This window comes from Anas acuta, chromosome 9 (genome assembly GCF_963932015.1).
Source record: "Anas acuta chromosome 9, bAnaAcu1.1, whole genome shotgun sequence".
In the NCBI taxonomy this organism is placed as follows: Eukaryota; Metazoa; Chordata; class Aves; order Anseriformes; family Anatidae; genus Anas; species Anas acuta.
Window position 1 is genome coordinate 25,722,648 of NC_088987.1, and position 144,179 is coordinate 25,866,826.

Here is a 144,179-nt window from a genome sequence, read left to right on the forward strand (position 1 = left end):
TGTGTGGAGTTGTGGTCTTTGCATATATGTGGGGGGAGGGGAGGGCGGGCGGGAGCGGCGGCGGGTGGGGCGGAGGTGGGGGGGGCCGAGGGAAAAGGTAGAAATTCAACTATTTGTACTGAATGGCAAGAATGTTCTAGTAAATGTGTACCAAAATGTGAATTACTTTGTATTATTACAGTCTAAACGTCGCTCTAACAGAATATTATTGATATTAATGTGCTTTTTTGTATAAAGTGCAACATTTCGTCCCAAAGTCCAGTCTAAGTAGTGCAGTAAAATGTTGTTACACGTCCTGTCAAGAAATTCGTATAGTGAAATCCTGGATCTGCGTGTCAAACTGTTACATTTGTTTATGTAAAGTGATATTAAAAAAAAAAAAAAAAGATATAAACTATATCTGTCCGTTGCTTTTGGCAAATACAAGAACATAATGTATATAAATCCTAATTTCCATATTTATCCGCATGTAAAGGTCCGGTTATACATGTTACAAGATATTCAATATTTATGGCTAGAAGAATTGGTATGTAAAATTTAGTTTACAGAACTGTTTGGTAACATTTCGTACCTTATTAAAGATTCTTAAATCCCATGATTTGTGGTAGGAATTCTTATTCGTTCAGTCAACCTGCTGCAACTCCAACTAGCTTTAGGATATTAGAATAAAACTGTCCCACTTTTTCACTGCTTTCCATTATGTCATCACTAAAGCAGCGAAGGTGATATAAATGTGATAAATGAAAGGATCCCTGCTGGCATTACTATAGTGTGTAATTAGTATTTATATCAAAATTTATGAAACAAATTTTCGGCCGCAGTATAATTTAAATGACCTTTGCAGACATAGAATAACAACCATAAAAATAACAGAAATAGATTGCATATGCTACATAAATATTAATGTGGGGAATTGTTACACGAGAAGTGCTTCACTCCACTCCATGCACTGCCCATGAATCTGCATAGATCGGGTCTCTAAATTAAATTAATTCGGGTAACATATATTAGGAGATTTAAAACAGAGGAGATTTTGGTTGCTATTTTAATTTAAAGCATTTATGACCATAACTAATTCTCAGGCAGTGGATTCATGACTTTCCCTGGGCCCTTTACTCCAAAAAGTACAGCACTGTTTCACGAAGGCCGTTGTTGGTTTTGGGTATATATTTTTTTCCTTTTATTTTTATTATTTTTTTCTTTCTTTTTGCTGATATTCCTTAAAACGTGATGTTAATTTAAATCAATTACTTCTTATGTTATGTTATTATTATTACTATAATCTTGCCAGTGTTAATAGCTTTCTAAAAAATAAATCTAGGGGATAAGAATTATTTTATGTAATTTGATTATCGTTCTATCTCTTTTATTTATTTCTCATTTACTTAAGAAATTCGTTCCATTGGCTGGCGTTGATACAGTAAATTTGTAAATGAGAAGACAATATAAAAAATCTAAATTACTTGTGCTTAATGACTGTAGCAGAACGCCTTTTCTCTAAATCAGATTGTCTTTCTTGCAGTTTAGTTTGATAGATTTGCAAGCTGTACTGCTTCCACTAACTTAGCTACGGTTGTTGGAACTGTTGGGCTTTGTTCCTGGTTGTAGCTTGCATGATCGCCCCATTAAGCAGACAACATATCAACAGACAACACAAATCATGAGGTTGGCTAAAGCTGCGAGTGCTTGTGATATGTCATAGAGTGAATTGCACGGACTGACCTTCCAGTAGACCAAGATGACACTTTAACAGCTTCTTTAAAGAAATATTATGTGTACAGCGAGTCAATAGGCATATTAACCGCTAGTGGGGGGGAGGGGGCGGCGGAGGAAGCGGGGCTGTGTTCATATTCATGCAGCCGCTTCCTAGCTCTGTCTGTAAACCAGACAGAGTGTAGCCCGGCTGTCTTACGGCAAAATCATGCAAGTATTTTGCTTCGTCTGGAACATTTTCGGCCGTCCCTTGGCGATTTTTCGCCGCCCCAAAGCCCCCACCTCCGCCGCCCCCCCGCCCCCCCCCCCCCAAAAAAAAAAAAAAAAAAAAGTTTGTGCTGCTGGGACGAGCCCTTCTGCTGTCCCCTCGGCATCGCCGTCTGCTCTTTGCAGCACCCGGGGGAAGGCTTCGGTTTAACTTTACTTTCTGCAAAATATTATTATAAGTCCAACATCAGTTTTCAATGAAAAGAGCGCCACCTTGCAGGGTTTGGCGAGACAGGAAAAGTTCGAGACCGGTGGGACCTAGGCAGAAAGTGCTGGTGCTTGAGGAAATGTAAGCCAGTGGGTTAAAAAAAGGCAGGAAAAATTGTCTAACGTGCCGAAAACGTTGCTCTTTGCAAAGCTCTCGGGTAAAAAGTCCCGCCTGCGAGACCAGGCAGGAGTTTTTGAAAAATAACCTGAGTTTTGCTAAAAAATAATAATAATTAAAAAAATCTTAGAGACAGTGAGAACCATCCCACTGTAAAATAAACCAGGAGAGACGTGGTGTGGGCGATGTATTTTAAAGATGCGTTTTGCAGGTTTCTTTGAACTTGTGTAGGGTCCCTAGTGGTCGCTTAGCACAGATTTGTACTTGTGTGTGTCTGAGCACTTGGGTAATGAGCATTCTTTTAAACTTTTGGTCTGAGGTTTGCTTGAGCGTCCTACAGCATGAAGGAGCCTTTTACTGTTTTTGCTGCTGCTGTTTTTTTTTTTTTTTTTTTTTTTTTTTTTTTAGGGGTGGGGGACGGTCGGAGGGGGCAATGCTGGTTGCTCGCCGTCCCATATATGTTCTGAATTAGCGAGGATCGCTGGGGCTGCAGTTGCTGATGCAGAATTCGAGTCCACGACAGGCTTGTGCTGCACGCTTGGCTCTGGAGAGGGGAGCAGTGCTTTGAAATCCCCGGCAGAGAGAGGGGTATTTTGTAGGCAGAGAGGTTGCGAGGCGCCTGGCGTCTGTTTCTGCGCTGCTTCGCTCGCCAGAGCCAACTTTCCTTCAGCAGTTCACTCACCCTGTGCGGATTTCCTCGCGAAGGTTTGCGGGGAGAAACATGACCCCCAGCTCTCCAGCCTCGAAGGGCTTCGTTATTTCATTTCTGCCTTTAAAGCCTGGCTCTTGAGATGATGTCGGGGTGCTCTCCTCCTCCGTGGCCCGGTGGCTTTAGAGGCAGGAGAGCTCTCCCCGCGGCAGGCCGTGCCGGCAGCCGGCCCCTCTCCGCGCAGCCTCTCTGCCGAGGCCCGACGTGCGGAGGCTCCCGCACCCGTGGAAGCTCCCGGCGCCGAGGGGAGCTCCCGGATCGAGGCAGAGCAGCGCAGCAGAAACTCCCGGAAGGGAGCAGGAGGCTTTGTTTGGGGTGCTTGGGGTGTGTTTGCCTTGTCCCCGCTCGGGTGAGGTGCCCGAGGAGCGCGCACGGCAGCCCCTGGTCGTGCTTGCGCCGTTCGCCCGCCGAAAGTTAAATGCAAAACAAGGATCGGGCGCTTCCATTTCCCCCCCCTCCTCCCGAAAGAGTCGCCTTTCAGGTCGCTTTAATGGCTTGTGAATGATCACTTGAATTTTTCAAAAGGCGAGCCCGGCATTCATAACACAAAGTTAGCTTCTTTAAAGGAGACCCTGTGTGAAATGGGGACGCACGCTTCGCGCTGGCCTCGACTGCTTATCTCCCTTTATTTTAATTTTTTTAGCTGTAAGGAAGTGGCAGCCCCTGGACTGCCGCACGAAACGCTGGGACTTTTATTTACTGCTTTCCTGGCCGTGCTGCTAAACGGCTTCGACTTTGTAAGTTTTCCCAGGGCTCTTGGTCCTTCGCGAGCAAGTTGGGAGAGGTGCAAACCGCGAGCACGGCCTCGGCCCAGGGCCTCCTGGAGCTCAGGGAGCCCGGAGCGCGCCCCGCTCGGCTGCAGCCCCGGCGCGGAGCCGGAGCCCCGGAGCGGAGCCCACTTCCAGCAGGCAGGAGGGGACTGAAAGACCCCCCTCCGGTTCATGCTGCTGGTATGAGGCAGAGTATTTCGAGTGACCTGCTGGCTGGAGGAGTCGGTGTGCGTTTTACCGCTAGAGCTCTGAAGGAAAAAAAGATTTCGAGAGCGCTCTTCCCACGGACGGGGGCACTCCGTTTTATTGGACGTGTTACATGGCACGGTTACAAAACGTCCATGTGCGTGTGCACACACGGGCACCCCGCTCACACCCGCACCGCGGCTCTGCACCCGCGCACACGTGCACGCTGCGCAGCTCCAAATCTGCCAGCGGTTCCCGCGGCGCGGCGCCCCGAGCGCGGCGTTTCCGTGGGAAACCCATGCGATTTTGTCCAAACGGGGCCATTCTCCCCCGAGAGGGGGGTTGCTGCCGGCGAGAGGCCGGGCGGCACCGAGAGGCCCGGGCCGAGCAGCGGGAGAGAGCGGGGGGTCCGCAGAGAGGCCCGGCAGCATCCAGCTCCGCGGCACGGCACAGCCCCCAGCCAGGCACACGGTGCGGGCACGACCCACGGGTGATGCCCAGTGTGCTGTGGGCACGACCCACGGGCGATGCAAAGTCTGCTTTTGGCACAACCCACAGGACACGCGGGCAGTGCTGCAGATGCACACCCGCTCCCCGGGACCACCGTTCGCGGTCCTGCTTGGATTACAAATACACCTCAAGAAATAGGCACCGCTGGTCACCTCTCTGCATTTGTACCGAGGGAAACGGCGGTGTTTCTAGAAAGACACGGGTTCGTGTGTTTACGCGGAGGTGTAGTTTTGAAGGCTTCAAGGGAAGGTTCTATTATTTCAGGCGAACGTCTATGTGTAATGGATCGTGTTCCTAACAAAATGGGCATATTCTCCAAACCCATCCGGGGAGATTAATAATCGAGATTCTTATTTTGAGCTAGGCGCAGGATAGATTTCTTCCACTTGCTGGGCGTATTAAGGTGGGTTCAGCACAACCAGGCTGTGATTTAGGGTTCATTATATCTTAAATATAGCCAATGTTTTTATTTCATACCAAAATATATATTTTTTTCGCTGCTAATCTCTATGGGTCAGGTTTGGTTCATCTTCGATAACAAGAAACACGATCCTGTGAAGCGAAAGGGCTATTTTTATCATGCAGCTGGAAGCTGTCATCAATTCGCAACATTTATTTCGGCTTTAGAACGATAGTATAAAATAGCATGAAGTTTCCAGATGACGCCCGTAATGCAGACAGGATTTTTCAAGTATAATAAATCAAATTAATTACCTTTTAGATATATACGATCATACTACCTCTCTATGAAACTGCTATTAAAAAAACGCTCCGTGTGTGCATGTGTGTTCGTGCATGTGTTTACATCTCGGGACTGAAACACAGCATTAGCTGTCTGGGGTAGCTGGAGCCAGGCAGAACACACAAGCAGCGATGCTCACTCAAGCCCACGTCCACTCTTGCCCGTTTGCCACCCATGAGCAGGGCTTTCCTCAAAGAAATCGGGAAGTTGGCTGTTGGCCTGGGTCAGGACTTCCAGATGTTTTCCTATCATTCTCCCTTCCCAAATCCCATGAAGAACATAGCAGAAGGCTGAAGAACAAAAAATAGTAGTAGTAGTAGTAGTAGTAATAATAATAATAAAGACATCAGCCAGACCCTCCCTCCCCAAAGTGCCCGGCCACGTGTTTGAGGCTGCCCCTTTCGGAGGAGTCCTGGGGGCAGAGGCCGGCTGCGGGATCGGGGCCGAGGCCGGGGCAGGTTCCTAGAAATCGCGGCCGTGTGCGGGGGCTGTGCATGTGCGCGCAATGGCGGGGTGTGCGCGCACCCCGGCGGTAAGCCCGGCGACGCATGCGCGGCCCCGCGGCCAGGCTCCACGTGCTGTTGAATATTTATGACCCTCCCCGCAGCAGCGCTGCCCGCGGAAGGTAATCGCGCCCGCGCAAGGGAGCGGAGCCGCACTGCTGCGCATCCCGGCCCGGCTGGAGCTGCTCCTGCCCTGCTCTCTCCTCCCCCTACCCGTACTGGGGTGCCCAGGAAGGCGCTCACCCCTTCTTTCCCCTCCCAGGCACGCAGGGTGAGGGCGACCCCGTAATTTGAGGGACACTTTAAGGAGACCACCGCCCTCCCCCCCCCGGCAGCTCTGCGCTCCGGTGGCCGCGGGCCGAGCTGCTGCCTTCCGTGGGAAACCCTAAGTGGCGCGTTCGCCAGAAAAGTAGGGGCTCGTGGGAAGGGAGAGAGGTTATTGTGATGGATTCCTTTTTGCCTCTCTCGTCTTGGTAATATCTCATTATCCCGTCCGGCCCATCATATTTTATTGCTGATATATCGACATCACATGATACATCCGAGTAACAAACACACGGGCTTGGCGTTTATTCCGTTTGCAGACTGCGGGTTTTTTTAAACAAATAGTAATAATTCCCAGCACTCATTGTTCGGCGGCACAAAGTGATTGTAAAACCCTTTGTACGGTGGCGAAATTACATCCCGTGTTATCAGAAATGTGATTCTCAGTCTTGCTAACGAGGTGGGTTTTGCTTTGTCCCCTCAGAGCCGGGCACAGGGGGCACCTGGGCACGGCCGCGGCCGCGCAGCCCGCCTGGAACCGCGCGCCCGACGGTGGGTGCCCGGCGAGCGTCTCGGAGCAACACCTGGAGCGCCTCTGCCCCCCTGCCTGCAGGCCGAGGCTCGCCGCTTGCCCCAGCCAACTACAAGAGGACAAGAAAGCCGAAGTCCGTCATGTCGCCTGCTCATTTCAAAGAGGGCGCTTCCTGACCTCAGTTCCCGCAAGTGGAAGCTCGCTTCGGGCTAGCACTGCGGGCACCGCTTACTCCAACCTTTACACAGATGCGTATGAACGCATAGGCACGATTTGTTCTTCTCTCTCTCTCTCTCTCTCTCTTTCTTCCTTCCTTCTTTCCTTCCTTCCTTTCTCTTTCTCTCTTTCTTTCTCTCTTTCTCTCTAAGCTTTTTTCTTTCTTCCATTTTCTTCCCTTTGGCCAAGAAGGAAGCTCCCCGGTATCTGCAGGGGCCGCAAAGGGCGTTCAAGGAGACAGTGGCACACACCTGAGCCACATGGCAACCCATCCATCCTTTAACTCCCCAGAAAACTGTTGATCTCCTCGAAGTGCCAGGCTGAACCTTTGCACTCAGTGCTCGTGGCTGCGACGCTCCCTCCACAACACCCCCGTCCCTCTTCCCTAATTCGTCCCGATTTTGTATTTCCAGAGCTCCCCAGGTTCCCTCGGGTCTCGGGCGGGTGCAGGGCTGCTGTCTGGACAGAACGGGAGCGTTTGGTGCCGAGGCAGGGGAGGAAGCAGCGCCGGCACTTTTTAGCCAACTGGACCAAGATGGGCTCTATTCCCATTGTTGTTGTTCTTCTTCTTATTATTAATTATTATTATTATTATTATTAATCCAAATTAAATTTATCCCGCTGTAACTTCCAAAGCACCAGTGAATTTACCTTAAACCTGCTTTCTGTCCTAGCCAATGGTGGCAGGAGCCGGCTAGCCTGTCCCTCTGGAGCATTAACCCTTGTCGCTAGCTGGAGTGAGTGAGAAGCTGAGGTTTGGCCCTGAGGAGCTGTATGCATAGATCTGGCACAGCTTTGCTCCCTTAACTCCTGGATCTTTGTTTTGGCGGCGACCAGGGAGAGCAGGGAGCGCTGTGCTCGCATTTCCCTCTGGCTTACACACACACACACACACACACACACACACACACACACACACACAAATCCCCTTTCCAACTTTCTGCCTTTTGCACTTCCCTTCCAGTTTTTCACTTCTCAGACCTACTGGCAGCATTTGCCGAGATCTAGATCCCCGCCGTGGTAAGTGATGCTTTTCTCCATTGCAAAACTCGCTCAGCTCTCGGCTCGCTGTCCCAGGGATGGGTGTAGAAGTTGTATTTGTTTGGAACAGAATTGCCCAACCCCAGTGGTTTCACGTCAAGCAGCACGGAGTAAAACTGTTGTCGTGTATTAACTCTGAATGGGAGCAAACAGACCAAATAATCATTGCTGGCTCAGACAGTAGCATGGCATAAAAGTCATTCTTTTTAAGTTCGCAAAGCAACCTTATTTTTTTTTTTTTTTTTTAATTGTTATTGGGAGAATGAGCCTGTGTTTTGGGTCTGATCTTTATATTTACATTACACACCAGACCATAACAAACTATACAGAGAATGCTGCTGCCATATGTGTTTTGTGAACATACAGTTACGATTGGGGGTTCATGCATTCAGCGTAAGTGTTGCAGACACACTGATACCACTCTGCGAGGTTTGTGCAATACCTGAAAATTCACTCCATCTTTGAGGGGAGGAGTTGGAGAGATGTTGTATTTTCAGAACCTCTATATTAAAAATAAAAAATAAATCAACTACAGTGAATGCCTCCTGGACATTTATTTTTTAATGTATAGTCTGCAACTCTGACTGGATCAAATTCACGATTATTCAGATGAGGTTGAATTTGAATAACTTGCTGGTTTCTCTCCCCCGCCCTCCCTCATCACCCTCCCCTTCTTTTTTTTTTTTTTTAATTAAGAAAATGAAGAGGACCGCAGAGTCCGGCTGACCTTTGGCTGACATAATTTAGCAGGAGACCTCTCGCAAACGAGGACCGGATCCATTAGCCCCTTTAGTTCTCCGGGCGAACCGAGACTCGGTGGCCGGCTCCCCCCGCAAGGAGCCAGCCGGGGGCTGCCCCGCAGCCGAGGCGGCGGCGAGAGGCCGCCGGAGGGGCTCGGGGCGGGAGGGCACCGCCAAGTTCAAGGCGCGCCCCCGGGAACGCGGCCCGACGACCGTACCCCGACGCCCCACACCCGGCATCCCCGCGCCGCTCAAGGGTCCGCGGGCGCGCAGGGGTGGCGGGGCCGGAGCTGCGCGGCCGCAGGGAGAGGAGAGGCGGGGGCGCTCCGCGGCTCCTCCGCCTGCGTGGGTCCGGGAGCAGGGCTCGGCTCCGCGGGCCCCCGGGATGCCGGGGAAGGGAGTTTGGCGGAGCTGGTGGTGTAAAGTTGGGCAGGATGTTACTCACATGACAAGGAGGCATGGTAAACTCTGGAGAGGGCTTGATTCCCCAGAAGTTGCTGTAAGAGGAAAAAAAAAAAAAAAAAAAAAGAAACCGAGTTTCGGGTTTTAACCGATCATTTGTTGAGCATCTGCGGACACTGCTGCTCTGCTCACGCAGGCTTGCCAGGGTATTGCTGTTTTAGAGACAACGGAGCGTTTTCCAAGTGCAGGCTAAAGTACTTTTTTTCACCGCTGGAAGAGGTGAGAGCCATTCCCTCCCTGCAGCGGAGGCGGAAAGGGGAAGGGGAGCGGCGGAGGGGCTGATCCCGAGCTGCTTAGGCAAAACTTCCCTCTGAAGCAGGAGTGAGTTCCAGCCGACAGCAATCTCCCCCTCTAATGAGTCGCCTCTGCTAATAAATGATGCCTCTGCTCAGGTTCCTCAGCGGTCTGCAGCTGAGTCCGAGAGAATCCGATCCTTTATTTGAAGATGTGTTTTAATAAAACTGCTGTTACGCTGGCATTTTATTAGGAGCTTATTGTTTCTAAATTAATACTTAATCTATGAAAAATGTGCTTCCTACCAAACTAGATTCACCTCCGTGCACCCCTTTCTTCATTTACATGCATTTTACAACTAAGAACCTAGCTCGACATTTCCCTGAATCATCAGACCATTAATTTGCTGGGAAGCTAGCTGTTTCACACACATGGATATAATTCTGAATAAACGCAGAAGAAATGCAAAAGCATATGCTTTTCTGTCATTTTTCCTGCCCCCCACCCTCTTTTTTTTTTTTTTCCTCCTCAGTCGGTCTGTGTCGAGCAATGCTTTCAGAATCTTCATTATCTAAAAGAGAGGCTAGAGGGCAGGGACTTTGGGAATACTTCCTTTTTATATTGAAACTTTCTAAACTTAGAGCAGAGCTGAACATATCCTTAAATCTGCACCTTCCAGGAGCAAATGAATGATGTGCCAGACACTTTGCTTCTATTCAAAAAATACAAAACCGAATGCTGTAAGCTTCCAATTTTATTTTATTTTATTTTTTTTTGTGAATATTTTACAGTGTAGAAGTCACCTCAGAAATTGATAAAAAGCCCACATAGGTCTCGCTTTATATTTCTTTCTCCATTTTATTTCTAGTAGATTTTGCTAAAAATTCACAGAAATTAAAAAAAAAAAAAAAAAAAAAGGAACAGCTACCCTGATAAGATACCTCAGCAGGTTGCAGGCCAAGAGAGATAAGAAACTCAAATGTTAGAAATAAACTTGGACTAGATGTAATATTTCTGAAACTTTTTTTTTTTTTTCTGCAAATACGTATTATTTTTCATTTAAAATTTCATCTTTCCTTGATGCTTGAATGGTGAGGATTTCACCGAAGTCAGCATGAAACATCGTAATGAAGGGTGGTTACAGTGAAATTTTAGGTTTTAAAGTACTGTACATCAGAAAAAATATCTGAACAGAGCAAGTGTAGCTTTTGCTTACTATCTAAAAGAACTATTATCTAGAAAATACTCAGAAAATATTCACCTGGTAGGTAATGCAAGTGCCAACTAGAAACGCATTTCCACCGACTCTGCAATATAAATCAGGAAACACAGCAAATACCATGTTATTGATAAATCAGTAATTTGTAAATGTCATGTCACAGCACTTAAGATATTTTTTCATATTTATAAATATGTCTGTTTAATTATTCCAGTTTGCCTTGTGACTTTTTGCCTTACTGAAAGCTGTTGAACCCTTCAACTTTTAATTACTAGCATGTTTGATTTAAGAAGTGGGTTTACAGTACAATTACACAGCTAATGCAAGCGTCTGTTTAAATCAAAATCATTATCTTTCATGCAGGTGAGTGAAGCAGGTTATTAGTGTTTGGCAATTTTAGTATCAGTCAGGTTTTTTGATCCAAGTAAATTCAGTTATTTATTTTTATTTACCATTACCACTTGCAGTAGGACTTTCACTGAAGTGAATATACCTAACATGATCACTTACAATTGCCTGATTAGTTTGTTTAAGATGCTTGGGATATTTTTAAAAACTAAAAGGAAAGTATTTTTCTATGCTGGATTAGTTTTCTGCTGCGGTGTTTGTAGGAGTTGCTCAGTCTGTATGTTTGATTAATATACAACATGGTTCGTGCATCCCCATTTTTATCATACAGCAAATTGTTAAATGTTCCTGTAAGAAGCAGGGGAGAGAGGCTACCAGGAGGTGTAACTACATTAAGCTGGTGGAACACAGGAGATCTGAAATAAGGGACTGAACCAAAACACATTGAAATCAATGGGAGACTCCTGTTGAGTTGGAACAGGCTTCAGGCTCAGTATAAATGTACAGGTACAGCACTTTTCATCTCTTTCCAGTTTTGCTTTGGTTTCCTGCACATTATTAGCAGGTAATATTCTTGATCTGACTTAAAATTTATTGATTCATCTCTGGGGTAAAAAGACCTGTGCTTGGATGTAAGTACCCGTAGTAAGGTCAGATTGGTATTGCAGAGTTGGTGGAAATTGCACACAAGTTTCACCTTGTCTTGATTCCTTTCAGAGTATTTCATAAACTCCTGTTCTTTTATATGAAGGTGTACTTTTGTATAAATGCAGCAACTTCCTAAGAGAACTGGTCTGGTCCTCTCCAGTAAATCCCTTATTTCAGACACATGGCTACAAGTTAAAATTTGACCAGATTACCAGCTCTGTCATCTTTTTTGCCAAGGAGTAACAGAAATGAAGGAGCAATCCTGCCCCCTTCTCCCCCCCCCCCCCCCCCCCCGCCCCCCACCCTTCTCCCCATTCTACAAATATAACGTAATAATTAATTCCCTGCTGATATTGGAACTTGATCGTGAAAATACTGTTTTCTGCTAGGAGAATTCAGTTGCAGTAAGCACTACTATAGCAAATGGAATGTTTCTATTGGGATATGCTATAAATGGTGTTTAGTCTGCTCCCACTGGAGCCATAAGTTTAGGATCAGACCTGCTTAATATCGTATTTCTCCTTCTCATGATATTTATTGACTGTAGCAAAAAGGCCAGCTATTCAAAAAAACCCACCCCTTTAAGAAATACATTAACTTGCTTATCTAGCAAGGCTCACTATCAGTGGAATTTTTAATTTTCTCCCCTCAGTCACAAAGTCCTTCCAGACTCCTTTACAAACTTTAGTTCATATTTAGATGCTTTCTGCTTTCAAGTTCTATTGTGTACTGAAGAACAACACATTTAATTAAAAAATCCTAAAACACGAAATTATGCAGTGCTGTCAGAAGTCACAGAGAAAAGGCCAAATTCTTCTTTTCTTAATCTGGCAAAATTCTCATTGACATCAGCACTATGTTCTTTATGAAGCTTGGACACGTATTTTAAGGCCACACTGATTACAAGGAAGTTGTTTTACTACTAGTGCAGTGTTTGCATGCAGGTCGACAGCAACAGTCTGAAAGCTGCCTTCTCATAGTTTTTAATGGTCATAAATTGGGAAATATTCATATGAAATCCAAAGCATTTCAAAAGGCTGTAAACAACTCACTTCTGATATGAAAGATATGCAAGAGCCATTTGACTGTCCTCCTCCAAGCAGGACTTAAACTGTAGGGAAAGTTCTGCTCTTTTAATTTTTCCCCAGCCATAGCTGTCATTAGTTGCAATTTTATTTTTACCTGTAGAAGGATGATGAAAGGGTTTTACAGTTCAGATCTGTTTATATTCTGTAGGTCTAGTAAAGAAACAAAATTTCCCCTCTGACATGCCCAAATAAACAATGAGCCTATTTCAAGTTCCGCTCAATAAGTGTGCTAAATGCATAAAGTATTTTGAGTAAATGCCATGCAGCTGTTTGGTAGCTTGCAATTATTGTGGTATTGTGTCTGCCTGCATTTTGTGTACTGCTATAAATCCTGCAAGTGGACACTACTATTTCTGACACATCACGTTGGCTTTCATGTAAGTCTATAGGTTTTGTTCCAAGTAGATGAAAATAATGAAACTTTATAAATATTAGATAGTCTTGCTCCAATGTGTGGTGCTGTAAATCTCTAGAGATTTGCAAAAAGACAGTGACAACATGAAGGCATTTACATTATACTATTGTATGAGATAATTCTATAAAGCATAATCTCAGTTCTGCAGTGACAATAATTTTTCACGGCAACTTTCTGAATGTCCCATGGAACATTTTAATACATTAATTGTTTGCTCATCCCCAAATAAAATTTGCACATATATAGAAATTAAACAAAGGGCCCAGTGCTGCTTCAGGAGGAGTTTTGCCTGAGAAGGAACTCAGAAACTCAGCATTAAAATGCTGAAATACAGCTATGGAGACAGGACAGGAGCCATGCTCTGGCTGTGCACTTCATACACCCATGCCCTGGAAAGCCTTTTCACTGCCCTCTAGGCTGCACAGGTTCTGGGCTGGTGAAGACAGAATATTTCTTTTTTGAACCTTAGTTCAACAGGTGACTTTGAAATGACCTATGAATTCTTCCACTTTTGTTGAGCTGAAATCAATAGCTAGTGTGGTTCTAGGAAAATATGTGCAGCTATTTTCTCATGACATGAAAAAAAAAAAAAAAAGACCTGGAAAAAAAATTTATTGTGTTAGAAGATTCAAAGACTTCTCAGAAAAAGAAAAAAAGAATCCAACTCTGGATTATAGCAGCTGTTGTAATCTATTATGCAAATCATCCAGGAATTAAAACAAAGTATTTTATAAGATAGTTTTTGTCAAATACTAAATATGTTATTATTTAGACAATGTTTTCCCAGAGGTGTTATTGTTACCTGATGAAAGTGAAACCTTAGAGTACTCCATATTTTGATTGAAGAGGATTTAACATTTATTTATAGCAGTGCCAATGATAACAAACATGCAGGAGAACATGTTTCTCAAAATTGGGCGTTGGAACTTATGCTGTTGATCCATACTGAGGTATATTTATCCTCTGGATGGCACCTAGATATTTTCAGCAGTTTTAATCGGAGGTAACAGAAGATAAAATATGTGAAAAAACAAACAAACAAACAACAACAACAACCTAGAAGTGTCTTTGGTCATTATTATTTTCTTTGATGGTCACTTGTATCACCATACTATACTAAAGGCCTCTCTGCGGCAGTGGTTACCCTTCATTGCCTGAGTGCAAACTGGCTTTTATAAAAAGAGAAATCAGGCCCTCTAATTTTTTCTTCTCTTCTAGGAGGGGCACTGACTGCTGGTGCAACATGTCAGTTCATCAGCCTGTTGACTAAAATACAGTATGACTTCGCTAATGACCGGGATGCATATTGCAGATTACCACATTTTGCAAATTAGTGAGTAATCAAACACCATAAAAATCAAGGATACTGCATAATGAAATATACTTTATTCATTTATTTTTATAACCATATATTAGATTTAATTATTTATGTTAGTAATTCATTGGCTGCTAGCACATGGAGCTATGGAATGTGGTTTTTAAAAAAAAATGTTTTATTAACCAAAGACCCCACTGTAGCACTCAGAGATGAAATCCTTTGTGAGAAGATGAGGGAGTGCTTCTTCCTTGAGTGAGTGACCTCATTTCAGAGATAATCCCTAAGAACATCCCAGAGTCCCCGGGGCCAGCCCAGTCCAGGCTGGTGGAGAGGCTGGGGCGGGGTTTGCAGCTCCTTGAGAAGGTTGTCGCAGCCAGGCGGCTGTAGTGTTTTATTCTTACTCAGCACCTTAGATGATGAAGAGACAGAAACTCATCCTGGCAGGTCAGAGGAGGACCTTGACTTGGTTGCTTTCAATCACTTGCCAAAGAAAACCTCTCTTTTCCTCTTTCTCTCCCCTTCTTCCTCCTTCCCCAGACCATGGAGCAAGCCCAGTCAGACCAGAGCACTAAATGCATTGACAAAAATAAAACCAAACAGTGTCTTTTACTCATTTTGTTTCTGGTGAAAAGCCTAGTAACAAGTCAGGGAGTAAGAGTTTCTTTACTAGGAAGGCAGTGGATCCCCCCAAAATGTCCATCACTGGCATCAGGCACTGCTTGCCACCCAGCAGTAATCATGCATTTCATGTCCACGGGATGGACTTTGTCTCTTCTGAGCTCAGCTTGGACTCTTGACTTGGAGGAGAACATCCCCTCAGGCTCTTCATTTCTTGGCATTCCTTAAAAAAGTGCATTTTTTTTTCTTTCTTTTTTTTTTAAATTTCTCACTGTATGTTTGGTTTTCTTTTCCACAAGTTCATCTGTTATTTTGTAGTTCCATAAACTTTCAATCTTTAAAACCATTTCTCTTTTTTCTTTATCTTTTAAGTTTGAGACATGAATGGTCTGTCAAGAGTTTTATATTATTGTGAGCTGAAGTCTGGATGTTAGCAGGGACAGGCTGCTAACCATAATTGTGTTGCTGTTACCACTGTAACAAATTTGTTTCATTTAGCTATTATTTTTTTTTAATCTTGGGAAGTGCATAAAGGTTAATACAATATTGATAAATATTTATTATACTGTTGTGGGACCTAGATTTAATCATGTTTACATCAGTTCTGCAAAACTGTCCTTCAAATTTAGCAGAGTGAATTATAACTGAATATGGGAGACAACAGTTAAAAAGCTTGCTGGAAAAAAATATGACTGAGAAAGATATTTATGTATAGCTTTTTATTAGTAACAGTATTAGAGAGGTTCTTCTTGTAAAGGTAGGAGTAGGAGGCAGACACTTCCTCTGACCCTACTTGAGTGCACTGGTGTTTTACAAGAAGCTAAACATGCAAATTTAACATTATCCAACCAATTTCAGGTTTATGTACCAAATATTTTGGTACCAAATATTTGGTTTCTTGGTGACCTTATTGTCAGAGAAAGGAAAGTTTTAGCCCCTTAGTCTCAGTGGGAACAAGCCTGTTCCTCAGGCTGAGGGCTACGTCTGTTACTGCTTATGAGGCTGGTGGGATGTTACTAAATATCTTGAAACATAATTTTAATGTGTATAAAATGTGTTAGGATTTTTAATTTGCTGGCGGGTCATTGAAATTTTTGTATTTGGTTTTCCAGATAGAATTAAATGTAAGTAATAAAAAATCAAGAGACATGAGCCATCATGTTTCCATCCTTCACATCGTGATTGGCTTTTTGAAACAGTAGTAATCTAGAAAACTTTTTCTTTTTCTTTGTTTAACTCACATTGATGTGCATCAGAAACTTGTGGAATTATATTTAAGATGGTCGTATTCTTCTTAGAGGTATAGTAGACAGATTTACCACGTATGGAGGACCAGTGTTAGAATGGGTCTTGATTCTTATTATTTTCAGGTTAGTGAGAATGGAAGTTACCCAACAGCCAGTGAGTCACTGCTAATGGCTGAATATGCAACAAAAAGGGAACCCTCATCATGTGCTAAGTCCTACCAACTGTCTGTCAGTGGAGATGGAGACAAATTGGCTTAGCTTAAACCAGACTTAAAGCTTTGGCATCCACGTACTTGTGTCATTTCAAGATTCAGTAAAGATGAATCATTTTGGAGGTTTAAGTGGGGACTGAATAGATGCCACATCATCTCACGACTGCTGCAAACATACTGACTTTCAGCCACTCAAACCTAGCTACTGGTTGTGCTCTTCTTGGCCACTGAGTACATGTAAAATACGACTATTTCTAAATAAGAAAACCTCAGACATTTACATGGGAGTATCCCTCAAGGTCATAAAGCATGTGTGCTGAATACAAAAGGACATTAATTTTACCATAATTTGTGTGAGGGTTTTCAACAAGGCAGTGGAATTGCATATTTTTTTGATTTTTTTTTTCCTAGTAATTTAATTTCTCAGGAAATGCTGCCATTAATATTTTATTTTGAGCACTGGGGTGCAAAAAACCCCATGTTTCTCTCTACTCCTGACAGTGCACTTGACACCAAACACTTGTTCCAATGGCACATTTGTCCCCTGGTAGAGATAGAGTCTTTCTTCCTTCCTTCCTTTCATTATTTTTAATTTTTATTATTATTTTTTTAAAATCTGTATCCCTCACTTAGAAAAAGTCCCAATGTTAGAAAGGCTGGAAAATAACAAGATGGGGGAGGGACCTATGAAAATCTGTGATTTTTCTGAGTGAAATTAGAAACAGGGTCTCTTTAACATGGAAATTTGATTTCTCTACAATTTGAGGACTTATTTCTGCAACTGTCACATATGTAAAATTTCCAGTGAAGTCAAAGAGGCCTTTGAATACAAAGAAACAGCACAATCAAGCTCTGAATATATATATATTCCATATGCTTTTCTCTCTCTCCCAGTGATGTACACGTTGTAGTAATTTCATATGGATAAAACTGTCATCATTTTAATTTTTACAGTACTTAAACTGTTTAAAAAATAAAATTAATAAAAACAATTTCTGAGAAGAACAACTTATCTTTGTCAAAGCATTTAATTAACATCTCCATCTTTTATTTTAAGCTGAAATGTGAAATATTACGTTGTCAGGACATTCTTAAATGATATCCTAGATGCATTGTTTGTTTGGAATGGCTTGAAATCACACAACTTTACTGAATTATAACCAGATAGATATATCTAAGCCTGAGGGCAGGAAGTCCTGGCAGCTGAGACGTGGGGAACATGCAGTTTGTCCGTACTAGATTTTTCTGTTCCCTTTTACTAATAAATATATTAGAGAGCTTTGTTTTCACTCCCTGCATGATAAATAAAGTCTCTGTCTATGGTGCCATATTAGTGCTTGGTACTGATGCTTCTAACCCCACCTATTTTAACGGAGAATGGAGACCTCTGTGAACCAAACCTCCTCAGATCAGGTTTTGTTTGGCTGGTGCCTGTTCTGAAGCTGGGAGAATATTTCATATCACAAGTATTACGGGGCTGATGAATCTACTTCATAAGGTCATCTGCTACAGTTATTTGAGCTGTCAGACCACCCACCTCAATTTTTGATTTTTTTTTTTAGAGAGCCTACTTTTATTTTCTATTTATGCATTTTAAAACCTCTCTCTCTCTTTTATTTTTACTTTATTTGACTTTACTTTACTTTACTTTACTTTACTTTACTTTTATTTTATTTTATTTTATTTTATTTTATTTTATTTTATTTTATTTTATTTTATTTTATTTTATTTTATTTTATTTTATTTTATTTTATTTTATTTATTTTTTTATTATTTATTTTATTTTATTTTATTCCTCCTACACCTCCCTTGTACAAGTTGGTTGAGAGGAGACTGTAAAAAGTAAGGGTAGCACCTTATGCATCTTCATATAACTCTGTTCTGTTGAACCCTTTGGTAAACAATTTTTCCTGCATGATAGAGCATGTGCTGTGGCAGACATTTTTATGAGGTAGCCTAGGACAGGGCTAATCACATCACCCTGTCTCAGGTTTTGACCTTATCACTGTTGTGCACTGAGCCTAAAAATTGGGCACTGGCTACCACATCACAGGAAAATAAATGGGAAATGACATTTTAGTTAAAAAGAATAAGTGGATTTTATTTTAATGAAACATAAGGTCATGTGATTTTTATTTATTGTTCTTGTATAACTGTAATTAAATAGTTGCCATGTTGCCATGTCAAATGATTTAAAAAAAAAAAAAAAAAGTGAATTCACTAGCCAGGACCCAATTCATGGTTCTGCAGCTGTTTTACATTCAGGGCTTTTAATGAAGCCAGTGAAAACTCTATCTAGAAAGCCATGAGAGAATAATATTATATGAAACATCATTTATAACATCTGTAATAAAACAGGCTAAATCATACCTCTGCCATTAAAAATCATAAATAGTATGTTAGCTTTTAAAGGTGACATTTGTCCTTTGAAATCTTTTGATATCAGGCTGCTTTAAGAAAAGCCTAAGTAGACTTCCACTATAGTGGTTTGATTAAGAAAAAAATCATTATAAAGTCTTCAATACATATGTAATTACATATAGTATATAGATGTGAGACTGGTCATTTATTGCTGGTTTCAGAAACTGAAGAATTTGTTGTTACAACCATCATTGTCTTCCAAAAGATGTAAACTGTTATAAACTGTTCTCATTTGATTACCTGCATATATATATGTATATGTGTGTATATATATGTACATACATGCATGCAGTTTGATATAATCTTTAATAACTTGTTTTTAAGAATATAATTTTTCACTGCTTTACTAAAGCTATTACTTCACAGATATATTGGCGCCTTTTACAGTGATAGCCTGACTGTATACAAAGCAAGAGACAAACCCCAGTAGTAGTAAAAAATAGATCCTTCTTAACACAAAGTAGAAATAATTTGTGAAAAATCAGAAACAATGACATATATTGCTGCAAACTGGATAATAACAAGTATCTGCAAAATGCAAGGGATGTGGTTTGGAAGGCAAGTTGACCACAGCTTCCATTGTAAAACCAGTTATGTTTATAACACCAGGAAGCCAAATCTGATCTGTATGTGTGCAACCTGCAGTGCCCTGGGAGCCCTGCACACTATGGCATGTGCTCGGATGGCTGTTCCCAGAGTGCTTGCTGTAAGATGGTGAGGTGTGATCTGGGAAGAAATAAACCCACATTAAGGAGAAATGGCTGTGCCATTCTCTTGGCTAAACTCTTACTCCAGTGAAATTTTCTCTGCCCTTTCATCCCCTGCACCTCTATGCACCTTGAGGTAAGGCTCACCTCCAGCGCAGACCTCCCCAAGCCACCATGCCCTTCCATGGGGTGCCCACTTCACATCTGGGGCAAGGTGGTCCCCTGGTGTCTTCTGCCTATCCCTGGTCCAGCAGCTGCCTGGAGACACACTGTGGAGTGGGGGATCCTGAGGGCGGATCTGGATGAAGGCTGAGGCTCTTTCTGGTCTGGAGAAATGAGCACACAGGGCTTCTCCCAGCATCCACCAATCAATCACATTGAACACACAGGCCAGCGGCCAGCCCTGCAAACCCTCAACAGTCATTTACACTAACACAGTTATCCTTCCCTGATGTTCTTTGAGAGAAACAGGTCCCAGATGTTACCTGCTTAATAATTATCCCATTTCCCAAGGACAAAACTCCCGCAGCTCCTGCACCAAGGGCGGATGACTGCTCCTTGGAGCTGTGCTTCACCACAGGCAGCTGACGGGGCTCAGTGAAATTGCTGCACCTAGTGTTCTCACCTCCAAGAAGGACAATTTTATTAAGGGCCATTTTTAATATTTATTTATTTATGTATTTATTTATTTATTGATGCAGTAAAATAGAATGGGAAAGCCACAGTGCTCTAGACCACATTTTAACTACAACTATAAACCATGTATTATTAGCTGCCCTTCCTTTTTGTTCTATTGATGCCACCAGTCATTAAGCACAGAGAATGATTTTATCTGAATTTGTATCCCACAATATATGAAGATTTAGATGTTTGGGACGGAGCCTGCTATGGCTGTTCCAGGCATATATGATGCATGGGGCAGTGGGTCATTCATCGGGATGATTTGTTGCTGCAATATCAGGATGCGAATAACAGTGTGGGGGCAATGCTAACGTTTCCTCTTAGCTTCCTTTTTATTGTGTCCAATGTGACAAAAGGTGACAACCTCTAGAGCCTAATTCTCATCTCACACAGTTGATCTGGATATTAAAGACACCGTGATTGACCTCTTCTGATTTGTAACAGAGTAGAATCATAGAATCATAGAATATCCTGAGTTGGAAGGGACCCTTAAGGATCATCAAGTCCAACTCTTGACACCGCACAGGTCTACTCAAAAGTTCAGACCATGTGACTAAGTGCACAGTCCAATCTCTTCTTAAATTCAGACAGGCTCGGTGCAGTGACCACTTCCCTGGGGAGCCTGTTCCAGTGTGCAACCACCCTCTCTGTGAAGAACCCTCTCCTTATGTCAAGCCTAAATTTCCCCTGTCTCAGCTTAACCCCGTTCCCGCGGGTCCTGTCGCTGGTGTTAATGGAGAAAAGGTCTCCTGCCTCTCGACACCCCCTTACGAGGAAGTTGTAGACTGTGATGAGGTCTCCCCTCAGCCTCCTCTTCTCCAGGCTGAACAGGCCCAGTGCCCTCAGCCGTTCCTCGTACGTCTTCCCCTCCAGGCCTTTCACCATCTTCGTAGCCCTCCTCTGGACACTCTCCAACAGTTTCATGTCCTTTTTATACTGTGGTGCCCAGAACTGCACACAGTACTCGAGGTGGGGCCGCACCAGCGCAGAGTAGAGCGGGACAAGTAAGTGGACTCTGATTCATTCTCAGTTGGACAAGCTTATCCACAACTTCCAGATTTTGACAATGCAATTGGTCCCTATGTGGAAAGAAAGAGAGGTGTTTCTTCAAGCCCATACCCAATTTCCATGTTTCAATCCCTCTTTGTTTTAACTTTGTCCACATGCTGATATATCATGGTGATAAGTGGACATTTTGTTTTTTTGAATTGTGTGTAGAATCTGCACTCAACTCATTGGCATACGGATGAAGAAGGTGATGGAAAAAGAGGGTGAATAGATCCATTACAAGTGTTGTAAATAATTGGTCTTAAATAAAAATATATGGAGAAAACAGGAAAACTGCTATTAAGTACACCTTTGCTGTCTGCAGTAGACCACAAGACAGCTTTACAATATTAATTTTTTCCACCAGCTTTAAGTCTGAAATATGAATATGTCAGGTATTTAAATACCAATTTACTTTAAAAAATCTCTACTTTATTAAAATATCATTATGCATATTGGAAAGTTAAAAGTCAAAGCTATATAGCTGCTGAGGTAAAATTCACATTTATTGTCCGCTGAATGTGATGGAAATTTAATTTGTCAGGAAGCTGATTGATATCTAGAAGTGTTTTGTTTTCAGTGACTGGCACTGCCGAGTTACAACCATCTATCATCTAACAGGTAATTAGTCAGATTTCTCATCATGAGCCTTCAGTCCTGCTGTTTTATTATTGAAATACCACAAACCAGTAGGCATCTGAATGCAGATAAAGTTCTCTGTCATGGTCTTAAGGACAAAGACAACATTTTGCAACTCAGCTGAAGGAAGTTTGAATAAAAGTCACTGAAATGTGAGGCACAATGTTAATATATATGGAAAAAAAGCGATCCTGGAAAACATCATCAATGTTGACTGATTTTCTGCAAAGCAACATTTAACATTAAAATCTTTCGTCTTGCAATCTACATGCAGACAAATACCTCCCAGGTGCCAAGGCGGAAGGAGAATATTAGACTTCAGCAGAGTGCAGTGGAAATCAGGGTGCACCTTTCAGAAGCGCTATGCCTCTGTGCCTCTTTGTCACTGGAGATGTCACCTCTGCTTGCCTTACAGGAGCCCTGGGCTCTTCTTGGCAGTTCCTGGTGACACCTGTTCTGCTCTGGCATACATATGAGGTAGCTCTCGCTTGCCTTCAAAGAAAACAAGGCACTGATCATGGTGCTTGGTCCCATTCAAAAGTGGCCAGGAGTGGGGTACAGGGCTTGGGCCACAGATGGTTAAACAAAAATAGCTTTTTGGGGAAGTTGTTGTAAACTCAACATAGGATTGAATGCATGTTTGAACCATTAGCACGTTTTAATATAGAGGCTGCACAACAGTGATGTAACTGCATTTTTAACACATCCTTTCTCTTCTTCCCTCATCTCTTTCAAGTGTTTGCTGTAGATGATGTAACAGCAGTTTAATAACCAGGGATGTAGAAAAGTAAAAATAAATTGTTATTAGAGCTTTCAGGAAAATAAGCAGGATGAACTGTTATACTTCTAAATGCATTACTCTCCGGATTCTGACTTTGTACTAAGTGGCTACAAGGAAATTGAAAATGTATTGCTGTTCACCCTTAAAATATTACTTTTGTAACAGAATACGACTGCATAAACTAATATTAGTAATGATTATTTAATGTTCTGTTTGGGGACTAATTGACCTAATCCAGCTGCATAGTTTATAGCACTGAAATGCCAGCAACCTTTGTGGTTTCAGGAAGTCAAATCTCTGTGCACTTTTTTTGTTGGTGGTGTTTTTACTTTTATTTTTATTTTTTAATGCTGTTGTTTACTTTCTTTCAATGTAAAAGAAAATGTCTTACTGGCGGAAGTTTGGGTTCATAGTATCCCAGCCCTCCATAACATCAAGACACAACAGCCATTGGTTCTTAATGAGTCATCGATGTTATCCTTCTCTAGAAAGCACCCACTGTTGAATATGTGTTTTTAGTCTTGAGATAAAAATGTTAATTCACCATAACTGATAAAGTGTTCTTAGTTTATGCAGCACACCAGAGAACAATTGCTAAGAAAGTTAGCTAACCACACTAAAAAGTGTTTTGATCCAAAATGTCAAAACATTTCTAGAATGAATATGCTGTCCATATAGTGTTGTGCATTTAATGATTCAAAGAATTTGACAGTAGTAGGATTTAAATCACGGTGTACATTATCAGATAACATGTATGTGAATGTTGTATTACAGCATTTAATTTGCAGTTGTTCCTTAAGATTATCTTGTGTTGCAGAGCCAAGTTCAAAGATTTTGAACTATGAGTTTGTTGCACATGCTTGAGCTGACATTGTCATATTTGAGCAAGAGGCTGAGAAATGATCAAGTGTGAAAAAGAGGAATGTATATTTAAAAGACAGCTGAAGCATAAAGGTAGCTCTTGTTCCACAGACTAAGTTTGGAATGGACAAGGATCAAAACTTGGGAGCTCTGAATAACCCCAAACTTTTTGGAAGGGTGAAATGGAATTTACAATTCGTGGCTGAGACCCATCTTTCAAGTAAATGCTCCCTGCAGAGAGGATCAAATAACCCCCCTGACGGAAAATGCAAATATAAAACCAACCACGAGCCACAGCTTTTGTTTACTCTTCTTCAGTGTAAGAGGTGTATTTTATGTGAAATTTGGATAGCTTGAATGCTTGGGCAAACTTACCCTGACAAATTGTTTGTAAACAAATTCCTTACTTCTTGTGCAGTCATTCTACAGTCCAGCCCTCACAATCCAACTGCAACAAGGACAAACTTCTGTTCTGAGAGGACTCGTTGAAGAGAAAGGTCAAATAAAGATCAGGAATTGTACATGAAATCAGGATAATTGAAAAAAACAAAACAAAAAAAAACCCACAACACAACACAAAACAACAACTGACTGAACATAAGGTGACTGTCAAAGCAGAGCATAAAATATTAGCAGTAATAAATAACCCAGAAATCTCACTTCATGGAAACAAACCAATATAAACACTAAAGACAGCCAATGCTAAACACTAATTAGTTATAATTGCATTTCAAAATGATGTAATGGGTCAGAGAACCATTCTCTAGCACTGCCCTCATGGACACCTGGGCAGAGGCAGCCAGCTCAACCCCCATGTCCCCAGGCTTTGCAGAACACCAGCATGGAACGAGGGGCCAGGTCAGGGCGAGAAGGAGAAAGAAAACTTCTCTAGCAGGGCAGACCTTGGAGGCTCACATCTGACAGCAAAGGTGTTTTCCTGTGATTTTACCACATATCCCCTTTCTTGCACAAATGCAAATTACTTTATGGTCCATTCAAGTGCTATATCTAGAGAGCCTGGCTGACCCAGGAACCTGGCTATGGCACTGTCAGAACATGGAGCAACAGCAAAAATTGGGATTCCTTTAGATTGTTACAGATTAACTTTTTTTAAAATTATTTTTATTTTATTATTTTTTTAATGATATAATTTTTGATAATTTATATTGTTTCTGGCTGTGCCAGTTTCTCGTATGAACAATTAGTGGTTTAAAGTTTAAGACATCCAATGCATTGGTATTGTTGAGTCTTGATTTACTTTTCTGTCTCCCACCAAGCAAGAACCAAGCTGAAGGCAGAAGACCAGGGCTGGCACCTAGTAAAATGTCAGGATACAGTATACTTAAGCAACCACATTTGAACAGTTGTTATATGACCACAACATGTCTGTTAACCATAATTTGCATCAAGAGCAGCTTCCATCATTATAGTCTTTTTGGCCTTTAAATGAAGCAGCCTTCTGCAGTCCAAATCCCCTCTTCTCTCACCTTGGCTGTCTCCAGGAACTAGCAACTTTCATTTTTCATGCAGTGTTACTTTCTGCCTAGTGCTTGACACTCACAACATGTGTTGGTCCCATATCTCAAAAGGATTTGGTCACTCTCTGCTGAGCATCTATGACGGGCAGTCCATTACCACTAGTAAAGCATGGGACATGGTGCAGTGAAAAAGCGCGGGTTATCCTGACTTTGTGCCCTCTCTTCATAGCCTGCTGCCAGGACTCATCACCACAGTGGCTTCACTGCAAACCCCATATAGCCAGAATCCAACAAAACTGGCCTGTAACAGGCAATACCCTTAAATACCCTTCTTAATTTTTTTTTTTTTTTTTTTTTTTTGTGGCTTAGCTGTCACTGTGTGGATGAACAACATACAGCCTTATTTAAACACAAGTGCAGAAGAAATAGAAATGATCAAATGGGAGGTGGTAAGTTACAGAAAATTGGTGGAACAAAAGTGACAGCAGTGGAGAGTCCAGGACAGGAATCTTCCCATCTCTGAATTTTGTTGGAGGAGAAAGCGATTTAGAAATGAACTTTCAAAGCATCAAGCATTTAGAATAAATGCTTGGAACAGATTATTTTCATTTTGACATTAGTAGGTTAATTAAGCCCCTGAAATCTTAATGATCAAGTCAAGTCTACCATCCATAACAAGTGTGAGTTTGTGAGTACATAACGTGTGCCATGCTCTCACCTTTTAATTACAATTTTGGTTTCCCATTTGGAGTGAAAAGGTACAGGTTGTTTGAAAAGATCACCCTGATAGCTGCAAGTGTTGGAGCAGGGCTTGTTTCACAGGGCCTTACTGGGTAAAAATCTTATGCATTCATCCTTTTTCCATCAGGATGTGTGTGTGGGGGGCCAGCAAGACTGTGTCACCTGCTGGCACTACATTGGTTCCCTGTGTATGTAGAAAAGAGCAGGAGTTGGCCCATCGTTCTTCTCAAGGGGATGATTTTCTCTCCTGTGGGTGCCAGGAACCCTGCTTCCACCTCTGTGCAACCTCCCACCTCCAGGCACCCAAACAAAATCCTGTAGAAGTGGGAAGGCTGCAAGGTGCTAATACCTGGGGCTTAACTAATACCTTCAGGGATAATGATAACTGACGCATTAGCAGAAGAAAATTATTGAAAGTTTAGTGGCTGTAAAATCGATAATATATTAATATTTCAGTGTGTTTATTGAACACCTAACAATGTAATTTTTAAAAAGAATTTATCTTAGAATTGCTATCTTTTTGCATGTGCTTAGTTATCTTTTTAAAAAACTACAAAACAGTGACGTGGTACTGAAGATTTCCTAAGCATCCCAAAGCAATATATGTGTGTGATATATGACATCCTTCCATAAATCCTAAATTTACACAGTATGCTAATGCTTGATTCCATAATTTCTTTTAAAAATGATTATACCCTGCTGCTAAGAGCAAAGGCATACTAAAATCAGTTTTCTATGCTTTTCCAACAATGAAATGCAAGCCAGCACACCACATAACCAATGCTTACCATATGTTAGAAGATAATCCAGTAGGCTTCAGACACTGACATGATTTGCTTAAATAAAAATCCCTTTTTTTAAAGCAGTAACAACAGCCTGCCATTTTTATTATTCCTTTAGTGACCTACTATAGAAATACTAACATTAAATATAAATATTTTTATTGTAAATCTGTCTAGTCTATTTTCACTGCCTTTAATGTGGGATAGCTCTGGCTTCACTGCTAGGCTGGAGGAAAAGGAGCTGCAATTAAATCACTGGGTTGTTCGAAGAATTATCAAAAACAGAAAATATTCACCAGATCAAAAGAAGTCTAAAAAGCAGCTTCAAGATTTCTGTCGTATATTACTGATGAGATGAAACAGTTCAATTTGGTATTAAAATAATTAAATGTAGTCTACAAAAACACCTATACAGTATTTTTGTAGAGCACTGATGCCTCTTAAGTATAGTTCATTGCTTTCCCATTCTGTACCAAATGAGACTTAATATTAAGCACATGCTTAAGTGTTTGTAAATTTGGAGTCTAAGGAAAGAAAATGTGAAATGCAATTTTTTTATAGTGAAAGGAAGGAATGCATCTGACAAGTTAAGATTAAGGCTCTATGCACTAATGTGGCATCTTTCATTGTTACAGAATGATAAGAAAATAGAAAAATTGCATGTAGAAAGTAGAAGGTAGCAAATACATGAATTCTCTTCTTTTCAGATTCACCAGGGAAAACATACTTGATCTCAAGTACTGCTTATAGGTGGAAAGTAAAATTTTTTAAAGCTCAGATACTTTCAGTTTTTCCCAAGTCATTAGGATTTCATCAGGATTGAACTCTTGGCCCTACAGAAGTCAGTGATAGATGAATGACTGGAAAATATGGGTCTAAGAGAAATTTATATCTATTATCGCTAGATCATTTCTCTCACATCATACTTTTAAATACTGTTATCATTTCAAGTCATGTCAATACATGATCTTTAGTGAAACATATTTGCACCTGTGAGGCAGTGCTTTATATTTTCTTCTAAAGCAAAAATTATGTAATAAATCTCAGCTGGCTGGATTTATTAACAGCCCAGTTTCTTCAGCTAGATGTGTCTGAATTTCTGGTACCCTTTTTCTCTGACCAGACTATTCCAGATGGACTGGTGATTATTGAGTAATGGACTAAGCAAAACCAGTAGTTATAGGGGATACAAAGAGTATGCCCAATGGGAGCATTTGGCAGTATGTAGAAATATTTGTAATAGGGGGATTCGGCATGCTTTCAGCATCTGCAAAAAATGTAGACTCCTCCTTTACTCTCAAAATATGCAAAGGGTTTACAGTCGAGAACAGAGAAATGTGGGAACTCCACAGCTTGACACATTGATCCACTCCCAAATAGCCCGCAACTGCCTACGTGCTTTGGAACACCCTCTGGAAACCCCAACATTTGGATTAAGTATTTGTTAGCCCTTTTTTAAATTAATAACAGAGTTTATTTTGCTCATTATATAGTTAGCTATTTGTTGGGTCAGATCCTCAGCTGGTGTTAATCAGCATAACTATTGATCTTGATGAAACTACCCAAATTGTATCAGCCATACTTTTATATATTTGACTTTATAGACTGAAAATTGCAAATGGAAATCTATATTTAAAGATTTATATCTCTACATCTAAACTAAGAATTTTTATCAGTAAAATAACTTGTGTACAGAAATTAATTTTGAACTAGATTTAGTAGGAAAAACATATGATTAATTCTCTCAGCTGCTGGGATCAATTTTTGCAAACATTTAAAACTACTGAGAAGATTGCAATATTTATATGTATATAACCATTGCACACTATATGTAATACATATACATATGTGCTATATTTACATACAATAACAATATACGTAATATGCATATATGTCACATACACAATTATAGATGTGTGTATACACACACACATATTTAAGTGTACATTCATATTCCCCAATTTTGTGTGCCTCAGATAAGTTTGTATGATTCAATAAAGACATAAAACTATCAGAGTGTCCAAAGGAGGGCTATGAAGATGGTGAAGGGTCTAGAGGGCAAGATGTATGAGGAGGAGCTGAGGTCTCTTGGTTTGTTCAGCCCCAAGCAGAGCAGGCTGAAGGGAGGTCTCATGGAAGCCTGCAGCTTCCTCATGAGGGGAGCAAAGGGGCAGGCGTTGAGCTCTGCTCTCTGCAGACAGGGATAGAACCAGAGGGAAGGCCATGGAGCTGTGACAGGGGAGGGTCAGGTCAGATATTAACAAAAGGTTCTTCACTGAGAACCCTTGTATATATATTATATATATATATATATATTTTTTGATATTTGGAACATATCACAGGTCATCTTAGCCTTCTGTTCATTCAAAGCTCACATGTACATTTTGTGGTAACATACTTTATTAAAGATACATCAACTATATACTTTTCACTAGTATTGAACATTAAATTGTATTAATTATTTATAACCTAAGGTTATGAAAGTACACCGTGGAAAAAAATGGTCAACAGAGGACACAAATAGGTATGAACATCCAACAGTAGGATTATTACATTTAGAAAAATATATTGCTACATTGTTCTCAGCAAAATTTATGACATGAAGACTTTGATGCCACTTGCAGAATATTCAAGCATGCAATCCTTGTTGTGGTCAGTCACAAATCCTGCTCCAGTGGAATTGCAGGCTGTGCACAAGCATGAATGAACCAACATATGGTGGTGTACTAGAATTCAGGGCAGATTTTTAAGAACACTTAGATTCATAACTCATTTACTAAATCAAAACACCTAAATACCTTTAAAAAATGACTATTTATACCTGATAGTGAAGAATACCTGTAACTGCAATATAAACCTCTGCTTAATTATGGAAAGGTGTATGTACCTGTCAAGGCCACCAAAAAGAGTCACAAAGTAAAAAACAACATGACAATTACCGGAAATGACTACTTAAACCCAGTATTTACTAACACCTTTGAAGTAGTTTTGAAGTATGTATTGGTTAAGACCATCTATAAACTGCAAAATGGGGCTGCAGTGTGTAACCTTGTGGACCTCTGAGGTAGCACTCATATGCCAAAATGATACTGTCAGTTTCCAAAAGGTGACTGATTTACAGCTTAATGAACTGTATAAATGTATAAATAAAATGGAAGTGTGTCCACCAGATTTACCTGTATCATGCTATCACAGATGAGACTGATGAGTCACAAAGACTGAAAGGTATATTACTAGCAAACGTATTGCTGCACTTTAGTCACACAAGGATTTACTCTCCCAGATGCTTTTAATGAGAGTTACATGGCAAAAGCCTAGTTTGCTGTTGAAGATCTTTGCATGGAGCCAATAATGCTATCAACTAGAGCATTGGCTCTGACAGTTGTAAGTTAGAGGTGATGGGTTAGATGTTGTGTCTTTCTCTACCCGTAAGTAAGCTGCAGTATACTAATACAGAAACTATAAAATTAGTTTTAAGTATGATATAAGCCAATGTTCAAGAATGTTTAATTATACCAATAAAATAAACTCATTATTTTTAAATTTTTAAATAAACTAATTTTAACTTTTAACTTTTAAATTTAAATTTTAAATTTAATTTTAAAATTTTAAATAAACATTATTTTTAAATTTTAGAAGCTTTGAATAATCTTTCAATACAGTATATATACAATGTTTCCTCTGACACTATTATTATTATTATTTTTTTGCTATACCATGAGATTTAAACTTGCTTTAGATATGGGTTATCACTGAATTAGCTAGTAAGAGTTATAAAACATTGTGAGAATACAGATTCCTCCTGATATTCTTAGGCTCTGATCCTGCAGTTCATTGCATGATCAACTGCTGTGAAAGTGGATTCTGGAGAATTTAATTGGGCCTCTACATGCAAAAAAGGCAACTTCTGAGGCTTATTATACACACAGGAACAGACTGTGGTTCATACAGGGACAATGTCAAGTGCAGTATATGGTACTTTACTATCAATATAGAAACACATTGCAGTCACCTATGTCATGATTTTTTTTTTATATTTCTTGATTCCTGACTATGCTGTAGAGACTTTGAAATCCACTCACCTGTTAGATCTTTTGTAATATGTCTGAATACCGTGTTCAGTTACACTCATTTTAATCCCTGGGATGAAATTTATATCCACTGTGTCTCCTAAAGAGGAACAGAAGTGTCTACTAGGAAAAGAAACTCATTTCTGCAAAAGGCAGAAATTTCATGAGAATCAGCTTGAGGCATTGTCTACCTGTATAATGTTAGAGTAGCTTTATTAGCAGACCTATCCTAAGATTCACTGTAGACCTGCAGGAATGTCCTTCTGCTGCATAGTTTGTACTAGTTCCCCAAGTAGAAAACTATGCTGATAAAAGGATGTTTTTGACAGTAGGAATGTTTGCTCTTACTATACCATCAAAATCACAACTTCTGTCTCAGATATAGCAACTAAAGTGACACCTCTCCTGTATGCTTCTACTGGAAGCAGGGAGCATATGAAAACTTACCTCCCCATCCAAGAGCAAATGCATCTTTAATGTAGTCTTTGTTGCCATAAACACTTAAGACCACGTTTGCCCATTTAAAACCAGAGAAAAGCAAAAGCCCTCAACTCCAAGTCCTGCCCTTCTGACATCTCTCTCCCCATGGAGGAAGAGGGATGCAGAGCAGAGGAGGCAGCTAATGCAAATCATGCTCCAGTCAGAACCACTCAAAGCTCCTTCAATGTTATGGTAAGAAGGGCTGTGGCAAAATTTATACAGAGCAGGAGGACCCAAAATAATGCCACTGATGTCTGAAACTTTAACTTTTCCCTTTGCAGTATCTGTGGTCAACTCGATGCAGGTTCTTCTTTTAAACAGAAAGACATTTAATTTCTTCAACTTACATTTTGTTAACTCGTCATTGAAGAAATATCCAACCTTTCCAGGCTTGGATTGATACACAATAAGTCTAGTTTGAGGAGCAGTCTAGTTTAACCAGTCCTCATTCAATAGCAAACATTCTTAAAGTAACAGACAGCATTTTTTTTTTCTAGCACAAAACATTTTCTTCTGACATTGCTTAGCCTATGTGTTGTTATGTTAAAGATTCATCTTCTTTCTCAGTTCTGACACAATTTCCTCTTTAAGCACTATAAGACATTAGAACCCTGGAAAGGTTATTTTCTCTATTTCATACTACTGTCACATAAGAAACTGAACTGCTAAGTATGGTAGCCACACTTCAGTTGGCATGCTTTGAACATGTGATTGCCATCATTTCACATAAAGCCAGGCAATCAGCAGGAAATCTAATCATTACTAGATAGTTTATTTTCACACTATTTTTCATATAGTACTTTATTTTGGAATTCATATTGCTGAATGCATTAGTAAAGATTAAAATTAGACAACTTAATGATAATCAAGACATTGTGCTGACTGTAGAAGTAATATGATTCTTTGAGAATTTGGCGAGGGGGAGGGAACCAGAACTAAATGTTTAAAATAATTCTGAGACAGGGGGAGGAGGAAGCAGTGGAATTAAACAGTAAAAGCAGACAACTGTAAAGGACATAACTAGCTGAAAATGAATAAATTGAAAGAATGAAAGGGAGCTTTGAAAAATAAAATCAAAAATGGCTCATTTATTTTTAAATTAAAAAGCTAAAGTAAAATAGAATAGTTTTAGCTATATGAAACCAGAAGCAACCTAGTCTGATCAAGAGTATAGATAGAGGGTAAAAATGAAAGTAGTAAAAAGTAGCAATAAGACAAATAGAATTAACAAAATAGAAGGAGAAAAAACCTTCGTGGAGGTATTAATATACCCTCATTTCAGTGTTAGAACTTTAAAGGAAGCTCTAGCTGCCTGTCAGAGCCCCACTGGAATCAATGGGTTACTGGATGGGTGTAGTTATCAACCATTTCTGTTCAGTTTGCAGGCTCTTGGCTAAGATGTGAAGCTATCATCACCTTAACCACTGTGCTTGTATGTTATATTGCATTTCCTATTGCGTTTCCCCATCTGGATCTGGATTTTTTTTTTTTTTTTTTGTCTCTTAAATTAGCAGCCTCCTTGGAGCAGGGACTGTGTCTTCTGAATATTCAGCACTTAGCACAACGAAACTTTGATCCTGACTGTAACTTGGAAGAGTAATAATTATTTTTAATGATATCAGGTGGAAAAAAAATAAAAGGAAAGAAGAATTTAATTGCAAATAATGTTGGACTGGCCCAGTATAATTTGCGAGTTATTTTATACATTGTACTGGATATTTCCATGATCTGCCAATATTTGTGAAGGCTTATGTGAAATCCAAATATTTCAAAAATGGTATTGGTGATGTCTGAAAATACATATAAAGCTTTTAATATACATTCCTCACTCTGTATAGACCAACTGATTCCCACCTCTTCAAACAGGTTTTATTCGGCCAGTCACGGGGCAGAGGTGTTATGTGAATTGGGTCCCTCCTCACCGAAAGCTGTCAGTGAACATGACCATTGTAAAACCTCTGTGTGCAGTCAATAGGCCACATACAAACCCCTTAGCACTGGTGCTTATGAATGCTAAGAGTAAATATGTTTCAAAAAGCCAGAACTGGCTCATAATCACGTCACTTTTCCCAAGATTGCAAAGAGGGATTAGCTTCAGCATCCTGAAGTTCTGGGATGACCAAGCTAGGATCTATTTAAGGACATTGCGAACAGGCAATTTTTAAGTCTCCTCTGTTGGTGAAAAATGACTTATAATGACTAGTCACTTTTGAAAATGTTGGCCTAGGTTTGCTGTGAATGTTGGTAAAATATTACATAAATCTGGATAATATATGAATATAACAATAATAATATAATACATCTGTAATCTATAGTAAAAATATAATATCTCTGTATAATATTTTTAGGGTGTAAATAAAAGCAATATTTACATAATCTTCTCATTCCTGGACAATGGTCTTATGTTTTGACGTTGAACATTACCTATTGACATACATCACAGAAAAGTCCTCTTGGAAATGAATGGAAGATATTTAGGTAAAGCAATAATGAGTAAGAGAGAGAACATTCTTGTGACTCTTAAACATGGAGCAGTGTGCTTGCAGGACTTCTGAAATGCATACTAATTTCACATTTATTACTACATCTTCTTCACTTTGAAGTCAACAACAAAAGATTGACTGAATTAACAGGCAAGAAGGTAAATGTTATCTCGTCACTATCTGCACTGCTTTTATGATTTAACTGAATCTGTAAATTTAAATGCTATTATAAGAAATGGTAGTCTCTAGGAAACAGGCAACAGATAGTCAATTCTGAATGGTAAAATGTCAATGTGCTTGGATCTGCAGCTGTAACTGAGACACAATTGTGACTTTTTCTGCTTGCAGCCTTGTTCTTTTGTCATACAGATGTACTAATACTGCCGTCTCCCTTCTGATCACTACATCTGGAGAAAGGCAAAAGATAAATCTTTGATTTAAAACATAAATATCAGTTTTTAAGGTGTTTCACATGGGCACAATACATAGTGACTCAACAATGTATAAATTATGAGATCATGATATTTCTGTCATTCAAGACATGGTACACAGGTAATCCTAGAAAGCTGAAGATTGACAAAAAACATCTGGGTAACTCTTTAAACCATTTGCCATTAACAGTAGAAACATGGTAAGCTACTGGGGAGACCTGTCTGAATTTACATTTTTGCAGAACTGTTGAAGACATGTATTTGGATGCACTGGAGCAAAACCTTACATGCACAGCTGGTATATTCACACATGTTGACTAAAATTTTTGAATATTTAAGATTAAAATTTGGTCCTAAAGTGGCATTAGGTTTCCTAATTATGCATGGCTGCATACATAATACTCATAATTGTTGAAGCTGGAGCTTCTAGTTGGTCACAGCCTGTGAATAATCAAGTAATTTTGTTTAGAAGCCTAAATTTGGATATAATAGACTTATGAATCTGGGTGTCTATGATTGTGTTTATTTCCAAGTTTCTCTGTTTGAAAAGTTAAGTATTCTAATTTACATGGTAACAAAACATGTTTTTTGCATTTTAAAAGTTTAATCTTATTTGGAGAGGTCAATATAAAAATAGGTCTAGAAAAAATGACCTCAATGCTTTGGCTAACCTGAGGTCTTCTCACAGGGAGCTGTAATTTTTTCTGGCTAGAGTCATATATGAAATTATACAAGTTACTATCAATAGGACACCCTGTATTTCAATTAGCTGTAATCTTGAAGACAGTGTCTGATTTTCCTAGTGTTATAATACCACGGGCAAAATCTTAATGAGTCTGCCTGCAGCTTTATATATATATATATATATATATATTTTTTTTTTTTCCCAAGGTATTTTCATGATTAAGGAGTAAGAGCTGTGGCCCACACAGGTCAAATTATATCCCACTACATATGGGAATCCAAACTAACTCTCTATGTTTTCCTGGAGTTGGTTCAAATTCACTGTGGTCCACATATGAAGAGCAGAACTTGATAATAGCTGAGCTGTGACAGGAAACACAATCAGTCTGTGAGTGATAAGAAGCAATAGGATGGGCCAATGCATCCATGTCATCAGCTCTGTGAGCAGACTGGCCCCTGAGTGAAAGTCCCTAGCCACTCACTGCCTTCACAGCTACCAAAGTGCTGTGATCATTTCTGAGGAATCTTTGCATACAAGGGATACTAGTGTTTGAAACTTTTTTTTGTTTTGTTTTTGTTTTTTAATGTATTAGAGTGATAAATTATTGAGACCAGGTTTGTAGAAAGAAGTATTAGCACTTAGTAGACTCAGTGACAGTGTCAGGAAAAACTTGGGGGTTCAAGTTCATCTGCATGATCTGTGAAAGGCTTGTGTGCCAGGGGCTTGTCTGTCTTTATCAAATGTTGTGTTAGAGTGACAGAAAGAGAATTTCTGACCTTATTTTTCATTGTTTATATCCTTAAAACACTACGCTAACCTACTGTATTGCTGCAGGTGCTGTACAGCAGAAAGGATGGGCTGCTGCTGCGTGGCTGGTGAGAAGAGCAGCACAAGTGACTTTTGCAGCATTAATTCTGTGGACATCAATGGACGTTTCTGTTTCTGGAGTCAAGGTTACAAGTCTCCATCCAGAACAACCTCAATTTTCTCTGGAAAAATGATTTGGAAGGTGTAAAGCAGGCATGATGGTGGCCCCATGTGATGCTCCTCAGTAACAGACCTGATCCATACACTGTAGAAGGGAGTGTGGCATAGGGTTTGCCTAAATGGTGGAAGAGTCCTGTCTATCTTAATCCATCACCCTTCCTCACCTGATGTGATGCAGGAAGGGTGAGCGACATTTGAGGTCCAGCTTCATGTTAGCATTTTTCTGTGTATGTACAAGAGCTGATGGACTGTCTTATTTCTGAAATACAAGAATTTATTGTAAGCAACTGAAATCTTCCATTTCTTTCCATAACCAAATCGAGCCCATCTACCATTTTACATTGAATACTGTTGAAATTTCATAAAAAACAATTTCTGCATCTAATTGTCTAACTCTTCATATTAAGGCACATATTTTCCCTGATTATGCAAACATTCAGGTAGATTTATATTAGGTGCATTATAAAAATTGAAGATAGGTAGTAAAGAGTAAAGTATATTGATGTGCAAGAGATAGAAGACAACAACACATGGAGACAAAAGATATATGACTGGCTGGAAGCATTGCAAGCTAACACTTTGCTAAATTCCCACATGTGTATATCACATAAGCAGCTGAAAACATTTAATAGTGAAGGCTCACACATCTACAGTGTGTTAAGTTTTGGGTGAAGCTTATGCAGCTGTTATAGATTTAAGTATTATTTTCTTTTCCTGTTGGTGACATTGATGCAAAAAAATACCTATACCAGAGAGGTTATATGATAAAGACAATGTAATGAGGCACAACATGGAAGTGAAAATGAGGATGAGGAAAACCACTGCAGTCCCTGAAAGTGCAGACTTGGATTTTAACTATAGATAAGACTCTAGATAAGACCTCTCTCTCTGAGACTTTCTTTAAGGACTTGCTTTTAGTGTTTTCCCAAAGTGGGCTACCTAGGTACAAAACTGAATTTACACCAATTATTATGAGGAGACACAAATTACATCTTGTGTACCAAAATTTTTAGTATGCTATTTCTGCTTTTATTTTATTTTTTTTAATAAGGATGGCTAAAGAGTAAAATTTGCTACTTGTAATACTTGCAGTGTTCTCAGAGCTTGCTTACTATAGCCTTTTCATTTTCTATAAGATCAAAATCAAATGTGTTTACATAAAAACATCCTCCATTAAAAAAAAAAAAAAGAAAGGCACAAAATGCTTTGCAGAGAGATAGATGCAGAAGGTGAGGTATGAAGGTCTGGTTGCAGGAGGCTTCTGAGAGAAAATGCTTGAAAGGACTGTGGAGCAGCTGTATAGAGGTCAGTGAAAGTAGGATACGGCCACAGTCCTGTTGATCTTCCCTGTGAGATCAAATGCTGTAGTGTTCTTTAAAACTGATTGGCAAATTATTTAGTAGCAAAACAAAAGTAGTAGGAAGTGGCTGTGACCAAGCCAACAGAATGAGTACAAAGGAGAGGACAAGCAGATCTAGGGTATTTATAGTATGTATAATAATAGTGAAGATAGAATTAACAGTAAGAAACCCTAGAGGGAGAATAGGGAACAATGAATTTTAATGAAGATGAAAACTTCCTTCAAGTCAGAAACAAGGGAGCTGGACAGATAAGTTGTTCTAACTGGAGAAAAGCATATCACAAACACTGAGCCAAATGTAGACTGTGCGATGCCAGCTTTTACCATCTTTCTCCACAATGCATTTTCCATGCGCTGGCAGAGAACACTGCCAGCTGTCTCGGTTATGTCTTTTTAATATAGTAAATAGTGATGTGATTTGTACCACGTATTTTGCAAGTCATATGAACCAAATGAAATGGCTTTCTGTTGTAAGATCTTAAAATGATTGGTAGGTGATACCAAAACTTGCAGCTAGAGCAAAAGAGCTAAAGCAGAGTGAAGGATTCACGACCAAAGAAATAAACATCAGCAAGCATTCGGTGAAGAGCAATCTCTCTTAAGATCACTCCTTAAGCTATATCTGTGCTGTACCTATTCATTACAACAGATTTTAGCCTCAGCTATCATCTAAATGCTACCTAGCAACATGAAATCTGCTATACTCCACATAACTTCAACATCAGTCATGAACATGTCAGATCTTTTCCGAGTTTTCAAACTGCCATTACCTAAGTTAGGCCTGCATTTGCTAATCTGTACTTCTGACATTTGACACCCTTCTTATTTGTCTTGAACCTTTTCTTCCCTTTTCTCTTCTGCTTTACATTTTGTTTTACCTAAAAACCCGAGGTGGATCAGAGTCCATGAAATGTAGGGGTGAGAGAGAGAAAAATGGGGCCGTTATCTCTGTGCCACCACTCTGTCCATACACTTTGAATGAGTCATTACAATGACACTGAATGAAACCCTAAGTAAATTCTGGTTGATAACTGCATGGAACAAATGTGGAACAAAGGAGCTATGTTCTACTCTTTATATGTTGGAAGAATGAACTTGTTGCTGCTTGATCAATTCCTTGTCCTTCACTAGTACTTGAGTTCCTCCTTTTGCTGAAAGAACACACAACGTTGCAGTTCAGGGTTGTGTTATATTTCCTGACCTTTGACACTTTTTTTGCAGAGATTTAAAGGAGTTAATAGGGGAAGCAGTTTTTGTCTCACTTTGGCTTTTAAATAGCAGAGTCTATTTATTTCTCATTCAGTTAACCTCAATTATTTGTTTGTAAAAAATCATTTGGTAACAGGATTAATTCATCCTTCATGTAACTACACTGGAAGACAATAATGTTACACAAGAGATGAATTTGCCAAATGTATAACTTTTGGGACAAAAAGAATTTCTAGAGATTTGTTAAAGGTGTATGATGAATGCCTGACATAGTATATTGATACTAACTTGAACGCTAGAGCTCATTTGCCTTTCTTCAATAGTATTTAATGTGATACCAGGTCCAGGTGTTAGACCACTGAGCCCAGCATTAAGAAAAAGTGATTTGCTTATGCCTATGCTGATGGTGTATAATGCTATACATGCTCCTGGGAAGTGCTTCTTCTTGACAATTCTAATGTAACAAAGTTGGGTAAATCCATGCACATGTATGTCAAGAGGAGCATTCAGTGGATGCCTGTGAGGCGGAGCTGCTTGACTCTATGGGATTTTGGGTGCTGAGAGAGCAGTGGTAATGACCAGGAGACGGAGCGCATGCAAGGCTGTGTGGTGTCTCTCCCTGTTCTCTTTACCATAATGCCTGACTATCACCCATTAAGATGTTAAACAATGTCAGTCTCATCTGTAGCATGTTGTTCTTTCATTCTTTTCCCTGGGAGAGGGGAATACATGAAGAAGTCTTGCCTTTTTTTTTTTTTTTTTCTTTTTAACCTTATGTACCCAGACGTGGTTATGGTATTATATACAGTGTAGTGGTTCATAAACTCAAGTCCTGACTCTAGCCAACACCAGATGTGAATCTGGTGTGATTGGTTGTGTATCTGGTGCTAGAAAGAGCACTAACCTATGACTCAGGACCCAGGATTCCTAATCCTAACTATGTTATCAACCTTCTGCTTGGACCAAGGCAAACCATTTGACCCAGATTCCCAAAGACAGATAAGCACCTAAGATCTTTAAATGCTGACGTCCAGGACAGATTTATCTGGAGTGATGAATGCAACTCACAAGCTATCATGTGATAAGGTAGCAGCTGAGTGACTGGACAGCTTTCTCTCCTACTTTTAAAGTTGTATCTTTGCTTCATCTATGTCCACCATTTCAGCTCCATTCAAATCCCTTAAATAATGTAGCAGAGGGCACCAAGAACTCTGCTGTGCATATGGAAAAATATGGGGGACTGCTGAGAAGGAAAATCAAGCATAGGAACCTGGTCACAGAAGGGCATTTATGGTCAAGTCAAGGCAGGCACACCAAAGCAGATAACAAATATACCCAAATCTCATCTGTTAACCTCCATGTTCAGACTGGTGTGTGCAATTCCCCACCCCACTCCTCCCTGTCCTGAGGACAAGGTTGGGTGCCTAATTTTCAGCAGGAACAATAAAACATGGCAGAGTAAGGAGGGGAATGTCAGCTTACTCTTAAAAGCCATAATGTCTATGTATCTCTGAATATCTATACATATATCTAAACATCTAACACATTTATCATGTATCTCTGTATGCCCATCCAGCTCTGTGTTTTTTGCTGTTTCATAAAGAGAAGGGGACACTCTTCAAGGCAGTATTTGTGTGTGGGGAGGTATCCCCAAGGACAGCAGAGCACAGCCTTCATCCTTGCTGCCATAACAGCAGGAACAATCCTAGCACGAGTTGAACCATGTGGAAGGGCAGCTCCGTGAGGGGTGGGGACACGAGGATGCCAGGCTCCTCAGAAAAACTCAGTGAGAAAAAACTCAGTGAGAATTTAGAGATGACACATAAAATAACCATTCATGTCATTCAGCTCTGGCCAAGCTCTGTGTAAGTGTGCCGGAATAGTTACTGACCTCAGTTTCTCATGATATTCAAAGTGGTGAAAGTATTCAAAATCCCTTGATGGGCTGGAGAAGCCTGGTACCTTACAACATGGAGTCCAGGTTAAAAGACAACACACAAACGTATTTTATGAGTAGGTCTGGAAGTGAAACAGATGACTGACTCCTTCAACACAGGCTTTTATACATGGTCATAGGGTATCCAGGAATCCATGAATCCACATTGACATCTGTATGCGTAGAATCACGATGCTGCAGGCCCAAAGTATATGTTTAGACTACATCTACAAACCTAGCAGGAAAAAAAAATCAGCAAAATGAAAAAACAAACAAACAAACAAAAATGAGACATAAAAATGAGCTGGCTACTCTAAAACACAGATACAGTAATTATTTCAGTCTTTTGCTTAGGGGTGTACCAACTGTTTACAATTTACTGTTTGGCAAGCTGGGTGTTCTCATTTCCCTCATGGTTCAGGAGTCAAAACATATGCTACCTTTAGTAATGAACTCTTCTAAGATCTGAAACTATCCATATTCATGTCACAAGAAATGTTTACACAAGAGCAAAATGCTCCAACATCAAAATAAATCAGTAACATCTCAGAGTTTATATTTCCATATGCTTCTTTGGCATAATAAAACAGGGGAAGGGCTGCTGTTGTAAAATGGAGTTTAATTAAAAACAAAAGAAAAAAACTTTATCAGAAATCACAGCCATCCAAAAATCATGCAGAATAATGCATTGTTTCAACATATTCTAAAGATTTATCAGCTATCAATAGAAACAAGAAAATGTAATATAATCATATCCTCTACACACCTTGCATATTTTCCATCTTCTGTGCATAAATTATACATTCATTTTCATAATTATAGTAATATTCTAGTTTTCACATAAACTGCTATTACTCCTGGGTACCAGTAAGTTTACATCTACCAAGGTTACATGCTAATTACATTTTCTTTTTATAATGTTATCTATTTATCAAATTTAGTTTCTTTATGGAAATTAATAGACTAGGTCTCTGCATTAAAAAAAAATAAAAAAAATCAGATGCAACATAGCTGTTGGAATATTTTTTCAGGTTTCATTTTATTCAGGCTTTAAGGGCTTTGAGTACCTGTTTGGAGGTTATGGTGTATGAAATGGGTTACATAAACTAAGACCAGGGGATGGCAGGGAAGGAGTTAATCTTATTCCTTTTGCTAGAGGAAGGGCCACAGCTGCCTGAACTGAGTGCAGGGATTTTCAGGGTAGACAGCTGTGGGAATTTAATTGATTCACCTGCCAGTCTATAAAGAGGGGTACCACAGGGTAGCTCTAAATCCTGTTGTGTTTCAGGGAGGAGGAGGTAACTTGGGGGGGGGGGGGGGGGGTAGGTTATTGAAACTGTGAGAAGACCTAGGTGGGAATGACTAGTTGAAAGGAATAAATAATATATATATATTTTTTTCTTCCTGGTGTCAAGTGAGTAAATGAAGGTCTTTTACATTTCTTTGAGGAAAGAGGATACTATTTCTGTTTGTTCTATTTTATTTTTCCAACTTTTAATGAAACCTCTTGTCTGATGTTCAGCTGTAAAGCCAGAACAGCTGTGTAGCTGGGCTGAAGGGAGATCAGTGGATGGAAGGCATGCTTCAGCCAACAGCCATTGAAGAGTGATGGATGGGAGTGGGCGGAAGTGGGGAAAAAACAGCATGGGAGTTGCTAGAGGAAATCTCTTTATATATATGAGGGTGAGCATCACAATCTCTTAAGGATACTTACTTGGCTTTCAGATCTGCAATGTACATTCTTTTATCATGCTTTTCAATTGAATGTGATTTGCAGATGGTAGAGGGATTGCTTGCTTTACTTGGATACTTGAATGGTTTTAACAACAGGATTTATCAGTGTCTGGCTTACCCTCGGGGTGGGTTTCCCTCCTCTTTCTCTATCTCTGAATCAGAATATTCTTGTCAGAAATCTGTGCAGCTTGTTTTACAGGGACAGTGATGGTGTTGTAGCACCTTCTCTAAGAACTAGTTTTGACTACATTGATTTGAGCATCAATGTGTTTCCCTCATTCAAGCTTGGTGGGTTGCTTTTATCTGCTTTAGGATTTTCCAGGTTTCAGCATAATTTACCTGAAGAAATGGGATTTGGTTAGAATAAGAAGTTCTGCATAAATGTAAGATACCAATGCCAAGCATCACCTTGTTTTAAATATCAAAGTATGTTTACTTGCTACATATTCTGCCCTTACTGTACTTTAGAAATGGTCTGCATATTTCTGCCATTATTTACATCTACTCATCCCTCTTCTGGCAATGACTTTCCTGTTGTTGAAATGTGAATCATCTCTTTACTGTGCTCCAGAGAGAGGATGTCACAGGCTTCATTCATCAATGTCTGTCTAAATAGCATGTTGTATCTGAGGAAGGATTCCTCATTGTTAATTCTGTTCTTGTTTAGCACCTCATTCTAGCATTTTTTTGTATAAGTTCATATTGCATTCCTTGTATAAATAATAAGGGTCTTTGAGATGCTTTGCACAAGCCTAGGAAAAATCCATAAGCATCACCTGTATGTTCTGCAAGACATTCAGAGGTTGCTGCAATGTGTCATATTGGAACAGCTTCCAGGTAGCACTTCCTTTAGCATTGCAGATCTGTTCACCTAACTAACTGAAGTGTGGATTATTCTTGGATGTGTTTATCTACCCACAGTAACACCCATTTCAAGACTTCTCTAAGTATGGGTAGTGTGTCAAGAAAGGATTCAAGTTTGCAGTTGGTGGTATTTTGAAACTTTTCATAAGCAATTTTTTGCAGGAAGTCCTGCTTCTACAGAGTCCATGTGTTGACTCAGGATATTGTTACGGTTGAAAGCTTCTTGATCTCCTTTTTTTCTCCCTAAGATTGGAAAATCTTACCTTTGCTCTCATTAAGGTCAGTGATTGCATACAAAATACCCTATGTATTCAGAATGCTCAGCAAAGTGTTAATTGTTGACACAGAAAATGTTTCAAGTGTTGTGAGCGCTGTATACTAGCCAAAGCTTCATCTCATGAAATCTGTTCCAGATTTTCTGCGTATAATTTATCACTGGATTATTCTTTATTAATTCTTGACAGGTTGCCCTGCTGGTGTATGCGACAAGAAAGGAGATGGTACTTGTTCACTTAAGTGGCAAACAGAACATGGAGAAGTGACATGGCTGTTGATAGAGACCTATATTTGTTTATTGGCTGAGACTTTCAAAGATGTGATTGACAGCATCTTGTTATGCTGCAGTCTCCAGGGTATGTTTGAGGACATGGGGTAAACAGGCTTACAGCCCTTCAGCTTCCCCTCAGAGCCAAGGGATCGTTCACCTAGATTCAGTATGTTTTTGAATGAGCCCAGGCATAATCCATTATACAACTGAGAGAGTGCCAGTCAGCCTTAAACTGTGTAAAACCCAAATTGGATCTAACACACAGGAATGGTCCAGATAAGCAGTCTTGTACATGTGAGATTACCTCTAAACTGACATATTCTGAGTTCGCCTCCTGCTATTAAAATCTTAGTTGCCCTTGGATCATGGCACAGTCCAATGAAGCATCACCCTCTCTCCTCTTGTGATTACACTTTTTCAAGAGATGACATTGCTCAGAAACATGAACAGTCCTGTGTATTTTTGTTAGAATTCTCAGAAATTATTTCCTAAGAGCCACTCCAGTAGTTCAGACAGAGGGCTTGTCTAGCTTTATTCTTTTTCCAACAGTGGCAAGAATTAGATGTTGAAGGAAGATAATACAGCATGAATGAGACAAATGTCTAAAATCTTTCTGCTGAGCGTTCTAGTCTCTAGCTATTCTGACTATGATCCTACTAACACTTGATCCATTTAACTAACACTTGATCCATTTACTAACACTCCCTAGCTCTTTTTTTTTTTTAATTCTTATTGAGCCTGTCCTTGAACCCAGTAAAGTTTTATTTGCAAACCCTTGCCAAAAAATGTAAAATTCTGCTACATATGAATGAAGAACAACTTGTTTGTTTTGAACTTGGATCAGCTAGCTTCCCTTGATGGCCCTTATGTCCTGTATTGAAGCAGGCAATGAGCAATGAATCTCTGCACTGTTGTCTTGGTCACTCATGGTTTTGTAGACCTCCATTGCTTTTTTCCCTCTTTAGTGGTCTCTTTTCCAGAATGAATTGTCTTAGCCTACTCAGACTTTCCTTATATGGAATCCATTCATCTTCACTGCCTTTCTCTGAATATTTCCTAGTCTGAAGACACTTCTTGAAGTGTGGGATTTAGAAACGTGGTCTACAAAGTGTAGAACCATGGATTTGTACAGTATGCTTATTTTTTTTCCCAGTTCAATTCTTAATTATTTCCAACATTAGAATGACCTTTATAACCATTATCAAGCAGTCAGCTGATATTTTCATGGAAATATAATAATTCCTAGTTGTGATGTCTATATGAAAATCACTAGCTCAGAACCAGCAATTTTACATATGGAGGAAACACATTTTTCACTGCACATTACTTTATCTTAATTGCACTACTTTATCTTGGACTGCCATATTAGAAATGCAGTCATGATCACCGCCTCCCCTCCCCCCGGTTATTGGTTGCTTTTCCTGAAATACCATCCTGACATTCATTCATTCTTTCATTTTCAGCTTATTTCAAAAGTTCAGTAGTTCTATATTTGTTTTCAACTGCCTATCAATCCCAGTTCTCATAAACATGCACACACACAAAAAAGCCCTATTTTTCTACGTTTAATCTTTTTTTTTTTTCCCTAAGCTTTGAAAAGGATTTTTTTTTTTTAGTAGAAATAATTCAGTGAGAAGGAGCAGTTGGTGCTTAAGAACTGGAATAGATTTTCTGTGTAAAAGTGTCAGCATTTAAGAGAAATCATGAGAGGAGGTTATGAAGAATCATTAGGAAGAGCAGTATGAGAAGAGCACAGCCAGAGGGAGATTTACTATGAGGAAAGGAGGGTTGACACACGGGAAGGACTGGTAGAGTGCAGTGCCTTGAAGTGAAGATGAAATACTGAAATATGATACAAAAGGTGAAGGGGAAGCCATTGAAGGAACTCAAAGGGGAAAATATATGCTGAGAAGTGGGGAAAGATTATGCAATACCTCTTAGTTTGATCAGGAAGGAGGCAGATTTAGCATAATTTTTCAGGTATTTTCCAAGTCTTCCACAGCACAGAGAAGAGTATAAAAGTGCAGCATCAAAATACCGCCTATTATTGTGTGGGTTCCTTAAATGTTACTGTGATAGTAATGCTGAAAGGTCTGGTGCTTAATTTCAGTTATGGAAATCTGAAGAGACCTGCAAAACATCAACTGCTAGAAAAGACAGGGATTTTAGAAAGTCTGTCCAATGAGCTGGACACTACTTGTGGAGTCAGAAAACATCTGTCAGTATTTCTGGGAGAGTTGTAGTGAGCTGTCATCTGTCTTCCTCACACTGAGGGTAGATCAGGGCTGGTCCTCATCTTCAGCACTCATTAAAAGAACCTCATGGAAGATGCTCTCTTTCTCCAGGAGAAGCTTCCCTGACTTCAGTCATTCCCTTTGTGATAATTAGCTCAAGTTTTAGATATGTGGAGCTTGTCTTAGCACTCACTGCTGTTTGATGATTCCGAGTTATGCTTTTAGTTAGAAAAGCTAAAGGGTACCTGAGATTCTCAGCTATTGTACATTGATATAGACCTGTAAGCATGTTATCTTTACCGTATCCGCATCTTGGTTCCTCTGTTAGAGGAAGTGGGAAGGATAACACCACCTGTGAAATCCTTTGAAGAATGCATGCAAGAAGTTAGCATTTTATTATTAGAGATTTTTCCAGCTGACAATATCCATGAGTGTTCCAGGGTGTTCCACTTTACCTATTGAAAATGGGCAAAGATTTGAGGTAGAAGGAAGGAAGAAGCAATTTATTTCTAAATCTCGTCATTCCTCCTTGATAATGATACACAAAGAACTGGACTTTTTGATGAAGAGTAATGGGAGAAAGGACATATTTTCACCAGATGCATAGTATATAAGCCAAGGTATTGTTGAGATTATATTAATGAAAAGATAATTTCTGACAGTATATGTGTATTAAAAGCTCTTGCTTTTTGTTTGAGTAATCTTTCTGAGAAGAAACAAGTATCTTGAGGCCAATTATATATTTGAAAAGGATTTTGGACCATTAAAACTATATCTGAATTATTAGTGTTATTCTACTGGTTGCCTTGATCATAAACCAGGTGGCTGGACATGTGTGATTATAGCAGAATTTAGTGTTTCATTCACATGTTGATGAACATTTGTTTGGAAGAAAATGTTTGTTAGGAAGATATTTTCTTTTTTCATGAAAAATAAAAACTTGTTGCAAACAATACTGTGCTATCACTCTTAATAAATAGACTGATTTTATTGTCCATATTGTACTCTAAAAATTAAAATACTGATTATCTCTCTTGCAATGCTATTTGAAGAAATGTCACAAAAAATAGCAGAGCTTTACATTTAAAATAAAACATCAACAGGTAGTGCATGAATAATTGTGAAAATGGTAAACAGTCAAGCTGAAGAAAGGGAATATTTTATAAAATATTGAAAACTTGCAACTCATGCATGCTGCATAAACACAGTGTACATGGTTCTGTTTCTGTACTGACTGGGCACCCAGACCAAAGTGCTTACATCTGTGGCTGCCTTTAGAAAGCATGCGTGCATTAGGTCTTAACCTTATCAGAGTTTTATTTTAATGATATTTTCATGTTTAATTTCAATGTAAATCATTTTAGCTGAGTTTTGACTGCAATGTCAGAGCTTAAAAACTGAGCTGAAGTTATTTCAAAAGCTAAGAATTTGTCTAGCCTGTGATGTTCAGTCAATATGATCCACTCAAGTGTGGAGCTGTCAGAAAGGACACCAGTGAATGGTGCTTAATCTGCTCAGTTTGAAGGGAACTTGGACCCTTAGTATGTAGTTAAATGTTTGATCTATCTCAGTTACCAATTTATAGATTTAAGGGCATTAAGGGAGTCACAATGGCTAATCAGATATCCATGTAGTATTTTTTTGTCATGTGGGATTTTTTTTTTTTAGTTTAGTACATTCAGCGGTGTCTCATACAGAGCGGGGTATATACTTCACAAACTACATTGGCAAATCTCTTTTCAGATAAAATCCTGTATATCCATGTCAGCAGTCATTAGGCTTTCTTTGCCTATTTTCCACAGACATTCACACATCCAGTTTCTGTGTAGTTCCATGGATGTAAATCTGGAATGACTGTAACTTTCAGTTGGGTGTTGTAGATTCAAAGTCACCCTCTGCCTTTTTTTGTCTCTGTGCTCCTTCCCACCTCCCCAAAACAATTTAAAATAAAATCTTCCTGGGGAAGGCTGGAGAGTTTTATAGTCAAATCTCTGAAAATGTTTTCCCTCTTGACACTCTTTCTTACCATGCACACTCACACATTTTCAGTAGGCAGAGAGTTTTTTGCCTCGTAGATTATGAGCATGTAAGTCAGTGCACTAGGCTATAAACAATGAGCATGTGCAGGGCATTGGTGGCACAGAAGTGCCTGCCTTGCAGTTCAGGTCATTTCTTGCTTTTGAAGAAAAAATACATCTTTAGAATGTGGCTTGTAAATGTGTATGTCTTGGAGAGGCTCAGATTTAAATCAGGTTTTCTCTAACATGCCATTTCAGACAGTGTTCCTGAAGAAATGGAAGTATAAGCATCATGGCATCTTAAGGGAAAATATATTCCCTATCTTCTTGTACTGGTAGTCTAGGAGATCTTCTACTTAAGAATGAGTCAGAAATTGTAATCACCTCTTTTTTCTTTCTCCAAAACCTGCCCTGACCCTTCTAAAAGTAGTCAACTCTGAACAAAACTCTGAACATCAAGCTATGTGATAGAAAAGCTTCATATAGCAAATGCAAATGATTTTTTTCATCACATTCCAGTGTTCACTGGGAAGTTCTGTCTGGAATGTGTTTTTACTGTATTCAGGCAAACAGACTTTCCCTGTAGGATATGTAGATATATAGTTTTCACCAAAGACCTCTACCTGTAGAAAATGTCCTACAGATGCCCATATCGTTGGCTAACCTTCAAGCTGCTTTCACTTATTATAGGTCAAAATATACATGGGTGGGTTCAGTAGTGGTGGGTGCACAAACATATATGATTCAAATTTGCAAATACAAAACTGAATCTAAGCACACAAGAAGTATTTAAAAATTCTCACTTTTACAGCACTTTGACATGAAAGGAGTTTTCCTGAAAGTATTAGAGATTTGACTCAATGAAATATATATATTTAATTTAGATTCATGAATATTATAAGCTTTTAAAATGCAATTTGGAGCTGCCAGGAAAAGTCTGTATCCCTGGCAATGTAAGATTGTTTTTCTTATTTTGCTACATGACATTGTCTGTGAGGGTGTGATCTTAATCTCAGTGCTTGCTTTTTCCAGAGAGGAAACCAGTAGAACATTTACAGTAATTAATGTATTTTCTGTTCTAATTTTGTTAATATATTTTTGAAGGCTGTGCAGTAATTGCTGCCCACAGAGGTACATACTCTGAAATTAATGACCAATGACCAATAACAATTATAGATGTAATTATCCATTGTGGAATATAAGCAAAAACAGACATTAGAAAGTGTTGGAACCTTAAAATAAACAGCACTGAAAAAAAATGTACTGTTAAACGATGCTAAAATTATTTTAGCAGTTAATCAGAAAAACATAGTGAGTTCTCTTCTAATCATACATTAACGTTAGTCTTTTTTTTTATTTCCATAATGTTTTTTTTCAACTGGCTGATATGTGAAAAAGGCTACACATTCTATGATTATTTTTGAGGAAATCTACTTTAGGTATGTTACAGTTTATTGATAAATGTTCTTATTTTGCAAGTGAATTTTCAAACCAGAATTAGAACTTATAAGCATGAGTCTCTGAGAAGCTCAAATTCGAACCTTTTTAGCCAATTTTACTTTGTAAAACAATGCTGCAGATGAAAAAAGACTTGTACAGTTTTGGGGTGGCTTTTGCATACAGAACCAACAGGTTTAATGCTGGTGAGTCTCCTGTAGGCCAAAATGTTTTGCATAAAATATGCACAATCTTTTTAGTTTCATATTTAATGAAGCAAGACCCTACCTTTTGTTCAGGGGAACAATTTCTTTAATAATAATAATACAAAAAAAAAAAGATTAAAAGTAAATCCAGTAATTAATTTTCAAAAAACTATATTAAGAACATGATTTTTTTTTTCCAAACAATGTGGTTTAGGGAAAGCATTCCAGAAACCCAGTAATCTGGTTGTCCCTAACAGGAGTTAGACGTCTTAAACATCTTAAATATTTGACCCTTTGACCTTACAAAGCACACTTTCACTTTAGCAAACCTTAATATGCAGGGTAGTTTGGGTTAACATCTATATCGTCCTTACCATTCTCTGAACGTCTTGATTTAAGGAAGTTTAACTTTTGAAAATAAGCTCACCTAGAGGAGTTTTGCACTATGCAGCAATGGACAGTGTGAAAGTAGCCCTTTCATTGTCTTTAATGTTCTCTTTCAAACCATAGCATCTGGAGGTATTGGGGGGGGCGGGGGCAGGGGGTGGGGGGGGAAGAGATTGCCGTTTGAATTTTGACCAGAGACCTGAATGTTGCTTACTTATCCATATTGATGGATTTAACTCTACTTGGGATCTTATTAAGATACAGTATCTCACACTGGGTTAGATTCTAATTTTTCTGTTCAAGTTAACACCAGCATAAATAGAAAACATGCATCACAAGTGAACAAATGGTAGCGTGTGGGGTAAATCTATAAAATCCAAATGTATAAGCAGCCACAAGTCCATTATCTGAAGTGGTTATGTCATCTTACACCACCAGAAAACTGAGCCCACTATATTTGATTCCTAAGTCTCACCTTACATCAGATGTTCAAAAGTTCAGATGAATAAGATATGTCTTTGTAAAGTGTGTTTTAAATTAAAAGCTAGTGAAAAACATGTTTCTTGATTTCTGGATGATAGTCTTGGAAAACGTGTTTCAAATGGCAGCTGCCCTCTTCCTATTTTACTCCACCCTCACCAACGAACCAGTATCCAGTGACATAAGAGCTGATACAAATACTACCTCATTGGTTCATCTTCCTCATCTTGTTTTGGGTGCTGAGAGGTGGCTTTGAAAGGGCAGCATGAAAGGGCAGAAACACTTCTTTAGGGTATAGGGGGGTGTTCTCTTGTTTGAAGGAAACCAAGACTTCCAACTGATTTTAATTTTATTTTTAAGGTTCATGGGAACCAGTCTTACATGCCTGTCTGAATTCAGACTTTGGATTTTTGGCAGGTTTTTATTTGAGCCCAGCTTGGCTGTTTTTCAAAATATCCAGATTGCTCACATTAAATCTGAATAAGCACTACCCACTAGTTTAATCAGAGTCATCTGGTACACCTCTAATTAGTGTTAGTTAAAGTTGAAGTTCATAATAACATAAAATGGTGCATATTTGGAATGTATTTTGTAAACTCCTGAATATAAAATTGTAGGAGGGGAAACCTTTTAGCAATAATACTCAAAAATTGGAATACAAAAGTTATGACAATAACACAATGATATATAAATAACAAATTGAAGCTAATTTCCTAACAAATGTCATGAAAAACAATCTGTAACCATTTAATCATGCATACATATACAAAATGTGTAGATACAAATTCATGTAAGAACTTTAATTGTTGGTCCTGATAGCTTAATAATTGCCTGTAACTGTACATTGTGCACAAATTAGTTAAAAAAAAAAAAACACATCTGTATTTCAGAAATTACCAAATCATGTGATGCTTTTGGTTGCATCTTGACATAAGTTATTTCTTAGATTTAACATATGTAATGATATGCAAACAAAGTATTATAGAAGTATCTTAATTTGAAATCAATGTAGGCTTGCCTGAGTCAGAAACACTGTTAGAACCTTACTGTAGATTGTGGGGAAAATTGGAGCTTAATTACTACACTTGTGTGGCTCCAAAAGACCAAAAACTTGTACAAATCTAAAGTTTTATTACAATTTATACCTAAAAAAAAAAAATAAAAAATGCTTGTTTATCTGTAATTATTCCCTAAATTCTTGCATTTCAAGATGATGTTTTAACTTTTATGTTGAAACATAGAACAATTAAAACAGCAAACTGCAATTTGATCCTTTTATTAATATAGACTTCAGATTAGGACCATGAGATTTAGGATTATGATTTTTTCAGGTGTCATTTCTATACCTTAGAGAACTGGTGAAACTCATCTTTCAGACAAGCTATTGTTTTAAACGTATAATGTAATAATTGTACTAAAAAGTATCTAAACATTTACTTGGATTTACTTACCTCAAATGTTTTTTGTCATGTTTCAATTTATATTCTGCATATAGAAATATAAATTCTATGTTTTTTATTTTTTTTCGGACACATTTCAGCTTCACTATTCAAGGATTGAATGGATCATGATTACAGAGTTTTTTCAAGGGCATCTGTTCTCAGCCACAGCTGAGGATGAGGCCCACAGAGCTGACTGGAAGGATCCACCTAGAATTTGTTGAATTAAGTCCTTGCACCTGGATATAATTGTCATGCTGCTGTGCTGGGGTTTTCTTAAGCTACTGGTAAAACAAATTAGCTCAATTTAAACTGGCATCCAGTAGGGAAGCAACAACTCACCTCATATAATGTTTTTCAAATAATTATTTTTCTATTGCCAGTTTTGCTTCATGAATATTTTCCTGAAGGCAGGATTAATTGTTGGGAATAATTTTTTTTTGTTAACCACAATACAACAATGACAAAGAAAAATATTCTATTCTGTATATTTGCTGAATTACATCTAATGTTAGAATAGTATATTATTATTAATTGTATGTGACTATCTTATATTTATATAAAAAATATAAATGAAGATTAAAGATAATCTTTAATCACAGATAAAACAAAAAAAATAATAATACAGTGCAACGTCGTGTTCCCCCCATCCCCCAACCAGTTTCAGTATAGATATTTCATGTACTTTTTGCCAGATTTAGCACTGTAATGATATAACCACTTTTACATTTGGGAAGCATTCATGGAAGTTTGTTTTTTTGTTGAACAGTAGACAAAGGTATTCATTTATGTCTGATATGGGAATTTGTATAAATACCATGGGATCTCATTTCCTTATGTAATTTAGAGCTGTTTGAACTTGGCAACAAAATTCATAAGCTTCCTGGAAGGTTCCTTGCCTCGATCAGACTTACAGTGGCAGGACATTTCTTGAATCTTTGGAATACCAATACAGTATCAGTTCTATAAATGTTACTATGTATTTTATTAGGAGGTGATGTGCTCATTTGGAGAAAAGGGAGAACATGTTCACTAAGTATGGGTGGTTTTTGATGTTTCTAGAACCACCCTAGGGTAGCTGCTTCAGCAGCTGACCAAAGATGCTGTTTTTGTGAGCTGGTTATGTCACTGTGGATACCAACTTAATTTGCTTTCTAAGACACAGCTCAGCTGGCTACAAAATAATGACAATCATATAAGAGACTTCAGTTACTTGCTTCTTGTATTTTAAACAAGATTTAGGAATAAAAATAATGAGTTCAAGGGTATATCTTAATAAATGGTCTACCGATCATCTTAGAGATTGTGGCAGAAATATAGAAATATCTATTATCATAAACCATCCTCTAAGTCACATTCTTTTAATATTGGCTAGACTCAAATACCCTGGGAATGTGAATTAGAAAAGCAGTGCTTTTTGAAGGGTGGCAAAATATCCAGAGATCAAAAGTTAAATGTGAAGTTGCTGTCAGTCCTTTGGCTGTGCAGTGAATTTCAAATTTTGTGTGTGCAGTGGCAGGGCGTGTGTATGCATCTCCGAGGCTCCTGGTAGCAGTTTAACTTGTGCAAGTGTGAGCTCAAGGTGAACCTCCACATATCACAGATTCTGCCAGCTGAATAGCTGTGTTCACTGAGGAAAAGGGCTGAATGCATCCTGTCCTGTGTGAAGGCAGTGTTCAGACAGCAGCTGGTACTTAACTAAAGCCAGTTTAAAGGTGCAGGACAATTGGCTTAAATTTTGCTTTAAATTGATTATGGCTGCTATAAAGCAAATCTTTTTAACTGCTGGGCCTGATTCTTGTTGAAAGCTAAGCCTGCTGTTCTCCGGTCCATCAGTGCAGCAGGAGCTCCCCGTGCGGGGATTTGGGGCTGGTGCTCCCTCCAGGGGCTCAGCACACACCCTCCCATGGCCCTGATGTGGTACCGAGGTGCACGAAACTCCCAGAGCAAAAGGGGCCAGCACATCAAATACTGCTGACTGAATTATCCCTCTTTTGTGGAGGAAGAGGCCACGAGAGTTACCATAACCTAACTCACTGTGCCACTGCACACCCAGAGCAAAGTTTTTCTTTCAGCTCTGAATCTGAACTGCCTTGAATCAATGTATACATTGAGAATGGGCAAGTTGCTTTCATACAATATTCCTTTTTATAAGCTCATTTTTCTTGAGCTTCAGGGGAAAGAAAAAAAAAGTCAGTTTTTCCTCAAAGTTTTGTACCCAGTGTGGCTGGTTTAGAGGCTGCCCTTCCCCCTCTCTGTGCTTCCTCTCCTGTCTGGGGTTCCAGGGAGGAGAAAGTAGCAGAAAGCAGTAAACTGAGCAGAAGATATTTGTTATCCTTGTGATAATAATCCTAGGCCTGCACTTAGAGGGAAGCTTCCAGTGGGAAATTAAGCTAAACTGAAAAGCATAACAAAACCCAAATCATCTAGACTGTAAAACACTGGAGGAATTTTGTTCTTTAATGCTTATTAATAGAGACAATGCTAAACCCAAAAGGAAGCTAGTAACATCCTGTTCTTTCTCTTTCTCTTTTTTTTTTTTTTTGTTATAGCATGGATTTTTGTTTAATAAATTCCATGTCAGGTCTTCTAATTTAATTATTGAACTCACAATGTGAATAAATGTACAGACATGACTAATAGCATTCCCTTATAATTTCATTACATGGTAATAGACATGTGGTTTATAAAACTGTTTTTTTTTTTTCTATTACAGAGTGTTTATAATATAAATGAACTCTCACATCCTGCCTTCTTTTTCTCCTTACCCTCTTTTCATTTCTTTTTAGATTTGATTCATAGAAAAATGCAAGCGATGTGTGCCACTGATTTGGGTCATCTGCACGCAATTCAAAAGGAAAAGGTGATTTTTTTTCATTGCCTGCCAAGTAAGTGGGAGAGGTGTAGGAAAAACTGGATTTATGCATAAAACGCAAAACTCCAGATGAAAGAATGGAACTCTTTTATCATCGTAGAAAGAATCCATCTGCAATAATTACCAGTCAGGCTATCTGCAGACTATGTTACTTTGTGACATCTGAGGAGTGCTACACTTCTTGAGCCAATAGCAACCAGCATCACTCCTGAATGAACAAATGGGCCCAACCACTGGTGAATGGCACTCAGTAAGTTTCCCATTGAACTGTGCTGCAAAACAAGGATGCACATTGGTAAATCACTGTGTGTGCCTTTCAGTTCTTATGCATATCCTGCACTGGACAGCTTCTATTCACTCCAGCACCCACTGCAAACAAATGTAACTATGCATCAGAGATGAAAGTGAAAATGCATATGTTAAATCCCAAATGGAAGCGGAAGGGTGTAATATATACATAGTTGCTTAGCAACAAACATGTTTTGGCCACAGGAGCTGTGACATCAGTCAAAGGAGGGAGAGGGAAGCTGCTCTGCCCTTCTATGTCTCCCTAAAAGCCTCGTAAAGGTCTTTCCTTTATTTCATTTAAAGCAGAAGATGGAGGGCTGTTGTAGATGTTTGCTTATTCTATTAATGTGCTGGACTGTAGGACAATTGGACTTTTCTTTGTGGGGGGAAGCCTGTTTTTGTTCTGGGCTTCTGTTGTGATGGTGTGAGCCCGCCCATGCAGCCAGGTGCTGTGAGCCTGGCTGCGTGGCTCACTGCGGAGTCCATCTTAGCTGAAATGTTCACATAGGATGAATGAAGTGCTGAGGCCAAAATTACAAACTGTAGGAAATAAAACAAATTTTTGGTGCTGCTCACTGTGTTTTTGACCCTGTCATGCACTTTCAGCTGTTAGCTTTTGATTGTTGTTTTACTTTCATCTAGATCTATATTTTTTTCATAAAAGAAAGTAATGTTTATTTCAGGAAATCATACAATACTTATGGCTAGTAGATGGATATTGATCAATCCCACCCATTTTACAAATGGTCTGAATGTCTCTTCTCTCCTTTTCTGCTTTTAGCATGCTCTGGCATGCCCCCTGGTGTGCCCTCTGCAATGGGAGGCAGAGGAGAGAGCTGGTCAGCCCTGGCCCATGGTGTGCTCCTGTTGACACTGACATGAGTTTTCTGTGTAGCTGACATGATGGCTTTCATGCTTTTGGTAGTGTGCTTGCTCCACTGGACTATTGCATCTTTCACATATAGAAATATTGTACATTCAGGTTCAAAATGATCTGCCACCCTGAACTGCTGCAGACACACTCCTGAATACATTATTTTAGAGTGTTTCCTTTTAATTTAAGGTAATGAATGTACTTTGGTGGATCCCCAGTGGAGAGAAAAGAACATTTCAGGCATGCACTTCTCTTTGCAAAGAAGGCTTTCTTGACAGTGAGAGACATATAGGAATGCAAGATATATTGAAGAACACAAATGAAATTAAAATTGTAGAGGAAAGCAGGGTTAAAGAAGCATTATGGTAAAATAAGGCCTTTATTTCCACTCATGGAGCTATTATGTAGATAGTGTTTTACTTGCTTTCAGTTTTCTGTGAATTCATACAGACCCTTTTTATGTGCTATCACATATCAAATTGACGACGTGTAGCTGATAATCCTTTGCACTTGCTACCAGATTAATTTGAGGAAAGAAAAAGGGTTCTTCTGAAAATATATAAGAACTTGATATAAGCTATGTTTGTGCCTCTGAGCGGACAAGGTAAATGAGATCATCAGGGAAATGTGGATAAAAACACAAGAGAAGACAAAAAGGTTGTGTGATGAAAGGATGGAAAACAGGAAAAAGTGTGATATTGATTCTTTCTGAAATGAAGAGCCAATAAAATGACCCAGGAGCTGGAAGGGCATAGCTGCTGTTCTGAATGAGGTGTCGTTGTGGATTCTTATCTTCATTTTCTGTGTGACTTAAATCAGTTCTAGAAACATTTTGCAGCCTGAATGGAGTACTGTGTAGCGTGACCCTACAGAAACCAAACTAACATCTGGATCTGAAGTTCATGGCTGACTCCTCAGAAATACAATATGTGAAACTGGGATCCCATATCTGAGATTGGTTGACAGCTTGAGCGATGAACAGAAATTTGTTGGCTGAGGATCAACCCAAGAAAATTCACTAATATGCTACTGTGCTTTTTCCTCTGTAAACTCTTCTTTTTTAATTTGTGAAACAAATTACTATATCAGCTGAAAGGATAATTAAACTAGCAACCAAAATAGATGTTTTAAAGGCCTGTCAAATTGCCAGTATTTTAAATGTGAATAATCAAAAATTTTAATGGTAATTGCTATCATTGAGTAAAACAAGATTTTACAACTCACATTAGTTACTGAACTCTAATTTATTTTCAATGTACACAGTTTATACTGCTCATTAAACATAAGTTCAACCATTTGTCCATTGTTGGTTTTCTGAGAAGTGTAAGAATTTTCCTAATGAAATTACTGTCTTTTCCTACTGCGTAGGTGGAGAGGTAGTTCTTTTATTATTATTATTTTTAAACATAGCTTAATGTTAAGCAAATATTATGAAATCTATTCATGATTTTATTAGTTGTGAAGCTCCAAACAAATGCAAAGTCTCTGCAAAAACATCTTGAAGGTTATTCATAAATTTGGCTGTTATGAGATTCCATGAAAGGTGGGATGGAAATAGGAAGAAAATCGCATGAATCATGTCCCAGTGTCCCTGACAAGTTCGCATAATGAGGAGCAAAGTTTGAGTTAGAACTCAAGTTGCTGCTTTTTAAGGAGGATAGAATGGAAACCACGCTGGTGACATGACTGGAAAGAACTTTATTGAACAGGGAGAAAAAGTAATATGTACTTACTATATATACAGGAAAAATCAGCTTCAGAATTCCTGGATGGAAGGGAAAATATTTGATTCTAAAAAAAATGGAGAAGTTATGGGCTCAACTTCTATGTAAGACTTCAACAAGAGGATGTTGAGGAAAAGACAGGTGTATTACTGATTTTTTTTAATGAGCATAACCTGGAAGGCACGTGTAGGTGTTTTTCTAGCTTGCTCAACATGGAAAAAAAAAAAATTAAAAAAAAAAAAAATGGTATTGCTTTCCAAAAAGGATGTGGGGCAAAAGAGAATCTTGAGTTAAGTGGTCAGAATGGCTGACAAGGAAACTGGAAGAACAGGGGCTGTCTAGGGTATACAAAGAGGGAACTTAACGGTCTTCATATATGCATAAAGTTGCTGCAGTGAAAAAAAGTAATGAACTGTTTAACACTTTCTCTCTGCATTTGTAAGAAAATACAGACTTGAAGAACAAGAGAAATCTAGGTTAGCCATTATGAAAGTCATGATTAAAGAATAGATCTGATTGCATTGGGAAAAATGTGTGCATTTTTAATGCTGAAGGACTTTAAAAACTAGTTGAATAAACATCTGTCAAAAATAGCATAGCTATAGTTGATATTTGACCTCCTAAAATCTTTTTCAGCTCTGCTTTCTGCTATTTTCTCCAAGTGGATTCTGCTGCTTGGATGTTTGTTGGTAAAGCCAGCAATCAAAATAATAATGTAGAAGCAGAGGCCTGTTAACACAGAGGATCTGGTATGGTTTTCTAGTCATGTCATTTACCCTCTAGTGGAAACTGCCAAGATATGTGCTTTGGAAGACTCATAGGGCACATAGCTGCATGTCAGACTATTTCAATTAGTGTGTTGAAATGGTGAATTACACATCTCTATAAAAATTAAACTGGTCTCATCCCTGAAATTATATCAAGCCTGAGGATCCAATTGAAAAATCAGTTCTTGAGCCCCTAAATTTCAGGGGCCACCGAAAGGCATTGTACCACTGCCCCTGCTGACGTTGCTCATCCTCCCTTTCCAGTCCCATCGCATGGGGGGCCACAGAGAAAGGGACACGTTACAGACAGCGATCCCCAAAATGTAGCTTTTTGCTCACAGTGTGGTGGCAGCTGAGAGGTCTGCGAGCACTGGGAGTTGTAGTTCAGCAGTTTTCTGAAGACAGTCTTACTCCACGTCTAAAACTGTTGGATGCCTGTATTCAGACAAATTTAAGTGTGGGGTTTAGATGGATTTTGAGTGTTCAGTGATACAACTGCCCCTCTTGCAACGCATAGCTTGTGTTGCTGTTTAATACACCTTGCATTTACAATCATTATGTGCCCCACTTAGAAGCTCAGGTGACCTGATGGTCTGTAGTTGCCCTTGTGTCCTCAGCTACTTCCCAAGTTTGAGAGCTTGCTTCTTAAAGAGGAAGGTTCATGCCACCTGCCAATGCACGTCTCCCCAAGCTCTGTGGAGGTCTATCACGTTATAGGCTGACGCTGCATTCCTTAGATTCCATTATTTTCATTTCATGCCAGTTAGGTGTTGTACCATGGTCCCTGAAGCTATGAGTCCCTTCTACCTGTTGTGTGACCTCTCTTGGTGGTCTCTCTGCGTGTTCTGCCCATGCTGGGGCTGCAGCAATGGCCGAGAAGGTCACAGATGGGCTCTGAGAGTCCCTGTACTAAGTGTGTCTGTCTGGAGGGAGGTTGATCTCTGACGTCCTCCCAGCTTATGTTGGGCAGTGAATAATCTTGAGGGAAGAGCAAATGGGGAGTTGAGGCTGGGCAGAGTTCAGGTGGACTCCACAGGGACAGAGGTTAGTCCTCCGTGGGTGGATCCATGCTCTGTCCATGAAGGCAGTGACATTTCTGTTTCTCTAATACACCCTCCAAAAGCTGTACTTCAGGATGTCTTGCTTGGATGTGGGTGGATCTGGCACTGAATTTCTTGTGGACCGAGACACAGATTTATTGGGAAAGGGTCTCAGGAGACGTTATTTCCGTAACACTTATCCTTAGGAACTAGGGGAAGAGGAGAGGGGAGAATATCTGAGGGTAGCTATTATAAAAAGCAAATAAATAAATAAATTCATCTCTTCTGATGCCTCATGCTTGAGCTCTGAAAGTACTGATTTCTAAATGTGTACAAAAGTCAGGAATATTACTGTTTCACTAGGTTTGTTGCCTCAGCTTTTAATTCAGTTCATGGACAGAAATTGAAGAATGGGGAACAACCACCACTTGAATTTCCTGGTTGGTGTTTCTGAAAGGAAAGGCTTGAAGACCAATCTTCTGGCCTGGATTAAAATCTTTTTATTTTTTTTTTTTTTAATTATTTTAGATTTCCTTGTAAGGGACGCTTCTGCATTATTTACAATGACATCAATGTGCATGAAAGAAAATGAATTTTAAATAAATTTTAAATGGCACTGTTTTGAAATGAAAATATTCTTTTCAGACAAGGACAGAATAAAATGCTTTGAAACTTTTCTGATCTGTTTTGTTGAAGAAGTGCAGTGCTGGATGAATTCCTAAAGGAGTTTTTCTGTCTACCTGAAAAACATTGCCCAGCTCTGTTTAGACAGCCCTAGTGTCTTGTGGTGGGAATTTTCTAAGGTGCATAAGTCACATGGGTACTTATAAGAACTTTGCACAGGACCTAATTTATCATATTGAACGTCTTAAATATTGGTCAAACAATATTAAATCCTCTGTAGTATTTTTTTTTCCTGCTCAATTCCATATTTATAGCATTAACCATTTCCCTGCAGTTAATTAAGAGAATTGATGGCTCTTAAGTTTCCTTAAGCTGATCCTTTAAGATAAGTATATCAAGCAAGATCTCCATTACCCAAATCAGACACCATCACAATAGCTGTACAGAGAGCCAAAGAGACAGAAGCATAGATCCAGAGAGTATCCACAGGGACTTTACAAACAAAAAAAAAGTAATATTTCAAGCTCACGTCTCAGTGGAATGGTGAAATAATAGTGATATTCAAGGGAGTGTTTGTGTATTCCTTACAGTTTAAAAACCTTTCACCTCAGCCACACTAATGCTCTGAAACAAGGATGCTGATTATATGACCAATTGTTTAGCATTTGTTCCTAACCTGGTTTATAATTACCAAATTAATCTCTCTGAGGTTAAAAGCCTATTTGCACAATCTTTGTAAAACTAAAAGGGAAGCAGAGCACTTTACCTGTGTTGATGTGGAGCCCTGCAAATAGCAACTATTTGTTTTTGTAGCTGTTGTGGCTCTGGGAACAAGTAAATATAAACAGCAGGAAACACAAATACAGAGGCAGTGCAATTGGAGGCTGTCAGGAAGCAGTATGGTGGCTTCAGGAGCTGAATTCTGCTTGAAATAAGCTTTGTCTCAGTATGCGTAAGAGGCTTTGGCACTGTATCAGACCTCTGGGGAAGCCACTCAGCAGGGTGGGGATTACTATAGTTTGTGCTTTCCAATTCACAGCTAACTTGCTTCCCTGTCATACTCATGCATTAACTCTCTCTGTCCCACCTTGTCGCTTTTTGGGGGAATTTGTCTGCTTTCTAGCAACTGGACTTGTTGGGAGTTGAGGAGAAAACCCCCAGCACACACGGCTGAGTGAATACAGCATACTTCCCATTCGTGACTAGTGATAAAGGCACAAAGATGGCTAATTTTGCAAGGCTGGATAATTCTCCTCTACAAAGGACGTGCAATAGTTGCTTTGACAATACTATCTAAAATGCAAATGAATTATGCCTGACTATAATAGCTGGCAGTGTCGTGTAGACCTGCTGCTGATACAAACTTCCTCCTAATGATTTTTTTTCTCTTTCTCTGTGAACACATGGACTCCACTCTCTCTTTTGAGCCTTCACAAGGGTTAATTTCTCTTAGCTGTGGGAATATTTTGCGTTAGGAGAAACTCCATGGTTATTCCTAACACATGACTATCAAAGAGTCAGATTAGCGCAGGGGGAGGGGAAAGGCTCCTGAGTTTGCACTTCCTGTCTGTTAATAAAGCTGAGATTCCAGAAGTATTTAATATCATTGTGGTTTACATAGGAAATTGTCTGAACACTCTTAGTAAGTAACTGAATAGATGTCTGCTATACCGAATACTGTTTGTCCAAGATCGTATTTCTTTCAGTTACGTTAGATATCTGGAAAATGTAAAAGCAGGATCTTGTTATAGTGCACTGCTAAACGAGCAACTATAAAATAGAGTTTTTAAAATTTAAATATCTAAAATGTATCAAGAAATGTGTGGTGCACCAGTACTAAAGGAACAACAGCAATTATTTTATATACACTGCTAAGGCAATAAAATGTGGATTCCTTATGTAGGTCCAAATGTAGCAGCTGGATTTGGCTTTATGAACCATGAAAAATAGTTCCCATCTGGAAGTTGATGTTGAATAAAGATGCAACAGTAAGGCTGCATCTTACATGTAACATTTATACATTTCCAACTCAATACAGCACTGGTACTGGAGAGGAAAAAGAGAGAGGGAGGGGGAGATGGGAATATACAAATCAGAAGCCTCCGGCCAACATTTTTATGTGTATTCTCTAATTTAGGAGCCTCAGATTTTGGCTGCTTGTTTGTTTGGTAGGATAACCCTACCAATATCCAACACTGTACAAGTCAGAGAAGGCTTCTGAATGTTTATGACTACACTCACTGCTTCAATAGTCTGCATCTCTCGGTCAGATAAGTAACAAAGTGGTTATGCCACTGTTTTGTGATATTAAAACCTCAGAGCATCCTTCCAGCACCCCCAGCCATCCAACTGGCATTTAAAAGCACATTCAGGAAGTCTGCTTCAAAGCGGCTGCAAGCTGGCCCTTCACTCTGCACCTGCACCTTGTCACAAGCAATGTTTGCAACATACAAATCCCACATTTTCATACCCAAGTCCCCAATCATAAGGTGCCCAGGAGACTCTACTTCCTCTCACACAAAAATAAGGAGGTCCAGTTTAAGAGCATTTTTGAAAAACCTGTCTCCAGACAACACTCCTTTAATTCTTAAAAGATTTTGTTAAATTCATGATGCCCTGAGGATTTTTAAAATTCAAATTATATACAAACATAGTCAATGCTAAAAGCTTGCACTGTAAATAAGGTTGTAAATTCTTATTAATAACACAAAGCAACAAACAGCCAATAAGAGAATGAAGTATGAACATTTTATTGGCTCTTTTTTCTTCCTCAAGCAAGAATTATTTCTAATGCAAGACAAAGTGTTGGTAGACATGATGATCCCCTTTGGCTTTTGTCTAGAAGAAGTTGTGAGGTTTCTTTAACTGTGAGACTTTCATGGTGGCCCCAGTGCTGCAGTACATCTGGCTGGAAAGATTTCCTGTATTTTCCTAAAAGGATGCTGTTATTGTTCCTGTTGCCCTGGCCATTTCCAAGAGCCTTTAAAATGAACTCCATTTCCACACCAGTGTGGCAAGGTAGACCCTTTAAAGGTGACAGGAAAATTTAAAATCAAAGTTGGATATTGCAGATGTTGATAGTCATTGGATCATGGGAATCTTTTAGTGCCCTTAATCCACATTTACAATGCATTTGAAATAACTATGCACCCTGATGCTTGCAAACTGTATTCCTTCAACATAGGAAATAAGAAACACATATGTTTAATATATTAACATGTGCAACACTCACTCGGTACATGTGGCCCACTGATGTGATCAGAGGCTTTCCTCAAGTTAGCTCTTCAAATCAGAAAGCACTGTCACCCTTTCACCTCTTGATATCCTGAGAGTCCACACCTACATAGCCTTCTCCTGCTTATCGGGGTAACTCTGCTGAGTGGGGCACATGGGAGCTGTCCCAGGAAGGTGGTTGGGTCTGTGTGTGCATGTGCACCAGGGAGGCATAATCCCATTGAGAGGAATTGTGCCACAGCCTAAAAATCTGCCCCTGTTCCCAAAGCTGAGCTGGATATGTCTGACCCTAGTGGTGTGTTTTCTGAGGGATCGCATTGTTTCTGTTTGATCCTGCTCAGGCTGTGACTCAGGTGGCTTTCTGTATCTGCAAGTGAGGAGCAGTGAAAACATTCTTCATCACTCCTCATAAAATGAGGGAAAGACCCCATGTTTGCTGCTTCTCAGCTAAAAGCGTCCTTAATAGTAAGGTCTGATAACAGCATCATGAACACATCTCAAAGGGGATTCGCACCTCCAAGTTTAGTGCCTCAGAGGTGGCAGAGCACCTGAAGCAGGGGCTGCAGTGTGCCAGTGAAGATAGACTGCACTGCTCCTTTCTGCCCTGGCCCAAGAAAAGCAGATGATTAGGTTTTACCCATTTTACCTCTGCCTTGAGCTTGCTCTGGACTCAGTATAGTATAAAGACCATCAACAGTCATAAAGTTGGCTGCAGCTTACACAGTGGGGGTTGCCTCTCTTCACTGTATTTTTACATGGTCAAGACAGTTTTGTAATTAAAGAGGCACTAAAAACAAAACAAAACAAAACAAAACAAACAAAATAAAACCACCCTAGGTATCGAACTCCACATCTCTTTCTATCCACAAACTTGCAAGGAAAAGGGAGATTTTTGTGCAGAGGATATTTCTATTCCCAGCAGCAGAACCAATGATCTTTTCATTGTTTAATTCACGTGCATGCAAATTTAGGGATTGTGCAAGCATTGGCAGTAAATGCTCTGGATGTTGTTCTCACTGCTGAATGATTTAGGCGGCTAGTTTTCGCAGAGTTTGGAAATCCCTTCCAAGACTGCTCGATCTAGGCCAGGACTTTAGGAAGACCTGTGTGGTGCTATTAGAAAGCATAGGTTGTGTGCAGTTAGCCTGGGAGCTGGAGAGCAGCGAGCTGCAGTCCTGCCTGTGTCCAGTGGCTTTAATAAAGAATCCCATTTATATTCATTACTGCATCCAAGTCCTGCCTCTAATCTATCGCAAGGGACACTACAGATATATTATTCCTTTGTAGTCTCAAAATACTCAGGTGGTTTTTAACCTTATTAAATCTAACGCCCTTAAATGTGCTTCTGAAGCAAAACTTTTAGCAGTAAGCTTCCCCCAAAAGTGCAAGATTTACAGAGCAGATTTACAGCTGTTAAGTAACATTTTTTTCAGCATATTGTTTGCCAAAATTAGAGGAAATTCCCTACTTCAACTGCACAGGGAGCATTAGCAACATCTACTGTTCTTGTAAAACAAGATGTTAGTGCTCTAACAAGAAAGACAGCAAAGTGTTAATCTACCTAGATGATTTTCTAACAGTTGCTGCATTTCAGGAAATAATAAAACTTTGCTTGAATTACAGAATGCATCAAAGTCCTCAGCATTTCAGGTAAGGGAATAAAATTGGTCATAACCTCCCAGAAACAGTATCTCATTTTCTAATAGAACCAACAGCCCAAGTCTTCTAAAATGTTGAAAACACAATCGTGTATGCTTGTGCCCCATGCAACTGTTCTTGGTTCTAAGTGTGCAGGTCCCACCTCAGTATTTACAAATAAAGGAGATGATGGCAGTAAGGATCAGCCCAAATGGTTCAGATGTACCCTGGCGCATGATACAGCACACATGGTACTTTCCTTAACACAAAATAAGGCATACAGTTGAAAAAGCTACAGGTAGCGATGAATCTAAAATTGGAAGAAGACAGAATCTTCTAGCCATAATATAATTTCTATGTATTTATGTATTTATTTATTTATTTATTCAGATAATGATGTCAATAGTCATTGGATAAATAAGACCCAATGTGATGGAAATATATTGATATCAGGTTTTTGCTAAATTGTCTAATAACCAGGAAAAAGTTTTTGGTTACAGAAAGAGGTATTACTGTATAGACTTTTAGCTTATAATAAACAGGATGATAATGGAGACGTTTGTTCATTTTTCTCCTACATTTTGGAGCCACATGTTTTCAGTCAAGTTTTGGAGACATTTTCTGAGCTAAGTGTATTTTTTACTATTAGTTAGATATAGCCAGCTGGAAACAAAGAAAGAGGGTAACTGCCTTAAACCATTTCTGCACTTTCTGTACATCTTTTTTATAGTATTAGTAAAAGTAAAATTATATGAGATAATATAGGAGTAGAAGCCAATCAATGGAGAAAGAAAAATAAGAAATACCAGTGTTATCATCTCAGAAGTAATTCCTCTCTTCATATTCTAGGCAAAACCAATTCTACAGTGGAGACTTCTCCCAGCACCTGGATCTAGGGAAGGATATGCATTTTCTGGCAATTTGGCTGAATATACTAGTGGAAAAAAATGAGTAAATCTGCTCTGTGAAATCTGACAGCTAGACACAACAGGAAAGCAAAATTATCTGTCTCTAGGCAGACTGGTTGAGGGATACATTTTCCATAGACAGAGAAAGCAAAAGTGTGTTCCTCTACCTGCCTGCTTTTAACAATAATGTTCAAAGCGACCAGGAGACATTTCAGAATTTGCTGTAAATGTTCTTCTGCAGCTATTCCCACCTGTTTTAGATAAAGATTCTAAAAAGGACCCATACTGCTATTGTGTCATGGAACATACCACCTAACCATTCAGGGTTACATGCAACAATGGCTTTGGTCTCATCAGTGACACTTTCCACATATCAGTGACCAGCAATTTCAGGGAGAAAAGTTTTCCATAAATTCATAGTGATTTATAATTTAATCCATTCAAATTGCATTATATTTGTAAAATTTATACTAAATGGAGTATTAGTAAGTACACTACACACCAATATTCAAATTAGTTTACAATCTGCATTTTTATATATATGAAATGTTTACATAAAATCATTTACAGAAACTTTGCAATTAGGTCCACAATTCTTTTGAGGACTTTTTCTGTCTCTAAATAAATTTAGGTCTTTAAATTATATTCTAGCCTATAAGCTATTAATTTAAGTCTGTATTACTTGAGAGAGAATCTTCTTGTAACTATGTATTGCCCTCAAAGCAATCGATATCATTTCTGAAGTCTGGTCTTCTCAAATACTTTAAAGAAGGAAGTCTCAGGGTGCATTTGGAAACTTGGCACTTTCAGAAAGAAGATTGTGAAGACACAAAGCAATGAAGCATCAGGCTCTTGGTCTGGTTGCAGGTGATATCCCGAACATGAGTGGTAGACCTGCTTTGTTAGATTATGCAGTGGTTAATCAGAGGAAAGCTCAGACTGATTCATGTGTAACTTGCACAGAATCCACGAGCACGTCCAGCTGACTGCAAGTTGAACTGACCTTCAGGAGATAAGGAGGGCTGTGTGTCTCCACTGTTTGTCCCCAGGCACAGCTGAGGCTGGTCCTGACTTCCTCCACCCTGGGAGGGCATGGTGGCATCATGTGCCCGAAACCCCAAAGACAAGAGCTCCACTGTGGGGATTCCCACTGCAGCCAGCCCCAGAGACACCAGTCCCCATCTTCTTTCCTGTGTGGAAACTGAGGAAGAAGGGCTGGAATATTTCTGAGGGAATTCTGCCAGATATTCATGTATCTACATTTTCTGCTCACTCAAGGGGAGCAGCGGTAACCAACGTACTAAAAGTCTTCAAATGCTGACAAATACAATTTAGCTTTGAAGGCTGCCAGCAATTCTGTGGTAGTAAATCCCATTTGCAATCAAAGGGTGAGTCATTAGCCTTGACATTTGAGAAATGGAGATTACTATGAATTTATGAAAAAGGTTCCCTAAAATGTTTCCTTAGCAACTGCTGCTGAGGAGCCTAGGGCATCTCTCAGGTCCCTAGGCTCAGAGAAGCTGGCAGTGGTGGAGAAGACATTTTCCTATCCCCTTGCTGTATGTAGTGCTAAGTGTTTATGATCCCTTTCCACTCAAGTCTTGTCTAGGAGAAGAAAAATTGTGTTTTCTTCAATACAGTTATCTTTACTGAGCTGGCTTAATGCAACTGAAACTACTGCAATAAACATAACTTAGTGCAAAATACATGAGGATGAATTGTAGCCTACACAGTGCGATGGGCAGTTTTGCCAGTCCCAAAAATAATAATAAAAAAAAAAGTAATGTGACAGCTTGTTGCCACCATACTGAGCATAAAATTTGATTTTTAAAAGGGTTTATGTTAAATAAATAAATAAAATCCTATTTTTCCATTTGTCTTCTGTTTTTGAAATGCATTGTCCTCTAGTCAACCTTTTCCTTGCAACCATAAGCATGAAACATTTCCTTTTATGATAAGAAGATGGAGTGATGAAGACCTTCCACCTTTAGAGAAACCACATAATATTGCTCAACCTGCAGTGAAATTAAAACCATTGGCTATATTGTGTATATTATAACTCAGGCTGTTAAGTTAACTCAAAGCAGTTAATTCAATTGAGAAAAATATTTGTCTCCTAGTTTAAAGAAGACCCTTGTCTGGCTGCAACATCAGCAAAGAACGATGAGAGACCTCAAGGTGAGAAGTTGGAGAAGGAATGAGGGCACATGGGGGCTTCTTGAAATGGATTTTTGGTTGGAGGCAACAGACACTGGGTGTTGCACAGAAGGAGGAATTTCTTGAGTGTACTGTAACAACTGAGTTTTGCCTTGGTCAGGTAGGCTAATAAACCAGAGAGTAACCCCAGAAGAAGATGGACAATTGCAGACATGGAGTTATACTATCATCTCATAATATGGATATATATATATATATATATATATATATATATATATATATATATATATAAAATAACATAATAAAGAGCATAAGGTTTCTTCTGGACCTAGGGAAGAGGTCTCAGTGCAGACATGTGCAGCCACCTGCTTAGCACTACTATACACTTTCTTTTGATTATATTAAACATATTACACAAGATTCTAATTTTCTGCCACAATAAACCAAGATTCCATTTACATGATATCCTGGGCTGATAATACCTCATGATTTTCACTTATATGTGATTTTTCCCTCCAGATTTTCCGAATTCACTCCAAATCTAGATAGTACAATTCAAGCACCTACTAGCTTCTAAGGGAAAGCTACTGCTGCTGGCATAATCCACAATGTAAATATAGGCATAAATCATACACCCAGTTCTCAGCAATTTTAAAAGAATACAAAATATTTGCAGGGAAGTAGTTCCATTCTTTGTATTTTTTTTTTAATAAAAAATAGAGAATTAAATTTTTTTCAAATGAAAATAAACCTTTCTTTCTTTTTTCCTCTATGAAATCATATAGTCTTCATTTTCCCATTGCTCCTATGTTATATATCCAAGCAGAATGGCCCGTAATTCCGCAAACTCTGTATTTTACAGAGTCAGCTTTGCTATTCATCTCATGCAACTGCAGCCAATCTTAGCTGCCAGCTGAAACATGATGTTGAAACAGAGAAGCAGTCTTCAAGAAATACAAGCTCTTAAACCACAAATGGCTTTGTGGATCAAAAATGCCATTTTGAATTACACCTGGAAATGAAGTGGAGAGCAGCAGTCTCGAGCACGGGCACGACAGTGGGGAGGAGGAGGCAGGCAGTACTATCCTTGCCTGATGAGTATTTTGCAGGTCTGCTCTGAGCACATCAGTTATGATTAGGAGCAGCTGCAAGCTCAGCCCAGTGCAGCACTCCCAATAAATTCCAGATGATGAATATGATGCAGACTTACTGGAAGAAAAATATATTTCTGGGGAGAAAAACAATTACTTCTCAAAGCAAGAAAATGGAGCTGAACTGAAGCTACATGGGCATAAGATAGAACAGAACTTTTGGGCAATGGCTTTAACTTCTAATAAATCACCCACCTGGTGAGCCTTTTTGCAGACTGAGTTTGGATGTCTCAGACCCCAAATATTTCCAAAGCTACATAAAGTTGAAAAATTATGCATTCACTCTTGATTTCTCTGTAAAGGGACAGATACTTTGTTTTATCGTATCCTCCCAGTTTTATGATGAGCAGAAAGGTGCCTTTGCTGCTCCAAACAACACATGGGTTGTTTCACAGAAGTTGTGCAAAAAGGCTTAGAAACACCACTTGATGCAGTGGGTTTCATTGGCTGAGTCTTCAGAAGGGGCTCGAAGGAAATTTGCGAAAACATGTCAAAAGTTAAGTGGTGAAAATCAGCTTAAATGCCTAATTTTAATTTTGTTCGTGCCCTTTGTTGTTTCATTGTGGGGAGAGGGAAGAAGCTGTCTTTTTCTCCCTGTCTTTTCATTTTGCTGGGGAGAAAATTGATGTTGATGAAAAGAAGAGAGCTCTGACAGGGACTGGGAAGAGGTTGTTTATTCTGTTTTGTTTTCTTTAGAAAGGGGCAACTCTTCTAAAACTGGTGATGATCCAGTTAAAAGGGGATTTTGGGGAGGGAAGAAAAGAAAACTAATAATCAGCCTCTAAATGACAAGTTTCCTCTTGAACAAAAGAGCAACAGGAGGCAGTGCAGGCGGGGGGGGGTCAGTGCCCAGGGCTAACTCGCCAAAACAATGGCTGGAGAATGTGCACTTTTGCTCCAGGATCTACTGCCCCAGTGTGTTCACTGGCCAGCTGGAAGGATCAAACCTGATCCAAGGCTGGGTGATGTGTTGATGCCGCTTCTGGAGTCCTCCAAGGAGGAGGAAATGATTGAGTGTGGCAAACAAGAAAAGAAAGACAGCAGGAGAATCTGGCTCTGAATGACAGGTATGAATAGCCCCAACCACTTTAGCAGAGCCTCTCGCAAAGGCATTAGAGGTGGGCCTCAAAGAGGTTTTAGTTAAAGATAGAGACTGCTCAATAATATCTATGCTTTTCTTGCACTTGGTTAAGTGTCTGTTGGGAGCCACCATCAGTGCCAGATAACAGAAATTAGATGATTTTAAACTATTACAAGTGTTCACACAGAAGTCCATTCTGGTTTAGACTAAATTGGTTTTAATTTAAATTCATGTAACTTCTGTGTAGACGAGGCCTATGGCTTTCCATTTTGCAGCAACGGTGAATTTATAGCATGTGTACTCCAAATGGACTATCATGTAAATTCCCTTGGCGTTTACTCCAAGTCCAGTTCCAGTTGTCAGTGGAGATGGAGGAGCAGAATGGACTCATGCTCACATGGCCTCCTGTATAATGCAGATTGGATCTATTGTCAGTCAGATAGACTGGTGGTATGGGAGCAGTGTGAAGCCAGTTCTTTCACTACATGGTGTGTAAAGCAATGAGGCAGACAAAAGCTGGATTTAAATTAGGGAATATTTCTGCCAAATTTCATTCATTATAGAAATAAAACACTTAATGTATCTGGCAGTGTTTATTCTGTTCACAATGTTCTAACTGATCATAAAAAAAAAGCTACATGTGAACATTATCTAGAAACTTCATCATATTCAGAGGAGATGAGAGTATGATTCTGCTGCAGTGTCTGAAAAAGTATTTGACTGTGAAAGTGGATACAGTTTGGCAAGAAAACAAGACAAGAAAAAAAATATATATTTTTTTTCATTAGGTAGGAATTAACAATCACTGTAAATTCTTATCTGTCACACAGGCTCCATTTTGAAAATTCTGTGTCATCAAGATCCTGCCCAATGACCAGTGGCTCCCACTTTGACTCTTTGATGCATTTTCAATGGGAGGCAAGATCTGAATGGTTGGAAAATGCACATGCAGCAATGGCATGTGCATGAAAATAGTAGAATTTGTTGCCTGTGCACAATGAGTATCTATGCCAATAAATAACTCTCCTCACATGTGTATTGCCCATTTGAAGATCTGAATCATCAATTACCTTCATAGAAATAGAAGACTGTGTTAAAAATAATCCAAAAAGTAGTACTACACAATTTTTAATTACAAATGACTGAAACAGCAAGTATCAGCTAATGCGAATGAAAATAGAGTTGTGTAATCCAAAGAAGAATGTCAAGAATAACAGCTCTGCAACTATATTTGGAAAAATAAACAACGCTTTCCTTTTTACATAATAAATGTGATGTGAGTAGTGAAAAATAACATTTAAAAAATGCTGTAACATGTTTTTATTTCTACTAGTTCAAAACAGTATTTGCTTCCTGAAATTAAATGGAATCCAGTTGAGGTTCTGTCCTTTCAGAGACTAGTCTGGAACAAGGTAATACATTAATGACTACCTTATTGATATTGTAATTTTTATAGTATATATAGAAATTCTCATATTGCAAGTTGTTGGGGCCCTTGATATGTCACAAATTAAGGATCATTAAGAATGTTTTCCATGCCAGAGCTATACTATTTGTGACTGTGTTGATGACATCCACCATTCTACTTAAATTGAAAATCACTGCTTACTAAAGAAGTTGGACTCAGCTTAAGTCCTTGGTGACTGATTTGATTAGTCCATTTGAGTGAGAATAGGGCAACACAGAGGCTATGTTAATGGAACTTAAACAATAGGCCATCACTAATCAGAGACCTCAAGGTTGAAGTGAGGTTAATTGTTATGCGGGTGGTATTTGAAAAGAAGTGTTGACTGGTGTAATGCACTATGGGACTGTAGTATTTGAACATGCAGCCCTAAGGCCAGAGGTTTTGTTTAGTTTCCCAATGAAATTTAAAGCTACATTATGTACATCTCTAAACAACAGCCTATACTGCCTTTTGATACATCACAAGAGCAACTACTAATTGATAACAGCAATGAACCCCCAGGCACAACATTCAGATCCAAATCTGGTACTGGATTTAAATCCCTTTCTAAAGTTGGTGAGGTGGGAATTGATTGAGTTTTGATTAAGCCCTTCATGAAATGCACATACAAGATTCAAATGACTTCTTCCTGCCCCTGAAAGTATAGGAAATTGCAAATTCAGTGTTTTAGTTTAGTCCTGTGGTGCACATTTGGTGGAAACATATGAACTGACAGCTGCAACATCTTCATGCAAAAACATTTTGGCATAACTATGGAGAACTGTTATTGATACCACTATTCAGACATGGACTTATATCTCAACATAAGCACCAGGAGTTTTGTAGTGAGTTTTCTAAGGAAAGGCAGCTTATATAAAAGTATCAGTGTTTTTGTCCATCCAGAAATTGTGAACCTGTAGGGAAAGAAGTCTCAAACTTTCTATATTCTTTGTGAAAATAGCCTTGTAGAGGACAAAGAGTCTTAGTGATTCATCTGAGAGGGAGGCCACAGACTTGGCAGATATTGCATGTAATACATACCTCACATTATCTGGCAATCTAGTGTTATAGAAACAGAACTTGTAGACCAGACCAATACGTGCTTCGGCTCCTCACAACTCCATTTCATGTGGTTTAGAGTATTTATTTTTAATTAAGTAGAGTTTGGACCTCTAGGTTGAATGTCGCCACTGCACATGGGATGTAAAACATGCTGAAAGGAATGTATTAGTTGTGCACTGGAAAACTTGCTAATGGTGCAGCCTCCTTCTGGTTTAGACACGAGTACCCCTTTCATGCTGAAGCATGGCTTTAGACTTTGTTTCCTCCAAAGGAATCTGTTTGGCAACCATCGACTGGTGAATGAAGCTTCTCTGTTGTGAATGCTTCCAAGGAAATGAATTAGGTGAGGAAGAAAAACATCAAAACTAGGGGCAAGGCAGAGGGAAAGAACTCTGAAACCCCTCAGTACAAAATTTAATTATTGTTTCCTCCAAAATGTGGAAAAAGAGTGACAAAGACAAGGAGAGAAAAGAAGAGCTGTTATAGTTAGGAACAAGGGACTTTCGGGCCCCTTCTCTCTTTCTCTTTTCATACCAATCTCAATCAGCCTTTTTTTTTTTTTTTTTAAAGACTGCTGCACAAATCCAGTCAGGAAGCCCAATTTTCCATTTCTGGGCATGTACCACGGTACAGGTGGAGAGGTGAGGAGAATGTGCCGGCACACATAAAAATCTAGTATGAGCATGGGAAACATAACGACGTTTTAACACAATCACATATGGAATTTACAAGATCCTAAGCCACGAATAAGCGCCTTATTCACAGGAAGCCAATATTTTGATGTATTCCCATGGCAGAAACAAAGTGATGGGCAAGAAATGGATAGGCACATAATACACACTGCAGTTGTCTTTTGCAATCAGTGCCTTTCCCTAAAAGGAATCCTTTCTCTATTTTCATTTCTTCTATCTAAATAATCAGTCTTCCCAAGCATACCCAGTGTTAGCAAAGTCTTTCCAATATGTTCAGAAGTGTTACTGGCTGCTGTGGATAGATCAGCTGGAGGCCTTACTCAGCTGCAAAACCAGAAACTCAAAATATTTTAGCATAGTATCCCACATAACAAATGACTATTTAAATAAAGTTTAGTTGCAGTCCTTAGGGAAGGATGGAGGAAGGGTCAAACTACTCGACATGTGTGCTTTGTTCTTTGTATCAAAAGCCTTCAAGTGTAAGTAAATGAACTCTGAAAAACAAAATGAAATTGTGTTTTGATGTTTTCAGTATCTACTATATGGGAGCAGAGCCACACAACAGGAAGCAAAGAGCAAGGAAAAAACAAACAAACAAACAAAAAAAAAAACAAAGCAAACCAGTTTATTGCATATTGCACCATATTATTTTCTCTCAAAAATCCCAGCAGTGTGCAAACTACCTGCTCATATTGTACTCTGGGCAAATTCAGGGTTCAGGGTTAACCTGGTGAGGATTTGTTTAATTGCCTATTATTGCAGGTGTTGCTACATTTCCAAAAATTCACTTGTTTTGGGTAGTGCTTGTGAACCTCACACTTTCTTCAGGACAGACTGCGTTCAGGCACAGAAATAGGGTCATAGACTCAAAGAGATGAATATGCAGAAAGGAGAACAGCAGCCGAGAGGTGGCTGCAGACAGTGGTTTTCTCACTGAGGATCCAGTTCAGCCAAGCACATCCTACCAGAGAATTGTCCCATTGAAGTCAAATCAGAGGATTTGACTTTGACTTCAAATCAGAGGATTTGAAGTCAGAGGATTTGACTTCAATGACAATCAAGTTCAAATGAGCTTGTAAAGTGCAAGGGATGTTTCTCTTCACTGTGTGGAAGGTCTTTGTTCCTGAAAAACAAAAAAAAAGTGTACAGCTGAATCTGTTGCCTCCTGAAAATGCTAGATCCTACCATTCTCCATAACATGGGTGGTAAGAGAAGTGAGGAGGAAATGCATATGGCAGAACAGAGTTTGTGCTAGCTGGTTCTCATTGACATAAAATCTTTCAGGTCCATGTTTTGTTTGGGAAACAACCCTTCCTTGTGATTCACACAATATTGGGATGACTCTGACTTCCATTTGCTGTGTTAATTAGTAGCTGTGGTTTGTCACTAAATATCATTAGTGATGGAGTTTGCTCCACACTTTCTGACTCTGCCCACAGGTCACTGACTTGATTTACAGTCATGGAGGGATTCAGGAGGACTGAGAGGAACTTGATTATCTGATCAAGTGCCACTAATTGAGCAGCTATGGAGATGCAAGTTACATCAGTTTGGAAAGTATTCTGAATTCCAGTCCCACTGTTTATGCAATTCCACTTCTTTGGCTGTAAGATGTATAAAAACAAGCATTATCCATGGCAACTAATGGAATAAATAGACTTGCTTTCCTTGGAACTCAGAACTTTCTCACTCTGTAACACACAACAGCCTGAATGCTGTAGCCCGAATTCAGAAACCCCTGTGTTTCTGAAGATCACAGAATCATAGAATCATCTAGGTTGGAAGAGACCTCCAAGATGATCAAGTCCAACCTCTGACCTAACACTAACCAGTCCTCCACTAAACCATATCACCAAACTCTACATCTAAATGTCTTTTAAAGACCACCAGGGATGGTGACTCAACCACTTACCTGGGCAGCCCATTCCAATGCCTAACAACCCTTTTGGTAAAGAAGTTTTTCCCTGATATCCAAACTAAACCTCCCCTGGTGCAATTTTAGCCCATTCCCCTTCGTCCTGTCGCCAGGCACGTGGGAGAATAGACCAATCCCCACCTTGTTACAGCCTCCTTTAATAAGGTTGCCCCTAAGCATCATTTTCTTCAGGCTGAACAAGCCCAGCTCCCTCAGCTGCTTCTCATAAGACTTGTTCTCCAGACCCCTCACCAGCTTCGTCGCCCTTCTCTGGACTCTCTCGAGCACCTCCATGTCTTTCTTGTAGCGAGGGGCCCAAAACTGAACACAGTACTCGAGGTGAGGCCTCACCAGAGCCGAGTACAGGGGGACAATCACTTCCCTAGACCTGCTGGCCACACTGCTTCTTATACAAGTCAGAAGGCTGTTGGCCTTCTTGGCCCCCTGAGCACACTGCTGGCTCATATTCATCCAACCATCAACCAATACTCCCAGGTCTTTCTGTGCCAGGCAGCTTTTCAACCACTCATCTCCCAGCCTGTAGCTCTGCTTGGGGTTGTTGTGCCCCAGGTACAGGACCCGGCACTTGGCCTTGATGAAATTCATACAGTTGGCCTTTGCCCATCAGTCCAGCCTATCCAGATCCTCCTGCAGAGCCTTCCTACCCTTGAGCAGATCAACACACGCACCTAACTTGGTGTCATCTGCAAACTTACTGCAGGTGCACTCGATCCCCTCATCCAGATCATTGATAAAGATAATAAAGAGGACTGGTCTCAGTACTGAGGCCTGGGAGACGCCACTAGTGACTGGCCTTCAACTGGATTTGACTCCATTCACCACAACTCTTTGGGCCCAGCTACCCAGCCAGTTTTTAACCCAATGAAGTGTACACCAGTCCAATCCATGAGCAGCCAGTTTCTTGAGGAGAATGTTGTGGGGAACAGTGTCAAAGGCCTTACTGAAGTCAAGGTAGACCACATCCACAGCCTTTCCCTCATCCACCCAGCATGTCACTTTATCATAGACGGAGATCAGCTTCATCAAGCAGGACCTGCCTTTCATAAAGCTATGCTGACAGGGCCTGATTGCCTGGTTGCCCTGCAAGTGCTGCATGATGACACTCTTGATCTGCTCCATGAGCTTCCCTGGTACTGAGGTCAAACTGACAGGCCTATAGTTCCCTGGGTCTACCCTCCAGCCCTTCTTGTAGATGGGCGTCACGTTTACTAGCTGCCAGTTGACTGGGACTTCCCCTGATAGGCAGGATTGCCGATAAACGATGGAAAGCAGCTTGGCCAGCTCTTCTGCAAGTTCTCTCAGTACCCTCAGGTGGATCTCATCCGGCTGCATTGACTTGCATACATCCAAGTGCTGTAGCAGGTCTCCAACCATTTCCTGGTGGATTATGAGAGCCACATTCTGCTCCCCATCCTCTTCCACCATCTTAGGTTGCTGGGTATCCAGAGAACAATTGCTCTTGCCGCTAAAGACTGAGGCAAAGAAGGCATTAAGCACCTCAGCCTTTTCCTCATCTCTTGTAACTAAGTTTTCCCCGCATCTAGGAAAGGATGGAGATTCTCCTTAGTCGTCCTTCTCATGTTAATGTATTTATAAAAACATTTTTTGTTATCTTTAACAGCAGTATCCAGTTTGAGCTCCAGATGAGCTTTGGCCTTTCTAATTTTGTCCCTGCACAGCCTTGCAACATTCTTATAGTCCTCCCAAGTGGCCCGTCCTCTTTTCCAAAGATTGTAAACCCTTTTTTTTCTCCTAAACTCAAGCCATAACTCTCTGTTCAGCCAGGCCAGTCTTATTCCGTGCCAGCTCGTCTTTGGGCACATGGGGACAGACCGCTCCTGCCATCATTAAGATTTCCTTCTTGAAGAGTGCCCAGCCTTCCTGGACTCCTCTGCCATTCAGAACCACCTCCCAAGGGACTCTACCAACCAGTGTCCTGAACAGCTCAAAGTCAGCCCTCCAGAAGGCCAAGATTGCAGTATTACTGATCCCCCTCCTGACTTTTCCAAGAATTGAGAACTCTACCATTTTGTGGTCACTGTGCCCAAGACAGCTTCCAACCACCACATCTTCCACCAGTCCTTCTCTGTTTGTGAACAGAAGGTCTAGCGGGGCATGTCCCCTGGTAGGCTCACTAATCAGCTGCCACTACCACACTCTCCAGAAACCTCCAAGGCTGCTTTCTCTGGGCTGTGTTGTGCTTCCAGGATATGTCTGGGAAGTTGAAGTCCCCCATGAGAACAAGCACTGACGATTTTGCAACTTCTGTCAGCTGCCTGTAGAATTCCTCATCCGTCTCCTCATCCTGGTTCAGTGGTCTATAACAGACCCCCACCAGGATGCTTGCCTTGTTGGCCTTCCTGCTGATCCTAACCAATAGGGACTCAACCTTACCATTCCCAGCTCCAAGTTCCACGACATCAGAACCCTCTCTGATATAGAGAGCCACACCGCCACCCCTTCTGTGCTGGCTGTCCCTTCTGAAAAGCCTATAGCCAGACATTGCAGCATTCCAGTCATGAGAGTGGTCCCACCACGTCTCCGTGATGGCAACCAAGTCATAGCCTGCCTGCTGCACGATGGCTTCCAGCTCCTCCTGTTTGTTATCCATGCTGCGTGCATTAATGTAGATGCACTTCAGTTGGGCTATTGCCTTCTCCTCTGGCCTAGCCATTGTTCCCCCTGGCACACTTCCAACAAGCCTTATTTCAGCCCCATCCCCCTTCTTACCTAGATACGTCCCCCTTCTTATCTAGTTCCTGTGTTCCTGTGGCTACCCATTATAGCATTTCCTTATTTTAACTGTAAAATTTAGTTTCTAGGTATCTGTCCCAGGACTCTCACTGGTGTTCCCCAGCAATGAATGAGGTACTACCCATCCACCATTGCTGTTCGCTGTGGCTGTGTACACTGGAGCCCACACAGAATCATTCTTAATCTCACTCATCTTTTAGAGCTGAGGATATCCATGTCTTTGCCAGTGAAGACCCTTGGAGCTATTAATTTGCTATCTAGATCAATTTCATTACACTGAGTACTCAGCTCAGCCAAGACTCCCACAAGATTCAGTAGGAGCGCTGATAGTGCTGAAAAACTACACAGCTTGCTTGGCCCACGTGCTTGTGCTGGGAAGAATTACAAGAGAAGCATTATATCTAACATCTTAACAAGAAAGAGGAATGCTATTGAATGTAGGATCCATTCCAAGATCAGGGGTCCCCTTTCTACTTTCCTTTCTTCTGTGAAAACTTCAAAATAGATTAATTAAATGTTACGGGCATCAGAACTTTATTGAACAGTTTAATTTGGGATAAGAAAAACTTTCAGGAGTGTTACGTCTTCTTAAAAATAACAGTAATCATTCTGACTCACAGCAGAGTTCTCTATTTCCTCATCACACCATTGATCAGGACTTAGATTAACTGTCCAATGCCAGTAAAAGCTTTCAGATATTTTATGTAATTAAATATATAAATTAATCTCTCTGAATCCAGCTACAGTTTGTGAGGTTGATTTCAGCTAAGTCACCCTATTTTTATAAAACAAGCAACACAAAACTAGTAATGAAATAGATTTTAGTTGCTGAACTGTATTTGCTGTTACTATCTTCTGTCTGATCTGTGTTTGCTCTAAGTACAAAACCCTTCACACGATAGTAAGTAAACTGAATAATTAATAATTATAATAATAATAAAAGCAAAAACCAACCTTACAAAACTACTGAGTGCACTCAATGTGATGGCTTAGTTTTTTTTTTTCAAACCAGCCTTCAAATATATGGTTTATATCCCAAAATTGCAATCTGTAATCTAAACAAACCTTTCCCTGATGTGAAGTAAACTTGCACCGGACGGCAGACAGTGCTAAACATGCCAGCTTGCCTGCTATATGGCCAAAGTGTTTATTCAACAGAAGCTTGGACGACAGCCACCACATCAATGTCACAGGCTCTCAGCACATGCGAAGAAAATACATGTGATACATAGCAAATTAGGTGTCTTGCTCTAGAAGGAATGGAATGGGATTGATTTGCCACTTTTAGCAATGCTTTTTTGCTGTCAGCTTGGCTTTGAGAAAAGCATTAGAGATTCTTGTCACAGATGTTTCTTTCATAAACTGTTGTGGGAGAATGACATTCTGCAAAAATGGTTTACTACTCTGCTTTCTTCTCCTGGGAAAACAAAGTGCGCTAGTCAGCCTAGCCAAATGGGCTCAAGGAACGCTCTTCAGTTATACCACAATAGCATTAAGGATCATGACATTTACAGAGCTGATCTTAGAAGCTCTCTTGGCAAATGTACAGTGTAGAGGTATTTATCCAAAGTATGTGCCGTTGATTTTTTTTTTTTCTTGCATTAGTTCAGTGGGGTAAAACTGGCCAGTTGGGTGTTCTAAGCAGAGAAGATAAAAAGGACTGAGCTTACACACCACGTATTAAGTGAATCGTTCACACTGAATTTGAGTAATTAATCACCTTTAAACAAAAAAAAAAAAAAGAGAGAGAGAGAGAGAGAGAGGAAAATCTATTACAGTAGCTAACATAGGAAGCCTCATTTAATTTTATTCAAAGTTGCTGGATTTTCATAAAATGTAGCCATGGGATGAAGTCTCTTTTTAGATCACAGGATGAGTCTTTGATCAAGGAAGCATATTTTTAATTGTTTACGTCTGGGGGATGGGAAAAACAATGAATCTATTATTTTTATTATTTTTAGGTCATAAACTTTACTTGAAAACATTTTGAGAAAGCAAATTTCCTTACTAAAAGTCAAAAGGTTTTGTATGAGTATTTGCTCTGCTGTAAAAAAGAGTTACTATAGCAACAGCAACATCATATAGAATCTATGACTTACAAAGCATGTTCTAGAGAAAACAAGTTATCCACATCACATTAATTTTCATACTTTATATACCATTAAACAAGCAAAACAGTCCTATAATATCCAGATTTTTCTCTTTGTAATATTTATTTTAAAACAATATATATATATATACATGTATATATTTCCAGACATAGTCAGATATTTGCAAAATATTTTAAAATTAGAATAAGACTTTGGTGTTTCAAATGCACTTTGTGGTCCTCCACACAGCTTTCTGAGTTCCTAAACTAATACATCCTAAAATAAAATACTACTAGGGCAATGTGAAATATATTCTAAGTTTACTGTGATTAGGAGCAAGATAAGTGCTTTGCAGAAAGGACCAGCTCTCCATTTCTGAGCAGCGTCAGCACAAACCTCAGCATGCAATGCAGGATCCTGTGCTGTCCAGAAATGATGACGCTGGGGAGGCTCCTGGTGCTGGAGGGTGTGCGTAGGCAGAGAGCAGGCAGAGATTTGTATTGCCTAGGGCAGTCTGAAATAAGATCATTGTCATCTGTGCCAAAGTTCATGAGGCTTGCTATAAAAAGAAATGTTTTCTAAAATAGGAGTGTCTGTGGCTGTAGAGGGCATGTTTTGTTTTGGGAAACAGAAAACAAAGGTGTAGTAACGGCAGCCCTAGCAGCAGATATGCAGGTAAGTAGTTAGAGGCGGGGTGTTAAGCAACCACCCAGTGTTATATAGACGCATGATGAGTTGATGAGACTCCTTTTTGCCAGTAGGACAGTCAGGACAGTCTAGCATGCATCTGTTCAAAACAATGGTGAAGAAAAGGTGATTCAAGATTTACAAAACTAGAAATTTAGTGGAAATTACTATTTCCCTGCCCCACCAGGTAGGAAATCCCAAAGGAGCCTTACTGTATTCCTGATTCCAGCACTGTACGGGACTCCATGACCAGCTTCCTCAAGGAGAACCTTTCTTTCTACAAACTGATGTAGTTTGTTTTGTTTCTAAAGGTACTGCCTGGTGTCCAAGAAATATGACACTAATAAAAAGATTTTATTTAATTTGAAGCTGTGACCATGTGGTCCTGTCATTAGGAACACAGTTATACTGCAAATATATGTTTTAGTTTCTAAGCTGGCTTGATTCCCAGATTGCAATGTGGTAAGACTTCTGATTTGAGTTATTAATCAAATGACAAGAATTTCATGCAAGGTTTGCTTATATAGAAGGTCCATGTAATCTATATCTTTCTTTTCTACACTATTAATGTATTCAGGGCTGCCTTTTTTTTTTTTCCCTCCATTTAAATGTCAACAAGTCTGATTAAGTATAAGCAAGAAATTAAGAAATTAGTGTTCCTTCTTCAGTAGTATCTCAGCACAGAGGGGACTTTACAGAGGAGACAGTGTCATCACTTTTAGACAGACTGTTCCCCAAAACCAGCATTACTGGAATTCTGTGGCAGCTCAAGACTGACTTTCTGACGGGGGGAATGATAACTTCCTGGCTGTAGTCCACAAAATATACCCTTGGCCAAAGAATTCCCCAGTTTCACAGGCTGAAAATCACTCTATAACCACTCATGAAAAAGTTTCAGTGCATGTTGACATAGCTCCTAGGGAGGAATAGCAAACAATAGCCTGCATCCTCCCATGCCTGCACTGGGGGAGAAAGAGCAAAACGAACGTGTTCATTACTCATGACACACACACGCATGAGATAGCAGCTGACAGTATCTGACAAGCTGCAATCACAAGTACCCGAAAGCACATTGATTGGGCCCTGTGTGACTTTGCCATGGGAGGACGGACACCACTACTTGCTCCCCAGAGAGCTGGGTGGACCTGGCATTGCACATGGCAATGTGCTACCCCTGCACAGAGCACCTATGGCTGGCTTTTACCCCATCACTTTAGCATGTGTTACGGAATATTTAATAAAAAACTTCCCAATGAAGTGCTGAATGGCTAAAATACATTACATGTGTTTCATGTGGGAGAAAAAAAAAAATAAAAGAAAGAAAAAAGGATAAGACTAGAGGACTGATTATAAGCAGGCCTATCTGTTGACATGGGAGCTGTTAAGCAGAGTTGCTGAGTTGCTGGATTTCTCCATGAACATCAGGAGTAACATCAGATTCTAAAAACTAAGTAAACAAAATGCTAACACAATGCTGTTGGCAAACCTGGAAGGAACTGGATCACTTTTCAGAAGTCTTTTTTCCTACCTCATTTAATGATTTTATATATAGCCTTCCCTTATCTATCCTTTGCCATTTCCTCACAAAAAAAAAACTTCAAGCAGGGACACCTATCTTAAAACATGCTTGAAATGATTTTGTTATGTTTGTGATACAACACAAACACTGCCAGTCTGAAATTCTTTTCCTCATGCTGCTATTTTGAGAGGTAACCAAAAAAAAGGGAGAAAACCAGCTATTTAAAGGCATTTGAATTATGTCATTACAGATAGTGAGGAATCATCTAAAATAACCTCAGTAGTATTATCTTGTCTGATTGACTTTCTATTATTAGTTTATTCCACATCACCATTTTGTCTTAGGACTTATATTTGTTTAGCACTTAGCATAATACATGATGTTGATATAAAATTTCGCCCCTCCATTTAGGACATACAGGGACTAGTTTTAAATAAAGTAAAATGAATTTTGCAAAAACACGGACTAGATCCACAGATGGTGTAAATTGTCTTTAACGGAGTTCATAAACTTGAATTAAAGTCCCAAGTGGCTGTGTAGTTTGACTACATTCATCCCACTTTTTGTCTGTGGGATGAATACTTATCCAGGAGGGATTTAGCTAGAGGTAACATTCAGGAACAAATATTCTTTCGTTGAAGGCACAAATTCTCACATACTCACCTTAACATGATGTCTTGTAACCAATTACTCATTATTAGACATTATTTATGCATTTTTTTAAATTTCTCTTCTTTCACTGTCTGAACAAACAGGAGAATGTGAATTCAGGTAAATATACAGTGAAAAACCATACAAATCCCTACGGACTGAACTTTGAAAGCCATGTTGTTTTAATCCATATATTCCACTGCTGACTCAGTGAAGAATAGGCTAGGGAAAAAAATGCTTATATATAGTGTTTGTTTTTTTTTGTTTGTTTTTTTGTTTTTTTGTTTTTTTTTTTTAGAACAGAAAGAAAAGGGACTAAATATAGCTGATATATTGTTCACAGTGAATAATGTAAATCTCCCCCTCTCAAATGTATTATCTGCATCATTAATGAAACCAGATTTCATTTTTCGTGGCAGTATGTGCATCTTTTTCTTTCCATAAAACATTACATGGCTGTTGAGTCAATTGGTAGCTGGAGAACTAACATAAACACATAAATGATAGACATCTATACTGTAATGAAAAGGTCCAACCAATTGATGAGTGGGCATAAAGCCATTCAAACAGATGGGTCTGAGCATCAGGAGCCAAAACATCAACTAAGTCCATCAAATGGAGATGTTGAGACTGAGTAGATTTCACAGCCAGGAACATTGAGTGTTAAGACTGTGTAATTAGCAGAATATGACACCATTAAACCATCTCTGGGCTGGATTAATTCTGAAAAATATAATAAATACCTTCCACCTTATGGAAAGGAGAGCCTGAAAAGATGCCTGCTTTTAACAGGATATGACAGATGGAAGTCAGAATTTCCAAACCAGGAGTTTGAGGTTTCTTTTTCATGAGGACTCATAGCACAATGTTGTATTTAGGTATTTCCAAGCCTATATAAGGAGAAACCCTTGTTTGCCTAAAATGAACAGCATGCTGCTGCTGTGGACAGCTTCTGCAGGAAAGCCCCAGCTAATAAGAAAGCTCTTCTTCCTGGCTACCATTTGCCAGGCAGAGTGGTATAGTGTCAGAACACAGCTTTTACTGATTAAAGGTTAATTTGTTATACATTATAATTTAGTCATCTAATAAGAGAATAAAAACAAGAAAATGTGGCTTTAACTAAGTAACTTGTGTAAATTATATCTAATAAAACCTACAGGAATACAAATTATATTTCAATTTTGTAAACTTATCATCCCAGAAACTATGAATTACTTTACTTTCCTAACACAAAACAGATTTTTTATGAGATTAATGGGAAATGTGCATTGTTTATAATAACTCATATTTCATAAATTAGCAGTGATCATATTCTGGTTTCTATTTGCATGCTTAGTTTGTTTCCCTCCCAGAGATACAGAGAAAACTACCCCTTAGATATTTGCCAAAACTGCAAAGAGAGGCACGGTTATTTTGCAAGCACCACCCTGCCAGGGGTCTTTCCTGGAATGGAAACTTTGAACTTTGCTTGTGGCACAAAATGAGCTTTCCTGGAGAGACACTAGGAAGAGCAGTCTGAATGATGCCTCCCTCTGCTGCATTGCCTACCATCCAGCAATATACCCTTAGGCCTAAATAAGTGATTTACAGTGATACCCAATAGAAAATCACAGAACTGGTAAACTGAAGAGTGCTTTCAAGTAGAAACATAGTGGCATGAGAGGTTATTGATCAAGTTGGAGGAACCAGATCTGTGTGTGCAGTCACAGAACTTCGGTATTGTTGGAATAACTGAGACTTGGTGGGAGAGTTGTGTGGGTGGAGTGCTGTGATGGATAGACACAAGTGCTTCAGGAGAGGCAGGAACAGAAGAGCAGGCCAAGGGGTTGCCTGTGTATGGAGGAACAGCTCAGATCGATGGAGCAGCACTGAGCAGCAGGCAGGGTGAGAGTCTGAGAGACAGGAAGAGAAGATAGGTCAGTGAGGGTGTCATCATGGTAGCAGGCCAACCAGTGAGGGGGTGGATGGAGCCTCCTTTGATCAACTCAAGTAAGTCTCTAGCCTCTGATATGAGGTTATGGCAGACCACCAGCTTGGAGTGCTGCCCATCTTGGCAGCCATCTTTCTGTATGCACAGTCCGGCGAAGCCAGAAAGGATTTACCTTAGGCCTTGCTGCTGAGTTTAGAAGATGAATGATAGATGTGATAGCACATGAACATGATGGCATGGCACGATGGCATGGAAGTGCAGATCAGAATCCGACATTATCCATTTATCCAGGAGATCAGTTTGGTGCTGCATGGAAGGGAAAAAAAGGGAAGAGGTTTTCTGAAGCTTATAGCAAAGATTTCCTTCTCCCTCCTTTCTGATAACAAGTGGTCCTCTGACCAGAAAGTGTAGTCAGACCAACAGATGAGTCTTCAATAAGTTTGATAAAGAGAGGATCCTATCCTGCAATGGATGCTTGTTCTGACTGCCTGGAGAAGTTACTGAAGGTTGAGGAACATGAACTACAGTGAAAACTAAACAGACACAGTCATTAAAAACAAGAGCAAAAGCAAAAAAGAAAATAAATCAATTCTCTTTATGTTTTAATGCTTTCCACCTCCACCTCCACCACTTATATATATTCTTAGTCATTTAATAGGCCTATAATGTCACCATGGGAAAGAAAGATGATATAGCTACAGTGCTTATTAATAGCCTACTAATCACAGAGCAGCAAGGGTTTGGTTGACCTGGGGACATTCCAATGAATGGAGAGAATTTACATTTTTCATTGTTTGTATGACGTTATATTTACATATAATTTTCAGAAGCAAAAGCCAAGTCCTACTCTGGCCCTAGCTGACCTGCTGAAAACAAATTAGCAAGGCTGCTTTTAAAGACAGTTTACAGTCTAAGGTGGGACGTGACAAAAACAAACCTAGCACAGCATGGTGCAGTCTTTACAGAAGATAGAATGTTAATATTAGTTTTTCAAAAGACTGGAAGTTTGTGAAACCACCAAAAATATTTTATTTTTTTCCATTCACACACATTGCTTATTTGAAGGGGGTGGAGCTGAGGTGGTAAAGGTTAACCACTCTTATTTTTTCATCCAATAAACTAATCTGAATCATCCTGACAAAAGTAGAATATCATTACTGCAACCATAGAGAAGGGTACTTAACCTTTGGCTTTCTATTTCACAGCCTACACCAGGTATAGTGAAATTTTCTTAATATCATGTTACCTAAATTTATCTTCTTAATAGCTGATAAGCTTCATCCCATCCATTGTAAGTTATGCTAATCATAAGGTCTTCAAAAATGTCTAAGCTGAGTTATGTTCAGTTAATGACAGAATAAGGCAGAGGACTGATTTATAGAAATTTGGAGAAAATGGAAAACTAATATTAAATATACAACATTTCCAAGTGTAAACGCTTCAACTATACTTTAGCAAGTTGTACTGGGTCTGGCTGGGATGTTAACTTTCTCTGCAGCAGCCCATACAAATGAAAGAGAGGTTGTGGTGTTTAGCTGCCTAGCACGGTAAAAACCACCACACAAGTACAGTTGAAACAACTGTTTTAGGGTGATGATTTAAACTGAAATGTTGGCAAAGCCAGCTTTTATTTTGAGTAATCAATATACAGTTTAAAACAAAAACAAACAAACAAACAAAAACAAAAACAAAACAAAAACAAAAGCAAAACAAAACAAAACAAAAAAACACACAATTTACAATTTCTATCTTCTGAAGACCGTGACTCAACCACTTCCCTGGGCAGCCCATTCTAATGGTAAATTCCAATGGTAAAGAAGTTTTTCCTAATATCCAAACTAAACCTCCCATGGTGCAACTTTAGCCCATTCCCCCTTGTCCTGTCGCCAGGCACATGGGAGAATAGACCAATCCCCACCTTGCTACAGTCTCCTTTAATGTACCTATAGAGAGCAATAAGGTCACCCCTGAGCCTCGTTTTCTCCAGGCTGAACAATTCCAGCTTCCAATCATAGAATCAACCAGCTCCTTATCATTGAATCACAGAATCATAGAATGTCTTGGGTTGGCTGGGACTTTAGATATCATCTAATTCCAACCTGGCCCCTGCCACTAGACTAAGTTGCTGAAAGCCCCATCGAACCTGGCCCTGAATACTTTCAGGTATGGGGCATCCACAATTTCTCTGGACAACCTGTTCCAGTGACTCACCACTCTCTGAGTAAAGAACTTCTTCCTTATATCTAATCTAAATCTACACTCTTTTAGTTTAAAGCCATTCCCCCTTGTGCTATCACTGTACTCCCTCTCCAGTTTTCTTGTAGTTCCTCTTCACAGGATGGAAGGCTACTGTAAGGCCTTTCTGGAGCCTTCTCTTCCAGACTGAACAACCCCAACACCCTCAGCCTGAGAGAATTATCTCTGCCTTTGCCTTCCCGTGGCTCACCTGCCTTGCTGAAATACACTCTTTGGGATGCAGCTACTTGTAATGACACAGTAACTTGTTCAGCACAAAGACTGCCTTTTGTAAATATTTAGCCACAAGCACACATAGACACTCTGTCACTTCAATCTGTTAACACAAGAAGTGTCTGGCTTGTATTAATGGACCTATAACAAGCATGAACTATTGTATGAGAAGAGAAACTGTTTTCTGTGTCTCCTTCTTATTATTTCATTTGAGCTAAATAAGAATAGGGCTAGCAGATGTGTTATTCATATGAAGGTTGGAAGAAATATCACTTTTAGTTCCAGAACCCCTGCAGATATTCAAGAATTTTACCAAAATATTTTTGTAGATTCCTCTTTTTTTTTTTTTTTTTACTTAAAAATATGGCCAAACTGAATGAAATGGATAGGTCACTTTCAAGAATAATAATAAAAAAAAAATCAATTTCATGCCCAGCATGTAACATTTTTCTGTGAGTTTCAAATATGCTGTAAAACTAGATCTCCATGTCTTTTTAATAGAGAAACTTAGCACTTTGAAAAATCACAGTCAAATATAAGAAGACTGTTGATGATTCATCTTTCTATAGTTGTACTAATATGATATTTTTCAACTTTGTTCACATTGTTTTGTTCTCAGCAAGTTTCACTTTAACTGTGGAGAAAATACAGGCTTTTCAGAATTAATTCATGCTTTAAATCAAATATGGAATAAAAGCTATATATACAGAGGTATAGGTATATACAGCCTGTAAACAGACAAACCTTTTTTGCCTTATGTGGTCCTGAGCTTCAGGCCAGGCTGACTTTATAGTTCCTGTAAAGGTTATTTAGGCTTACTAACACTTTTATCTGAGATCTGATAGGAAACAGCAGCAAGCAAGGAGAAAAACTCTTGAAATTATTGATTTCCTTTGTTGGACATTCTCTCCCCCCCCCTTCTCCCCCCCACCGCCCCCCCATCCGATAAGAACGCCCTGATAACACCTTATCTAGCAGAATCTGCTGAGAGTTCACTAGTGGTCTATGTTAGGTGTTGAATTTGAGCTTTGTACTGAGTGAGCTTCTGACAGCCTTTCTGTTTAAACCACACTTTCCAGTCTGAAGAATGGGAAAGCATGCTGTTCATATCATGAAACAGCAGCTGTTAAGTTTAAATGTACCTGGAATTAATGATACCTTTGGGTTAAGCTCATATAGTAATAATCTACTGTCTAGGGAAAATTGAGAGTAATCACAAGTCTTCTTAAAATTTAAGCATTTTAGAAAGTAAAACCATTTTCAGTAAAAACACCATGTTTTTACAACCATACTTAAAGTCGTTTTTCTGAATACATGGCCTGTTTTATTTTGAGACAGACATCTCTTTTTCACTGTATTTTGATCTAAAACTTAGTAAGTGGCATTAAACAAAGAACATCTGCCTTCAGACTTCTTGTGAAGTTTCTTCATACATGAGCTTTATGCTTGCAAGGGGTGAAGATAGCAATCACCAAATTTTCTGCGCAAGGCATAAAGATTCACTTCGAAAGATATTTAGTCATTCACGCAGTCAAGTTCTGTTTAATAAATAAATAAATAAGAAAAAAATATACATTTTGTTTTTGTGCTTTTGAAAGGGATAGGTAGTACAATTGCCTGGATGCTGAAGTCCTGCCTTAACTGAGTCAGGGTAACAGCAAGTACACATCTCACCTCATTATCCCCCCAGTGTCCTCTGAGCTAACAAAATATTATCGGGGAAAATGTGGGCAACCTTCAAACCCTCTCTGTCCTTGACTTGACTGAGCCTGCCAAGAAAAAAGGCAACTCCTGCCAGCAGTAGTATGCGAGGCCCTTTGCGAAAGGATCTGAGACTGTTGAACTTGTTTTCTTTAGGCAGTTCCACCCTCAGTGATTGTACCAAACCATAGCTTCTTAGCTCATTTGGCCTTTAGGTCCAACAGGAATTAAAGGACAAATAAGATGTTCTACTTTTTTTTTTTTTTTTTTTTTTTTTTTTTTTTTTTTTTTTTTTTTTGTGTGTGTGTGAATCTTGTGGTAGGTACCTCATTGAGAGTTTGTTTTACCAGCCCAGCTGCTGATACTTAGCTGGCTTACTGGTTGTTTTTCTTAGTGCATGAGCATTTGCTGTAGTCCCCTGTTTACATATTGGTAGGCCCTGGGCCCACCCCGGCCGTCAGACAGTGCTGGGCTCTGCAGCCTGGGCTGCCCAGCCTGGCCCTCTGCTGTGAGCTGTGGCTGGCTCCGTGCTGCCTCGACAAGGACTGCCTGGGCATAAGCCGCTCCAACAGACCATCTGCTCCATTCTCCTCCATTGGTGGCTAATTTATTCAAATCTGAAGCAAGCCTTGTTTTGTCTGCAGTTTCTCTTTCATTGTTTTTCCCTTTCACAGAAGGAAGAACAGGGTATCTCCTCTCACCCCCAGGCTAATTATTACTAAGTACTGTTCTAAGGATTGAGAAAATAGGAAGAAACTGCTCAGTCGGTGCCCAATGAGAAGCAGAGCTCAGGTCCCATGGCTTTAAATAAACACAGAGGATAATGTCCCAGACATCTTTTACAACCACAGAGTATCTGCTTCTTTAGGTGTATTACCTCCAAAAAATGCTGAGTTTGGGTGAGGTTCATAGTAGAATTCAATGCCCATAGAAAAGGGTGAATGGGAAAAAAAAAAAAAAAAACAAAAAAAAAAACAAGAAAGGGGTCGAAGTCCATATCATGTTTTCATGGGCTTTAAAAGTCTACTGATAACTTCTAAGATATAATGCCCTATGTTACATTTTACTTGTTACCCCACTGATTTTATAGAGAAAATGTAAATTTGATGCTGCAGTGAATCTGGTCTTGATTCAAATTCACTGTCTATGAGCAGCGAGGTAATGAATCAGGATATATATGTACACATCCTTAACCTGTCTTTAACCTGTTCTGGAACAAATGACAACTCAACAGCATGAATTTTAAAGTGATTAATGCCAGGTCTTGTATCTAGAATCAAAGATTTCCAGGATAGCAAACTGCCCTGGAAGGCAGTTACAGTGAGAGGGATGGGAGGCCCAGAAAACCATCCCTCTATGACATCCAGTGACAGGTACCATAGCCATGGCTGAGTTATGTAGGTCAAACTAAATGACTGCAATTCTCCTTTTTGTCTTAGGGTGTGTTAACCTGCTACTTGGAAGGTTATTCTGTTATTTAAATCAGAGGATGTTAAAGATTAACAGCAAGGAATATAGATAGGGGCCAGGGCAGTGAAAGAAAAAAAACTATTTTTTCCAAGTTTTGGCTGAGAGACCTCTATAATGAAGGGCTATATATCTTTTTACTGTACAGATCATCTTCTTTCTCTTCCTGCAATAAATTTCCTTCCAACAGCTTGCAGATACAGAAAACCCATACTGTATATACATGTATGTAAGGATTTGCTTCCTGGATATGATGCCTTATTTTATCTACCATTGATCAAACTGTTGTGATTATGCTAAGCTCCCCAAACGCAGGACGGAAATATGAATGCCACATCCTGGACATGAAATAAAGTTCAGACTGTTTTTTTCTTGGTCACTATTTTCATGTATTTTTTCTTCTCCACAGGAAGTGGGTTCACTTGAAGTAGGTATTTATTATAAAGCCTGATTTGAAAATATGACTGCAGTGATAAATCAGGAGACAAAGGAAGTTTTGAACCAAGGTACTCAGCATTTTTCATCATAGTTTGACCCATGCATGACTGCACAGATCTTACCATCCCCTATTTTTCAATCAGATAATATTCTTGTAATGAGTGTAGCAACAGTTTCATTGCACTGCCATACAACACAAGGAAGGCGCTGGACATATGTTTGTTTCCAGATCTAAATGCCATACAACCTAAAGAAACAACCATGACAAGGTCTTTCTGTGGACAGACAGTGGCCCCAGACTGCAGACAGAGGAATGCTTTTACAGTATACATTTAGTTTTGTGTGTAAACTTTTCAAGACCATTTCAGACTAATAGTCTGAGCTGCATTACCTCGGAGGGTATTGTAGCTAAGACTTAACCCACTCTGCTAATAAATTACACTGATGTAGCAGCTTTTATGTCAAAGGATCCTGAAGTGCTTTACAAACTTTACAGTCCATACATGCATGAATCACTTCACCCACTATTGAAGTATGGCCAGCCCAGGCATGAATTGTGGCAGCTGTTTAACAGCACACAGCAGTACGACACAATGGGTTTAGGAGAGCAAAGACAACATGCTCTCCCAGCGCCAGTCCAAGTAATTCAGAGGGGCACTGGAGAACACCTTGGGAGAGAAAAGGAGGGATTTCTCCCTCATGGGCCAATGCAAATGATTGTTACATGACTTTAGTGTCTATGGATGCCTCAAGAGCCATCATGTCACTGTTAACTTCAGCAAGGATGAACCTAGGGGTCAGGGAAAATTTGCTCTGTTTCTTGTGCTGAGCAGTGACTACACAACTGCAGAGAAGAAACAGCCTGCGTGGGATTGCTTGTCCTTACCTCTCTGCACAGACATGACTGTTACCAAGCCTTTCTCAGGAAAGTTCTCCATCCTGACTAAAAGTGATTTGTTCTGTAAACACACAAGTAAGAATGTGTGTTTTTGAAACTGTAAAGGAAATTTAGGTAGGTAGAGTTTTGCTATCCATACTGGAACTTATCAGGATTTAGTGCTGCTTCAGCATGGAAAATACTAAAAATGTGCAGTGTTGGTTTAGGCTGTTTCTGATACAGATTGCAATGGGGAAGCTGAAGGGAAAACATCAGTTGCACTCACAGCCCATATCTGTACATCTACTTGAACAGGACCCAGATCTTTAAAGAGTTAGATAGGAAATTAATTTATTTCCGACTCCGTTTCTGGTAACCAGCTGTCCTCCTGACATAAAGTGATGGTCCCCATAAAGGCCTTCTAAAGAAGCAAGCAATTTCCTGAATAAATCAAGTTATCCTTTCCTTCTTCCTTTTTTTTTTCCACCCTTTTAGTGACTGGTATCTTTGGTGACAACTCTGAGAAGTCTTGTTACCAGCTGCTCTTATCTAGGACTTTCGTCATTTCACCTTGATATTTTCTTATTGTTTCCCCTAAGTGTACAAAACAATGCCTGTGAGTGCTACGTGCAGGACTTGCAGCTGAAGGAGAATTGTTTACAGTGACATATATCAAACTAAGGTTGGTTTCTTGCATAGGAATGGATTTATCTGTTCCTTCAAAAAATATCTTTAAGTTTTTAACTTCTGCAAAAGAGTGTGACTTCAAGAATTTATTGATTCATCTTCTTTTGTATAGATCCATGGAGATCAGTAGAAGTTGCTCTGAATGTGTAGGTTGAAAATACTTGTGACTATTGACTTAGAGTTGTTTGCATTAGACATTTACAGTGTCACTAATTTATCCTGATTAATAATATAATATCTGCATGACTGTAGACCCTAAATATATAGTTTTATGAATTTCTATCCAGCACTTCACTGCAGAAATAGTAATTCATAGGCCTCTGCCTTCACTCTTAGGGCCTCATTGTAAACTCCCCATTCTTCCATTAAGCTTCCTAGTGGGATTGCTCTTGCGAGCACGTGCTGCTCAGAACTGCAGAGTCAGACCCTTATAGCCATGAAGTAGATCACTATTAGTAGGAAGCAACTACTTGAGAGAAGAAAGTCTGCTGGTTTCTTTAAGCTTTGAACCAAGCCCACAAAGAGTTAAAAATAAATAAGCATCATAGAGCAATATCCTAGTTATTTTATAAAGATTGCCAAATTTCATTCTAAAAGGGGATTTCTAAGCAGAATTTTACATATAAAATACTGTAGGTATTGAACCTAGCATCAACTCTGTGCTGAACTGAATCTTTTGCTTGTAAATGCACTGAGCCTTAAAAGCAATTTCTGTCATGTCCTTCTTCATATTCCTATTTCTTTCATTACCATCCAAAAGGAAACACTTTAACTTCAGGCAATAAGAAGCTTTTAATTCAAATCTAAGTTTACATGAGCTATCACCATTACAGTGTAAAATGTAAAAAAGAAAAAAATGTAAATCACACTTAAAAATTTAATTAGATCATTTCTGCTGTTTTGCCTGTTTCAAAATATATAATAAAACTTCAATAAATTATATTCTGGGTCATATCAGCATCTTCTCAAGAAAATGAAGTTAAATCTTTGTAGTAACCAGCAGCTTAATTTTCATTAGGCTAGCTATTCGATAATTAGTCATGCACCATAAATCAAGTCCCCAAGTCTTCTCCAGGTTTCTTAATTGAAAATTATTGTTTCTTGGCTCTGTGGCTAAATGTGCAGCAAGTCTGAGGAGTGATAGATGCTGAATCTAGCACAAACAGTTTGAAACAGTCAGAACTTGATAGATCATTGCCCTGAAGGGGCTTGTAATGTGGAGAGACTGTGAATTTCAAAATTAAAGGTTTGTTCTTAAAAATCACAAGTGTAAAAGCTATCTGTAGTTTACCAAATATGTCCTAACCTTCAGCCACTTTTCCTTTCACTGCTAGCTGGATTTCGGTTGTTTTTCTAGTGACAATTGTTTGAGTTTGACTGAATATATTCGGAAAGTTAAAATGTTAGCTTGGAAAGACCCAAACTGAGATAATTTTTGCTCTCTCTTTTGTTGGTGGTGTTCTTTTTTTTTCTGGTAAATCTCATTAACAAATATGGAAGTTGTTTAATTTTTGGCACTTTCAAATATTGAATGAAATGGTGGCAGTCATCTCAGAGCCAATATGAGTGAACAGATGGGCTTGCTACACATGCCCCAGGTCATAAAATAATTTCAGATATGATGCAATTGTGGCTAAGAAAAAGACTTGCAAAGTCAGAAATACATTACTTCACTGAAAGAAAGGAACCCTTTGTAATTTTTCTTTTGACAGCTGAACAGACTTTGCACAGAGCTTGGCTTGTGTTTGCCATTCTGTAGATAAGGACAGCCACAGGATTTTCTGCCATTCGTGGCTTGCTTCCGTGTGATCAGGCCAAGACCTGATGATGACCACAGCAGGAAAGAGTGTGAAATTTAAATGTGGGCATCAATTGATACTAAAGCTGGGCCTAAGATTTTTTAGCTGAGAATTTCCTAACCAAGTTGGTAAATTCCTACTGAAAACCTCCTCACACATTTCTTCAAGAAACAAATGTAGACTCGGGGCTGACCAATGGCTTTATGTGTGATCAGATAAACTGAGACTTACATGATGTTAGACCCAACATCACCCTTTGTAACCCATGCTAAAATTAAACAAGGTATTGGTTTCATGGGCCCAGCCCTGTGCTCTTGCCCTGGGACAGCCCTGGGGGATGGTATAAGGCGCTGAAGCTGGAGCAGACTTTCCATGTGGATGTCCTGCATGGGTCTGCTATTGTGTGATACAGATGTCTTTCTGCTGGCAAGGTCCATCTGCTTCCAAGTTTAGTTCTGGACTGCCAGTTCCAGGAAATTTTTGTGCATGTAGTAGCTTTATGAATGTGTTGCGAATATATACACACTAGTGAAAATCCCTCAGAAAAGATGGGTGCATGATGAGTAAGAAAATGTTAAGAAGTGAGAGATTTAAAAGAGCATGTTGTCAATTGGGAGTTTATTAAAATATATAATCAAATAATTACTTTATTTGTGAACCATGTTATTTTCAGGGGCCTGAAATGACTGTGCACAATCTTACTTTTGAAAGACTTATTCTTGGAAGGGAAAGTCATTTGCCTAAGGGATATATTGATTTCATTCAGCTGTCACCATATTTTTGTAAGATATCACGGACAAAAAGCCAAATTCAGGCCTAGATTTGTTCAACTTTATTTTATTTTTTCACTGTACCAAATCTAAATACAGTGCTCTGATTACAGACAAGATTGTTTTCAAGTCAATTCCTCCAGTTTCACATGGAACTAGATCACAGCTGTGTAGGTGGCTGAGTAAGGAAGAATCAGGGCCTGGGGGTGACATCAGTAAACAATGGAGTGGCCTCTGCCTGAGCGGGAGCATGGAGCCCAGCCCCAGGGAAGGCAGCTCCCTCCAGGCCTGCAGCACTGGTGGGGACTCAGCATGGCCCTTGTGGTGGGAAATGGAAGGGAGCCAAAGCCGACCCAATCTGCTTACATGCAGGAGGCCTGTGCTTTTCGTACACTTCCACTTCCCATGTTGCACTGCAATATAGAAAGCAAGATCAACATCAGGCTGCTGTCGTGGTACACAGGGATTTGAACTGTTGCTTCCTGAAGTGCAGGTTTGGTAGAATCAAAGCTGAAAGAGCCCATTTTGTGCAATGCCTATGTAAAATAGGTCATGGAACTTGCCTGGATTAATTAAAATGAGCTGGCATGTCAGTGGTGATGTAAAATCTCCACCAGGGCCCAGACGCATGCTCGCACTGAGGCCACACGAGCTTGCCTGGCTGTGGCCTCTAAAAAGAACCATACAGCTTGGTGGCTTCCTGCTTATGGTGGTCTGGGCCTGGAGGCACTTTGTGCAGCTGCAGCTAATATTTTATCAGAGGGCTGGGCAGATCAGGATTTGTCCTGTGGATAACTGGCAAGCCAATCAGGGTCCTGATCCTGCTGAGGATTGTGAGAGGTCTGGGGGACTGTTTTTTGACAGAATCATAGCAGAGCTGGTGTCTGGATTCCTTGTCAATAAAATCTTGCAAGCTATTTTTGTCAGATTTTCACTGAGAAATGTAGAATTATCACACCTTCAGCTGTTTTTAACATGATTTTCATTAGCATTTATGACATCATTTTATGGCTCATACAATTTACACCTGAGTTAAAATATTAAAACATTAGTATTCTCACTTTTGTCTGGCTTTTAGAACTGGAACAGATTCAGATTCAGAGCTGAAAACCCTGCTACTGTCCCATCCTTACTACACAAACACACAAATAAAATTGAATAACTGGGGTCTAAGAGTATATTTTTATTTGATAATCAGCTGATACAGACCTAATCTCCATGACATTAAAACTTCAGGAGTAACAATCATATTCTTAGGGCATAAAGCAAGTAAGGGCTCATAATTTTTATTATAATTTTTATTATAATTTTTATTATAATTTTTATTATAATTTTTATTATATATTTTTTATTATTATTATTTTCAAGATGTAGAGTGTGTATATTCTATTTTGCAGATGTTTTGCCCCATGACCTATACACTAAAAAAAGATCTTATCTTTTTACTCTCTTCCACCAGTATCCCACAGTCAGAAACTGAGCTTACATACACAGAATAGTAATGTGTGTGACTGAAATAGTGTGCTTGGGCCATTAAAATGAAAAAGGTTGTAAAATACTATAGCTGTTGTTCCTCACAAGACATGAACTCATCCACACTTGGTATATCTAGGTAGAATTTCTTATTAGTGTAATATATATGATGTGTGCAGCAACTAGTGGATAGATGAATTTGAATGGGGATGTGTGGTCCATGAAAAGAAGGGGCAGTGCTTACTCAAATGCTGTTAAAACTCCCTCATTTACAGCTCCTGGAGATGAAACATGCAGCAGATTGCCTGTAACCATAGCAATTGGCTCTGACATGAAAGGTCTCCAGCATAGAGGTAGTGGTAATGGCAGAAGCAGTGTGGAAGATAAAGGTGTACAGACAGAGACAGTACCAGGTGGAAGTGAACTACTAAATAAGTGAAGACAAGGGGCCCTAGCTGGATTCAGGCAGATGTGTGAGCTTGCTGAGAAGGTTTGGGCTGGCAAGGTGAGCTGGGGGGGAAGGAAGGAAAGCTGAAGAGAAACAGGAGGTTTTGCTGCTAGACTGCTTCAAAGGATGAAATCAGAAAACGGAGGATACTTTGCTGCTGGAAGGCTGCACCCTTGCAGATTCTTGTCTTTCAACAATGGAGGATGGCTGGTTTTCAGGGATCTTCATGCATCAGTGTCCCACATAGCGCATAGAGGAAGCCTATACTTAGGTCTAGTTGTTAGGTCTTGGAGAAGGGTCATGGTGTGATTCCTGCTGTCAAAATGCAACGCTCAGGAAGACATAGATGTTCCCTGTGCCAAAGCAGAGCCAGAGGTACAGATCTGCAGGTTCACAGTGTGGTAGGAAAATCCCCAGTAGAAAAATGTCAATGACAGATGGGGAGGAGACAGTTCCAAAATTATAAGTTATAAGCACTGGTATAAATAAAATATCTGAGGCTTTTACATTTATATTTTGCTTGGTCTCAATTTGCAGAGATTTTTTTTTTTTCAAATGTACCAAAGTAATTACCTTTTACTATTTAAGACAAACATAAAGGGAATCAGTTCTAACAAGAAAAGCTTGTATCTAGCAATCCATAGAATCATGGATGTGATTAACTTTTATAATAACAATCAAATTGTCATGTAAGTCGTAGACAAAAAATAAATAAATCCATTTTCAAAAAGTAAACCATATCAATAAGCTAGGGACTGAAAATCAGGAAAAGTTTATTGTTCAAAGCATTTAGATTCATATATATGAATTGCGTCTATCCCAAATGAATCTATGAACTCTTTAAAAAATTAGGACAGACCTTCCAAAGACTTCCACCCATTCAGGTCATTGCTGCCATCATTTTTTTGCAAAGTCTTGTTGAGTTTTGTTTGGAAGAAAACCTTGGCAAAAGGTGTTCTGTGCACTTGTGATCTTAATCTGTCTGATTAGGGACAAACTCAAACTTCATTTGAGCAACTGGGATTACACCCAACTAAGAGCACAGAGCAAGGAATCCAGCAGCAAGAGTCTGCGGCTGCAGTGCTATACTGCAGGGCTGAGCTGGCTTCCCAAGGAGGAGGCCACACCACACCACAGCCTGTAAATTTCCCACCTTGTGCAGGATGTATAAATCCCTTGGTCTCCCTCACATTGCCTTTCCACTACTTTTTCTTTGCTTATAAAAGTTATTTTTGGTCAGCCAGGCAGTTCTTTACAGAAGGCATAGTAAACATGAGATTTATACAGCTATGTGTCATCTTTAAATCTACTCAACTCCCTGGGTAAAAAACAGGATCACAGCAGTGAACATTTTAATAAACAAGCAAAAGCATTTTACAAAAAAAGAGGACGGAGAGAAGGAAGATGTTACAGTTCAATGCCTCATATATAGGCTGTAGAAATGAGGTTGAGGCTTGTATTCATGTTCCTGTTTTGAAATATTTTGTCCCCGTGTCTGGTCCTGAATTAGAACAGTAGAGGATTGGCTCTAATTTACTGTTTCACTCTTCTGATTTTGAAGCAATCAGAAACTTGTGAAGCTGGCTGACTGTGCAAGATTTTGGGGCTAAAATCTGATTAAACAAGGTTGCTGGATATTACCTACTGTCAAATCACCAGTTCATTTTTTCAGTATACCTCTAGGACTATCTGATTGCCCTGAGATATCTGCTGAGAGATTCTTTTAAGTTTAAGGATTAGCTAGTACTGTTGTTGCTAGTGTCTGGCTAAGTTTCTCTTTCTGCTATGATTTGTGTTTCTAAATTAAACTTGGAATGGTGCTAGCAGCTTGGGATAAGCACCATTTGTAAGTTCAGATTAAAAAAAAATAATAAAAAAAATAAGAAATCTAAACTAAAACTACTAGCTCAAGATTTCTTCCAAAGTTTATGTACACCATCACTTTGCAAATCTAGATGGTCCTCAGTTAATTGGACTTTAACACCTGCAAAATATGGACAGCATCACTGTCAAATTGAAATGAGTCTTCAGTGATTGGATCCAAGTTTGCAATCATCAACATGCTAATTTGGTAATAGTAATTTCAGAAGAAGATCAAGACTGATAAAAAGAAGAATCAAGGCTGATAATTTCCTCCATATTATATTTATGTACATTGTAATGTAATAAAATGTTCCCCAAGGAAATTTCCTTTGCTATGCATAGCACACAATACCAATTGAACACACTTCTTACCAAGTTATGTGTTTTATCTGCTGATAGTACAGTGTCATTGGGAAATGTCCTGCCTTATATGGGTGCCTTGAATGTTTTTTACTTCTTTGTCATGTAAATATGTGTTTAATCTTAACTACTGTAAATGTTATATGCTTAAAAACAAACAAACCAACAAACAAAAAAACACCTATATGCTTAAAAAGCAAACAAACAAAAAACCAACACCATATTTGCCATAAAAATCCATTCTATCTTGGTTATAATAAACTAAACTAAAGGTTTCCAATTAAATAATGTGAATCCAGATAGATCTGAAAGGCATTCAAATTCCTTTAAGGTGTTTATGATACCAGTATTTAGAGATTATGTTTCTGCTGGAAGCTACTGTTTTCCGGTAGAAGACATAACTTCCAAGAGGGAAAAAAAAACACAAAGCTTTTCTGTGAGATATGGGTTACTTTACAAATCTGTGAGGGCATCAATTTTCCACTCTCAGGTCAAACTGTAGTCAACATTGATGTCAGCCCATGCAAGCACATATCAATAATGACAGTATGCTTCAGCCAGCAGGGCTCTTACCTCTTGGCTAGAAAGTCACAAGTTTAAGTCTCTCACCAGGACTTGGGCTGGTTCTTAATGCTGACATGGCAGTGCAACACCAGGGAGGTGCTGAACTGTTTGAGGTGCTGTCCTTCATGAGATGAGTGTTAATCCAAAATCCCTTTTGCCCGTCCCTGCTGCCTGTCTAGGCAATCTCTCTGTGGCATGTTTGTGAAAAGAGGCCAGCTAAGACTACCTCCTGGCCAAAACTCCCTGTTATACAGCAATGAGCTTGACTGTCCAAGGAAGAGCACAAGCCCATTGTGTTATCCACCACCATTACTGTGTTTAGTTAAGAATAATGGAAACACTGTCAAGCATTTTAGGATACACAGGATGTGAAGGGCCTAATGCAAAAGCAAAAATCTAATGCAGTTTTCTAAATTCTATTGTTTATCATGTCTCTGTACACAGACACACAAGCACATAATATGTATATTTGTATATATATTTAGAAAGTGAGGCTCTGTTAAAAATTACATTCAGCTTGCACCCATTCCATTTATACTATATTGAGCAATTATATCCTTCCCTCAAGTTGATTTTTACCATTTTGAAATATGAACTCTGCATTTAATATCAGACATTCTTTATTAAAGAAATGTATTGTTTAGCTTGTCATGATATAGAGTTGCTTTTCCATAAGTACATTAAGCTTGGATACTCAGAGGATGTTTTCTTCAAAGCAAGTGGAAATTCTGGGAAGAAACGTGTTATAACAACCGTCTATAGTTAAAAATGAGAAGTAGTAGAAAGCTTGGATGTTCTCTGAAGAATAGGATGCTCTATGTAGCATTGTTGAAAAGCTATCTGAGGTTGATTGTGGACTAAGAAGTTTTTATGCTTCATGTCATTTCATTTCATTTCATCTAATTTTATTTTATTTTATTTTACCTGAAACATTAACTGTTAAACTGTTAAAAAATTTAACGTATACTGTTAAACGTATATTTTATTTACAGTACACTATTGATAAACGCATGCCTATGTGACGTAAACTTTAGGATCTCCATATAAAGAGTTAATATGGAAAAGGTTATTAGGTCACTATGAGTTTGAGGGCAAATCAGAATAATGTAAGAATTTTCCTCCCCTCTCTAATTAGAAGTGCTATGATCTTCTGATATCAAAGTATCTATTTGAAATAATAAAGTGGGGAGTAAAACTTCAGAATAACACAATCCCCCTTTTTTAACCACTTTGCATAATATAAAGTGCTTAAACTCTTTTTGCAGCAGTCCCGCTGGCTTTCTGTTGCTTGATATTCTGACCATTTTTGAACCCTTGAACTCTGACAGAGAGGAGGGACTTGGAGAGGTTGTCATCTGATCTATGTAAGAAGGCAAATGGAATAGCTTTCTCTTTAATAGCACTCTTTTCTGCTTAACAGTTGGTGGGAGATTAAAATGATCTAGGTGGATAAGGCAGGTTAAAGGTCAAGGGACACCACAACTCCCCCTCTCCCCCACATGTCAAAATATAGACAGGTCGTTAGAAGTTAAAATTTTATATCCTTTTCCCAAATATTTTGATCTATTTATGCACTAATTTTTATTGTAAATTCCAATTCTTGAGGGGGACTAGACCCCTACTAGGCTACTGTCCAGCCCGCATAGTCATCAGGTGCTGACATTCTGAGTTTCAGCCATATTAATTGCTGGATAAAGGCTATAATCCCCCCTTTGAAGCCCAAGACTGATTTTTAGGCAGTACTTCAAAAGCAGCACACAACTGAAGAAGCATATTTCCTACTAGCACTGAATCAACATGATTTACTCTGTTTGCATTCGTCTACATACGCCTTACATATTTGGCTGCACAACAAAAAGGTGTGAGTTGGCTGTAATATAGTCTAAGGAGAGGTTTTTACTATCCTGAAGTTGATATATGACCTCATCTGAGACATACAGTTCCAGATCTTTGCTTTAAGCATCATTAGGAAAGTATAAACTCCTATATCATGCTTTTGTTAACAATGAAAAATTGTGCCTTAATGTTGCTAGATTTTTTTTTCTCCCTGCAACATCATATTAAAACTATAATTTAGAGTGAGGCTGATTCTTAAGCCGTGAATAAATAAGGCCCGTGTTTTTAAAAAGCAAACCTTTTTTGAAACACAGATTTTAATACCTTAAACACTGCAGCTTCTTAATTAAATGAAACTGTGATCCAGCAGCAAATATCCATTGTTAAGAATAAATAAACATACTGTTTAGGTTGTTTTCAGGAAAACAAAACAGGCAAAGAGGTCTTCTAATTGTAAATAATTTTATAGCAAAGACAGAGCTCACAGCATAGTGCTAGTGTGTACTTCACTTCTGGCTGTGCTTCTTTTTGGGGCGGTGTGTACTTCGCTTCCGGCGGGCTCTCCGCAGAGCTGCACTATAGGGACTTTCTCATACAGGATTTGCCAAGTATACTTAGTGTTATGTTTGAGAAAGATTAACAATATTTCAGATCAAAGGAGGATCCTGCTGCACGGTCTTACAAGATTGTCTTTCACTCCCATTATGGCTCATTTGCACAAGATTTTCATGTAATATGAGCCATTGTTTTGATGGCAGTGATTTGACATAAAGACAGGGCCAAAATGCATCCCAGAGTCCCGCTCCACCAGGCTGGGGGGTAGCTGGGGTGCAAAGAACTTGCCAATCATAAACCACAACTTTTTCTCAGTGGTGTTAAAGCCTTTATCAGGTAGCAAACTTTTCAATGAACATTGGTTTTAGGAGGAAAACTAACAACGGCCACTTTTATTAGGGCATAGATGCTGCTTTAGCTAGGCAAAGTTTTGGTTAAGATGAAATGCAAACATCAAGTTAGGGGTAATTTTGGTCAGCCACATAGTTCTATTGATTGTTCACTACTCCAAAGAACTGAATTTGTTTTAAGATGTTTTATAAAAGTTGGAGAGTCTCCCCATATGACATGTGAGAAATGTATTTCTCCCAATATTTGTGTTTTAACCTAATAGCTTCATTTTAAGGATCAAATTTTCCATATAGGTGCTTTGCAGACACTTTAAAATGCAGATGTATTTGACTGTAGTTCAAAACAGTAATCAATAAAATTAGAGAAAAACAAAAAAAAAAGGGATGCGTATTGAATAATTTTCTTCAAATCCTGCCTTTGAAGTAATAGTTTTTAGGGTAAAGTCAGATTTTATGGGTAAATAAGTGTTGAACTTTACAAAGTTGGTGTAACAGTTTTTTTAGAGTCTGATTTAAATCTAAGTCTGGAGAAAGCCTGTTGCTTTGGCTTTAATACACCCTATTGGGCTTAGGTATCACAAGAAACTCAAGGCAGTAGTTGCTCTGAAATGTATCAGGCCCAATCCGGCAATTCTTGCAGGGCAGAACTCCCATTGACTTCAGACAAGGACTGCAGGATGCCCATTCTTTCCCACCCAGCTAAACTGCTTAGGTACATTTATGAAAGTTAAACATAAAATTTCAGCTGCAACTGTAAGTTTGTTTCTGTGGGTTTAAGTTGTCATTAACATTTTACCTGCTTTTTTTTTTTAATCTCTTTTTGAGGCTTAATATATATATATATTTTTCAACAATGAATGCATGAGAAAATGTAGCACATTACATAGAGATTTAGGAAACAATTTACTTCAAATAAATAATGATGTCTTTAACTCTGTCACTTATGCATATGGATGTATAATGCTACTACATGCATACCAAAAACTGCAGAAAAATTATCGTACATAATATTATTTTAAGATGTAAATTGTATATTCCTCTTCTCTGTTTTTGCTTCTATAATTAGTTAATACTTTTTTTTATGGATAAAACACCTAAAATAATTTGTTATAAACTACAAAGAGTATTTTAGAGTGAAAGAAATGTTGAAGAATAGCACCACAGTGCTAGGTTTCAAATTGTTTTCACACTTTGGTTTGCAAGTTACACTTCAATACATCTGGTGTACTTTTAAAATAAAAACAACTGAAATATCCTTATATGAAAATGTATGATGGAAGGAACCTTGTGGCTGGGTTGTAAAGTCTTGGTAATAGGAATGTAAAGTGGAAACAGTGAAAAACATTTCACTTGGGTGACGATAGCTGGCATCTCCCTTTCAGTCTGTCACAAAAAGGATTTATTTCGGGAAACTCATTGCAGAGTGTGGAAGGTAGCATCTATATGTCAGCAATTCTACTAGCATTTCATAGAAAGCTTAAAAATATAAACATTAAACTATTAGATCAATGTTTTTAGCCTTCATCAGGAAATGCTTGAAAAATACATGAGCAACAGCGCCCTCTGCATCTGGAAATCCTCCGATTATTAAAACAAGACTACAACTTGCAAAAGGGAGCCTTTTAATTGCTAGTACTGTTGTTTTCAGCTGGTGCAGGTATATTTGAGGCAGGGAGCTGGAGAAGGAGGGGAAATATTCTGTTATATTTTTTAGTGATATGTAAATTTACAATCTACCTGGTCACTTTGGCACCTTTAGGTACAAGAATTGCATTAATACGTATTTTAAAGTTACCTGGAACAAGCACAAAATAGAAGTAAACACGTTGTACTTTTGAATTTCCTTCAGCATAATTTAGATCCATGGTATGTTGTTAACAGTGAAGCATATCACAGTCTGGAGTTTTGGTTTAGGACAAATTTGCTGTATTATTTAATTTTAATTTTATTTTGTTTCAACTCTTTAAATATTACATACAGAATCAGAACTCTCTGTTTCTTTTAGTGCTTATGGAGGTATTCTGGGGACTTTCCAGAAACTGGTGGTAAAACCAGAGTCTGATGCATAACAATATTTTATGATTTGTAAGACATAATGCTGTATTTTCAGCTGGGAGCTTGCTATTTTTTGCAAGGCTCAAAATAGAGTTCTACAAGCAAGTAATTATTATAAAAGTGAATTAATTTGAAATAAATGCTTTATGTTCCAACAATAATAGATGGAAGAAAATAGTTCTGTATGAAAAGTTCTTGCATAATATTTCTTGATGATCAAAAAGAAGAAAAAATAATTTGTATTTGCTATTTATATAAGCAATTAGTACAGCTGAGATGCTAATTAACTTCATAATATCCTTAGCTTATTCCTATAAAAGGCATGAAATGAGCTGTCCAAAAAAAAAAAAAAATCACACTATAAACATTATATTGCTCTTAAATTAAATGCAGTCATTTAAAGTATTTTCCACTGACAATTTATTTCCTCGAAACAGAAGTGAAATATTAGAACTATATGTATGTTACATATCCATGAAGTATAGAAAAGTACCAGCATACTTTGATTTTTTTTTTAAATAGATTATCTTTTTTTAGTCCTTTGGTAAGGATAATTTAATTCTTTTTACTATTTCTCATCATCTCATTCGTCAATAATTCCTTATCTTTAATATGAAATTAGCTTCTAATAACATTTTTTTTTTTTTTTTGGCCTGAAATATGAGTTTTAGAAATGTTCAGGGTAATTTCTACATGTAATGGATTTTATGAATTCAAGGAAAAAACGAGTGAATTGTATAGAATCTGTATTATAAAGGACCTGTTTTGTAAAATTAAAGTAAATGAATGTAGATCTATGTTTACAAAATATTAATGTGACAAAGTATACTTTTAAAATTTACTCATTTGAGAAAAGCAAACTGTCTTTGTCAAAGCAATTTAGGAGAGGTAGAAAGTCTAAAATTATTCCACTTCTGCATATCAACCAAATACTTTTAGAGGAAATTCTCAGACATATCTGAACATTAATGTATGCTCAGATTATTGACATGAAAAAGGTTTAACAATCAGAAAACAATAGTTCTTTGTTATATCTCTGCTTTAAGCAATTTAAGATGCTGCTTAGAAAGATATGAAGTCATACAAAATTTTCAAAGATAAAGCACTTATGACTTAGTATCACTGTGTTCATTTTAAGAGCAAATTAAAAGAGTGAAAGAATGGTGCAAATAATTGTTTCATATGTTCTTTGCTTGTGACTGCTGTAATCATCCAGGCTGATTTACAAATGTAGACTTGAAGGTTTCTCAGCTTCCTGCAGTGTAGAAGACTGTTACTTTGGCACTCACACTCATGCCCTTGTAATCACCACTCAAAACTGTGCCCTGGTACTTCCAATTCCCAGTCTCTTGATTGAACACCTCATTCTGTGCTAACAAGGTGTCCAAGGTATTTGAACAGGGGCTGCAGTCAGAAAATTGTTAATGGTTTCACTCATTAAGAGTTGCTGCACTAGTTTTGGTAATTTGGTAACTGTCTAAATTGCAAGTTGATTTTTTCCTTCATTTTAAAGAATGATGTTAAAATTTGATACCAGGGACATTAACAGCTACAAAACCCCAGAAGAGTGCTTAATCACTGTATTTGTATTAAAGCAAAGGATTTTCATAGCAGAAAGTGTATTATTTTATTTTTGCCTTTATGTTTTAAAATTATTGAGAAATGCAAAAACAAGTATTAGATGGAAACCTAGTCAGAAAATGCATTAAAAGGGAATAGTGATGACTGTAAAACAGGCTCAAGATCTGCAAAGCTGGTATTAAAATTACAAACAAAAGTCAAAAAGAGTTCACCTCGGGCCTGAATGCACTTATGGGTACTTGGGTTTAAATTCTTTAAAATAAAAGAATTTGCAGCTGTAGCAAACTGTAGTATATGTGCCTGAAAATGAGCCCTAAGAGTCTTAATAATTTTTGTTACAGTGCAAACTAAGCAGAAAGTAAGCCAAGATCAGAGGGCCTGATCCTGTAGTCCATATATATATATATATAAGAATATATATATTATATATAAGAATATATATATATTATATATAAGAATATATATATATATATATATATTCTTATATATATATATATATATATATATATATATATATATAAGAACATATATATAAGAATCTCTTCCTTTGTCTATCTTGCTTGCATGCAGCATTCAGGAAAAAATGTATTCCCTGAAAAAAAAAAAAAAAAAAAAAAAAGGAAGGAAGAAAGAAAGCACAATAAAGAATGATTAAAATTCATTTAAAAAATGACATGCAAGTGATTTTTCTACTTGTTGCCTCCCTGTCAGCTGAGATCACTGAATTATTTTCTTGAGCTACGGAATATAGGGAGCAGGGAGTAGGTTCTGTTTTCAGACAACAGTTCAACATTTTACACCTGAAGCAATTTCTTTGAGAGAAGAATTTTCCCCATGCAAATTTAATTTATAGAGTGGAAAGTACCTGTCTAAAAAAGAGGTGGAAAAGAATGGTCTGCAGATTTTTATTTAATCCATTAAAAGTTTAAGTCATCCCTAATAATTTGTAATGTACTCATTTTCAAAGGGGGATTAAAAGCAATTCAGTGAGTCACCGTATGCTGCATCTTTTGGCCAGGTTTTGTGGTTTTTCAATTACATATATCTATCTTTAATAATACTCCACTCTTCTCTGTTGCTGTGAAATATATATCCACAAACCAAGGGAAACTATAAAATAAATGCTAGAACTGACCACACAGAAAGCACTGTCAAAAGCACACTATAAACAAACAGGGAAGAGATCTTTTTTCCTATTTATTTATTTATTTATTTTCTACCAATTTAAAGTATTCTTTTTAACTTTAGAAAGCAAACTATGTTCCATCAGAAGTGTAGATGCTGTCCTTGTGGTGTCCTTGTGGCGATTTAAGACTTTATACTTGTTCTGTACTGAACAAGCATACACTTTAATAAAAAATCATACAAGAAAATGTAAAAATAATATTGTAAATATTTTTACCAGTATGAAATATGATATGATTTGGCCTTCATAGAAATATTCTAACCAGCAGGCAATACTCATCTGATTTTGTTAGAGAAGGATCTCTCTCAGATACCTCCTTTAACGGATGCTCTTTCATAAAGTTGTGCTAGCCACATAATTTGTCTCTCTATTGACTGAGATATCTCTCCAAGGTACACAGCTCTCTTTCGTGATGGGGAAAAAAAAATGCAAGCAAAAGAGCAAAATGAAAGCATTATTTACAATGCTGGTAGTGTTTATGCTGTGAGTAAGCATGTACATGTGACTTGTTGAACAGAATACATGTATACATGTATTCTTCTTGAACATTAGGAGCACAGTGCATATTAGTACTTTACATTAATTCCTACCTTTATTTAGATTCATGTTTTTTAAACCTTTAGCATTTGTATTTAACAAAAAGTAGAAATTATGCTGAAGGAAGCATAATAAGAAAGGGCCATTTAATTTGCTCTATTAATAAGCGTTCCTTTGTGTGTCCATTTCACTTTTTTTCTCTGACAGCAGTTGCAAAGGGGATGGGTAAATAATTTTTTGAAGGGAAATTTGCTTGAATTTTGGTGTGTGACCAGTGTACTTCTGAACTAAACAATGGAGATTTTTTTTTCCTTTTAGTAGTTAAGCCATTCCTCTGGAACTGATTGCAATGATAAAACCCCATCTGTACATTGAAAACTATTTTTTTGTTTTTTAACTGGAAGTTGAATGCAGGCCATGGCTTTTCCATAGAAAAAATAGAGAAATAATGGCCCCTGACTGTGGAGGCATTTATTAGTTTTATTTTTTGTTTTTCATGAATCAGGCAAAAATTTATTTAAAGTAGTTCTGGTCTTGTCACTCTAAAAGAATATCATTATTAATCTTTATTAAAAAAAAATTTTTAAAGTCAGCAGTGTGTGGATGTAATATCAATAGCTATTTGACCAACTTCCCCAAACAATTTTTTCCTTATTGATGGAAAGACTATTTATAAACAAGACTATTGATGACAGTGATCATTCATGATGACAGTGATCACTCACGTACTTCATACATCACACATTATCTTTTTATGTTAATTTCATGTATCAGATGTACTAACTACTCTATTGTTTCATGATCGATAAAGGGTATTTATTTACTGTCTTTTGAAAATAGTAATTAAAGAAAAAATCAGAACAAATTTTCTCCGTGAAAAAGAAACTCTGTGAATATTCCTATGTAAATAAAACTACATGACAAAATGCAAGTGTTACCTCCAAAACTTAGTCCATGGCTATGTATGTACCACATGAAGAGTTCTGCTCTGATTCCATCCACTACATAATTTGTGCTCATGTGTGTTTGCATGGACTGTAAGGAAACAGATTTTAATTAACCTGACACTTCATTTCTCTGTGATTCTGTTGCATAGCAGAATGCAGCATCTCATGCACCACAGGTACAACATGTTAAATGTTAATACTTATGTAAATGTAGAGATTTTGCTAACAGTTTTCTTTTGCCCCCTTGCTTCTCCAGATGCTATTCCAAATATGCAGAACATCCCCAGAATGAGAACTTTGACAGAGTTTTCTGGATTGGTCTCTTTGCCAGAGGAGGAGGAAGCTTGGGGCTGGGTGAACCAACAGATCCATCCCAGACTTGGCGTGGTCAATGGTGGCCCTTGTCTGCCTACTAGTCTATCTGATTGGGCTTTCTATAAAGCTCATCCTTAAGTGAAAGGTAATCTCTGTTGCTCCCAGGTGTATTGTGCCCTGTGAAATGACATTGATCTAGTATAAAGGCAGAAGCTGCACTTTAAATAAAGGCATTCCAGAAAGGAAAAGGCTGATGCCTTACCTTAATAATCAATACAGCAGCTAAAAGATAGCCGGTGTGCCATACTAGCACAGCCAAAGATAGGACATTCTTGCTGAAAGCCATCAGTTCTACAGAAATTTGCCACTGACCTGAATAGATAGAGAACTGAGGTCTTCTTCAGAGGCTCCACTCATCTGCTCATCCTACAGCTCAGCAGCATGCTCCTCCCAGCCGGCTCTGCCAGTGATGTGTTTGCTGAGAAGGGAGCACATTTCCAAGGCTCTAGCACAGAGAACAACTAGAGACAATGGGACTTAGAAGAAGGTGAGGATGAGAAGGCTTCTTGGTACTAAGGAGAAACATCTTTCAAAACTTTCTGTTTCCTCTGCAACACAAGGGAAAAAGGGCTGGGGTTTCAGTGAAGATTAGTTAGGGCCAATCCTTAATAAGGATGCACAGTAAGCATTTACGTACAGTATTGTCCTCACTCTAGCTACACAGGGAGAGTAAATTGATAACTTCAATTCTCCCTTTATTCCAATATCAGGTTTCTCTGCATTTCCTGTCTTACTCATCACTTTGTGTCTGATGGTTCATATATAACACTCAGCATGTGCTCTGCAAAAACAGATCACATGAGACTATGTGGATTAAAATTTGTGGAGTGACTTTTTCAACCTCTGGTGGGTTCTTCTTGGCTATGTTCAAAACCTCCATTTTTCAGCTGTAGTTAATGGTGTTAGTTACCGAGGAAAATTCTAGCATGAGCCAGAATTTTTCATGCTGGTTGTTTATTTGTAATAGATTTTTTTTTTTAATATTCAAGATGTGGGCATGATATTTCAGCACAAGAACACCTAATCCATCAAGAGTATTCATAAAAACCTTTATGGCAACTTTCTGAGCCAAAAATAGGGCAAGATAATTTCTTTGATCCAGACTACATGACTAACAAGCTCAAAGCAATATGTAAACAATGAGTTATCTGTATGGAAGTTGAAAGACACAAGTTGAATGGATGGACAATAGCCCAGCACTGTCATGATCCCCCTTTTTAAATTTTTTTCTTTCTGTGTAATTCTTAAATTAAGTACATTTTACATAAGCAAGGTCTTTCCCAATCCCTGATGAGCCCATCTTCAAACAAGAGAAAAAGTACAGTAGGACTTCTGGAAGATTTTGGGGAGTCAGGACCTCTTCAGGTTTGCCTTCAGATTTTATTGGCCTTCAGCGTGATTAATATCAATATAATGATTTGCTCTACTTGGAGGAAATGAGGTTCAGAGTGATGTGGGCAGTGATGTCGAGGACTCTGAAATGGTTCAGGGATCTGCATTCCTGTCCTCAGATTCCTACTGAGATCAGAGAAGCACCTTTGGCTTTCAGAAGAATATCTACCAGAAGGGCTTAGTGTAAATGTTTTTATGGAAGGAGTAGGGAGGTCAAGGATGTCTTTCGTATTGACAAATGTGCTGACTAAAAATATGATGAATTTTACTGATTTTCCCAGATGCTCCTAAAAGCACATTTATTGCTCCTCAGTTTTGTGTGTCTACATTCTTAACATTACTCTGTGCTAGTTTTAACCAGTATCTATTTTTGTTTAAAAATGTTCCTCACTTTCCACTGATGTAGCAAAGCAGAGCTTGAGTAGAGCTTTTTGCCTGCTCTCAGTTTTCCCACGGTGCAATCAAACAAGCACAACACCAGTGCTTGTCATGCAAGTACCTTAGTGTTGCTGTGTGCACACTGTGAGTCTTTTTCCACTGAAAAAATGGGCTTGGGACTAGTCCTGGGAATAGGCAAAGAAGCAGCTGTGTTAGGCACTGCTGCAGGGAGCAAAGGAAGGACCATGATTCCAGAGTATGCAGTGCCTGTCACGTGTAGAGCTTTGAGGAAGGGAATTGTCAGTAAATCCAAAATCTTACTGCTACAGTACTGTATAATCTGCTCTGAGTGCAAGTTTGCTTTACCATACCACAGATAGGCAATGGGGTCAAGGAAGAGTACAGCACTGGGCATGATTGTCACTTCTTCCCTTCTTGTGCACAGCACAGTTTAGGGAGGAGCTTTGCCATACTTCCATGTCTTCAAGGTCCAGATGAGCCTTATGTGCTTGGAGCTGTTTCCTGATGCATGACATGAAAGCTGCAGGGCTGGAGGTCATTAACCAAGCATCATTTTTTTTTTCTAAAGTTGTGCTACAGAATCACCACTCTTTTTCCTTACTTTCACAGTTTAAGATGTATCAGTGTTTCAATTTTTCCCCTTGGTGGTCCGTCTATATTTTTTGTTTACTAAGTTTCACACCATCATTCCTAATTATACATTGCTTCTCACCATGTGCTCTATTTCTCCTTAACATACATGTATACACCCTACAAATTCTACTACTTGCTAGTCTATGTTTGGCCAAAGCGTACTTATGATTTTTTAAAATATGACTATTGTGAAATAGAATAACAGAAAATATCTATGAAATAATTTGTCTGTATCTGAAAGCAATGACAGAGCTTCCAATTGGAGTTAGCTGAGATCTTTTGTTGATTTCAGGTAATATAAAAGGCATATTTTTTTATCAGCAGAATCTTTTTTGAGAGGTTGGTTTTATACATTATATGTGAAAGGAATAAAAAGGAGACATTTAGCAAAAGTGTGACTATGTGGGTACAGAAAATGTTTGATTTTCTTCAATCTTGAACAGAAATAAATCTGGAATATATTTATTGGTGCATTCCAGATAAGCAATTTCTATTGTGATGTGTTCTCACAGAGACTGTACTATGGAAAATTGAGAATAATGGGCCATGTCATGCCTTCAGTCCATGTGCAGAACTCACACTGATGTCAATAGGAGCTCCCTTCACAAACTGAGGCCTATATATGACCCATAGAGTTACTACTAGATCTTTGCCATACATAACTACAAAATTAATGGAGCATTGTAATCCATTTTGAGATCTAATGAAACACACCATGATTTAAATTGCAATTAAATAGAGAGATGTCAATAGGCATCAATGAGCTTTCCACATGAAGACAGTGACATTTCTGCAACAAACTTACAGCTTTTGAGGGGTAATGACTCATAGACTCCAAAAACACATTTACTCAAAGCCTTATTGATTAAACATCTAAGGAGCCTTAAACACCTGAATTGTATCTTTAGTTGTGAGACATAATTTGAACATCCAAGACTGTCTCCATTCTACAAAGACCACAGAATCCCATACAATTTTAGTTCAACATTTCTTAACCATCTACCTGAAAAAGTAGAATATGATAATATTGTTATGCTTTCATAGCAGGGAGTGGCTGAGAGGTTGTGGAGTTCAGGTGATTCACAAAGATGTCTATTTAAACTTTGTTAATTTGATGATGTTTCATGTGTCCCTGCCTTTTAAAGGTAATAAAAAAATCTGGGGTCATGTTTATAAGGGAAATTTCAAGAAATAATAAGAGCCTATGTATTTCACAGCACAGAGACCAAATTTCACTACAACAGTGTTTAAAACTCTACAGCAGAACTTTTACATCCCGCAGTAATATTAATCTTTGAGTGGTCTGAAATACATCATTCTCTGCTTCCTACCCTCATAAAATACACACAGAGCTGTGGCTTATCTTTGAAATTACCCATTGACATAAAATATGAGGACTATTATATTCAACTGTGTTTCAAGGAAGTGTTTCCCACTGTTTCACACTGTTTCCAGTGTACTTAGTAGGCAGAACAGCTCTGGTCTTTAGGCTGTAGCTCCCATTACCCTGTGCAGAAGTCGAACTCCCTGCTCGCCCTCACCCCATGGACCCATGTTTGTCCAGGGCTTGGCGCATCATCCTGCCCCTTCTGCCAGCTGAGTGACCTGTTCACCTGCTGTGAACTGTCTTTCTCACTTCTCCAAATAGTTGTTCACCCTTCTAAGTTTTACACTTCTGCAAAATAATAAAGAGGTCATTATACGCTGTAATGTAATTATCTCTATTCTGGATACGATGAGTGCTGGCCAGCGTGTTGGAGACTCTAGGCTTCAGCAAATCCATGGTGTCCTGGAGATGAGTAATTTCCCAGTGAAGGAAAAGCAGGGTTCCCTGGACTCCAGATGAATGACATAAGGAAGCCGTTCCTCTCATTCTCTGCAAACTCTGGCAGAAATCAGAATTTCATTTGCTTTTGAGACTTTTTTTGTCCAAAACTAAGGACGAGACATTATATATGTTCTGCTTTTAAATGAAATAAGATATGCTAGAGCAATACGGCACAAAGTTAATTATGGAATACATTTCTCATTACAGGAGTGTGACAGTTATATATTAAAAAAAAAAAAAAAAAAAAAAAAAAAAAAAACAAACACACAAATAGAAGCCCAAGAAATTGTAATATTAGTAATTTTACCATTGAATTTTTAGACACAGAAAGAATTTTTTACATTGACAAAATAAATTTCTTTTTTGATGTCTGCTGTTATTTGCTGTATGACACTGTGGCTTCTTTAACAGTAAATTTGCCAATCAGTAGGCTTGGCAGATATTTTGTGATGTTCTTATGAAGCAGTGAAGCAGTGGCACTGAGTAAAAATTACTCAGGTCGGTTTTACTCCACTGCAACACCGCCATTAAATATCCCACCTTAGTAGGGAGAGGTGTACTTTGCATTTACTACACTCTGTGCTGAGTTTATCTCTAGGCAACGTAGACACAGTCCCTGGAAACTATTTAACCCAGAAGTATATCTAAAAGCTGTTTTTCCTTATTGTTTCCTGACTTTCTGGACTCTAACCAGGACCAGAAAATTCTTAAATCCTACAAATGAATTCAGCCATTTGTAAGTTATAAAAGAACTCTTCAGCCCTGAATATCTTAGCTGATTTCTGTTCCTATCGCAGGCTGCTGTGCTGTTGAGCTCTCTTTGGTCTGAATTTTTTCTTTTTTTTTCTTCCCTTTGTCTGTTTTTTCAGCTTGCACCTTCTCTATGAGCAAAGGTCTCAGATGACAAGAAAGGGTCTCTGAATTCACCAATTCCTGCTTTCCACGCACTACATTTGGAGGCATAGTACATAAAACTTTGCTGGGTTAATCTGGAAACTGCTTTCCCACTAAGGACTACAGGGAAAAAGAATCAGGTCTAGGGTTTATTACTTACATTTCCTTTCTTGACCCTTTCCCACCACCCCCCAAACAGACAGGTGATCTTTCATCTTACCTTTCTCCTTTGATCAAGGTGCAGTCGCCTGCATAATAGAACAAATTTTTATTCTAGTGAACTATGAAGCTCAACTTTGAAAGATCTAATGATTTCTATTAATTGAAGCAACCCTTCTTCCTCTCCACAATCAGTGGAATTTTTCCACGGCCAAACTGGCTAAGAACAGTTTAAATTATGTTTTTCTGGACTGAAACTCTCAGTTCCCAGACTCTTCTTTTACTCCTGTGAACATAGTGTTATACTGTATGTCAATTTGGTCTTGTTTGTGGGTTCATTTTCCCCTCCATTAGAACAGCTTTTCTCTCTCTCTTTTTTTTTTTTTTTTTCCTCCTTGTGATATTGTTCAAAGGCTTCTTGTGATGCCTTGAAAAAAGTTATTGATTGTTAGATCATTTCTCTCATTCATTCAGATGTTTTCTGGTCCCCAGATGGAAACATCACAGCTGCTGCTCTGGAATTCACTATCGACTTTTGTCTCTGGATTATCAGAGCTCCAAGCAAAAAGGCCCAAATCAAGGCACTCCTTTTCCCTCTGTCAAGGCTTAAAGCTGTTATCCTTACAACTCAAAGGAGGTCCCACTGCCTGTATATGACCAGAGTCTGGAGCAGTAAGGTCCTATGATTGCTGTCTTTGAGTATTTTTCTAGTGCTCCTTTTTTTAGTTTCTGTATTATTTTTTCAGCTCTTCAGTAGAAGCACCAGGTATCAGAGAGCAGTCTGAATTTCTGCCTCCCTCTGCTGTTGTGATTTCTGCTGTGGTCATTTGTTTTAGGTTTGAGGGCCAGGATCACCCTGACAAATTAGTATTTTTCAAATTCAGCCTTTGCTGACCAGCAGCCATCTGCCAGACAAAGAAGAAAGTAGGAAGGATCGCTGTGTTTAAAATGCTTTTCACTCAATCCCTCAAGGAAAGCCTCTTTTTTAAATTCAAAGGCTTGTTATGATTCAAAGAAAATGCTTATTCTACAGACTGTTTCCTTTCCATTAAAGTTTATTTATACCCTCCTCCTTGTCTGAGGGTATAATTATGAATGATCTAAGCTTGTAGTGAAAATCCTAAATTAAAAAATACATCTGTTGCAAGGATTCTCTCACCAGAAACCTTGAAAATGTTATCCTGTCTGTGTATCTATATATCTGTCTGTCTCTCTCTAGGTTTATGGCTATCCTTTATATGTTCCAGAAGTAAACGGGATTAGGTTGGTCACTGTATGTTTTAATTGCTGTATACATTCATGAAAGGGATGAAAGTATGTGGAAATCTGAATATATTATTTATTTATTTATATTCATCTTTTGATCACATTTTCACTTGATAAAAACTGAGGGGATTAAACTTCATTGTTCTTCCCCTTCTTTATATAACAATTAGTGTGAAAAAATATGTTTTAAGTGGTAGAGGTTGTGTTTAAAAATAAAATGTAGAACTATAATATGAACTCTGTGAACTGTAACAGTGTTCATTCAAAAACTAGGTGTTTTCTTGACAACAAAGTGCACTTGACAACAAAGTGCAACTTTGGTCAAACTTTTCAGCATACCTCAGGAAGTATCAGTGAAACACATTTATTTTTAATTAAAGCCAACTCTGTCCCAACATTTGCTTTAAATATGAGGACCAAAGAACATCAGAAAAGGACATTATTTCTACAGTCCTTTGAAGCTGCTGCCTGCCTGCTCAAGGGAGGGCAGCACCACAGTCAGCGGATTCATGGCAAAATTTCCACTTGGCATAAGATAGCCAGATAATACTTTTCTCAGTTGGATTTCACCCAATTAATAAACTTCTTTTTCATTTTTAAAACTTTACTTTGAGAAGACTCCCTTAAGATGTTGTAATGTTAATTAATGTTGTCGTAAACTCTTATTTCACTGGCATGCATTTTTGTTCATCAAAAGGTACATTGTAGAAATGATTCTTTTACCCTGCCATTAGTCTATATATCATTTTGTGCTAGCACTGAAAGGTTATATGTTATAATTTATGCTAATTTTAATTTTCCCTAGTGCCATAGCAGTACAAATCAAGCAGCAGCAATTGATTATACATCACTGACAGTATAAAACAGAATAAACATACAGTTTTGTCAATGAAAGGCCTGTGCCATGTTACTCATAGTTAGGTTTCTATGGCCTCCTGAGAACAGCAGTCAAAACCAAGCAATAATGATGATATGAATATTTATTTTATGCATAGTTCTGGATCTAAGCCATTTTAATAAATCATTTTCCATGGTATTTTTGAGCCTCAAGAAGCATGATGTTTGCCTCTTGAAGAATTTGTGCAATAAATATCAGATCTAAATTCTGGCTTTGGCTACTCAGAGGAGGGACTGCACTGTAGCAATCAAGCAGAAATTCACTGAAACATATGCTTGCACAAGAATGTGCAAGGTACAATTTCAGGAGAAGGAAGAACTGAAGGTATAGCTCGGGCCATTAAAAGTCAGAAAGATTGCTCACTAACTTGGTATCATCTGGCAGATCTTCTGTCACTATCACAGGATGTCTTCGGAGCTGAGGGAAGACGCTCAAGGTCCTCAGCCAGAGCTTTTCAAACTCCCAGGTTAAACATCCATGCTCTTCAGTTATTATGGTCTTTCAGTGTAAATTCCCTCTTCTCACAGTAAAGATGAGGCAACACACCACCCTTACTTGGACCTCTTCAGAGCATATCTTTGCTGTTACTTTTAAAGCAGCTATGGGGTAGATTGCTGGCACTTATTTTCATGTAGGAATGGCTCTGCTCTGCACCCTACTTCATAAAATAACAAAATGAGAGATAAATGAGGTTACAGCAGTAGGAAGAACAGGGTAGCAACTGGTATTTTAGTGGCGTAATGGGACAGACGCTAATTCACATAACTCTCTTTGAGAGAGAAGAAAATGCTTTTTGGAGGTAAATTAAAGTGCCCTCTTTGGCTGTGAGCAGTATAAGGAGACTCAGTCTAGGCTGGGAAATGTGGTTAAATGTCTCAAGAGCTTTTCTGCTCCTAAGTGGTCCTCAACTTGGGTATAAGCCACTATGGGCTTCTTGCTAGAAAGAGACAGTTGGAAGGGATGAGCTACAGAGAGGGTTGCTTACTTGCTAGTAGATCTAAGAAGAGAGTCAATGCCACATTGTTTATTGGAGAATGAAATGGAACATTGACAATGGGATTAGGGAATTACTGCTGGAGTGAAGGGCAAGTGACCCAGTGAGACACTGACAACTATACGCTTAGATCTCAGGAGACTGGAACAAGATTCTTGCAATGTGGCAACAACAACTGAAAAGCAAGTGTTCCAACAGAATTTTTTTTCAAAAATACTTGATAAATTTTAGTGTACAAATCCTGTTGACCTTTAGTAGGCAGTCAGTTTAGGTAGTTTCAGAACTCTAATTTTAATAGCCACTCTTGCTGATTTTTACATGTCCAAAACTGTTTTAGTATTGTTGAAAAGAAATAGGAATACATCATCTTTGTATTACTTTATAAAATTTTGGTAAAGAGACATTTGTGAATAAAGATAATGTAGTACCAAAAGACCAGAATATTAATTTTTCAATACAGTGCTTTAGTTTAAAGACTTTTTTTTTCTTTCCCCCCCCCCCCCCTTTTTTTTTTTTTGCTTTCTTTTTTTCCTTTTATTCATGTAGCTGTTGTACTTTGGCTTCAAATTAGTGAAACACAGCTTAGTTACTTTAACCTAGATGGTTTCTACCCCACTCATAATGATTGGTTACTTTAGCACAGATGTCTCTTTTCCTTTCATGAGACATATAAGACAGAAAACAAAGATTAAAATTTAAGCAATAAATAATAACAATTACCACCCCTGTTTGCTTAGATATGTCAAAATCCAAAACCACAGCTAAAAGTTTCTTTAAAGTGTGGTGGGCCACAACTTATAGTTCTTTTATTTTGCTTTCTTTTTAAAAGATTTGACTTTGTTGACATTTTTTTACACTGTTTCAATTGATCTTTATTGAAAAAGAATAAAGATGGAGAAGAATGACAATTTTATTTGACAGATGATTAATATCTTTGCTTAGATCTGGCCTGAAGTGTAACCACAAAATATTTGATAAGGAGGGGATAAAATATGGTTTGCAGGCAGTTGAGAGTTTAAGGAATATAAAATGGCTAAATGGCAATCTTAAAAATGCAAGGTTCAGAACCATGAGGCCATGTTATTATTGTATCAGCATCCTTTCATCCTAGGGTTACTATGACTTCTCCTAATTGCTCTTGGCTCATGGTGGACAAGTATCCCTAGGTACACTTGCAGAAAGTTCTCTTTATAAACAGGTCAAGCCTTTTGTGCATAGGCTACTCTCTCAGCCTCATTTCCCAAAGTCTCCAGGCTAATCTTGGAGCACCAAACCTGGGTCTGGGAGCAGCCCAAGGCTTCTGTGGCTTGTTTAGGGTAATTTGGGCTAGCCTACTTTCCCTTACCATAAGGAAGCTGTTCTCCCATTTCCTGTCTAGCACGATACCGTAATGGATTCCTTGCACAAGAAACTCCCCCACGGTTACAGCTTTTTGTATTTTCCAAAGGAGGGTGAACTGGCCCATGTTAAGCTCAGGTACAACTAAAAACAAAACTTTTTTATCATAACACTTTTTTTCCTCAGGCTTTTTAGCACAGTCCAAATTTTGCTACTGCAGGGAGAAGTTAGTCATAAGGACTTATATTATGTTTATTTAATTACTAATTTCTGTAAAAGAAAAAATAATTCTGTTACTTCTGGCAACGAATCATGCCAGGAATAATATTTAGTAGGTATAGCTTAACACAATAGACCATTTTAAAAAGACCTTTTCCTAAAATTTAATTTTAGATTTGGGACTATGGAGCATTTAACTTACCTTCGGGAGAGTATTTTGAATAAAAATAACAAGAAACTGCCTTACTAGAATATCAGCCATGCTTGACTGATATTAACCATATGAAAAAAATGTATGAGACATATAAACTTCACATAAAAACTACAGTTAAACCCACTTAGATTTTTCTTTTAAAATGGATGTCTAAACTTTAAAAGTCCTTATGTTATTCTTCCTAAGATCCAAATATATTTTTGGAGACTGAGTTACTACTGTTTGCAATAATGAACACCTCATGGATGATAGAGAAAAAAAAAAAATCAGCTTTCCCTAAATGCCACCATTGGCCAAGGGAAAGGTGAAAAATAATTTTGTAACAAGATATCCTCTGTGCTAGAAACTGCATTTTTTCCCCATCTCTGGAGGCAGAAAGATGTGTTTCAGAGAAGCCTCCACAACTTCATCCCCTTTTTTCTTCCCCTGTGCCCTGGTGGCCCCAAAGCAAACCTGAGGAAACCAAGGGTGACACAAGGCTGAGGATGTTTTTACAACCTGCTGCTTTCTCCCTGAGCACAGGGGAGCAAAGACCAACCCAAGTCAATGACAGGGCTCCTCTTGACTTCACTGGGTGTTGCATACTGCCCTAGCAGTCGCTCCAGGAGCTACTGCCTGGTAGGGCCTTTGAAACTGGGGACATCATGTAACTGGTCTAATGCTGGTCTGACAGGCCCTCACAGCACAGGGTACTGGCACCTCAGGATACACTCTGCCTTGTTAGCTCCTGCTAACAAAAAAACATTTACTAATGAGGCCTAAAACTTCCCTTCAGTGATCACCTTATATATTTACATGATTGTGGTTTACTGCTGTTATAGGTGCCATTTTTTGGCCTGTCTCCTTTATTAATGCTCTCTGGGAAGCACTCTCTTTTGAGAGCACTGCAGATAGTTTCTTTCTCTCCATTCTTGCTGGATGCTCTGGTATCTGTGTGCCAGTTATTTTAGAAATGCTAGTTTACTTGGCTGAGTAGTTAGATGGAGCTGCAGGCTCTAAAATTGGCATGTGCCCTTTGTGTGCATACCAGGGTGAGAGTGACGCCCAAAGACAGACTGCTCTGAACCTCAGTGATCAGCACGATTCTCCCCCGAATGTCAGAGGTTACATTGCAAGGACCGTCTCTGCTCCTTGGGTTGCCGACCCCTGGTGTTAGGAAGTCTGCTTGGAGCAAGGTCACAGCAGCACCAGCCACCTGCCCATCACCCTGTGCCAGGAGCCAGGAGCCAGGCCAGCCCGTGCCAGAAGAGCACCAGGCAGGAGGGGAGAGAGAGGGGAGAGGCTTGGGCAGAGGCTGCCACAGCCCTGTCCCTCAACAGCCTCCACTGGCAACCATCCCAGGAGCCACGGCCAGGTCTGTAGAGTTGCCTTCGCTGGTCTCCCTGCAAGAGGCTGAGGGCATAAGGGCTGCAGTTTGCCACACAGGTAAAATTAGTCGCTCCTGGGGCCTGGTGACAGAGGGGTGTCTGACCTACACAAAGCACAGTCTTAAGTTCTTAAAGGATTGAAGCAAAACTTAGACAAGATTCTCCAGGCAGCAGCAGAGGATGGAGTTAACAACCACCTGAACCTGCTGTGGTATGTGATGAGAGGAAAGGTGTTGAAGAAGAAGCTGATGGGGTTAGTTTCATTGTGCCAGGAGGTGGCCATCACTAGAGCTGAGAGTAGTGCGTATTTCTGCTCAGTATTTTGGGGACAATGTGACCTCACACAGGAATTGTTTCTACAGAGTTTCCAACAGCTGTTCCCACTTGTATTGCAAGGGGCAGAGAAGGAAGTAGGGCTTTGCACTTCATGGCAAATACAAATGGAGTGCAAATATCAGAAGAATCAATTTTAGGTGCATCAAGCAGAGATTAACTTAGGAAGAGCTACAGGTCAGACATTTGCCTTGTCATTATACATCATTTTCATTGATATATGATTGTGAACTCTCGATTATTTGATCTGAAATGGTAATGGACATTGAGAATGACACAAATAGGTAAACAGCACACAAAGGCAGGTTGCAGAAGAAATTGCCAGAGGGATCATTCTTCAGAAATCTTAGGTAGTTTTAAAATATTGCCTGCCAGACCATGAGACAACTGCAAGAAACATGTGTGACTTTATTTAAAGGATAAGTTTCCTCAAGGAAGGCTAATGTTCATTTAAGATCTGGAAAACTGTGTATCTGTAGGAAGTTATATGTGAAATGCATTTTACTCTTTGAAGCAGAAGGCCTTTTTAAGGGACTTAATTAATTCTGGTTTTAACATGGATGATGATATCTGTACATTAGTTTCATGTACTCCAGGTGACATACTGACTTTATTTAGGATCTGTTCAGCTTTTATGTGAGTCAAGACAGATCTATAGAAGTTACTGAAGATGTACTGATATAACTCTGCTGAGATACCACACACAGTTTGCTTTTTATGGCTTTGAATATTTATTTGAAGTTTTAATTTCAAGAAAATTTGGTGGAGTCATTCTGCCTGATGAATACAGGTTCCCCCCACACTTTTTTTTTCCTGATGTAAAAGAGTTTGCTTCCCCCATCTGGCCATGAATCCATTGTGTCTATTTCTGCAACTCTTTTGCTCCAAAAAAGCACATAGACTCATGTGGCTGAAGAAACCCGCCTCCCAGCCATCTATTCAAGTAGCTTCAGTTACTCAAATAGAAACCTGCTCTTTCATGTTCCGTCCTCAAACCAGATTTTGCTGCCTGACCTTTCCTAAAGCCATTCCCAGTTTAAATGAGTAATTCTCTTCCCTGTATTATTCCCTCTAGTTACTCTCTATGCAAGGTCTTTTCCATGACCCTGTGGATCTCTTGCTCCTGTCTTCACCAGCCTGAAGCATTCCCCACAGGTTTTCCTACGCAGTCAGTCAAAGCCATGAGGCACATCTGAGCACAAGCCCTGTCCTGAACACCTTCCTACATTTGTAGCCACAGTATCTAAATGACTTTTAAACATGGATTTTCAGAAGAACTATAAAAGAGTTTAAGAGGAAAGAATCAAAATAAATACATTTGGAGTTAATATCTCCAAGAGAAACATCTGTTTATTCCTTTGAGTGACCAAAGGCAAATTCTTACATGTGTTCAGAACATGCTACAGATTAATGTCCAAAGCTGTCAGAATTATTGTCAATTTCAATTTTCAATTGCCCTTAATAATGGATCTCAAGCTATTTATTGACAGTGTTGATGTATCACCTTTGATTTTATTAGACAGGTAAAAGCACTCTTTTTTTTTTTCTTTTCTTTTTTTTTTTTTTTTAATTTAGGTATATATTGTAGCAGTGCACTTTAGTCTACCAATATCTTCATGTTTTAGGAGCTTCAATAGACAACTATTATCGTAAAAAAGTCTTTTCTCGCAGAGAATTCATTTGTGGGACTTCATTTACTGAGAGCAGATTTCTAATTAGTAGTAAAATTAGTAAGTTTAAAAAAAAGAATTGGGAAAATAAAGATGTATTGGACTGTGCATGAATATTAAATTAAAGCAGTAGGAGACAATGCTAGTCAAAAAGGTGCTGGAATGCAGGAATAGGCCACTTTGCTTATGCCTATTCCCACACTGCCTTGGGAACATGGTCACGCTGCCTCCTGTCCCCTGGGAGAAGAGAAACAATGCACACTGCCTTTGAGACTGGGAGAAAAAGGAGAGGCAGGGAGCTGCTGGTTCTCCAGATAGTCACTTGGTTTGAGCTCCTAGATAAGCCACAGAGGACTGCTGAAGCAACAAATATAATAGAAACAGAGGCAAAGGAATATTGATTTTGATGGAGTGTTGTAATATAACCACCTGTTTGCCAAGCATGCAGACTTTGAATTCATTTATAGTAGGGCTTAGAAAAGCCATCCAAAAGTAGTAACTTTGAGCAGTACAGGCAACTTAGACTAGAGACATTTTAAAATAATGGATTTTGAAGACAGTGTTTTCCAAACAAGTGCCCCTGTGACATTTGGCCATCCAAAAAAAAATGATATATTTTTAAATGGCCTCCTTGCACCATCTACAGGATTTGGTAGGACATTTTGGAGGTCATGATTTTAAAAACAGAATAAAGTTCTTACCTCAGAAGTCGTGCCAACATTGGCAGTGAGCAGAGAAGAAAGCTCCCTGTCCTATTTGGAACTTAGGTGCAGTGAAAAGGAAATTTTTGCGTACAAAAGAGTGAGTACTTGTCCCCGGTAACCATCTCCTGTAGCCTGTAGCAAGAGAGATGAGCCTGATTCTATTCTACAACCTGGAAACTGGGGAGAATTCTAGGGCAAGACAGAAAAGGTAGCACAAAATGCTCCTGCCTTAGAAAATGAGCTGCACTGCTTCCAGGCACCTTCTGTAAGTCACTGTGAGCAATTTGGCACTTTGATTTGAAAATAAAAATTTGGACCATGACAAAGAGATTTAAACAAATTATTTGTATTTCCATTTAAAAAATACTCCACTTTACCTTTTTTTTTTTTTTCTTAGAAATTGCTATCATCTTGAATTTTTTATCACCCTTTTCCAGTGCAAAAAGACCTATATAAGACATAGGGTAATATAAAACTTTAGAGCATACGCTGCTTCGCTACAAGGAGGAAGCTTGCCGTTTTACTCAATAAAAGACATAGAAATACCATGGGATTTTTTCCCCCTCCAGTTGGGCCCCAAATGTTCTCATGCTATATTTGTAATGTGCATTACTAGCTGATTAGAAGTGACATCAATTAGTCACATGTCTGTGTTTCTGATGGAAATAAAAATGAGCTTCTGTACACAAAAATCTCAAATTCTTCTCCCTATTGCCTAGGGATTTTTCTCCTGCAATATTAGTTATCAGTTTAATATAATATTGTTGACTTAACAATGATATATTTCAGGCTGAAGGCAGAAATGCATTTTGCATTAATAAATTGTTTTGAGATGGGCTTAAAGAATATTTCATTATAAAAGAGAGGCAACTATAAAACCTATTTGGTGGTCTTTCAATCACTGCTACCTGTGGCCTATTTATGTGGCTGGCATTCATCAGTGTGGCAGGAAATATTAAACAAGAACTAGACAGTTATTAGTTCTCCTCATGCAGAAGTCCTCATACCTCCTCTTCCTATGCCATGGGAAAAAATCACTTGGTATTTTCTTTCTTGCAACCATTCTGCTGTTCATAATTTGATGGAAAATTGATTAATCACACATTTAACTCAATGCAAGATCTTCTGCACTGTAATAAATTATGGCCATTAATCAATAAGTACAAAGTAATTCCAGGAGTCTGGAGACATGCTGGTTTCTAATAGAAAAACTTGTGCTTAGGCCTTCTTGCCAGTGACCACTTCATCTGAGGTATTTTGCACCTGTCTCAATCCAATTAGATAACATAATTAATGAATCTCAATGCAGTTGATAATTTGTTATACAAAAGAAAGAATGTTTTGGCGTATCTATTAAGTCCTGATGTACAAATCTTTGTGGGGGGGTGGGGGGGGTGAGGGGAGAAGGGGGGGGGGGGAATACTAGGAAGACAGGACGGGAATCTACAACCTCAGCTACAGCTGAGGAAACGCCTCTTTATTCCAGGGCACTGAGTACGCAAATTCCACTGGACTTTAAAATTCTCACATTTCCTCCTCCTGTGAATAAAGGGAAACTAACTGTGTGCAGGAGTCTTCCATGACATCTTGTTTTTTTATGACAAATTAAATGGTATGATTAGAGCAAGCATTCAGGAAGTGCTGTTTCCCAGGCAATCTAATCAATGTTTCCTTGGTCGAGTATCAGTTACAGTTTTACATATCGCAATCCATTTGCACCTGTTATACACAGCTAACATATAGGCACCCAATAGATTTTAGTGAGAGAAAGAGTGTGAAGATAAAAAGAACCAGTCTGCTGCTAATTCTGTCACTAGGAGACGCCATGAGCAGATTTTATTTAGAGACTTTGAAAAACAATTAGCTGAGGATTATAGGACTAAAAGGCCTTTACTAGCTGTACCTGGAAAATACTTTGCCCATTTAATGCCTTCTAAGCTGTCATTGTGCTTGAACTTCAGTCCCAGTGATTAATGAAAAGCTGCAGGGCACAGCTAGAAGCTGAAGTCTCAATTATGAAAAAGCAGTAACTAGCTTAATGTGCTGATGCTTTTATACTTAAACTGACAGCTGTGAAAAATGGCAATATTTCCAATCATGCTTTAATAATTTATCATTAATTTATTGGCATGTCCAACACACTTTACTCCCACTGCTCTTTTCCTCCTTTTAGGCTCATGACATTTCAACACTGAAAAGAAAAATCTGTTGCAAATCTCTAAGGACGAGCATCCTTGTGGTCCCTGAGTGATTACTGCTTGCAAGTATACAGTATTATCAGTAGTTCATGGTTTATCAATGCAGATACAGTATGAACATTTTGTGGGCTATGATATTTGAACACATATAATTACTGCTACTAAATCACTCTAACTCCATTAATTTCAGCAGAGCTAGAACAACTGAGAACATGGATGGCTTTGTGGGACTGGACTCAGCCAGCCTCATGCAGTCAGTTTTCATTCGTTGGCCCAGCAAGCTCCCTGGAAGGACAGCTGAAACTGTCTAAGTGCTCTAAATCATACATTAAATTTGGAAAGTGACCCTTTTGAAGAAGACAAGCAGAGTCTCACCTGCTATGAATTCTGTGGAAATATTATGATGTTTAATACCGAACAATTGAATCACTGCAGATAAGTTAATTTAAAACAGCTGAAGTTCTACAATCCATTTATTTTTGAAATATTTTGAATTTTTCCTTTTCTGTTTTGGTGCTCCCTGCTTGCTCAGTTGCTCTTGATTTGGTGTATGAACAATGGGAAAGGAGCAAAGTCAAATAGCAAAACCTTGCCTCAGTACAATTTCCATGCTGAATTTAGTTTGTCATGGTTCATGGCTGTTCCAGGGTCTGTTATAGATGAGACAAATATTCACAAAGATGAACAATTATGAATTTTAGAGCCCATGGCAGCTTATTCTTTTGATAGTAGAAGCTGACCCTGTTTTGTTTTCCATCTAATACTCTTGTCATTTACAAAAGCTTAATCATCCAAGCAGGAGTGACTCAGTTTTATTTGTGCTTTTGCATACACTTCTCTTTGTGCAATGACTGACACTAGGTCAGACTGACGCTAAGGTCTGAGCGACACTCAATTGGAGTTGTTTTTTATTGGACCTGATGACTCCTGAGCTTTTTTGCTTTTCTTGACAGCCTGGCTGTGCTGATGGTTGCCAATTCCCGGATTTAAAAGCAGTCTGACCAGCCAGTAGGGAAAGTTATTCTGAACTGTTTGATGCAAACTATTACACAACTGCTATATGGCTGTCATTCATGAACTGACTGAATAGGAAAAACATGTCTATGAGAGAATATTAATACCAATTGATGTGACATCTGTAATGGTCTAACAAGTATTAAGTATTATATTGCTGGACGAGAAACATTTCACAAAAAGCTGCAGTGTATCCAATTTAAACTGATGTAATGGAAAGGACCTGTCAAGTGGTTTGTTCCATAGGTTGAGAATTTTCTCCTTCCTAAAAAAAATAAATATATATATATATAATAAAATAAAATAAATTTGCCTTTGCTTATATTTACATTTGGACATTTTTGTTTGAAGTTTTGATTATACTTTTCCACGGTGACAAAGTTTATACTAATTAGTTAACAGTTCAATTATTATCAAAGGCAGTTTTGAATGAAAAGAAACTGAGTTTCCAGCCCTGCCCTAAGTGCATGTTTGAGTACTGAGTGTGGCACTTCATTAGGAGTCCTCGAAATGGGGCTAAGGAAAGTGAGTCATTAGAAACACATCTACTACTATTTCTTAAAGGAATTAAATATCTGTTTTGTGAATTATTACCTGGAAAAGAAGGTTTATTCTAATCTACATTATCTGTCATACTGTAGACCTAATACTGTCTTTTAGCACCACATGACAGAGTGAAGAAATACAACACTATGTATACACATGGTTGGGATGCAAAAGGTTGTGTCTAGAATTGTACAGGTTCATGTCTGGTTACTGGTGGATGTACAGCCAGGCACCAGTAATCACTCTATTATCAATCTGCTACCCTCTGTTTTTCAGGCTCCTAGTTTAAGGCTTGATTACAGCAATTTGGAGGATGTATGCAAACCAATTCCAGCTACTAATTGAAGGAACTCTACTAATTAGAAAAGGCTATGGAACAAATAACAAGTGGCAACAACTCTGGGGTCATTTTCTGTACTGAACTCCCTCTGTAAAATGACTTCTAACTTGAACAAAATTAACATTAGACTTTCTGGATTGGAGATGGACTTTGAAAACATTATTCACATTGGCTTTATTGCACATCTAAGAGTATCTGATGTTTTCCTTAAAACCCCAACTCGTGGAACAATATGAGTATGTAAGAAACTTAGCTCCTCAAAAGAAAAATGAAAATTAAATTTCACCACTTCTTGATTGAGGAGAAAGGCTTGTAAATACATTTCCCAAGGTCTGACCCGAAAAGGTAAATGAAGAAAAAAAAACAAATTTTATCTTTGCTTTAAAAAATGCTTTTCTTAAAAGTTTCTATATCTCTGGGGAGTGGCAGTTAAAAGACACCAATATTTTGGCACTGGTAATAAAATAATTACTAATAGAGATGAGGTAATTGTTGTTAGTGCAGATATATGCTAAGACTAAGAACCAGCTCTTAGATCTGGTTCTTCTGTAGCACTCCCTGGTTGACACATGCTCTCTGTAGACTGATTCAAGTCCTTAATCAAGGAGAAATCAGTTTTGCAAGACATTTTTTTAAAGTACCTTTACAGAGACAGTCAGTGCTTTCTCAGATTAGTTTATAAATAGATATCTGTGTAAGTGTGTAGGCAGTGATTATCTAGTCATTGGCTTGATGCACCAGACTTCTACTCACTGAGACCAAGGTGGATAGTTGGCTGCCAGAAGACCAGATCTTGGGATCCTATCTGTAGGCTGGGTGGCCATAATGTAACTTTATCTCCTAGCGGTTCCAATGTAAAGTCCAGATGAAACTACTATTTCTGTTGGAGTGATCTTGTATGTGCTGGCTTTGCTGGAATGTGTGCATGCTGAAAAGAACATGTGCATTTTTACAGGAACACACCTATCTTATACAGGATATTCCATGTTTGCTTTAGTCTTCAAATAGTAAAATAAAAAAGCATTAATTTCATGTTTGTCATTTTAAATACCCTTTCTTAATAAGCTTAAACCTTTTACACTTATACCTGTTCTTTATCCCTTCCCAAGAGGCCCCATGCTTCCTAAAAATAGTTCCTCTCCAGTATGAGAGAGTATCTCCCACTCTGTTGCTGAAATGGATAAGAATATTGTCCATTCTGCAACAGAGGGATTTGTCTGATTTTGCCACTGCCTTAGTGAGGTATTTTTAGCAGCTATTAGTGCTAGTTTAATCCAAATATTATTTGCAGTAGAAGCACCAGATATCTTAGTAATTCATTTAATACATATAAGTAAAGAAAATGCTGAAAATCCAGTCCTGTTGCCAGTTTGATAAGGTCAAGTATTTTCTGTCCAAATTCCATCTATTCTTTTCCATTGAGATTTGTGGCTTTGTAATTCAGTACCAGATGGTGAGTGGCTCAGGTGCAGTGCAGGTACAGAAGGAAATGTATTTAATTGGTGTGATCCTTCACAAAGTGCATGTGAAGAGAATAAGAAATAATTAACACACAGTCAAGGCTTCTCAGCACCTTCACTTGCAGAAACTGCTTTAGGACCTACTTTAACCATGACCTTTGTCTACTATAGCCAGCAGGAAGTGTTTCTGTGGGCATTGCTGCCTGAATGCATAAGGAACCACTCCTGCATTGTCTTGGACTTTCTAGATTAGCCTAAACTGTATTATAATGTCATGACAAAGTACCAGCTTGACCATGACTTCTGAAGATGTCTAAGTACCTTACAACACAGATAATAATACTCTGCAACTTGTGTCAAATATTGCTAGATTTTCTAGTTACCTATTTACTGAAAGTCAAAAGCACCCAGATATTTTCTCAGATTTTTACTGCTACAGTGGGGCTGGAGGTACCTGCAGCTCTGCTAGGGAAGCCTTCTTTGGGCTAAAATCCCAAAGAACAACTAACAGAGTTGGGGGTCTACATTCTAATTAATTTTAATAGATCAAGCTCAACCACATCATATTAGATGTGAGAAATCCAAAACCAAGAAATAGTAGAGTGCAAAATGCTGTGTGTCACCTTAGTGGTGAGTATTGGGGATGGCAGGTAGGAGTCAAGCAACATGCAAAAAAACTCTAACACAATACAGTCATGCTACAGCTTGGTTTCGTGTTGGCAGCTTGGTTTTGAACACCACTTACAAGATTGCAAGCCAAAATATCATTTATAAGGAAACCCAGTTCTACCATTTTGCCCCAGCTATGTATTTCTTGTTTACTATACAATTTGCTCAAATCATGTCTCTAGAGCTTGGGTAGAAGTTGAGCTTTCCAGCCTAGCAGGAAACCAGTATCTAATCTTTCCTAACTCAAGTGGACGTTGAACTTAATGTGTTTGGTTTGGCCTGTGGTGGAAAGAATAACTGAGCCTTCTCCTTCATCTATCTGCCAGTGATGGCTCTCCCAGCTTCTTCCTCTCTGTAGACCAACAGCTTTTCTTCTGTAATGATTGTACTACCTGTATACTGCTTTAGTGTAGCTTACTCCCTGCAGATTCTCAGTGGGGGGAATGTGGAGACTGCTTTCTACCAAGCCCTGGCCCAGTGTCTTACACAGACATTATTTCATGGTAGGAAGTGGGGGAGCAGCCCATTTATTCTTCATCTTTTCTTTCCTCATGCCCTTCCCCCAAAAGTGAATCCACCCTAGAATAGTTCACTTAAATCTACAATGTATATATAAAAATTGTTCAGAGAACCTTTTCTTCTCTTTTGTGTAAGCTGAAGTCATGTTTGGCCATGCTGTGACCCCGAAGCCCATCCTTAATGAATAGAGGTGATTGTGTCCCTGGCCCAACTCAGAGTGCTACATGCTGACTCTACAAGGAAAGGCCTTACATCACTTATATTGCCAGGAAATATTTACTACATGACAGAAAAAGATTTTTCTCCCCCTCATAAAAAACAGCGTCAAAGCTGCACAATAAGTGAGAAGACTCATTGGTAGACCCTGCAATGGGGGTTGTGCTCTTAATTGAAACAGCAGTGGTGAAAAGTGAGAAAATGCCTTCCATGTGGACTACCTAAATACTCAGAAGTCTGGGTATGTGCTTTGATTGATGTATTGAAGTCACACTCCTGGTACAATGGTAGTGGAATGGGAAAGATCAATTTAAAATGTCTAGGGCAGGAAAAGATCATTTGATAAACTCTCTTTAGGTATATAACAGCTTGGAAAGTTATCTGCAGCTTTAATAATCATTTTGCCTTCTGATACTGCCAACCTGTTTCTTAACTGTTCTTTTTAGTGTGTAGAACTCTCCCATTTCAATTCTTTGCCCTACATACTTGGGTCAGAAAGTGAACATCCTATTTTTGCAGCTTTGAAGCCACATGGCTATATAAGCAGCTGATTTCTTCACAGAATACTTCTCAGATATTATTTATTTTATTTTATTTTATTTTATTTTATTTTATTTTATTTTATTTTATTTTATTTTATTTTATTTTATTTTATTTTATTTTAATTATTTATTTATTTATTTTCTAAGAGTAGCCCTCACCATTTCTCCAGTCTTTATGAAAAAATAAATAGGCAACACAACTAAGAAGATTCACAGTTTTACCTGCTGAAGGGCATGGTAGTTAATGGTATTCAGCCCTGCTAGGTGCTTCTGACATTGTTTAAACAGTGGCCCAATTAGAAAAAAAAATAAAAAAATAATAAAAAAGTGGTTCTTTAAAAATAATTTTTTTGAATAACAGACTAATGGAATTAATATATATATATACATATATATTAACTTCTGAATTTTCCACTAAGTGTGAATGCAGCATTTTCTGCTTGAGAAATACCTTATTTTTGAATGCATTGAGAAATACATTATTTTTGTTTGGCAGTTGAGTAAGTTTTTGTTTGCTTTGAACAGTCTTGCTTCAAGAACTTATAGAAAGCACATTTCAATCTGTCTTATTCCAGTTTCAGGCTCAATTTTGGCTTAGGTAAAGTACTGAAGAAACAAAATTAAAGAGACTAACTCTTGTGTGGGACAAAGGTAGCCAAATGCATGTTTTTTTCTTATGGGATTTTATTATAACGTATTCTATTTCTTGGCTAAAATATATTACTCATTCAGCTTCAAGGTACATCAAAACATACATCAAAACATCATACATACTTTGCATACATCAAAACAAAAGATTTCTTCCAAATAACATTCTTAGGAAGGAATGTGGGGAGTCATTTTGGAAAAAAAAACAACAACGTGGAGACAGTTTTTAATACAATTTACTGTTTGTAAACAAAACATGACAATAACATTGCATTACTATGCTGTGTAAAACAAGTCATCCAGATTTATATGTTGAAGTTTCTGTAAGTAGTTAATCTGCTGCTGGCCACCTGCAGAGGAGGAATGGAAAAGCTTCCTTTTGATCTCTTTTGTGAAATGACCTTTAAGGGTGAAAAAAATATAAAAGAAAATAAATGTGAATGAGCCTTAAAAGGTTTGGTACAAATATTCTGTTGGGAACTGTTTGGTCCTTTAAAAAGATGTCCATATAGGACATTAAATGTATGAAAGAGAGTAACATCTGTGCTTTAGGTCAAGAAGGCTCATCAGCCATTAATATAACTCAGCTAACTTCTTACAGGTCACTGAAACATAGTGTTAGCCTACTTTGTGAGTACTCCATCTCTGCAAAGAAGGGTGGCTTGAATACAAAGGGTTAGTGGGCAGAACCGCAATTCTAACTCTGTTATGATTCCTCTCCTCTAGGAAATGTTCACTTGTGATGCCCCCTCTGTGGTATATTCACATCTGTGGCCAAACTTTTCACTTTTGTGTTGTATCTGGCTGTTGGCTTGGACACGTGTCACTGGTAGGAATACAGACTTAACTGAGATTTATACTCATTTCAGAGGAAGCGACCAAAGAAAAGTTTATTCAGTCTTTCCCAAATCAATAAACATTAAAGATTCTCCCATGCATGGAAATAAGACTGAACATTTGCATCTTATATTATGTTTTTGTGTAGATGAGGCTAAATATCTGAAAGTCATGCTCATGACCTATGGGTGGGCAGAGATAATTCTGCCTATAATACCTCTCCATTTTCCTATGATGTAGAACTTCTCAAACTGTCTGTAGAAGCTCAGGTTCTCTTCTTACCCTTGTGCATACCCAGACACCAGGAAGACATATGTCTTAATGGATAATGGCTCCATTGTGTGAATACTGTCATTATCATATCAATGTGATACAAATATAACAAATTATCTGTGTCTTACTTGCATCAGAACTGCTTCAGCTCTTTGTGTGGAATGGAAAAGGTAGAAGTCAAAGCTCTCTGAAGCAGAGTCTTTTCCTTTTTTAAACAGTGTTCTGAGAAACTGCACCAAGTTTTAGATTCAGTCTTTTTTTTTCTTTTTTTTTTCAAAGTAATGTATGAACTAATGTTCATATATAATCACCTGGGCACTTGGAAATTGGTACTTCGGCAAAATCTTCCTTAGAGAATTATATTAGCAACTTTGTCTGAACACATACATAAATGAAACATTCCTTGTGCATACCGCTCTGTATTTCTGTCTCTGACACTATTGCCCTCCCTCCAGAATCATAAAATAACATCTTTCATGACTTAATATACAGATTAGTTAAAAGGATTTTTTGTAAATAGGCTTGCTTTTTGAGACTCATATTTATTGAGTTAATTTTTAAAGAATCTTCACAGATTTCAAAAAATTGATGTATTTAGTCTAGTGAATCAGAAAATTTTAACTGTGACTGCCTTTCACTTCCAGACATTTGCAACATAGTACAGCCATTGCTAAGGATAATACTTCTGTAGTCACTCAAGAAGCACTGCAAGTGAAAAATGATGTTTTGAGAAGTGGTAGAAAAATAAACATTATAAATTTTATTTTTGACAGGATGCATTTCCCAGGTCTGGGTCATTCACTTTTATTTCCATCAGAACATATGAATGACCAGAAGATATCCAATACGTTCTAAAACTTAAGGCACATTGGAATCTCTGCATTTCTCCCAGGCTCTGGAGGTAACAATTGTTATGAAAAAAGTTTTTTTTTTGTTTTTTTTTTTAGGATCTTGCGTTCCCCATAAAGTACTATGACTCTTGGAAACAAGGCATGTGCCAATATCTGGTTGTATGTAATCCAAAAGGACACAACATTGGAAATTAAATATATGCAATATTTTTTTTCCACAAAATATCAAATAACAAATACATATGCTCTGTCTTTTGCAAACACTTGAATGTTCATTTCATAAGCTTGGGCTGGCTTTCTCCCTGCCCCCCTTTCCTGGGAACATCTTTAAACAATGGTTTTCAACAAGTCACTTTTTTCAAATTTTCAGCTGTAAGGTATCAAGTTGCATCTGTGTTTTTCTATAACAAGTCAACACTGAATACATGAACAAATGACTAGTCTGCATGTTTAAAATTTAAGGGATAGAAATAAAATCCTGCAATAAAAATTTCTCCAATAGTGATCAGTAGGCTCACAATAATGACTCTAAAATACTAAAACCAGTTTGGTTTTCAGAGAAGCTCTGTTGTGATGGTATCACTTATGTGAATTTGCCAGAGGAGGACTTTGAACAAATATGTTGTAGATTAGTCCAGTGACTTTTTCAGCATGTAAGATTATCCATGTAAGTGTTTTTGGGAAAGGGCAGAACTTCACACAGCCTTTCTTCCCTTCCAAAATACTAGAAATGTTACACAAACAGTACTCTAACATGAGGCTTTACTCTTAATCTTGTACTAGTATAGTTTAACTCTTCATCATCTCTGACTTGTAGCAGTCATTATATTGACTTAAGTCAAAGCTTATATTTGGTGCATATTAGACGTCCGCATTTCTGATGTTTCAGACTTGAGATTTACAGAAATAGTGTGACACTGAGGAAATGTAAGTCTGATTAAGAAGAACTATGTCTTTTTACCTCATAACTGATAAATGATGGTAACCAAAATTTATGTATTCATGTTGAACCAACAATACCTGTATTTGTTCCTTGTAATGGGTGTGTAAAGCTCCATGACATTCCTTGTTTTTCCACCAGCTTCTCCACAGGAATCAGCAAGAGCCTTAGTTTCTTCCTGTAAATGTATGACAGCACCAAAAGAGAAAAAGAGAGGGCTACAGGTTTCCCTCTCACTTTGTCACTACATCTGATGACTCCTTAGATAGTGGCAAGGCCCCAAACTCAAGGTGTGGCACCTTGCTGAGGGAGCACATGGTATGCTTTAAAGGGGCACTGGGCAGTTGCGTTCCCCCATGTTGAAGAGCACCAAGAGTGATGCAGACTGAATGAAAGAAAAATGTTTGTCTGAGAGATCACTGGTTTGGGCATATCTTTTGATAAGTATAATTGCATATGGTTTAGTTGTTGTCTTGCATATGGTTTAATTGTTGGCTTTTAATGACAAGAGTTATGCCTATATTAAGAACCTGTGCTTGCAGGTTACTCCTAGGGTGTCACATGGACAGTCACTGGCCCAGCACACCCTTTATTCCACCTAGCCTCACGTCTTACCTGGAGATGACACTGCTGTCTCAAGAGCTTCGAGTTAGAATAACAAAGTAGACTGGATGACTTTATGAAGAAGAAAAAGAACTATTGAGTAAACTGGCTCTTACACTTTGCAAAATATAATATTGAACTTCAATGTGGTTCTTAAATACTACAGGGCAAGGACTGACTGGTTGTTTGGTGATTGTACAACTTCAAACTCCAGGGCTTCCTGAGCCATGGCAAGGGATGACCATGCTTCAAATGATAATAAAAATGATAATGATAATGAGGACAGTAATAAATTACCAGTACTCTCTCCAGAGACCACTTATTGGAATTTTGAGACTTTTCTTATTTTAAAGCTGAAGCAAAGCAAAGGTTAATTTATAGCACATTTGTATTTTTCCTGCTCCAGCCCATATTCAACCAATTGTACTGCTTCACTGTGACTCAAGGGAAATTTTGCCACTATTTTAATGGAAACAGAATTGTTGACCTAGAACCTGTTCCTCTCTGGCATTACTCTAACTGCATTCATGTGAAATCAGTGGCATGGATTCTGGTGTAAAACTGTACCTGGTGAACACTCTGGTGAAACAGGTCCTTAATCCCCTGCATCTGTGCAAACTGTATAGACCTCAGTGAACTAAACATTCAGACTTTGTATTTATGCTCAAAAAGGAGAAAATATGCCCACAGTTCATTCGCACTACAAATGTGATGGGAAAATAATTCTATGGGGATAAACTTTTGGTTTGTCATGAGACATACTTGACAATTACTGCTTTGTCCCTCTTGTGCTATTGCAATGCAGTTATAAGATTGTGCCATAAATCTGAAAGACTGTTTTGCAAAGTTTGTATCTACATTTGCTACCTTTAATATTAATAGGAGAATATCTTTAAAGTGAGTAAATTGAGAAAGTGGCTGAAACTATAGTTTATAAAAGAAGATTAGTGGGTTTAATATGCACTGGAGAGTAAAAGAAAAATCTTATTACTGTATGGAGAAATTACCTCATAAAGCAGCTAATACAGCAGGCTAGGGAGTAATTTTTAACAAGGTTTTTATGATGCACAAGTGTAGGCAAGTTAATGAACTTATCTTTCTAGTTATTTTCAGACTGTAACAATGCATTTCTTTTCAGTTCCTGTGCTTTAAAAAGTAAAACACATTTAATCACTTACAATAAAATTAACTCATTAGTTTGATAAATCAAGTAAAATCCTATACTGCTCCTGTTGTGGCAGTGCTGCTTAGAAACTAGATCAGGTGAAAACATTAAGTGTAGAACAGAGCAAACTACCAGGTTTATTCATTATTGGAATTAAAAGGTGTCACATTGACAGGGAATGTTCATTTTTGGAAAGACCTGCTCTGGTCTCAGTAACAGGACTTCGGAAATGAAAACTAAAATAGGGATTCAGGCCAAGATTTTGTTTTAACAATTCCTCTCTTTTCAAAATAGCCATGTGGTCTTTGACATTCATAAAACAGACATCTGAAGAATGTCACATCCAACAGCAAAGAAACCACGGGGGGGAGTTGGTAAATACAGAATGTCCATCTGTCAGCACCTCAGCATGGCATGCATAGGTATTGTTTAGGAGGGGCATGTCCACATTTTTCTGCCCAAATGCAAAAGAGAGACTGCTGAGTAAAACAGTTCAATCTTTATATTGATTAAAGAGTTGTGCTTTCCTAACATACAATGACTATACTTGAAATAATTCAGCAACACTCTCAAGACAAGACTGAAGGTTGTTGGAGACTCACTGCAGGTTTTAATACATTTGTCCTAGAACAGAAATAATGTGGACATATCACAATAATCTGACACTACAATAGGGCATTTCATCAAGAGTTTATCAGAACCTCATCTAGACCACAGTCATGTAAACCACAATCATATTGAATGTTAGCATTATTCACCACTTCCATCATGTCATGGGATGGGACAACCTTCCCAGAAGTGTGCTGAGGGAGGAGAGAAGTGTGCTGAGAAAACAAGTTATTGAGGGATTGACTAATTGAGGCAAATGGACAGAATGGCTGGGTTTCTCCTTTACAGATGAGAACGTTCCCCCATATGGACATGGAAGAAGTGTCTGCAAAGAGTGGCAGCAGGAAGCTTTCCACTATTGCAATGCTTGGTTTAAGTGGTGAGTAAGTTGCATACAGCTCAAGGCATTCAAGAGTCTCCACACCCTCGTTGAAGGTCACAGCAGTCTACTGCACTGAACCAATTAATCTAAGAAAGCTTATGACTGGTGGGAAACGAACTGTTATTACCACAGTGTATTTACCCTGGGGTGGGCAAGTATCCATTTCCCAAGTCACATTTTTTAGTTTACACATTTCCAGTGAAACAGTGAATATAGCTAAAATGACTAATTTGCTGTCTAGGGCTCACTGGTGTCTTCTTCCTCTAATACTTCTGTGTCAAGGCAAATCTATATCCTGTAACAAGCACAGACTTGAATCTGGCTAGAGATACAGAGGGAGGTCTATCCATCCATCTATCTATAAAACCTTTGAAGGGACTTTTGAAAGAACATCTTAAAGTGATTTTCCTGCTTTGTAGTTTTATGGTAGACTCTTTTTGGGGACCAGGATAACCCAATCTTTCCCAAGTCCTCCTTTGAATATTATCTGTCAACAGGTAATTTTGGCTTGAGGGAAAGCCTTTACAGCCTTTACTGTTTTCCTCAATAATATTTTCTAGCTCTGAGAAAATTCTGTGGACTGGTAAAAATGTGATAGCTAAAAATATTTACAGTTTAAGGAATACTATTTCTATCTTTTTGATTCTGAGATAAACTTTTCTCCATCCCTATTCATCTCTAATTTAAGTATTTTGATGCTGTATATTTAATATTCAGAGCTGACGATGGCTATCTAGTGTAGGTGACCCTGAGTTTAAATGCAAATTCAAATTGTTCCTGAGCTCCACCAAATTCAGGCCCCCTCAGACATTAAAGTTGCTGTGACTTCGACTCTGGTGCTGGAACTGACTTCTCTGGGTGGCCAACAACATAACTGCTGGATGTCCCTGAAGTGTAGACTCATATCAAAATGACATGATTAAATCTAATCACTGACTTCTAGAGGAACAGCTTCTTGAATAAGAATTGACTGGAAACTGAAGTAAGCAGGTGAAGGAAGATAATGGGAAGAGGATTGCTTTTTTGTTCACTAAGTCTTTGACTGTTAGACAATCCTAACATCCCAGGTTTGTCTCCCTCTTAGTGGCTTTGAATTGGTCTTTCAGTGAAGATGTTACACAAGGATGAGAACCTACCAGAACCTTTGTTTCTCCATGACACATCTGTGCCCTGTATTCCAGCTTGACAAATGTCTTTTAAACATTTTCTGCTGAGTTAAAAAAGAAAATAAATTATTAGTGATTTTTTCTGCAAATTAAAAAAATAATAATAATCAGACCCCATAGATGCTCAAGCTTTGGAAGCCACTGATTAGCTAAAATGGACTTACAAATACACAACCAGGATCTCAGACAGCTCCTACATGAATCCTTTTTCTTTACGTTTAATGCAAGAATAAATCAGTATTTTGCAGTAAGTATGTACAAAATAAATTTTCTCAGTTTTCAAGAGCAAATCACCTATTAAAATGCATTATTTATCATATTTATTTTATTTGTTATTATATGCATTTATTCTGCTCTCCATAAAATAACATTATTTCTACCATTAAATATAAGCATCTGCAGCAGTGAGAAGGTAACAGGTACTGATCATCTGTGATTAAATAAACTCTCTGTCAGATGATGAATGGCATACTTGTTTGTAACACTGAAACTTTACTGAAGAATTTAATCTGTTTCTCAATATATCTTATTGGAAAACAATAAAAAGGCAACATTGTGTCTGGAAAGACGAAAAAACACATGAGGAGAATAGGCTAACTTCTGATCTCAGTAACCTTATGTAAATCTAATGTAATTACAGTGCAGACGAACAAGTTCCTCTAGATTTATGTCAATCCTTCCTCTTTAAATCAGAACAGCATTTGGGGAAGATGTAATCACTCTAATACAGTATTTGTTACACACCCAGGAACAAATATTTTGATAGACTACAACTTCACTATAGCATTTTCTTTTTCCCGCATTAGTTATTGAAGTAATAGCTCCTTCTTTAGACTGTATAGACTAATTAGTCAATACACAATTTTAAGAGAAACTTTAACTCAGTTCCTAAAGCAGCCATTCATTCTTTCTCCACACAAAGAAGTGCTGTATAATAAGCTCAGGTAGAAATCATTCTTGAAGTATTATAAAAGCATGTTTTTTTCTCTAAAGTTTAATGGACTGAACTTGGACACAGACTTTGAAAAGCAGCCTTGTCTGGACTGTCTCAAAATCTATGCTCCAGAAAACAGGAATGCACAATTAACTTCCCAATTAAAAACAAAACAAAACAAAACAAAACAAAATATCTAAATAAGTAAATAAAGCATAAGAGATTTACTTTTGTTTATGAATCTCTCTATATATTAAATAAATAAATAAAGCAAGTTAAATTTGAGAGCCTATTCCAGAAAAGCCTACTCCATCATTATTTAACCTGAAATTTTGCCTATCCATGTTCAGATACAGATACTGGTTTTCCAGGCAATAACTGTCAAACATCATGGTGAAAAATGACAAACTTTTTCCACTGAAGTTTGTTCATGTTCAGAGAAGTGATTACATCTGCTGGGCTTGCTTCATTTTTGCATATGTTTTGCATGAATAACTCAGCTTCACTGGCTGAAACCTTCTCAGGAAATGAAATTCAAAGAGCTATGTTAAAAGCTGTCATCAAAAATGTCAGGTCTCAGTTCACAGCATGGGTGTGTTAACTTGTCTGTGCTCCCAGTGCACACTGGTATGAAAGGGAGAAGTTGTTTGTGGAGTAGATGGATAGTATGTGGGCTCACTTGGTGCAAGGAGAGCTGATGCCAGGCAACTTCACTGACCACTCAAAACAGTTTGTTTTGAGTTTGAAACATCAATGATCAAGGCATTACAAAGAAAACCACTAAATGTTAATATTTAATTTATTGTATGTCCCACCTAAACTTGCAGTCACTCCCAGCATGTTGATTCAAGCTTGCTGGTATTGGAGGTGGGTTACTAACAAGACCCTTCCAGGGAACAGTTGGAGACACCATTCATACTTGCCAATTAACCATCTGTCATCTTGACTGATCATTTTGTGATAATGATATAGTAGTGATCAATTTTTTTGTATTTCTGGTAGGAGAAACTGCTCAGGTTGTTACCTTACAAGCAAATGAGAGAGACAGTAACACATTTTGGAAGAATGCCATGAAAATTATGTTTTATATCACACAACATCCTGCTGGAGTGCATTGTGTAGCAGGAAGAACTGAGCTCACAGATTCAGATAGAGAGCTCTAGATCTAATATTATCAGGAAAATGACTGCCATTGGAAGGAAATTGTTGTGTCAACACAGTGCCCAGGATAAGGTTGTCAGAAACCAAATGTGGAACAAAGATAAAAAACTTTTGACATTGAATATTATATAAAAATGAACACAAACCAGGGAATAAAAGTATATATTCAAGAGAGAAGCACAGAGCAAACTTGAATTCAACCACTGTTAAAATGTAAAAGAACCTTCGATATAGAATAAATCTAGCATGAGACTCTGGGAAAGAAAACAGTGAATTGCAGAAAGTCAGAAACAAAATGATAACAGGCAGTCACAGCTCTGAAATCCCACTTCATGGACAGCAAAGGGTAGCTTGCATATGGGAGACCTGTAAAGGACAGGTGGCCATGAAAAAATAAAACCTTTTCATGGAAACTGTGCATCCATAGTAATGCAACATAAGGCAAAAACCATATTGTTCCAAGCAGGAGTAAGCATTGCATGGACCAGCACACCCTCTCCCTGGGTATCTGGAGCTCTCCTAGGGTGGTGGTGCTTTAGCCAGCAGGCCCTGACAGATGCTGCGGGGGGATGGGGGAGATGTTTTAGTGAAATCTGATTCTTTATCTTGTTCTCCACCTTTTCCTGATAAAACCAGTTTGGATGCAAGGGACAGATGAGTACTCTTGCCCCTGCCAGTAGGACCATGGCCAGGGCTCATCTCACTGCGGGGCAACCATCTGCTGCCACTTAACAGCACAGGAAACCACCACTGAACAAAAGCATCCACTCCTCAGCATCCTACCTCTTGCAACAAGATGGAGGGGTAAGGGAAATGCTACTACAACAAATATGATTTACAATGAAGGGATTACAGCAAACAGTCTAGGTAAGGTTATAGGGTAGCTTTCCCTTGGATGCCACCAACAGGTGCAAGGACATTATTCTGGGGCTTAATACAGCCCAGGTGAATGAAGGGGAGCAAACAGCAACAGGGGAGGTGAAAGGATGGATGGGGGGAATATGGCCTCCTCCATCTGCATAGAAACCCCTCTGCTCTGATTAGATTTGATGTTGAGAGAGGCTAAGCCTGGGATAGGATCAGGCAGGGTTCATGCCTTTCAACTATGTCACTCCTCAATGGTGCAGAATTTCCTGGTGAACCTCTGTGCACTCTGCATGTTATTTTGGCGTTTTTGTCAGTTCATGTACAAATTCACATGCCATATTTCATTGCTGCCTAAATAAGGATAGTGAACACATACTGTGAACTTCACTCAACCAGAGATTTGTGTGATTTTATACCTACTCACTGTGAACTTGTATTCTGCACTTTTTTCTCGCTTTTTGCTCAAAACGAAATTTGAAATCTTTATTTTGAATCAAGACCATGGGAAAAAAAAATACATATTTTTTGTTTTAGAAAAGGATTTTAAGAGAATAAAAGAGTCTAACATCTGGTTTACAAACAAACAAACAAATAAACCAAATAACCAACACAAAACTATTTAAACAAGAATTTCCTTTTTTCAAGAAAAAATGGTCAAAATTGATCGAGGATGTATGCCACCAAAGAAATTATGGTTATGAAGTTGCCAGCAGGACGGCTGTTCCCATTTATTGTTTTATCTTGACAATCAATCAGAGAGGAAAACAAAGGCTTTACTGTGGAAAATTATTAAAGCATATAGAACTTCCAAAGACAGTGGTAAAAGGATGCAAATACATGCCCTGAACAGAGGCGAACATGGGGTCAATATTATTATATCACCTGTAGTGCCTGCTACCATCAGTATTCACCCAGCAAAACTAATCCTTCTGGAGGATGGCCAGAGAAGGTGAAACTTCTGGGAAGCAGGCTGGTCTTCCAGGGTGGCATTGTGGAGGATGCCCATTTAGAAATAAGTTCTTCTGAGTGGCAAAATTAATTGAGTGATCTTGGCTAACAGAGACTTTTCAGAAGCAGCTTTCGAGTATTCTGGAGTGCCATTTAGCTCAGGTTTGTTTTTTTGACTTTTTTTCTAACATAATTTTCTGTCTGTCTTCTGAGAGCAATACTGAGATGATTCCAAGGCTTGATGTGCCCTCAAAACTATTCCACTGAGCAGGTCTTTGAGATGGATGTCTAAAGTATTAGACAGAAAAGAGAACACCTGAAGTGACTGGCTTACTTTTGTCTTTCTAGCACAAAGGACATAATAGGAAGTCAAGGTCTTTGTTTACCAGGTATTTATTACCTGTGAAACCATGGAATCTGTTCTGCTTTTTGATTGCTTCTTAATTTTACGGAACTGTGAGGCTAGAAGCACTCTATGCAAAAAGAGGATGCATGCCCTGGGACAGAAAAGCTGACAGAAAAGCTATAGGAACAGTAAAAATCTCTTAACCTAAAGTTTATATTTTGTTATTACATTTTCAGCTCTTGCTGAAGACAATCATCCCCACCTCCTTTCTCCCCTCCAGAAAAGGATATGAGTTTGAAGTACAAAACGCCTGTGCATTTGCTGTTCAGAGCAGAGTAGGAACTCCACCTGCTCACAGCCTTGCTCTGTTAAAAGCTACTAATCCTCATAAAACTGATCTTTCTGCTTTTTTTTTCCATCTCTAATTTCCTGCATTCTTCACACTATTCTCTCTTTGCCTAGAAACTCATCTTGTTCTCTTTTGAACATACTGATTCATAAACATATGTTCTAAGTTACCTCTCTTGTCTTTAGTAACGTATTCCACATGCTTACATGCCATTTTATGAAATAGTTTTCTTTAACCTTTTTATTTGCCTCGATTTCCTAATGTTCAAAATATATTATTTCCTTTCATGTTTTTTTTTTTTTTTTTCTTTTTTTCTTTTCTTCTTCTTTATAAATATATTGTACAGCTAAACAATGATGATTTTAATCAAAACCAAAACCATGGAAGGCCTAATCCTTCTTTGACATATGAGGTCAAATTCTGTCCTCAGTTACATTTGTGTAGAAAAAAGGAGTAGAAAAAGCTCTCTATTTTCACAGGATTTTAATTTTTGCAAATCACCTTTATATAGCTAAATCTTGATTTACAAGATATCAAGGGGTACCAGAGAGATATAGTAACAGTCATTCAGAAAATTATTTCTGAAATGAAAAGTATAAAAATTGTGTTCTGCTACAGTACATTGATATTGTCTTTAATTGTGTTTGTGAATGTATTATATCTAAGGATAGTTGTGCAAGTTGAATGTCCCAAACACAAAGTCTCCTGCAGCTGAATTCTTTTTTCATTAGTAAGTTATTCAACTTTAATAATAAATGCACTTGGAATTGCAACAAGCAGAAAAATGTACAATATAAGATTTCATAAAAACTTCATTAAAAAATAAATAAAAAGCAGCAGCAAATAACCCAAACAAAATCAATTCAGTTTTTAAAATCCCCACACAGAAATCCTTCCAGGGTGTTTGTGTGGGGTGGCAGTAAGGAGAAGGGGGAAAAGCAAAGAGAGAACAGAAAAAGGCCATTCCCCATCCTAAGTATTAACAGAAGACAGCAGAGTTGCATGAGTGTCACTGAAAGTGTAATCTGGCATATTTCTATTCTTGGTAATACAGGAGTAAAAGGAGTTAAATTGACACTGCAAAGAGAGATACTCCATAACTCCAAGGGATAAGCACCTTTCACTTAGAAGACTCAAGGATCAATATATGATTAAATAAGTTTATTAAGATTCAGTTAACTGTTTTGCTTAACTTTGCTGAGGTAGGTAGCCTAGTGCCTTTATAGCCTGCTGTCTGCATACACCAGTAACAGGGACACTAATACCCTAAACTGGTCCGGTTGTCAAAAGCAACACTCAGACAGATAAATTGCACAGCAGTAATTGTGTATTAAAAGGCAATTGATGTAACTTACATGAATTTCTGCTA

General features: G+C 38.5%; 1 protein-coding gene and 1 long non-coding RNA gene across 3 annotated transcripts in view; both read left to right on the forward strand.

Annotated features, from left to right (window-relative positions):
• LOC137861209 (zinc finger protein ZIC 1) overlaps window positions 1–595 on the forward strand; it is a 4,898-nt gene extending 4,303 nt beyond the window's left edge. Inside the window, exon 3 of the mRNA XM_068692367.1 lies at window positions 1–595. This exon is cut by the window's left edge and continues 818 nt beyond it. The gene's annotated coding sequence lies outside the window, so the exon portion shown is untranslated.
• A 6,530-nt stretch (window positions 596–7,125) lies between these two features.
• Window positions 7,126–56,786, forward strand: LOC137861208 (uncharacterized). 2 transcript variants are annotated; one of them, XR_011099472.1, is made up of 2 exons: window positions 7,126–7,757; window positions 54,242–56,786. It is a non-coding gene; the product is annotated as an uncharacterized lncRNA (long non-coding RNA). The 2 variants fall into 2 exon arrangements; XR_011099471.1 differs by lacking the exon at window positions 7,126–7,757 and adding an exon at window positions 40,384–41,404.
• The last annotated feature ends 87,393 nt before the right edge of the window (window positions 56,787–144,179 follow it).